The sequence below is a fragment of the Salminus brasiliensis genome, chromosome 17 (genome assembly GCF_030463535.1).
Source record: "Salminus brasiliensis chromosome 17, fSalBra1.hap2, whole genome shotgun sequence".
In the NCBI taxonomy this organism is placed as follows: domain Eukaryota; kingdom Metazoa; phylum Chordata; class Actinopteri; order Characiformes; family Bryconidae; genus Salminus; species Salminus brasiliensis.
In genome coordinates this window covers 15,522,716-15,666,894 of record NC_132894.1, presented here as the reverse complement: position 1 = coordinate 15,666,894, position 144,179 = coordinate 15,522,716, and the positions used below count along the sequence as shown (strand labels likewise).

Genomic DNA, 144,179 nt, shown 5'->3' with positions numbered 1-144,179 from the left:
ACCTCTTGCTTTCCTGACCTCTTATGACCTCCTGAAAAAGATTTGTGTATTTTCATATTTTTTTTCTCTGAATTGTTAAAGCGAGAGATCACGAATTGAGGATTAAAAAAAGAGTTCATCCTGCTTTTTTTGGAGTAACGGTCTCTACTGTCCAGGAAAGAAGGCTTGTTTAGTAACAATGTGTTACTAAACAAAGATAAAGAGAGGTGGGGAAAGCAGCTGGAGGAAACTGACAGAGCTAAGGGCGCATGCCTGTGTTTTTGAACAACAAGTGCCTAATCAAGGGGCAGCACTGACTGACTACAGTACCTTTAGTTAACCTGTGTCTGTTTATGTTTATAGAGAAAATGTAAGTGATATTAGATGTACTGTGTGCCAGCCTCACTAGATTGTATGTCTGTTACCACTATAACATTCACGATGAACAAACACTTTGGGGGATTTTATTTGTCCTGGGAGGACATGGCCTGAACAAGGGCTTATCCCCTATCCGGAAAGCTCTAGGGACACACCTGGGGAGCCAAAAAAGGAGCAAAATCAAACCTATAAATGTTCTTTAGAGCAAGCTCAATAATTTTTTTATTTTATTAAAATATATAAGCTATTATTTAGCAACTATTATTCAGTAAATGATTTGAATTGAATGGATTGTTGTTAATGGGATGTAGGTGCATGAAGTCTGCATCTTGGGCAAGTTTTAAAATCTTTTATATTTATATAGAACTGTACATCCTAAGAACCGTTAAAGAACATTTCATTTTAAGCATGTATACTCTGTCCTTTATAAAGATGACACTCTACACATGCTTAATTTAAATGGGCGGTTCTCATTTTTTCATTTTGTTCCACTGTGTTGTACAAACACTCACACATTCACTCTCTCGCTTTCACACACACACACACACACACACACACACACACACACACACACCAACTTCCTGTCCAACTTATCTCCTCCTCCACTCTGTGTTCTGAGCAGTTAAGTCACTCAGTTCACATTAGCTTGCTTAAAGAGATCAGCGGCTGCAATGCCCCAACTCCATCATCCACCAATGGACTTGGGTGTCACTTTAGTCTGAGTGTGCAAACAAATGGGGAAATGCTGGTTAAGTGGCCTGAGCTCACATCCTTCTGCAATACTGCTCTACTTTGTGTGCTTTTGTGGTCATACTTTATTCTTAGCACACATACACACACACACATTTCTCACTTCACAACTTCTCAACATCACTGCTAATAGTGTTTCTTACTTGTCACATGCCAGTTCTCAGAACAGATAGAAAAGACAGACCAACACTGTTGTGAAAACAGGCGTCTGAAGGATTTTCATTTACAACTTCATCCTGGCCTTCATCTCATTGTTCCTGAGGTGTACTTTGTCCACTGGGAGGTAGTAGTGGGGTGTTCTTCACGCAAAGAAACTGAAAGCACACTGTTATTGTGACACTGTGAAGAGCACAGACAACACTGAGATATTTTCATTAGCAAGACGATGTTAGTTTAGCTTTCAGGCCACACAAGTAACATGGTTTTTAATCATAGCAAACACAAAATGTCAATAGAGAGGTTGTTTTACAAGATCTACTACAAACCTACTAAATATAGTATAAACAAATTACTTGGTTAGACCACTGTGTTAAGTTATAATGGGGTTATTTCATTCCAATTAAATAAGGTTTAATAAAATATCCTCAAGCCAAGGTCCGGAACATCATAAGATCTAACTTGCATTACAATTCAGTGCCATATCCTGTATATTAATGCAGCCTTGTATTTATATCCCCATTCTATGTAGTCAACAACTGCATGTCAAATTAGGTTACAAGAACAGTTATGATTTAATATATTTTAGCAATATTTATTGTCAGTTTTCACACTAAATTGGACTAATAAAAATAACTTTTCAATTTGATAAAAAAATATTTTTTAAGTAAATTGAAAAATAAAACAATGGTTTTTAAAACAAATGTCAAATCTTAAGACAAAGTGCCAAATGGCTTGTCTTATAGTGAGGCTTACCATTACTGCTTTTAATAATCACCACAGTCTTGAAAACAAAAAAGACTTCAAGTTGCCCGTGGAAAAATAAACATGTACAAGTCTGTTCATTCTTGATTAAAAGCTTAGCTTTCATGCTCCACTTTTCTTGTTTTTGACCAAGCTATGTGAATTAACTTTCCTCTGTTTTCCGGCACTTCCCTGCATGTGTCACTCATATGAGTCGCAGCATTCATCATAATACACCTATCTGATGGTTAATGCCCCCCCCCCCCATCCCACACACACACACAAATTACCAGGTCTTTTTTTACAATTTAAAATAAAAGTATAAATAAAAGTAATATAAAAGTATTGCCTGCTGATTTATAGCTTTTTGGAATCCAATACCTATCATGTAGTTGTTGAACAACAATCTGCACCGTTCTATGACAGATGACAGACATTGGGGCTTATGAATATTGTTTTAGTATGCCTCCATTAAAGTGGATGAACGACCCTACCCAGTATGTTCTACAGAATTACATTTATCGATTAATTTAATCAATGACGATTCAATTCCCTACAGTATTCTCATAGCATTAATGCAGCATTTAGACCAACTTTGAATTTGGATTATTATAGCAATGTTATAAAAATCACTTCAGTGAACTGGCAGATTAAGCTGTTTTGGTATCTTTGTTTTAACAAATCGGGGGGTAATCCAGCCAGCTGCAGTCAGTGCTGGCGAGTTAGCTGTTAGCTAGCACTAATTAACATAAACCTTTTGTTAAAGGCTAACATTAAACTGGGATTTGCTCTCACAGTGCAGCATCCACGTACATTACAACTGTTGACTTTGGCATCATTAACTGACCTGTGATGGAGTGTTTACCACAGGTGGATACATATTGACTGTCCGGGTCCAACAGTTTACCAGTTAGCCATCTCTGCGGACGGCCTAAAACCACAGATCTCTCATTGGGCCATCATCTCTTTGGGAAAGTAAAGAAAATCATAAACGATGGTTTTATTGTTGGATGAGCATAATGTCATAAAGCAGCTTTTAGCCATGGTGACATTATTACTCGACAAAATAGTTTTAAATGGTTTATGGGTTATAGATCCAATTCCAAATAGGACAGGATCAAAGCCTGGGTGCAGAGCACAGTCTATCTATTAGTGAACTGTGATTTATAATATTTTTGATTATATGAATCACTTCAGCTTTAAAAAGAAATACATTAGGGCTAATGATCCGTTGCCACAAATAATACATTTGATCAAATTTTGTCTAAATTATTTTGTGTGCCCATTGTCTTGCATTATAAGTGTGTTCCAAGTAAATAGGTCATCGGTTTTGTTTGCATGTTTTTGTCTGTGGTAATGAAATGCTTCAGACTAGGCTGAAAGATGCTGGTGTATTCATATTAAACTCAGAAACGTCTCATTAGTTTATAGAAGAAACTTTTTTTAATGAGCGTTTGGTCAGCGGTACTGTATTGAAGCTTGAATTATGCACATACCTCCTGGGAAGCTCTATCTGTCCAGCCCAGCAATGTTCAGTGCTGGTTCATAAGATCATCCACTTCTCCACTCTTCTGCCAACACTTTCATGTCCAAGTCCAAAGCTGCTACTTTCGATAAGAGAGTTTGAGCTTCGAGTGGGTGAGAAAGCCTGAAAAATATGAGAAGAACCTGTGAATCTGTCACTTTAAAGCCAATCATCTCAACCATGGGTTTCTTCCTCCTGTACTTTGCACCATCACCATCACCAAGTCCATAAAACCCCAAACATTTTAGGTCCACAACTCAGAACTTACATATTACTTTAAAGTAGTTACCTAAATAAGTCATTGTGTTTGCTAATCATTTTGTCTTAACATTGTCTTAATAACTAACTAATGAGCCTTGTGTTCAGTGTGCTTCTACAGTGCTTGTGGTCAATGTTCTGATGCTGGCTAATTGAAAAGGGAATTTATGAAGGCTTCACACTCTTGTAGCTCCAAAATGCCAGTTTTACAACAACAGCCAGTTACAATTTGTGTCAAAGTGAAAAAAATGACAAAAATGGAAATCCATTTTCTTTGCGTGACATTAGCTATGTATTATAATGTCAAAAGTATACAGACACCCCTTCTAATTAGTGAACCTAGCTGCCTTAAATCGCACCTTTAGCTGACACAGGCATTCAATTGTGTACACATGCCTTCAGAGAAAAGCACTGCAGTGAGGTGGGCTGTACACTGTAAATCTTAATAGTACAATAGGACAATTTTAATAGTATTGTTTACTACACACTCTTAATGGACAGCAGACATCAACAATTTACTTGTGTTAAACTAATTTGTGGACTTAATTTGAAATAAATGATTTAATTTACTCAGAAAAATGAGCCATTTGGATTCACTTTCAGAAGAGTAAATGCTGTAAAGAGGGATACAAATACATGGTAATAACCTTGATCCTCTGAATATGTAGTTCAAAGGGCATCATTTTTACTGTTTTCCCATCATACTGACAATGACACAGCAGAGAGACTCAGTGGTGTCATTGTCAGTGTGATGGTATTTTACACACGAGAACTGCTTCTGAGAAGAAGCACCTTGGTGTTAGTCCTGTTTGTGAACTGTGGTGAAGAAAGCCAAGTGGTTAGAGAGGCATAAAAATTGCATCTGAGCTAAATTTAGCTACATTTGTGTGTGTGTGTGTTTGTGTGTAAGAGAGTAGTAGATTTTTGTGTTATATACATATCTGGGTGTATTTGTGCAAATATGTCGGAATGTATGAATGTGTGGGCTATGTGGGTTCACAGATTCTCCAGTTGCAGAACCGGTACAGAGTTGCGTGTACTCGTCAAATATTTATGAGCCTTTCATGATTTGCCGAGAGACTGAACTGCTAGTGCCATTCCTCACAGTATGCTCTTGGGGGCCATGGGCCAGGTCTGTCTATCTGTCTGTCTGTTTGTCTTTTTATCTATCTATCTTCTGTCATCTTTCTCACTGCACTCATTTATATGGTACACCACCAAGTCAACGTCCGTCCAAACTGTAAGCCACCTGCACTCTTTGACACCTTGCTATTGTTATTCATTGTTACTTGTTGTCTGGAGTACTTATATATGTGTCCTCCTCCTCTCCAAAGGTTTAGTCATTGGCAGACTTGTTTCAAATGTTTCAAAGAGAGAGGGAGAGAAAAGGGAGAGAGAGTGTATGTGTGATTTAGAGGAGGAGGGGTGTTAGACTTCTTTGTGGTAGATTCATTTGACAGGGTGCTCCAGGTTGGAGGGACTTTACTAAACCTAAATATAGGAAAACGGGCAATAGCACTGTTCTGACTATTACAGCTCAGCTTTCTTCACTAGTCTGGGACCAACATGTAGTTTCTATGTCAGCAGGAGCTTGAAGCTTAGGTACAAAAGAGCAGGCCTGTGTATGTGTTGATTTCTGGATTGTAATTTGGATAAGGATCATACATTATTAACTGAATTATAGCTAATGTCAAAATGTCAAATCTAAATGGCCGGTCTGTCTAATCTCTCATTAGCAGTAGCAGTCAGTGGTAGTATTCAAAGTAACAACAACCATAATAAAATAATAATAGCAATCATAAATGATGCAGCTTAAGCAATTCTCAAGTGGTTGCTAGACATTGTGAAGGAGTTACTGTGGTATTCCAGGTGGAGATGGTAAGTGATTGCTATACTGTTCTAATTGGTTGCTAGAGGTAGGTTAGTTGTTTGGGTGTCCAGGTGGTTGCTAGGATGTTGCTAGGTTGTGGTTATATTATAAACTGTTGCTATGTGCTGTTGAAACTGCACATCAAAACCCAAAAGCTGTCCTAAGTTGCCATTCCCGATCAGACTCAAGATTGGGGAGCTGAAATGGTGTTTTGAAACTGCCATGTTGAAACTGCAGCATAAGGTGGCGGACAAAAATCCAACAGAAGAAGAAAAAGTTGAAAAAATGGAGGAGAAATAATAAGAGGAAAAATATAGCAGATAACAATAGTGTTGCCCAATAACTTCTAAATAAATAATAATAATAATAATAATAATAATAATAATAATAATGATGATGATGATATTTCAGTACATATGTAAGCTAAAAGAAAACCCAATATCCATGGTAAAATAAACCCAGTTCTGGGTTAAATACAATGTATTTAATGTGTTATTTTATTTCCACATGCCACATTTTTTTATTATTTGCTCTTTGTTTAATTAAGCTACTAATTATGCTTCAGAATTAGCAGAAATGTGTACTCTGTAAAGGATTAATTTATTTTCATTCAGGAAATTAACATATGTAATTTGACCAGGTGTGCCAGGTAATAATAATAATAATAATAATAAAGCATTTTTAATATTTGGTATTAATATATATATTATATATGATTTATATAATATAGTTTATATTAATATAGGTTAATATAGGTTTTAGTTGATTTATGCTGTCATATTTGTGTATATCAAAATTTTACAAGCTGAGAACATCCCTCAGCCAATCAGATTACAGAATCAATACAATAATATTTTTCGCATGTAATAACAAAGTGTATGTACTGTTTATGTTGGACCGGTCATTCGGTTTAAGAGGAGTAGTAAGGTAGCAAAGGTATTCTTTAAACCCATTTGTTACAATTTTTAATTTTGGGAAACTTTCTTTTCCCACATCCCTCATTAGCAGGTTCAATATTTGCTAAGATTGAACATTTCTGAAAAACTCATCCCAGATGAGTTATTAAAACCCAGCATGTGTTCCAATATTTATCCAGAATTGGGTTTTCCAAACATACAGGTTGTTTTTAATCTAGCAGCTGTAGCATCAGACTGTCCATGTTTTTATAAATTTAGTATTTTGGATTCCCTAACTTGAACTTGAATTTGAAATTAGTCTTGTGGTCAAAAAATATACTGTTACTCTACACAAAAAAGAAAGCGACATAAAGTTCTTTGAAAACAGTCGGGAAAATACAATTCCAATACAAATCACATAAGTTTAGTGCATACCTACAAAGTGCATATATATGTATAACAGAGTAAATGTAATTATTTGCTCATAACCTCTTTTTAAGGGGTTAAGGTGTTCACATCAGTGTTTGAGACTGAGACACTATTGTAACTATCCACACTGCTGTAGAAAATCCCCTGAAAAGTACTTCAGTTGCAATGGAAAGCAGAGGGCGTCAGCTCTTCTTGTTTAGTTTCAGAGAAAACTTGGATGTTATTCCCTGCTGAGCAGATCTGTACTTCTATGCCTTTGAAGTGCTTGCTGCGCTTTCAACCACATTACCTATTCCATGTATTCGAAGCCATGAGAGAGATGATGAGATAGCTCTTCTTTCAGCTTTAAAGCTGATGAACAATACTTCCATTTCAGAAAGACGCAGGCGCAGGCCTATACTGTAATGAGAACAGGCTTCTTTTTCATGGCTATTAATTTTTTTCCCTTTTTTTTCCTTGCATGCTTCTTGATTTTCCGGATGCACTCTTATTTTCAGGAATGCAGTCATTGCATCATTCAACAAATAGCTTGGCATGTAGAGTTTCACACGTCTCTGAAGACAGATGCAGAACATTGCGCCATGCACACATTCCCTGAACATCTGCCTGTTAATCTGCAAGGCCTCTTTAGCCTGAAGAAAAGGTCCATCAGCGTGCTTCCGCATGGATCGAGTTCTTTTCAAAGGGGCGAACCCCCTTGCTGTATTTTACAGTGCATTTTGTAGAGTGTAAGTGTAATCAGGCCGAACCGCATAGTCATATGGTGATATCCACACCATTCCTTCTGCACTGTTACTGCTGCTTAATGGCTGTATCTCATGAACCAGCAGAGAAGCTGAATAGAGATGATGAGAACCTTAAAGAGGAAGCTGGACCTACAGTTGTGATCTTTATGTATTAGTTCAGTTTTAAATAAACATACATTATACTATGATGCAGTATTTACAGTAGAAAAATTACAATTCGGTTTACTTACTTAATAACTGTAAGAGAAGGCCCTGTTCAGATAGGATTAGTTTCTCAGGGGGACGTCTGTAAAATAAATTTTCCACATCTACTCAGTGATACAACTCTGGCGTCCGGACTGCAATAAAAATCAACAGAGGTTGAGTGAACTGAGTATGTTTGATTCCCGTTGTCAACAGTTTGATTTCATTTTCATTCCAGAAAGTTTGCATTTTAAAGAAGGTTTTGTTTAGCAATTCGGAAAGTATAATATCCACAAGAGGAGCTCTGATACATGCGGTCGGAAACCAAATATGGCGCGCAGCAGTGGCCGAAAAGCTTTTCTTCCTGATGTAACGTGACATCTGCCTGGAAAAACAGATATGAATTCAGGACTAAAATGATCAGACAACTGCTGAGTTCAGTGAAAAACAGTAGGTAATTCGGCCTGCAATTTTCTCAGAGGGCGGCGAACCTGGTCGAACTGGATGGGAATAAAATCACAGAGGAACCCCCCATGAAAGAGATAATTACGCCAGGACCCCATGTAAATTTACCCCCGTCCAGATAGGGCTGAAGATACCCTCAGCATAGCATCACTTTGAGTGCATTATTGGTTTGTCATCTGTTACTACCTATAGCTGTTGATATTACCTGTAGCACATTACCCATGTCTATTACTTTTAATGGCTTCCTGGCTGTTGCTGTAGGTTACAGACATACTTACTGAGATGTGTTTGAAATGCCATAGATTTATCACATTGTGAGATTGGAAATAACTGAGACATCATCAAATGGTGTTTTGAGTGGGTGGTAGTGTTCATTATTGGATTGCTGTTTGATGTATATTTATAGCAAAGTCTTGTAGAAAACAGCTATGCTAGAATTCCCAGAAACCTTAGTAGAAAAGTGAGATATTAAATGTGAAATGGATTTGTATACCTTTCATTTAGTAGGTAATTGTTGTGTGTAGATTAATAATTATTTATAGAAAGTTCACAGCAACAAAATAGGACCAAAAGGAAGGACTTATTCAGTTCTGCCACAGGTACAACACCACTTTGTCTCAGACTAATAAGGGTAACAAATTCAATCAAAATTGGTTTAGTTATAGTTAGTTGATCTAACCTGACATAAACTGAATAAGCTACCAAGAATACTCCTCCTCCTGCAACTTCAGTTTTACATTGTAGTTTTGCTGTTAGGTGGAATGCTATGTACCAGGGCAATAAATGATTAATAAATAATTTTTACCTTAGCACAATTATAGCATTCAGTTAACGTATGCAATCATGTCCGAATACATTAGTATCATGACTCAGCAAATCAGATTTAGAACTTTTGAACTTTGCTCTGTTCATTTAATTAATATTAATCACCATATTATTAGTATCAGCAACCAACAAATATTAAGCATAGAAAGCCCAGTCACCACATCCATTTGTACTAATGCTGAAAGGAAAGGCCCAACTGACAGTGTGACCTGAGATAGCTGCTGTAGGATTCAAAAAGAATGATGGCTAATGATTGGTCGACATCAGAAGAAGCATCAATAAATATCAGTGTAAATTTAATAATGCAATATTTCACAGGTTCTATCCAGGGGGTGGGACTCATACAGCACAGTACTTTAATACTTGATTCCACTAAGAGCTTGTGAAGAGAAAAAAGTGTGGCTTGTAAGATCAAGGAAACATGGGAGCAAAAAGAATTGACAAACAGCAGAAATACATTTTTCTTTCTGCTAAACAAGACGGTACATACAGCAGTAAATTCCAATCAATTGTAAATCATAATAAAATATCTCTTCTTCTACTTATAATGTGATATCAGTTAAAAACTAGAACAGATTAGAATCCACAACTTTGTCAGAACTTATCTGCTTGTTTTAATATGCTATATTGATGTTTATTGAATATGTTGTGGTATATCCAATTTCAGTGCTTTTGTTATTGTCAGCAATAACTGCAATTTCTAAGGGATACAGCGAGAGGCAAATGGCACTTTTCCATGCAGTACCTATTATAATTCCTTTTCTCTGCTGTCATATTGAAAGTTACATCATTTTTTGAGGGTCAAACTGTTGTTTGTTTCTTTAGGTCTGGCAAAAATAAGGAAAAAGTGACCCCACTGTGCATAACAGCTCTATTTATTTCTTTTTCTTCCTTTATATCAGATTTAATAAAAGAATAGCTGTTTGCCACCAGAGGTTCTATGAATTGGAAAATCTGGAAACATTTATTTTGTGTGGTGTGTAGTAGTAGGACAACTGAAAGCACCAACAAATGGGACAAAACACTGACAAAAAGAATGAAGGAACGCAGCTTTAGTTTGCACACTTACACAGCGGCTGACTTAGATTTATTGTCCATTACATACATGTTATGATGCAATATACAAAACAAGGCAGAAATGTACTATTTACCGAATACTTTTTAAAATAATAGCTTTTTTGGTAAACCTGCATTCGGATGCTGCCTAAGGACCTCATAACACATAAATAAGCATGTGTAGTTACTGTCCTAATAAAACCAACACTTGGCCATTTATGAACAATGTGCATGAGTATTCATAGTAATCCTAACTGGGCATGGTAATTCTTTGACTCATGTGCAGCTCCTCCAGAATGTCCCATTCTATCTACAGTGCTTGTCTATCAAGATTATACAAGCTGTTTGTGGTAATCAAGGCCACAGAATTGAAAACTGCCTTTACTTTGATGTTGAATAATAGAATAACTAGCATAGAATAATAAGAGGATTTGGTACATAGAAGTGACATACTGTGAATCTCAAATACTGTTGTGTCCTAAAGCAAAACCCAAGCAAAACCCCAAAATTGCAGTCACAGCCCACCAGTCCTGGACGTTGTGAGAGTTTTCCGCATTTTGGTGGTGGCTCCCTGATGCCAGCGAGTTATACACATCTCAGAATTAGTCCTTTTTAGATCAATTAGCTTTCTCTGTGGGTGGAGTTATAGTTAAATGTACTAAACAAATTAAACACAATATAAACACAGCTACTCGATTGCTATTCTATTGATGTTCTTCATGATGATGATAATGGCCTAACTCCCTGTATACTTAAAGTTATCAAAACAACGTTAGAATGAAAAAAAAAAACACTGTTGACTCCTGTTGTTTAATATAATAGAATATCAGTACATATTTAAAGGTCACATTTTCTGCAACTTGGTTTACGGATTAGACAGAACTACTGAACAAGAAATATTAAATAAGACAATAGAATAAAGACAGTTTTAGTTTTTTTTTTTTTAATCTCTTTTAGGTACCACAACAGATAGCTACATACAGGGAAGGCAAGCAGTTTCCAAGATGCTACCACTCTTCGCCCTCTGTTACAGTCATATCAGAATATCATGGCAACCCCTGGTTGGAATGAACTTGACCCGGGACTTCACAGATGCCACATAACAGGGTTTGCTGCACGTATAAGTAATCAAGCACAGCAGTCAGTTGTAGCAATGCAAAATGATTGTCATGGTCAATGAATGTGATTTGCTGGATGTCCAAAAGGGCATGATAATAGTGTTTTGGGGAGAAGAGTGGAAGCATCACGGAAACTCTTAACTGTGTGGGATGTTCTAGAGCCAAAATAGTGAAGGTGTACCAAGAATGAACCTCCCAAAGGCATAACAGTGGTGCCACACATGTCATTGATGCCAGAGAGGAACATCAACTCCAGCGTTCCTACTATTAGGTAGGTGGTCATAATATTTTTTATTATGATAATGATTATTTCATGATATGAAATATGATTATTTTATTTTGATACAAGAGGAGGGAGAAAATCTCTCTAGTGTCTAGTCTCAAGTCTCTGGTAATTTTTTTTTCTTATTACAGTTCTAAGCTATGACTAGTCTAGCTATGGCAAGTCTATGACTAAGCTGTGATATGTTGGCTATCTGTGGGCTGTTGTAGTGACATAAACACATCTGTACTTGATGTCAAAGGTCAAAAGTCGATATGCACCCAAGAGCTTTGAGGATAGCTCAGCTTGACTCGCCATCCCTTAAAATCCATGGAAAACAAGTGTCCAGGCTTTTTTCTGTCCTGGTACCAAAGTAGTGGAACAAACTTTCCCTGGGTGTCCGAACAGCAGAGTTGCTTGCTGTCTGTAAACGTAGACCCACCTCTTCCAAGAGTACTTGGGCAAATAGTATTATGAGAGTATTATGATCTCCATATTGACTTGTGTTCAGTAGTGTCTAATCTTAGGGGCATCTTTGAATTTTTAATCTATTCCAACTAGCTACATTTATTTTTTGTTTAATTCTGAGGCAAAAAGGGATACTTACATACTTAAGATTCATACAACAAAGAACAGCCTTAAATACTCACACATTTGCCTTGTCTTTAAGATTAAGATTTGCCTATAGGCATTTTTTCAGACTGATCACTTGACAACAGTTCCAGCAAAAGTTATGTTTGTCAGCAAAAACCCGAATCCACTTCCTTCACGTCTGCTTTGAGGTTAGCAATAGATAAAAGACACGACTGTTCAGCAGTGTCTGCACTAATAAAAAAGACATGATCAGTAAAGTTTGTGCTGGGCAAGATAACCATACTTGTTGTATCAGATGATTGCACTCTAGCAGTGCAACACTTTTTTTCTCCTGAGCCTTATTAGCATTTGACCCCCAAACACAAGCCATTATCCCACCTACCAACGACTCTCTTCCTTTCATTTTGTTGGAAATCTACTTAAAGCGTGTTTGTCCCTCTTGTCTGAACCACACATATACGTGTGAAGGATGTCAGGTGATGCTGACCAGAACACTTTTCCTTAGCTCAAGCAACACAGCACAGAACAGATTAAGTTAGATGACCTTGCGTATTGCCCCTGTCATTATGTATATGGGTCAGCTATGCATCATGGTTGGACGGAGACATATTTAGCAGCCCCCCCCCCCACACACACACAGACACACACACACCATTGTTTATAAACAAAGAACTTTGTCTGTTGGCCATTAGTGAAGCATAGGACCCAGGCGAGTATTCCCGCTTGAAGTCAGCTTGAGGGCTGCACAAGCATACCCACTGTTGTTTAAGAACAGCAGAAAGTAAACAGCAGTGAGCTCTTAATTAAGTCGTGGCATCAAAGAGATTTTTCAGGCATCCCTGTTCCACAAAAAACGAACACTGTGAATAAAAGATTTTTAGCACCACATTTTCCAGTGTGATGAATATACATAAACTTGAGGCTTAATTACATGCATACATATAATTATCATGAGGGGAATATGGTACGGCTATGCAGTAAATTACTATGAAGAGATTTGACAGGGGCGCACAACATAAAGCAACACAGACACATTATAAGAATGATAAGAATGATAACTAATGTAATTTATTATGTACATTGTTGGAATATCTTCTTATGTGAAGTCTTCAACTTGCCAAAATGTGTATATTCATAAGCAGGCAAGCTAATATTTTCCAATTTACACGACCCACCTACTTTATTGATATTTACCGTATTTAGTTGACACTCTTATCCAGAGCCATATATAAGGTTACTCATATTACAGAGGAGGGCCAATGTAGTGTTAGGAGTCTTGCCCAAGGACTCTTATTGGTGTAGCCCAGCATAGTCACCCAGACGGGGAAACGAACCGTCTTCCACATGGTGCAGTAGATCACTGGCAGGGATTGGTGTCTGTTGCGCCACATCAACGACTATTGATGTATTCAATAATTTTTTTATTGCAGAACAGAATCCCAAAACCAAACAAAACTGGAACTTTTCAGCCTATGGATCAGTTGTATGTCCAGGGTAGAAGAATGAAGCATACGATAAAAGGACCCTGTCTACAGCAAAGCATGGTGGTGGCTCGGTAATGCCCTGGGGCTGCTTCGCTTCCTCTGGCACTAGAAACCTGCAACATGTGGTGCCCAAGATGGACTCAATCCAGTATCAGGAAATCCTAAGAGAAAACATCATGCCTTTTGTGATGGAGCTGAAGCTTGGGCATTTAACAGGACAATGATCCCAAGCATACCTCAAAGTTCACCAAGACTTTGAAGTCCTGGAAGTCCTGGAAGATTCTAGAGTGGCCTTTACAGTTGCCTGACTTGAACCCTATCGAAAATCTTTAGTGGGATTTGAAAAAGGTGGCTTCAGCAGCAAACCCAGCACTATTAGTGAACTGGAGGTCACTGCCCATGAGAAATTAGCTAATATTTCTCAGGAATGCTGCCAGAAGCTGGTGTCTGGCTGTGCATCATGTTTGCAGCAGGTCATGGAACAGCAGATGGGAACTCTACTAAGTACTAAAGACATTTGTCTTGAAGAGGTTGAAGAATTCTAAAAGTGGCATTTTGTGTTGAATTTGGAGAAAGCACTTGTTCTATTAGTTGTGTTGAGCTATGTTATGCTAGATATTGTTTGATTGGTTCACATTGGTTCAATTTTGCAAATTTTGCTAGTTTGTTGAATAGTTTTGATTGCAAATGTATATTGTGTGAAAGTTTCAGTAAGAATTTTTAATTTGACTAAACCTTATTTTTTATTTTGCAGTTATTATATTAGTGTTTTGGTTCATTGGGAGGTCACTTTGAAGGGAACAAGTTTCTCCTGTGAGAAAATTGTGAGAAAAAGAAGGTGTGACATGAGAGCATGATTTAAGACCAGTGGCCAAAGTGTGAGAAATGACAATTGGCAACCTCATTTCTAGTTGTAGTTTCTTTTTAATTTAGTCTAAATCAGTCACCCTCATGAACACAACGTGTCAGCATTTGGGTGTGTTCTTGTATGTACATTTGTGGACAGAATATCACCTTTTGAACCATGTAGAACAGTGACTGGAGTCTCTGTCGCCATTCTAACCTTTTGGGCCTCTGAATTGCAATGCAACTACTGATCTTCCAGGAGCTCCGGTGGACAGCTGAGTCGCCTCTGGGTCCCACAGTGTATTGACCATCAATTCTGTTTCCCATCCATGCTGCAGAATCTAATTGTAAGCTCCTTATTTGGCTCAAGTTAAGCTTTTAATCAATACGACTACCGCACCAATGTACTGTGACTGTAAGAGCTTCTAAGAATAGGCAGATGCGATCATTGTTAAGCCATTTCATCACCATAGTGATATGGACACGTGGCTTTGCCACTCCCTTGCCTTACAAAAACCACCATTTCCCTGTGGACTGCTTCCAAGGCTTCCCCCCTTACACCCAAATGACCCCATTGTCTTCTAACTAAAAACATCCAAGTCCTGTCTGCGCACAGGACAGCTAAAGCCCTGCTATTTATAACAAAGCCGTCTATCTCTTTTTCCCAAACGCCACAAGTGTGGCTTTCTTGGCAGCCTGTTTTGCGTTTTTAGTGGCACTTGGTCAAGTTGAAGCAGTGCAAAGAGCTTAAGTCTAGGAGGGTACTTGATACACCCTTGACCAAAGAATATTGAAGAAAAAAAGCATTGTGGATTACATTACATCCTTGGACTGAGTTAACCCATCGAAGTTGCAGTTATCTAATTAAATTTTTCATTAAATACAAGTTCTGGGATTTTCTTGGCTAAAACCTTCAGTCAGTACCACATATGTATGTTCACAAGTAAGAAGTGGGGATGTGCACAGGTACTCAAGTTATTAAAGACCTTTCAGGCCTTTGTTATATGCAGTCACTGGAAGATATAAAAAATATGAAGGCTAATAATTTAGTGTTTTAACAGGTCTGGTAAATGTGACAGTGTTTTGTGAAATGATTGCCTTAATGACAGTGAGTTGAAATAGACCTTTGTTAGTATCAAGGACGAGGCTGAGAAAGAAGAGAGAGTAGCCAGTGTGGTGGCCATGTTGCTCGCCCTGAAGAAGTGCTGACTCAAATCTGATTCAATTATATAGCAAAACAAAAAAAATGATTCTCAACTTCTAGAGGTTAACTCAGTTAGTTGGTTTAAGTACATGTGCACAAGCACACTGTGCAGCTCAGCTCAAACAGATGTGAGATGGCGTTCATGGCACTGTTGCCTCATGAGCTTCCTCTTTTCTCTTGCTTGCTTGCTTTTGCTGTTTTTTCTTGCTTCAAACTATTTGGGTGTCTTGAGATTGGCTTACACACTGTACACACTGTACCTTATTTTCAGTCTTATACTGTAATAGGAGAACTGTAAGTAGTGCTGTAATGGGAGTTTTTCTAAGGTGGGCCAAAGTCACACAACACTGTGGCACAGAATGCTTAGTAAGCTCATTTGCCTCAGTGGTGGGCACAAAGCAAGTACACCAAAGCTAGACATGCTGCTCAAGCTTAGCGAAACATTGGAGCAATCTTAGCTTTAGCATGTTTAATGACTTGGAATTAGGATTAGAAACATTTGCAGCCATTTGCAGCACACCAGTACAACAGATTTCAGCCTCTGTGTTTAATCCATCTATGGCAATAAACACACTCTATCTACTGAACAGGGTAGTGGGGACAGCAGTGGGCAGCCACCTTAGCTCCAGGGGAGCAGTTGGGGTTAGTTGCCTTGCTCAAGGATCCAATCCCAGTCCCAAGTCTTTAACCTTTAGGCCACATCCGCCACTGGTAAGTGTGGTAAGTTTTTTTTCGGGGTGTGTGTGGAAGTGTGGAATGACTCATGTGAACAGTTCTTTTTTTCGACAGCTTTTTTTTAGCAGAAGTGACTGTGGTCATAACTCAACTGAACTCTAAAATGAGCATTCGTCCTTGTAAGGAGGGCTTTCTGCATGGCACTGCTTTAATAGTCCTCTCCGAGTAGATGTTGATTGTCTATTCGTTCAGACACAGTCTGATCACATACTGCACTGACATTCCCGGTCATTGTATGAGTATGTGAGCATCAAGCTCAAATAAGGTGCTATTTTGGCAACAACTTTCAAACCTATGTACTGATGCACCGTCTTTCCCATACATCTAAATGTGAACGTCACTGTTCTAATTAAACAATTATCAGCTAAACATGACCTTGTGACTGAAGCTCCTACAATTTATGTCCTAACAATGAACCATCATTCAAAGTAACTAAAATTGGTCTGTTTAGAGTTTTACAAACTCAGCATAGTAGTACATTCTCTTATAGTAAAGGTGTTTCAATGTTTTTTTAAGCAATGCCATAGAAGAACCACTTTTGTTTTCATAAATAACCATTTTTGGAATGAAGGGGAAAGTTTCAAGAATGGTTCTTCGAGTTGTGCCATAGAAGCACCTTTATTTGTTAGAGTATGTTAATTAATTAATTGTCAATCATACAGTACACTTGTTACCCATTTCCATTTGAACATTTTAGCCTTATCTAAAGAGTTGTCTTTTTGGAGAAGCAAGTTTTTGCTAATATACAATCAAACTGTTCATATTTTCTGTACTCAATTGTATCAGTAGCATTAGATTACTACTGGTTCATATCTAACACATTCACTACATAAGCAAGAAGTGTGTCCTACAAATATATCTTGTTGCACAACATAAAGACCTGTTAAATGTGTCCTTGGAAAAGATTAGTCTGTTTGTTTTCATGCGGTTCTTGATCAGCCATTACTTCATTGTGCTTTGTGCCAGGAGCAGGCTCTTGTTTGTGCACTGAGATGTGTGTACAGCCTTTCAAAGGGATCATCCTGTTTGGTTTAGGGGCACTCTGGTGCCTTGACCTGAGCCTTAAAGCAGTACATGTTAGAGTGTTTACCTCACTATTACAGCTTGAGGCTAAATATAACACAAGACTATTTAAGGGATGAGGTGTGACGAGGTGCGCCTAGCACAAACCATTTGGACATAAGGACAGAAAGACTCTTTTGTCAAAAATACACTTGCTATTTGTTGAGCATTCTCTCTTTTTTTGGATTACCTGAACAAATTTCAGGTTCAGACTGTAATGGAAAGTAACAGTACAAATAGGATTGGCCAGGATTTGAAGTAGTAGACATAATCCAGTTACTTTATCCAGTTAATTTACAGAATGTGATAAACTTTAGTCAAATAATTAGAAGTGAATCTCAGTTTGGGGAAATGTATGATTAAGTATTACTTTTTGTGTTTCTGATGGGTAGAGTACAAGAAGGAGCTTTAAAAACATGGTTGTTTGAATTTTTCAAGGAAAGAAAAAGACTATTAAAATGGGTGTCGATATTTAGTCATCATATCTAAATATGGACATCCAATAATAAACATAAACAATGTAGAGGTATTGCATGTCCCTCAAATCCCCTTTCACCTGTTGATCCTGAAGCTCACCTAATGCCCCTGAAAAGACATTTCCTGTAAGTCAATTAGGTCTTCCACTTGTTTCTATTAATAACAATTCTCCCTCACCCAAGAACTACTGACTGTAAACCTACTCCATGCTAGCCCACTATAGCCCACTATAGCCATGCACTTAACATAACATGCACTTTGGGAAAGACAGCATTATTTACACTTACTAGTCCGTTTCTATACTCCTGCTATACAGACTGCAGCCCACACTGTTTAATCCATGTTTTAACATGGACTACTTCAACCTTATCCAGCTTGTATTTACAAGCTGAACTACAGTTGTAATCATGGATGACCCCCAATGACCCCCATTGCAAATTAGGTTTATTGTGTTTATTAGCAACATTACTAACATAGCTGTTTGCAATAAACCAATCAAAAAAGAACATTTAATAGCTCAACAAGACTAATGTAACAAGTGATTACTCCAAATTCAACACAGTGCCACTTTGAATGACTCCTGCAGTTTCAGGATTATTCAATCCCTTCATGACAAGCGTCTTTAGTACTTAGTAAAGCACCCTTTTGCTGTTATGACCTGCAAACGTGATGAATAACCAGACACCAGCTTCTGGCAGCATTCCTGATGAATGAGCTTATTCGTCATGAGCAATGGTCTGTATGCTGCAACTGCTTTCTTCAAATCCCAATCCCAAATCCAATGATGACCACTCCAGAATCTTCCAGGACGTCTTCTCAAGCTAAGGCTTGGTGGTTCTTGAAGTATTCTTGTGATAATTGGGGCACATGCCCAAGTTTGAGCTTCCCCACAGAAGGCATGAGGTTTTCTCCTGTGCACATTCAGGTTTCAAGTGCCAGAGGGATTAAAACAGCCCCACAGCATCACCAAGCTGCTGCCATATTTCACTGTAGGCAGTGTGTTCTTCTCAGCATATGTTTTATTCTTCCTCCTCTAGACATACGGCTGAATCAAACATCCACAAAAGTTGAAGATGAAACAAAACTTTTTGGGCATATGGATCAACGGTAGAAGGAGGAGGAATGGCAAAGTAGAAGAAAATTCATGTGATGTCTTCTGTGAGGAAGCTAAAGCTCGGCCATCGTTGGACATTTAAAAAAGCAGTTAACCCAAGCATAACTCAAAGTCCACCACTTGATTTTTTTAAGAAGACGTTTTGGAAGATTCACAGAAGTCGCTGCCAGAAGCTGGTGTCTGGCTGTGCATCATGTTTGCAGCAGATCATAACAGCAAATGTGTGCTCTACTACTCTAAAGAAGCTTGTCACGAAGGGGCTGAGTAATTCTGAGACTGCAGTAGTCATTAAAGTGCCATTTTGCGTGAAAATGACAGTTTGGAGAAACCATGTGTTGTATTAGCTGTGTTGAGCTATTTAAATGATTCTTGTCTGATTGGTTTATTGCAAACAGCTGTAAGTTTGTAAATGTAGCCAATAAACCTAACTTGCAGTGTGGGTTGAATCATTTACACTGCAACTGAATGCCCTGATGACGCTCTCCCTCACAGCCTCTGATTCCAATGAAGATATATTCTTCGAGTGACACTTTGTCCTAAGGGATCTAGCAACTGCTTGCCTCAATTTCTGTCAACCTTCTTACACACTTGTTTATGTAGCGGCCGTGCAAGTTCAGTTGAGTTGAGTTGAGTTTTTTTTTTTTTTTGCTTTTTTTTACATTGTGTGTAAAATGACTGGTTGAATTCTGATGCAATGCCTTTGCAACAGATTCAGTCTTCTCATTATGCAAGCAGCACCTCACCATTGGCTGCGGTCTGATCCACTGCAAGTCCTGTCACTAAGAAGAACTGAGCAGGTTTTTGTTTCCAGGCACAGTGATTTGATTCCCTAACTGTTCTTATGTCTTTAATATCAGCTAATTTGCTTTTCTCATTTAGGTTCCAATAGATATTGTGCTGATTAATGATGGCATCCATTGGATTATTTATTTGCCAGTCCTTTGTTTCCCCTTTAATGCATTTTAAAGAAATAGAAAAGAGGGGTTTTAAATAAAATAGAAAAAGAGGGTCCTAACCCTGGAATCGCCTTTGTGTTTTACGACTAAATCTTGGCTGAAGACTATCACATATATTCTCATATATTTTCAACCTCTCCTAATATGTTTACAGTGTAATGTACACTTTTAGTGCAAATCCATGTAATGCAGATATCTACTCATTAGCTTCAGACTTCACAACTGCAGATGACCTGTCACACTTTTTTCCAGCTTCTCTCACATCAAAATGACAGATTATCTCCTCTCCGATGACAGTGAGGGCCGACACCCTGTTCGCTCCAAATAAATGCACAATATAGTTTAGAAATGTTAGACGGCCCCTCAGTCAGTAGGAGTATTTAGAATGCGTAGAGGCTGGCTGATAAATAATGCCTAATTTAATGAGCTCCCAACAGACGGTAGCTGGTCAATACTTAAAGCATCTTCTGCTTTCTAGTTCCCTTCTGGAATTTTCTCTCTCCCTCTCTTTCTCTCGCTTTCTCTTTCCTCCTTGAGCCCTATTTTGAATCCAGTTCAGCACTCTGCTTCAGCGCTACTAGCAAGATACCCTGTCCTATTACATTAGCCTATTTCTCCTTTAAAGACAGGGTTGAGATTGGACGTTAAGTCTGCACTCTCCTCTATGTGAGGACAATATAAAAAGCATAAGGGAGCTCGCAGGGTCGTTCTTTGCCCTCTCCGCTCCATCTCTACTGACACCTAAGTCACAGCTGATTTAGAACAGGAGCTCTAACAGGGCTGGGAAGCGCCCTGATTATGACCCAAGGTCATCTTTGTCCTAGAAAGAAGTCACAGTTAATCAAGAGTAAAGGTGGATATGCATCACAGTGCCAGGTCTGGCGCCCATTCCGCCAGCTCATCAGCTACAACAGCCCGTAGATTTCACAGTGGATTTCAACTCCAGCAATACCACAATCCTGCTGTCTTCTAAAGAGTTCAGCCATCAAGTTGTAACAGTTACCTTAGCAAAAGTAGGACATTTTGCATGGCCATAATTTATGCCTGGGGTTATGGGGGACATATTCCCATTACTTTTTGAAATTCCAGATGTTGTACTTATCACTTTTTAAAAGTGTAGTTTTTTTTTGTCTTTTATATAATTGTTTGCTGTAGAAATATTGTCATATTGTCATATTGTCATATTGTCATGTCATTATATGGTCATTCCTTAGCAATCCATGTGATGCACTTGTGACCATTCTGTTGTTGTGTGCTGAGATAATAGAAATAGCAACTAAACGTCTGTGAACAAAGAGCCAAAAGTGACTAAAATGTCTGGTAAATTGAAAAAACATGGTAAATTTTATTTGTTAAAAACATGTCAAACATGGTAAATGTAGCCAACTTTTGACCACAGTCACAAAATTGTATTTGAACAATACAATTATATACAAATATATAAGATTTACATCACATCTACAGTATATATACATCATATAAATACTATATATAGTGTAGCTCTGGTTTGCTTGGCAGTTGTGGGTCAAAATAAGCCAGAACCAAATATTTAGTGTAGCTCCTAATGATGAAATAACTGACATTAGATTTCATATATACACTTATTACAGTTATGTCTATTGCTTAATCCTAGAGAATTGGCAAACCAAACATTAGTTAGTAATATTTACTTAATTTTTTCCTAAACAGCAAAATTAAAATAAAAAAGTGTAGAGGATGTAATTTAGCCTGGCTAGTTCTAACTACACGTTATTTATAAGCTTCAAAATTATATTAAAAACTAATGTAATAGTTGACTTATGCATTTAAAACACATGGTATTGTAGTGGTTTAGGAGTATTGCTATGGTAACTGTATCTTGATTGGCCGCCATGTAATATGATAAAAATCACAATCACAACCACATGTGACAACCATGCTAAACTACATAAAATATTAATGTGAAAGGTTAAACGATTGTAAAACTTCATTTAAAACAGTAAAGTTGAATATCAATACAATATAATATTACCTAGCAAGTTACATTTTCCTCATAACAATTATGAGTAATTATTATCGACACTAACGTTACTAGCTCTCCATGCTTATAACCGAAAATATAAACTAGTTAATACATTGCACTAACATGACATGATATGCGAAATAAAAGTAATGTATTTCCATTAACAGCTGCTTAGCTAGCTAAAATCTTTAGTCACATGGCATTCAGACATGTGGCATTTTGCCACCAGTAATGTAAAGGTAATTTAGTTCATGCTTTAAAATAATTCATATTCTTTTAGAATTGATATGCATTACCAGTAGTCACTCTGAAATTGAACATTTTTAAGGTATGAAATGTTTCCTTACCTCAGAGGCAGCAGATTTGCCAGAATTGCCAGAGTGAGCTTGTGTGCCCTTTGCCACATGATCACCCGGTCCACAGCAATGACCCACAGCAATTTTTCTCTATTGATCCGTTGGATCCGTTATTTGTTAAAATCCATTCAATCTTGACTAATGTATGCATCAAAGCATCTATCAGCTAGTAAATGGACCCTATGTGCAGTTTTTGGAGTAAGGCTTTAGAGGCAGTGCAGAAGGGAGGGGCTGTATTTCCTTGGCTGTTAAATTCCAATAAACTATGTCTTTAAGGGGATGACCTCAAACATCTATGGGCCTAACCAGTTTATCCTTTCTACAGTTTTAAGGTGTTTTGTTCCCAATGTTACTGAAATATGAATATCTGAATTACCTTAAGGGTTAAAGTTAAGAGAGGACAAACAGTGTGAGGTCATAATGTGGTCATTTACAATCATGTTGCAATGGCCTATAAAATACAAGCTTATAATAGACATTGTATACTCTGTTCTTTCTCGCTGGGAATATCACATTGTCATGTTAATATGACAGATGTATCTGTATGACCAGTGAGAAATGTCCTGGAAAGGAGATACATGCTGGTCTGAACTGTGTCATTAACTGAAATTAGCCTTGGGGTTCTTGGAAATATTGGATACATTTGTTCAGGAAGGATATGTCTGTGTGTGCTAAATTAGCTTTATTTATCCTTATGACTTTGACAAAGCCAAATGTATGTGGCAAGAGCTGGAACACAGGATCTATTTAGTCACTACTGAACAGATTATGGCACTAAAGCCAGCTCTTGTCAAAAACCTTCCTAACAGTCAATGGAAGACCGTGGCATTTTATTGGTCCATTTATCATTCAGTTTTGACACAAATAAAGAACAACTGCCAGATTTAAACTATTTCAAAAAGTGCAAAACTGGATAAAAAATAATGCATGACTGTGACAAGCTATTTGGTAGCAGTCAATACTGTTTGTTCAACTCAAAAAAGTTTATTATTAATAATTTGTTTGAAGTAGGTTCATTTTTGGGCCTTCATACTTCCAGCTAATGGAACTTCTTTGCAAACCCTAATCCATGGAAACCTGAGCCTCGCTGATATGACTGAGTCCATGAGCTTCATCTTGAGCCTCAGTAAAACCAGTGCCACACTCTGGAGGATCATTTTTGAAGTCTCCTGCTGCAGAAGTGAGATGAAAGAAGCTGGCTTAGATGAACCAGGGTGTCCCTGGTTAACAGTGTCTTCAGCCGGCCTTAATTGAAGCAGGCACATGAGAAGCTTAATAAAAATGTGCCCTGACCTGCTTCATATAACTTAACATGACCACCAGATGTGAGAGTTAGTCTGTGTGTGTGTGTGTGTGTGTGTGTGTATCTTCTACACATGGGTTTAGAAAAAGCATGTCAACAAACATGGTTTGACTTACTTGGGTTTCAATGACAGTCATGCAAATGTCAGAATCCTTATTAAAGCCAACTGTTGCTAAATTTAGCAATAGGAAAGGTCTGATCATCAATTCTAGGCTAAAATCAAATGCCACCTTTCCCGAAATGCTTCTTGAAGATGTTACTTCAAGGACACATCAATTTGCTCAGTTGTTTTACAAGCAGAGCTGAGTGTCAACAATCTTTTACTGTTGTCGTTGACAGCCTTCCTGTTAAGAAAACTGATAAATGAGTTACAAGGTTTTATTATTTGATTGCTGTCATATATAATATGTGGGACATTATGCTCACTGTGTGAGGAACTGGGTATAAAAACATGGGTTAGTATACATAGTGTAGTGTAAGAACAAACAGTGGTTGCTTGAGATATAAACTGAAAAACATTTACATGTATATATATATATATATATATATATATATATATATATATATATATATATATATATATATAATGTTCATGTAAAAATACTGTGTATTAAATTATATAAAATTTCTTAGCTTGCTTACAAGTGATATATTTCTGTATGCCAGGGCATTATATATATTTGCACTTTTGTAAGTCGCTCTGGATAAGAGCGTCTGCTAAATGCCTTAAATGTAAAAGCACATAAAATGCTATATATAACAAACTATATATATATATATATATATATATATATATATATATATATATAGTTTGTTTTATATAGCATTACCGTTAACGTTGCAAAATATATGTTGAGTCTATTTGAGTGAATTTACTTAAATTTCATGACATAATAAATACATGTATAGAAAAGGGGGAATGACTCTATTGCAATGAAACTGATGGGCTAACTCAGGGTTTGTGGAAGGTAATGAATGAAGGAGACCTGCTGCGTGTGCCATGAGATGCACAAATGCCACCTCCCTGTTGACATTTATTATTTGATAACATTGAATTATCCCATGCTGGGATCAAAGGAAGGCACTGGGAAAATAGTCATTTATCCTACTACGGATGCCTACGTCCCCTTTTCAACTGCTAGATAACATGGCTGTTGATAAGGGAAAATGCCCACCCAGGGCTGTAATTAGGACAGTGAAGGTCAGTGAATCTGTGCAGCTTTGAAAAGGCTGTGAACTATGAGCGTGTCTGTCTGGATGACGAATTCAGGAACAGGCACTGTAATTATTAATGAGAGTTATTAATGTCACTGTGTGCTTTCAATAAACGGTACGTGAGGAGGCGTGATCGCATGCTGAAGCGTGATGTGTCTATTCAGCTGTGAAAGCTGTAATCGCTGGCAGAAAAGTGTTTGTTTGCACGGTCGGGTTTGCATTTGTGTGTGTGTGTGTGTGTGTGTGTGCACGCAGGCTTTCAAATTCAGCCGAAAACCGAATTTCAGGTCATTTTTATGTTAATCTATTGACGTTAGAGCTGAGGCAGTGTAGTAGTCATCGTCCCATGCATTCGTCACAGGGAGAGAGCCTGGGTAGGAAAGTGAATTCAGGAGGTGAATATATGGGGCCGACCCAGTGAGATTAAATTAGATGCTGTTGTGCTGTTGATCCTTCTGAGCCTACCCTCAGGGAGTGCTTAAACCTTTTCTGAAACAAGGCAGAAGGGTTAGGGAAAAAAACAATCAGGGCTGTTTAGTGTGCGCACAGTGAATAGATGCGCAGGTGTGAGCTACACAGGGCCGTCCTTCTACTGACCCCTTCATAGACGTCACCACCCCTCACACTTTCTGTTATACTCCAGCGCAAACCCTCCAGCACAAATCCTTATTTTAAAACATTCACCTAAACATTTGGAATGATTTGTATCATTACTGCATTAGAAATGTTGGTTATATGCTATAGTTTACATTATTAAATTGTTGTAATACTGGTTTACACCTATTTCTGCACAATTCTATTAATTTTGAAGCAAAATTATGAAGCATTTTTACCTTAAACAATTTCTAAATCTGTTGCTGCTCAACTGACTTGTAATAGGAAGAATGAAGTCGGTGAAGCTGGCAGAAAAATGCTTGCAAGGACTGCGTAATACTGCATAACCAGTCATATCTGTATAAAACTTTGTCAGTCATTCTTGCTGTATCTCACAGCTTGTAAAATGTGTGTACAAAGCACGATTTGTATGGAGAGTAGTGGAGTAAAAGTGCATGACGCTCCCCGCCTGTAGGAGGAGCCAAAAATACTGTAGGAGCAAGAAAAACGGTACTGTGCAGGTTTCCCAATAAACAGACAATGTATATGTACCCTTAAAACATATGCATTCTCCAGTGACCTCCAGTCTGTTAGAGCAGGGAAATCAGCAAACTGTGCTGGACTCCGGTCTTCATTGCCCACCCCTACATTAGAGTGACAACGTTTGCACCCAAAATAAGTAGAATTTGTTTTTCTGCTAATTTACTGCATTCACAACTAATTTTGCATGTGATGTGTGACATCTATAAAATAAATGCCTAAAAAGATTCAGTAAGATAATTTTACATTGTGGATAATAATTGCATTGTGGAAGTAAAATGATGAAAATAGGTAAGTAGTTGTATAATATACTATAACTTAATGGGAGGAAATAATGTCCATACATTTAATCCTTGTGTAGTCTTGAAATTCTGAATATTCCCCTTGTCCTAGGGATCAAAGATGACCCAAAGACAGTCTATGTACCCTGGTGGTGTACATCATTAATGGAAGTATGAACAAAGGCAATATTTCACAATGTTGGGGTCAGAAAGTAAATTTCAAGCTGAAAAAAACATTTAGGGTTTTTCTCTATTTGTGACCCTTAAAGTAACAAATTTGCTTTCACTTGCCAAAATGCCATTTCTGCAGGAATTGACAAAAATAGTTTGTTTGTAGCGACAAATCTGATTCTGAAATCTGATGATATAATACAGATATTTAACATTTCAGTTGCAGCTGAAGTTAAGAGTGTTGTCCAGAATGAAAACAGGACAGACAGGAGATGATTCCATAATAATTTAGACAGCTGAGAGACTTCAATTATTATCCAGAATGCAATGTAAAGCAATCAGCCATGAGATAAGCAGCACTGACAGGTAAAGTGAAAAACACTGATTATCTTCATTTACAGTGGCATCTGTCAACGGGTGGGATACATTGAACAGGATGTAAACAATATGTTCTTGAAGGAGATTAAAAAGCAGGGAAAATGGTTGAGCATTAGGATTTCCATATCCAAAACATCGAGCAGGAATATCTCCAAAACATCAGGCAGGTCTTGTGGGAAGTTCCTGGTAGGCAGTAGTGAGTGCCTACCAAAAGTGCTCCAAGAAACTACAAACTGTGAACTGGTAATAGCACTTAAGGCTCATTGATGCGATCAATAAAGGCCCCACCTCATAAATTACAGGAATTAATGGATCTGCTGCTAACGTCTGGGTGCCACAGGATGCCTTCAGAGGTTGTGGGGCAGCACAAGGGAGACCAACTCAATATTAGGCAGATGGTTTCAATGTTATGGCTATGTTTTCAATGTTTTTTGATATTGTAATTGAATAAAATTACAAAACTTTTGACTTTTTTGACATTCTGTTTTCAGCCTTGTTTGGTTGTTTGCTGCCAGTTTAACAGACTGCTGAACATCTGTATGTCAGCTACAGACTGTAATAATTCAGTTTTCCATGTGAAATTGTATAATTTTGTAAATCTATGAGTTCTGCAGTTCTATTGAAAATTATAATTGCTGCAGAAGGGCAATTTGAATGCTTTTTAGAACAATTCTATGGAGTAGAGGTCTGAAAGCTGATCTTTCACTTGTGTGTATTTAATATAATGAAATTTTCAAGCAATTCCAGCAACTGTTAACATGCTAGTGCCTCTGATAACATAGTGAACTGTCATTTCTTCTGTCTGTTAGAGTTTCGAGAGATAAACAAAATGTGGTGACGAAATAGCTTTAGCGCTGTTTTTCTTCACTATCCACCAGTCCTCGTGAACCCTGCCACCCAGAGATAGAGAAGACACAGATTGCAACAATATTGCAGCACTCCACTCCAGTCTTATAGCAGTGCAAAAGTCTAAAAGTGATGTTTTAGGGTGAACAGCTACGCTTAGATCTCCCTCTGACTTCAAACATTCTGCATTTGTGTAGGAAAACTGCACTTTAAATTGAGGGTTGCATGTGTGTGTGTGTGTGTGTGTGTGTGTGTGTGTTCATGTGAGCATGTTGTGTGAACAGTGTATTGGGTTTCACTGGGTACCAACATTTAGCTTTGCTCAAAATCCTTCCGCTTTGAGTCCAGTGAGATGTGTTCACCACTTCCACAAATTGTGTACTTTACTTTACATACTGCAGTAATTGTGCTGATATGATATGATATGTTCCATTGAGATAATGTGAATTAAATTGCATTCGAATACAATTCCAAAACATCTGGTGAACTACTGAATGTGTTAGATGGTAAACATAGAGAACGTCAGTAATAGTGTGAGCCAAGACTACATTTACCAGAAACAGCTTAGAAATTGGCTGTGATGAAGCTCATTACAAAATCGTGACAGGAGGCCAATACGAATGTTGCGGTATGCTATTCATCAAAGTTTCTGAAGCATCCAAATGAGGCTTTTCATCACAGCAGGAGGGTGAATGGTAAATGGCTGATGAAATAAATACCCTCTAACCCTACATGTCTTTGCATTACTTCTTAGAAAACGCCCTACGGTGAATACTGCTCAATGCGAAACTGGGCCACTTTTTTTGCAGGATGCAAAGTCAGTCTGGTGCCCTTTCTCATCTAATCGCTCCTAATGAGTGTATATAGGCATTTACACTGCTGCCAAGCCAGGGCCAGATGGGGGGTGGGCTACACCCGGGCATTTCTCACGCTGCACTGTACTAATGAGGATGGATGCCCTGCTCTGAGTGCAGGGGACTTTGGCTAAATTTGTCAGCTCACTCTGGCACAGTGCCACTTGGGGTAAAAATCACCACATGTGAAGTATTTATAACCCTCATGAATTATTCTGACCCACACCTGTAGGGAACGAGGCAGTGATGTACATGCTCTGTAAAAATAGGCTGTCCCGGCCATAGAGAGACGCTTCCTAAAGTCATAATAGTATGGAGGAAGGAATCTGCACTGGAGACATTGTTAAGAACACCTGAATGATTTAAAAAGCCATAGTCCTGAAGCAATACTAATATTTTAGTTTAAGCCTAAGATGTCTGGAGTTATTACTGCCATTTATGCAGTTACCAACATAATGAATTGTTAAGAAATAATAAAATGGGGCCAAAACAATAAGGATGGTTTTACTCTCTTAAATTCAAATCATAATTTCTACTAGTTAATAAAACATGGTATTTTTTATGGTTGTATGTATTTTCCATTTATTTCAACAAGCTATTAGGTTATAGCAATTTCTAGATATCCACGCCATCACCCTGCAGAGTAGCTCCAATACTAATCTAATACGCCAGATCCTGGTACTGGAAGTCTTCAGGGGCATCTAAATATTAAAGCCAGGTATGTGTTAGATCTGATCTTTTCAGGGGGGTAGAATCCCCAGGACCAAGATTTGTAGAAGCACACATTTACAAATGAATTATCACATATGTCTGTATATGTCAGTATATTCGATTTCCACAGATGTTTAACTTTGTCATCATGAGTTCTTTTCATGTCAAAATAGGTGGAAATAATGGTTCTGTACAAGTTTGATGGTTTGATGTAAAATAGCTTACAGTGGTGGTGATAGAAACCAGACGTCTGGATTACATTGCACAACTAATTACTTAATCTAACATGTGAGTACAATTAGCATAATTGTCAGTAGGCAATGTTTTGTCCACTTTAATTTACAATTTATTATGAATCAATCAATATGACTAATTAATCAGCACTTATTCGGGGAAGGTTAGCACTACTTAGAAATATTGTCATACACAGGAGGTAGAAGTCTACCTTTTTTATTATTATTAATAACTTCAGTCTAGTTTCAACAAGTAAATACACATTTGTAAATTCCACCTCAAAAGCAGCACCTTTGTCAAGTTAAGTCAAGTCAAATTTATCTGCATAGCACTTTTTACAACTGGTGTTGTCACAAAGCAGCTTTACATAATTAGCAATTAGTAAAAGACAGGGAAAAAAAATGAAATAACATAAGAAGACATGAAAGATCCAAGACCCCCAGTGAGCAAGCCAACGGCGACAGTGGCAAGGAAAAACTCCCTCAGAGCTGGAGGAAGAAACATTGGGAGGAACCAAGACTCATAAGGGGGACCCATCCATCCTCCTCTGTCCCTTACTACAGGACAAATTTGTTAATAAAAGTTAATAAAACATGGTAATTTTTATGGTGGTATGCATTTTCCATTTATTTCAACAAGTTATTAGGTTATAGCAATTTCTAGGTATCCATGCCATCACCCTGCAGAGCAGCTCCAACACTAATCTAATACGCCAGATCCTGGTACTGGAAGTCTTCAGGGGCATCTAAATATTAAAGCCAGGTATATTAAAGCCATAGGGCAAATTTGTCCTGCTTTCTCTCCACCAGTTCACTATAATACATGCTTAAATTATTTCTGCATGCCTTTATTGTACTGCATTACTCAGACAGCGTAGAGACACACTTAAGAGCAATGGGAACAGTAACTTACTCTTACAGCCTACAACACAGAGGCCAGACAGTCCACTATTAGATAAAATATATCTGAATACCTAAGAAAGGTGGCCTGGGGCGATGACTAAACACTGATAGTGCCTAGGGGCGGAGGATATGCCTAATGTATGACTATATGATGGCGAAGCCAATAGGAAAGATACAGGTTTTACTCAAAGAGGTTGTATTGCACAAACTGCTGTATATTGAAAGAACACAGCTGAGTCAGTTACATTAACCTGTTGAAAAACCTCAATAAGAGAGAAATGATACTGTGCAGGTTTATTAAAGGAATTCAAATTAGGAATTTCTACAGTGAGCCATTTCACATCAAGCCTGATTGAATGATGCTGTATTGTTGGGATCAGCCTTTAATGCATCAATAAGTCAGTAACTCATCGTATGGATGAATAATTTATATGAGATAAATTGGAGAGGCCATTTACTTGGCCACTTTCCCGGATAACAGGACTGAAAGAGAGAACTTCAGTGTTTTTTTCAGTCAGAAAACGCACTCTGTTATCATCTCCTGGTGTTTACGTAACAGCCGTCTCTAATGAGACCAACAACAAAGTGAAGGAGGTCAAACACAGCCACTTGTGTCCGCTTCCTCTTACAGTAGGCCCTATTCTAGAGCTAGGTAAATGCACATTCAGAGGAGTTAAACAACTGAGCTGATCCTCTGAGCACTGATGGATTCATAATATGTGTTTAGGTCACTTCTCTAATGTCCAATGAGAACCGCAATAGAAAATCATAGTATCATATTATGTGTCTAGCAAACATGGTCTGCTGTATTATGCAACTGTAGTGGAACATGTCCCGGGGCAACATGTGGAGCTACAGTTAGGGACACACGCAGCATCCAGCATGACGACTTTACAATGCTTTAAAGGACATTTGACCAGTCTGCATTCTGATCAGTCTGACCAGTTTTAGCACAGTTAAAAAAGTTGAACAGGTTCTGCTTTAGAGTTTTCAGAGTTTTGGTACACTGAGATACTTTTGAATAACGTTTTATTCATTTTTTTATTTGCATATGGATCAATATTAAGGTATTACTGCCAATAATGAATAAATGAAATGTGATGCTCTAATGTCTGTACTAATTTTTAACCTAATAAAATGTAGTGCCTTTTTTTCAGTAATGTTACCAACGTAACAACTTGATAATAATCAATCAACTCACATCACATCTGCTACAAATGTGAATGAAGGACATTTGTCTAAAACTTCAGCCTCAAAACTTTCATTGGATGAGCATGTACTGGTGGTGGTGACACTATTAAAGAACCTACACCAGTGAAAACCTAACTTGGGGGTGGGCAATACAACAGTATTTTATTATATCATGATCAATTTTTGTCATTGGATAGATAGCATAGATTCCAGTTTTTAGGAATCAGCCACTACTGATGTATGTTTTCTGCATGTCAAAATATTTCATTTCCTGAAAATATTATTTTAAATATTGTGATACATTATTTCTACTATATCGTCCACCCCTAGATGTTGCTAACATTTCTGAAACATACCATTTACTCCCCAGTACATACAGTCTATTAATGGAAATCAAGCTGCCCATTTTTTTAATGTAGCGTAGTAGTGAGTGTTTTATCCCAGACTGCTTTTTGAATGAGGCACAAACTTAACTCATTTGCTTAGTAGAGTTGGAAAACCACAGTAACATAAAATAGCAAAAATAATATACAAGTTCTAGACTTAAAGGTTCTAATCCTAATTTACAAAAGTGGTTGTGAAGGGACCATCCATTTAAAGACTAAAAAAGTGGTTCTCCAGTGGGGCCTCTTCAAAACCCCTTTTTGGGACCTCTATTTTTGAGACAGTCTCTGATAATCCACTGAACCCGTCACCTAGACAAACACTATTATTAGCAGTGTTGTTGAGGACAAAAGTGCAGAAGTAGTAGGGAGTGGCGCTGGGATCTAGGGCAGCCTGAGTGTGGAAAGTAGGGCTATTTTGGCGATGGTTTCCAGGCTTTATCTCATCTTGTGTCTTTACACAGCTGCGGATTTGAAGGGAAGGTCAGAAAACAAGTGATCCCTATTAAACCAACACACAAGCTACTGTGTTCTTTCTCTCGTGATGTTCCCCTACAGTACACATGTGTATGTGTGTGTGAATATACAGTGTTGTCCCTAAGTAACTGGGCAGTGACACAGCTGAAGTAGGTAATGAATGATTTGAAAAGGAATTTGACCATCCTCAATTCAACTAACCCTATAGGACCCATAACCCTTTTCACATATCTCTACATTCAGAATACCACAAGTACAACTGGACAATTGGCTGGCCAGTGCTTGTACTTCACATACAAAGGTGGAAGTTGCTTCTGTCTTTTGCTTAAGTCTATAGTTACAAACCATTTGGACCAAAGAAGCATCAGTGAAGCAGGCCATCATGATAATCTTTCTAAAAGGCAAGATTAGGCTATGGTCTAAATAGCGATTGACTTTGCAGACATTGTGAAAGAATACTTGAAGAAACATGAAGAAAAACAGTTGTAGGTATGGAAGTTCAAAGACAAAAAAAGAAGAATGCACACAATGTAAACCAGTGGTCACTCTCAAGAACAGACCAGCTAGTGTGTTAAAAGCAAATAAGACTGTCTGTAGAGGTCAGGACCAAAGTCTAATAGACAGATGAGCTGAAGATTAACCAGCACGAGAGTGAAGGAATGAGGAAAGTGTGAAGAAAAGAAAAACAGCTCATGACACAAAAGACGCCAACTTATCTGTGCAAGTGGAGCACCTTCACTTGTCTTTATTGTTGCTATAGATGTCTATGGATCTCAGACTTATCAGTCATTGACTGCAACCAAGTATTAAGCATGACAATTCAAAAGTGCCAATTGTGGTCCTATGAACTTTACAGCAGCATTCCTCTTCCAAAGCTGAAACGAAACCTGCGCTGCTGCCCTTGGATTTACTCTGACTGATCTTTCAGTAAGACTGAAAGAATGACTTTGACTTTGAACATGAGCCAGACATTCTGATTTGTCTTCCGGCTTCTGCTGCTCTCTAAACATGTCCGCCTAGGTTCCACCAGCCAAACCACCGTACAGCGCGACACATGCTTTAGATTCACTCTCATGGCGCCATGAAACAAGATCAACTTGAGCAGCACCATTTTCTAGGTGCTTCTAAGTATAATATCTCTTTAATGCTTGCCAAGAAAAGTTTCTTTTTGTGTGTGTATGTGTGTGTATGAGAGTGGGTTGCCATGTAGGTGTTGTTGAGTCTCGAATTCATGTTATGCGTTATGAAATTTTGGAAGCATCTATAGTTTTTTTAAACTAATGAATATTGACATGCACAACGTTTTCTGGCATTGAAGTCAAAGTCAATCAAAGGTTGATTTCTAGCAATGGTAGAGGCCTTGTCATGTTTAGCTGTAAACCTGGAATCGCCCAGCCTCTTTTCTTTAAAGAGATGTAATGTGGTTGCATTTACTGCAGAGAGAATATCATTCCTCTGTTACACTACTGAACCGATTCGCTTCACAGTTCAGTGCTGAAATTGCAGCAGATCCAGATGTAATTGTGGAACTCTAGATGGCTGGAACAGAGATTAGCCCAGGGTTCTTACTGCCTTTAGACACAGACAGCATGCTAAATGGACATATGTGTGTGACCCTCTAGCTGTTTGAAGGCAAATGCAAATCTGGCAGCAACAGCAGTCACTAACCAGATATTTAAAGCATAAACAGGGGTTTCAAGGTCTTCTTTATGTGTGTGCATAGTGTCTGTATGTGTGTGTGTATCAGTTTAGTCTCTCCAGTCATGCATTCCATATTTCAAGGTACATTTGCATATTACATAACCCTATAATTCAATCAAACAGAGTGATGATTTCTTAAGCTCTATTGACAGGCATGTCATGCGCTGGCAATGAATGGTAATCACAGAACCATGCATATATGTGACAGTTCTCTCCTATCCTGCAGAGACTAGTTATATCCACAGGGCATTTGTGCTTGCATGTGAATCATGCTGAATAGCATCAAGCCATTGATTAGTTTCTTTAAGACTCACGCAAACATGGTAAACTTAGTATCAGCCCTATATCTGCTTTGACTTCATCTCACATTGGGCCTGTCCTGATGATGAATGCTTAGGCACTGGGTGACTGGAATGGATTGCTCATGTGCTCACTTATATCAGAGGTTAATGGGTGCAGGACATCTAGAACCAGCAGCAGCAGACAACAGCTGACAAGGCCGTGCCGTTTCTAGGTTGTTTGGACTTGTTTGTTTAATGAAGGAACACAGTTTGCCTTGTGTTTTACCGTAAAAGAATGTCAAAAAGTGCCAAAACAACATGCTACAGTTTAACTGGAGGAATAACTTAAATAACGTTTGACACAGTGTATTTTTCACTAATCATATTTTTTGGGTGGACATATTTTTATATTTTTCGAAAAATTTTGACATTTTATCATATTTTGGAGTCTTTGAGCAATGCTAGTAATATTTTTACATATGTAAAAAACAAATACAATTTAATTATTCATTTTAAATGAAATTATGAACAATTTAGCAGTAAGTGCATACAACGTAAATAATTACCCCATAAGTGGGGTTTAATTTATATTTAGACTAGGTGGCTAACAGTCACTAAAAAGGCTGTTAAACTGATTAAAAACACAATTAATTCGGTACAATTCATTTTTTAGACTAGACGAGCATATTAAATAAAATATCTACATCAAAGAAACATGAAAAACTTGAAAAGATGATCTTTGGTATGACATGAAAGCATCCAAACAATTAAGTTTTTTTTTATTTGATATGTTGGGGCCATATAATTTATATGTGGGGAACAGTTTTTTGAGCTTAATTACACCTGGTGTTAACATGCATTTTTGGTGATTGTATCACATTTGGATTTCACTTATCCGCATGAAAAGCCCCCAGATGCATTGGGATTGGATTACAATCACATAACCCAAACCCCATTAGGAGGTGGTCAGAGATGGATCTCATCCACATTTAACCCAAGTGATGAGAGGAGGTTTACAGGAGGTACAGTGGGGAAAAAGTATTTAACCAATTGTGCAAGTTCTCCCACTTAAAAAGATGAGAGGCCTGTAATTGACATCATAGGTAGACCAAAACTATGAGAGACAAAATGAGAAAATCTGAAAATCACATTGTCTGATTTTTAAAGAATTTATTTGCAAATAATGGTGGAAAATAAGTATTTGGTCGATAACAAAAGTTCATCTCAAAACTTACTTGTTATATATCCTTTGTTGGCAATGACAGAGGTCAAACGTTTTCTGTAAGTCTTCACAAGGTTGGCACACATCATTGCTGGTATGTTGGCCCATTCTTCCAAGCAGATCTCCTCTAGAGCAGTGATGTTTTGGGGCTGTCGGCGGGCAACACAGACTTTCAACTCCCTCCAAAGGTTTTCTATGGGGTTGAGATCTGGAGACTGGCTAGGCCACTCCAGGACCTTGAAATGCTTCTTACGAAGCCACTCCTTTGTTGCCCTGGCAGTGTGCTTGGGATCATTGTCAAGCTGAAAGACCCAGCCACGTTTCATCTTCAATGCCCTTGCTGATGGAAGGAGGTCTGCACTTAAAATTTCACAATACATGGCCCCATTTATTCTTTCATGTACATGGACCAGTCGTTCTAGTTTCTTTGCAGAGAAACAGCCCCAAAGCATGATGTTGCCACCCCCATGCTTCACAGTTGGTATGGTGTTCTTTGGATGCAACTCATTCACTGTAAGCATTCACTGTCAAGCATTCACTGTACCAAACAGTTCTACTTTGGTTTCATCTGACCATAAGACATTCTCCCAATACTCTTCCGGAACATCCAAATGCTCTCTAGCAAACTTCAGACGCACCCGGATATGTACTGGCTTAAGCAGGGGAACACGTCTGGCACTGCAAGATCTGAGTCCCTGGCGGCGTAGTGTGTTACTGACGGTAGCCTTTGTAACGTTGGTCCCAGCTTTCTGCAGGTCATTCACTAGGTCCCCCCGTGTGGTTCTGGGATTTTTGCTCACCGTTCTTGTGATCATTTTGACCCCACGGGCTGAGATCTTGCGTGAAGCCCCTGATCGAGGGAGATTAGCAGTGGTCTTGTAGGTCTCCCATTTTCTGATTATTGCTCCCACAGTAGATTTCTTCACACCAATCTGCTTGCCTATTGCAGATTCAGTCTTCCCAGCCTGGCACAGGTCTACAATTTTGTTTCTGGTGTCCTTCGACAGCTCTTTGGTCTTCACCATACTGAAGTTTGGAGTGTGACTGTTTGAGGTTGTGGGCAGGTGTCTTTTCATACTGTTAACGAGTTCAAACAGGTGCCATTAATACAGGTAATTAGTGGAGGACAGAGAAGCCTCTTAAAGAAGAAGGTACAGGTCTGTGACAGACAGAGATCTTGCTTGTTTGTAGGTGACCAAATACTTATTTTCCACCATTATTTGCAAATAAATTCTTTAAAAATCAGACAATGTGATTTTCCGAATTTTTTTTCTCTCATTTTGTCTCTCATAGTTGAGGTCTACCTATGATGTCAATTACAGGCCTCTCTCATCTTTTTACGTGGGAGAACTTGCACAATTGGTGACTGACTAAATACTTTTTTTCCCCACTGTAAAACGGAAATGATGCCAGGCCGGTGATCATCTAACACGGAAAAGAAAATTCAGGTCTCATCTGGTCACACTGAAGACAGGTGTAAACAGAATCCGGCCAAAGTATATCCAGATACTATCCGAATACAAAACACTTGTTAATGCCTGGTGTAAACAGGCCCTTTGGTATATTGGAAGGCTTAGTTTTAATATCTGTTTACAACTAACCCCATGGGGTGGAGGCTGTATTTTGAGCTGGCTAGCTCTCACTGTTCAAGATTATATGTTACAGGCAAGTGGATGAATCAGATATTATAGGTGTGAATTCTATGACCAGACCACAAAAACACCATATTGTATTATACCTTTCAAATGTCCATTGACATTGTACCAAAATGTTTCTGTACAATTCAGTATGTCCATTGTATGAGTCATATGTGTGTTTACTGTGTTCACTGTGTGTTTTGTGATATAGTTTTTCACAAACTAGCTGTTGTGCTAGTAGTGTGTATTGTTACTGTTAAAAGAAAAAACAAATAAGTGAACGTGTGAAACCTACTGAAGAAAAAAAAATAGTACAGCTTGCTAAGTGCGTACTGTGTGAAGTGACTAACACTTCATGTAATACGCTGGGGTCTTAGACTCACTGATGTCAGTGTTGGTCTGCAGAAAAAGGTTCAGGCATGAGTAATAGACTCTTTGCTCAATGGACTGTGGTAAACTGCCTGCTCTCTTGAAGCATCAGATCGATAGTCAGGAATTTAGCAAAATACATAACACAGAACACTGGTCTGGAACTCTGAATCAGTGACTATTTTGAGATTGATTACATGTAAAAGGTTGTTTGGCAGACAAGTGGTTGTCTGCATGTGTGTGTGTGTGTGTATTTGAGGTGATGGAAACTGGTTGAATGCAAGCCGCAAACTGTATGTATAATGAAAAGCTAGCTGTGTTTCAGGCTTGTCCGTAATCCATAAATACACATGAAGCACATATACCAGTCAGTTGTGTGCTCTCGAGTGTATGAGTAATGATGATTCACAGCAGCGTTTCTGCTGAGACAGTAGCATGAAACAGCAATATGGCTGGCTTCAGGGAGCTGGACATGTCTAGACTTGTTGCAGCACAGGCTGCCAGGGACGATTTTGTCCAACTGCTGACCGTATCGTGTGTGTATTTAGCTCAGCCATAGATAGAGGCCTCTCCTTATCACCTACAGCTCTTCTCTGTTACTGTTAACTAAAATAGTTCTGGCTGCTTCTGTAGTAACAAACCTGCTTGTCTGTCTGTTCCTTTTCACTGTGGCTTTGCTATACTATTTAAATGCAATTGCACAACTAACTGACTAATTATGTAGTTATGAATTACATTTTTTAACAGTTTCAATTCTGCATTTCTGAATTCTGCATGGTGAATTAATCAAATATTTAAAAAGTTTCCAGACTCATGCAAAAGTCATTCGATTATCTTGGAAGGTTATGTGAAAACAAGCATTTTGTTTGAATCAGTTACTGTAGAAAACATTGACAGTGCAAAATCTCTCAAAAGTGAAGCAACCACAGGTCTAGTTATTCTGCTATACCGTAGGAAGACAGGGTTACACTTCAGAATTAAGTGATTGACAGCCAGGAGCTGCATTGCAACCCTTTCTTTTCATTACATGGAGTAGCTAAGTTTGCGTCATGAACTTTTACTGTTGAAACATTACACTTACCGGCCAAACTGGGTATTCAGTGGAAAAATCTGCTTTGCTTCTGCACTGTAAGCTCAGTAAAGGCAGTCTGAGACACGCTTGGTTTGGGAGAAGTAGGCCAAATGACTAGGCGAGTCCTCCTGGCTCAGCCTCTGGTCTCTACTGTACAGACTGGACAGTTCAGCCATAGGTCAGAACTAACAAGTATGATTTCAGGTTGACTAAAATAAGGTGTTTTCAGCAACATGCACATATTTAGTGACTGAAGCAAGAGCCCAAATATACACTCTGGTTTGGGTCTGGCAGAGCAGGTACTTTTTCCCATTTTGCTTGTTCAGTCTGAGGAACAGCAGTGGGGGTTTTTTTTCATCTAGAACAATAACTGCATTTCCACTGTAAGTAATGTTACAGGAACCATATGTGTACTCACAAGGACGAGAATGAATCACCAAGTGTTGAATGGTTCACAACAAGGTTGCTGACTGTTTGACCTTACAGTTAGAAAAGTGCCTCCAATGCTTCAACACCAATGAGTAGAAGTTGCAGAAAAATCCAAGATCTATGGAAGCTGTGAGCGCTCAGTCCCATGATGATGACTCCGGCATAGCCAAACTGGAAAGGGTGTGAGAAAAAGGGTGTGGAAGACAAGCCATTCCCCGAAAATGATGTTAATGCGTTTATCATCAGTCACACTGACGTTGTGAAATCCTGATATTCTACAGAAAGATTGCCCTTTCTATAACTGTGCATACCCCCACCCCCACCCCACCCCCAAGACATAGAAGACAATGAATCATTTGACCTGATTTCTTTCTCAACTTTCTTAACTACCTTTTGTGTCTGGTGTCTGGGGTTTCAAGTAGGCCATAGTTTTAGGACCTTAGCAATGTGTATTTGTGAGGGTGGAAATACCTATCAAATCATCCAACATCATTCAGAACTTCATTCAGAACTTAAACATCCAACAGTATGTTAATGTATATTAATTCATAAACAGTTAAACCCCCCAGCTATGACATCCTAACCCTAGAATTTGGATCAAGTAATATTTACATTTATATTTAAGGCATTTAGCAGACGCTCTTATCCACAAAAGTGCTTCGCTATGTACCCAAAAATACCCTTAGCTAGTTTGAATAGACTAGAATTCAAAGATACCTCTAAGCTTAGACACTACTAAACAGTCAGTAGTCAGTAAGGAGACCATAGTACTCAACACTACACTTCGCCCAAGTACTCTCTGAAGAGGTGGCTCTTCAGTCTGCGTTTGAAGACAGCGAGCGACTCTGCTGTTCGAACACCCAGATGAAGTTCATTCCACCACTTCATTGCCACGACAGAAAAAAGCCTGGATGCTTGTCTTCCATGGATCTTAAGGGATGGCGGGTCAAGCTGAGCCATACTTGAAGCTTGAAGGGCTCTTGGTACTGATTTATCACTGTTCTACTTCTGGTGAAAACAAATGGTCAAAAAAGCGACCTTTTGAAACCAAAGAAAAAATCCTTTTAGTAATAAAAAATGCATTTTTTTCCCATATTATACAGACATATTTTAATAGTACTGGATATGTACGCCATATTGAGACTTGTATTAACATGTATTAACAATTAGGGTTCCCTAAAATATGCAATGTACATTTTTTATAGGCAGTGGAAATAGGAAAATTGATTTTACTTTGCCTGTAGACATCAGTCTCTTCTAACCAGCTTCTCTTCTATCACTCCAGACAATTCCATCTGCTCATGTATCTCTGAGTCAATGGTTCTTAGAGGATTATACTTCCAAAGCCCAAAAGTCTAAAGCTGGAGTAGGTAATTCTGTAGCAACCAGTGAGTGTGAGCTAGTTTTTGGATAAAATCTTTCAGCATATCTTACATAATTACCTGTCCAACTTTCCTTAAAAGTGCAAGCTGTATGTAGGTAACTTGGCTGAAAACTGGCTGTTTTAATTCGGCTGATGTTGAGACCGATTCACACTGTCACTGCAGTGCTGAGAATGATCCACCACCCAAATAATAGCTGTGAAATCCTGACCATTGAGGAACAGGGTGAAATGAGGCTTACAAACTATTCAGAGAAACAGATGGACAACAGTAATTATAGAACTAAAAAGCACTTGTGTCGGCTTGGTCGAGCTCATTCCATATAAATATGCAGATTTGAATATTGTAAATTCCATACCAGGTATTTTAAAACAGTTTTCACAGTGCTCAACTTATGTGTTTATGCAACGTATATTTGCATGGATGTGTGTATGTATAAACCCTGTTGACCCTTTCTTTTCCAGCTCTGCTTCAGCAACATTCTTTTCTTCCCCATGGCTTTTTGGATCATGGATCTGAGGCATCGGTCGGGACTCTTATTCATATGCATAATCTGAAAGTGTGTGGTGTTTCTTTCAGGGCAGATTGTGTAGCGTGGGGATTTTATTGACTAACAACGACAGAGGACGGAGAAATCTGTGAAAAATGAATCAGTGAAAAAATCGGTCTCATGTTCAATATTATTCAAATCCAGTAGTGTGGCAGGAATTAAAGGCACATTAACAGAAATCAGACTGTTTGATTGTAAGGGTTAAGTTATTGTGGTAAATAGAACCCACATAATGTAATTATAATTAATGGATAAATGTCGGGATATGGGCCTTTTTTTACTTTTTTGCCTGAATGTTTTTAGTTGTATTATGAAATTTGGGTAAACGGATGAGATTTGGAACCATGCAGTTTTAGTTCTCTATAGTGGCTATATATCTAATGTTAGATATGCTTTGCACTGAACACACTTTTGTTCTCCCCTCTGACTTTCTTCATTGTTATTCACCGGCTCACAAGCCCTGTGCTTCAGTGGCAAATCATTTTCCAGACCCATTGTTTCAGACACATTCCTGTAATGATGCAGCCGTGTGTCACTTGTTTGCCCGAGCGGCGGAGGGGTTTGTGTTTTTCTGATTAGAAGCGCATCGGTTTCCTGCACACAGTGCTGTTGCTGCTACTGGTCACGGCCGCTGCTGTCCTTCAGGTCCTCTCTGGAGCCCCCGGCCTCCTGTTCAGTTTCCTGTTTACATGTCGTAGAGCGGCCTGGTTATTTTGAGGCCGTCTGAGGTATTAAAGTGGAGCTTACAAGTAAAAGGAAGCAGTAGAGACTGTGTAGTTGTTAGAAAGAGATTACAACAGTGCGAAAATCTCCACTAATGTGAAGCATGAATCATATTTTTAGAGCTTCAGTTTCAGAATAAGTCAGAAGAAGCATGTGGCTTGACATACTAAGTATGAGTAATCTTTAAAGAACACATTATTTTACATTTTTGTTTAGGTTTATATACAGTTGGCTCCTCTGTCTTCATAAAAAAACATATAAATAAATAAAGGTGCAATAATCCTTCTTTAGAGAAATGCCATAAAACAGATATTTCCCTTTTTTGTCTTGGTACTACATAGCAATATAGAACAATGTAGAACAATGTAACTTAAAGAACCCTATAGATGCTTTATATTGCAATAAAAAGTGTTTCACTCAGACTGGTCAAATAACATTTTTCAGGACTATATAGACCCATTTTGTTAAGAATGTATACCTAAAACACATTTGTTCTTTCACTGGATGTGAAAGTATGAATAATGTTTAATCTTCTCATGGGCCAAATCTTATGTTCCTATGTGCCATTTTATGGTTTTCACATGTTTGATTCTTTATGATGGTTCTTTAAAGAAGCACTGTTTAAAATGGTATGTCTAGATGTAAAAATCTTTTTTTTTTTTAAGAGGAAGTTTACTATTTTTTCTAGAGATGCACCTAGAGAAACCTACCAAGCCATAATTGTTCACAGTGGTGGTAAAAAAAAAACATACATCTGAAGAGTTTATTGCCTATAAAAGCCACATCACAGAGAGAGTTGTTCTCTGAAAGGCTTATGAATACACTGCTTGATGTTTGAGGCACCATTTTATGCTAATTGTTAGAGAGCTAATTTGCCAGATTTTCAAATTTCGTTTATGGTGGATATGAGAAGATTCAAGATTAAAGAGTTTATTGTCATATGCACAGCAGAAACATGCAGTTACACTGTACAATTAAATTCTTACCTTGCAGTTCATCCATTACTGACAACTGTATAAATAGCAATCTAAAAAAAGAGAAACAAAATAAGTATTATACACACATATACACACACACACACACACACACACTAATAAAGCTAAGTAAAAGAAAAACAATAAGTGAAGAAGTTAAAGAACGCAGTACATTGTAATGCAGCAGCTTGACTACTTACTGGTACGAAAAATACGAGCACATTACACCAATATTAGCATTGGTTTCCAATTCAATTCAGAACTTAAATGAAAGTTTTATTGTAGGTTCTTAAAGCACTAATTGAGATCATTGAACTACTTAAGCTACACACACTGTCAAGAGCCTTGAAATCTGCTGACCAGTTTCTTAATCCTGAGTATTCCCGGGACTAAGAACTAACTCAAGGGTGACTCAGCTCTTTCAGTGGCGGCCCCAAGAACATTTCAGATTACGCATGTGAATGAGAGTCCCAAGCAATAGCTCCCCAATCCTCAAAACCTTCATCACTAACTGCTCCATCTATTCCACAAATAATTTATTCTATGATTTATCACTTTTGTCATTGTTAACATACAATGATAACATAGTATATAGTATATAGTCTAGTATAGAGTGCATTCTTGGTTGCTATGAGCACCACTGTAAAGAAATCTGTTTAATCGATGCAATTCCCTTGAAATAACATCCGCATCATATAAATACATGCATCTATAACATGTAAAGTTTTTTTTTCAAGAACCATACAGTACCCTTTACTGTATGTATGTACTAGCCCCTGAGTGTACTTGAAGACCCATGCTATGTTGGTGCTGTGTTAGGAACTCTACTAATAGGGTGCTAAATGAGCTGTCAGGTAGAAAATGTCCTCTCCTCGGTGGAACATCAGGCTCAAAATAGAAAACACTTTGTTTAATATGAATGGTGGAATACGGAGAGTACAATATAGAAAAGCATTTGTCAGTAGCACCCGGAGAAGTCTGCCCTGTCCCGTGTTCTCTCCTCTATCACGCTTGTTTATCTCCCCCACTTCCTGTGCATGTTCCTTCATTTATGTCCTGTGTGCTCCTTTTGCCAGTGTTTTTGCTGCTGTCCCTCCCACCTCAACAACCTCTCCCTCAGTGTCTCACTTGCCCTCTCGCTGGCTGCCCTCTCTCTCCCGTTCTTTGCCATAAATCAGTGGCCTGTGGCCTGGTCCTGAGTGCTGAGAGTGGGCCAATGAACTGTGAGATGTGCCGCTGCACAGCCCTGCAGCCACTAATGAGTTTCTGTCAGTGCTCAGCCTTTAGGCTGTGGTTCGGCCTGCCCTGCCCCTGCTCTGCTATTGTGTCTGCATTTGTATGTGTGTGTGGAAACACTTTGAACAGGGTAACATTTACACTTTACTGCTTAATTAACACACTACAAGCTAAATTAACTACCTCGGGGGGGGACTAAATGACACTAGAACAAACTGTAACATCCAACATCCAAACTGTTCAACTTAAATGAAAAGAACCGTGAGGTCCAGACCTTTTTCCCCAAATCACTTTGTAAATTATTCATCAATGTTGTTGGCTTTGCTGCAACCCTAGTAGACTGCCATTATAGCCACTCTCCTGTCCTGAAGCATGCTCCCTCTGCAGCAAGAACCCCAGGCTGCTTCTTCTATTTTTATCTCTGTACTCGTGTTTACTGAACGCATGCCGTGCTGTGACACATGTGCAATTGCAGCAAAACTGCAGAGGGATGTAGGAAATCACAGAACTTATTTTTAATGAATGGCCAGTCTACACAAAGACTCCAGTACCGTTTCTCTGTCTGAATGAGCTACACAGTAGGAGTCCCTGCCTTGTCACAGCACTCAGAGGACAACCACAGTCTCCTGAGAGCAGCAACTAATTCAAGTCTGTTGTTTTTTTTTCTTACACACATTCATCAGGTTAGCAAATCTGCCTCAGCTAGGCTCATGACCCACTTACACAGTTACATAGCCCTACAAGAAAAAAAAGTAGGAGTACACAGTGCTTTTGTGGTTCTGCAGTGTGATAAGGTGTTTTCTATTTTTGGAACAATGAAAAAAAAAAAGAATGACACAATTAGGGCCTGTTTGGACCAGATATAAGACTATACCCCTGTAAATAATGCTCCGGATACTAAGACTCCCAATACACAGTCGCAACATATAATGTATTCTGAACAGATGTTAATAACTATCAGGAGTAGGAAACTGCCGAGGCCTTCGAGGCCTACAAAGAAAGCCCAGTGATTTCTGGGAACTATATCTCCCAGAATGTGTCATTTTAAGCTCTTTTTATTTAATAGAATAATCAAGCCTGTCCTGTTCAAGTTGACGTGGTGCAGTGCAGGTTCAGGTATGGTATTATTTCAGACAATTGGTAACTTTAACAGTGAATAATTATTAGCTTCTGGTTGAGCTAGATTAACAACTAACATAGGTGGAGAGAGAAAGTGGTTGGATGTTTTAAGAAGGAGTGGACTAACCAGGTTTCGGTCAGTATCAAAAAGTAGAAATCAAAACAGCTCTTTAACAAAAGAGTAACTGTAAAACTACAAAACAAATGCTAAGAAGCTAATGTCTGTTACTAGTCTGAAACAAAACACAGGCCAAATTAGTATCATTTAGAAAGTATAATGTTGTAGCAATAGATCGTGGCATTGTGTAGGAGACTAGTTTTGGCTTATCTCCAGTACTCTAATAGTAGTCTAGTAGTCTAGTACTCACAGTTTGCCACTGACTGTCCATATAAATTGTGAATATGTTCATTTTGTTTATATCATTACACATACTGGCCACCTTATTACAATAACTACCATTTCGGCCCAACTTGGTGGTGTACAGTTAGAGACTGTGGCCCATTTGTTTTCATGCCAGAATTCCCTAAGCTTCCATTAGTGACCAGTTTCTGACCATGTGACTGCAGATATTATTTGAGTGGTGGATTGCTCTCAACCAGGCAGTAACACTGACCTGTACAGCAGAACAGATGTGCCTAATATCTACTTGTACTGTGGCATTGCTAGATTGAGAAATTAACCGTTGAGGAATGGACTAAAGAGCGTCTGACAAACTGTGTGTAACAAGATGAAGTGATCTATTTAATACACCTGCAAGAACGAGGAGGAACAGTGAGTGTACATTACCACAAATAAATCATGCAGCTTTCTGACAGCAACTTTCTTGAAGCAGAGAAATGTTGCTCAGCCGGTCTGAAGTAATTAGCCAGCATTTGAGTTCTGAATTTTGTTGTTTACTTCTTCACACCACAAGCATTAGGATTACATTCTGTACCCATCTTCACAAATAAAGACATTCACACACTCCACTGCCATGTATAGTATGCAGAGTGTCTCAGGTAAAACAATATGTACAAACAGACAGTGGCATGGAAAGTATGTTCCCAGCAACAAGCTGGTGCATTCTCTTGTTACAGTGGAAGGAAATCTGTGTTTCAGTATATCGTAAGACAATATACAGAATTTAATTTTCTGTACCAATTCATACGAATGTCTGTGTTTCTCATCCATTGCATGGATGCCAGAAGCATTTCCAGGAGACATTAGTCGAATTCCGGCCATACAGAGCCCCTGGGAGAGCAGGTGAGACTGAAGAATTTGAAAAGCTGACAGGTGGAGGCTGAAAGTTCAACTTGTGCCATGCTGGTTTGCTAAGTCAGCTTTTGTCAGTTTTGCTCCATTTTGCTCACTTTCCTTCTTAATAAAGCCTATGAAAAAGCATTGTACTGAAAAAAGCATTGCACTGAATTCACCTGATTAAAATGTGGACTTAATTACCTCATTCAAATAAATAAAATATAGCACTACTAAATCAACACAATTCTTTTTATTTCAGTGTTAGAAATATTGTCTTGACGTATAATGATTTTATTATCAAATGTGGGAATTATGTGCACATACCAATAAAATACCCCAGCAGTTTCTTAAAAAGAGACTAAGGCCATGTTAACAAACCTTTTATCGGTTACTTGTCACTGCCTCTACCAACCTAAGAAATTATAAAACATGAAGCTGTATTTCTCTTTTCCCTATTCCCTGTCATGTTAAGCAACTGTGCCGTCCCCGCTCAGACAAACACTCAGCCACTCAGCCAGCTCATACTTACAGCTGCTGCAGTTTCACACAGTCATCTCTGACAAAGGCACTCTTTGGGAGAACTGGACCATATTCTGTTCTCTCTGAAATAAGTTGGCCATTTAGTTAAGCTAACAGGCTCCAGTCATGTTCAGAGACAGGTGTTGAGTTTACACTGAATTTAAACTGAAGTGGTGAACATGCAAACTGTGAATCTAAAGTAAAGATCTGGAATGAGCTTCAAATATCTGCACTTAATGTGGAGAGCTGTTCTAAAATGCCTTGATGCAAACATAACAGGCAAATCTTCACTGTTACTCTGTGTTACAAGGGTTCTGTGCTGAACATTGCTGTGTAGTGACATGCAGTGTAATTATCTGGCTGGCTTATGCACCTGATTTTATGACTATGTGTGCTCTTTAAATGTAAACAAGCTTAAGTCAAACATGTAATCACTCTAAACCCCACCATTGTTCTCTCCACCATCACACAAAGCAACACCCCCTATTCCACCCCCTCCACTAAGCCAACCAATGACAGCAGTGGTCATTAATGTACTAACTCAATGCCCCCAAAACAAGCTTTTCTCTTTAAACACAATACATGGCAGACAAAGCACATCATACAAAGGCTGAATTAAGTCGGTGTTGTCATTTTACTCGTCATAGTTGTCTTTTAAAGTGCAGGGGGAACCATATTCAGTTGGGAAAATGTTAGCAGTGTCAGGTGACACGAGATTATGCTGACTTGCTTGCAGCTAAATGTTTTGAACTGCATGTGATTTTGCTCCATTTCATGTTCTACCTGAAATACAGCATTGCTCTAATATCCCCACTTGGTTTCACAGCCTTCTTGAGAGAGCTCCCAGAAAGATGCAGCTCACTAGATAAATACAAGTCAGATGTATGCTGGCACAGGAGCTGGATCACATTGCTGGATATGTCTGCATTGAAGTAGCTACACATTTCACATTTAGCAGTGGTCGGTTGCTTAATGTGTATGCTATTACTCTCTCTCTCTCTCTGTGTCTCTTTCTGAATTGTTTGCATGTGTCTCCCCTGCCTTTTGTGAGGTCTATTTTGAGGGATTTCTTTTTGGGGGAGGGATGACTAGAGAATTCAGGCTTGTCGGAGATGTGAAAACAAAGGAAACAGGAAGGAAGTGACGGAGATTTCACTTTAAAACTGCCACTCTCTCTCTCTCTCTCTCTCTCTCTCTCTCTCTCTCTTTCTCTCTCTCTCTCTTTGTCATCGCAACCAGCTATGGAAACTTTTTTTTTTCTGCTATTGAACAGCTTTGCTTGGCTCGTATGCTCTCTGTACAAAGAAACACTGACAACACATTGCATGTCCAAAGACTTTTGCAACCAAATCTAGCAAACAACAAGACATGCCATGTCCGAGTTATTCACCATGTCTGAGTTTTATTGACCATATCCAATGTTCTATGTATTGTTCACTGCAATATTATTTAGTATTGTTTATTAATAGGGCCTGTCTGGGTTTAAGTAAGTTTAACATTACAATCATTAGCAAACATCATGAGAAAGAAACTGAACTGTTATTTATATACAGAATGTTGTCTTGACTTAAGAAACTTGGGTAACTGAAAGCCTGCTTAGCACTAGTATGTAGATTTTTTTGTAGATCTCCTCAGGTGCACTTCCTTCTGGTAATCTCAGCAATTCAGGAGTTCACAAGCGCGGTCTGAACATCATTACTGCAAGAGAAACTCCCACTGCTGTCTAATTACGACATTCCATTCGAGGCCCAGTCGTATTCTCATGAAGATTTAAAGTTGAACCACCCGCCCATCCGCATGCTTGATTCTGACAGACAGTAGCCCCAATGCATGGGTTAAAGCAGCGGAGAGCAAATGTGCTTTCTCACGCTCTTCTCGCTCTGCTTTCTCTCTCTGATCTGCTTACTTGGCTATGTGAGGCAATGAAGTGGACCATCTGTCGTAATGATGAGTATGGTGGCACGCGCTGATGCGAACATTTGAGCATGTGCCAGGACACCTTCTGGAAGTTCACCTTGGAGGAACGTGGGCACCTGCAGATTTCCATGTGGCTCACGTTCACTAACACGGTCCTTTGTTGGCCTTTGTTGGCCTTTGTTAACCTTTTAATACTGATGCACAAAAAAATAAATAAGTATAAAAAATTATTTGATAATATGATAATAATCTAACATTCATAGAAATGGGTCACAAACTATTTTGCTTTTTGGAAAAGCAAACCGGAATATTCTTTAGATGCCAGTCATATTTTGATGTTACTCTGATTAAACTCCTAAGCCCTTAGCTCATGCTCACGCAATAACTATCCCAGTGCACCCAACAATAAGGACAGCATTGGTGGCTCACAGACACCTCCAACTTCACATGCTGAAATGTTAATAATGTAGAATTATAGTTTTTATATATTACGTTTATGCAGCTGTTGGACCAAATTGGTACACTGTGTATCCAAATGTATATATCCAGTTGCACTCATTGCTGACATACTGACATTTTCATTTTATGTCCTTCTTGAATTACAGCATTTTGTGTTACGAGAGAATTTTATCGCTTCCATCATTTTCATTTTCTTTGTTTATGTTAACAAAACACATTTCCAATGCTGGCCTGTGCACCTGCTGCGCAATTGCAAGTTCCGGATGATTTCTAAACAAGAATGCGGCAACAAGTCAATAAAAGCCATACATAACCTCTCCATGATCTCTTCTTCTGCATGCAGTACAGTGTCTGCAGACAGCTCATGTCATTTAAAAGAACAAACGGCCAAGTTTACAATCCTGTGTAAGCTTGCGATGTGGTCTGGCCTGTCCCTAGACCGTTAGTGGCCCAGTGGCTAAACTCCTTCCCATAAGCACTGATCACTTATGAAGGAAAGGCCAAAGCTATCAATCATCTCATTTATGATGGAGAGCTGAGTGAGAAGTCATTTGTTTGCACGCCAGAGTTGCTTGTCAGGTGTCACAGTTTGTGTTCGAAACAGAGAAGAGAACAGTGTCAGCAAAACTCCCCTCTCTCCTCACACGTCAGCAGAACAGTCTAAAAGTTCAAATTGCCCCTTGCTCGAGCGTCAGATGTCTGAGCTCAAAAGCAATGCAAGGCAAGTGGGTCAATATTGTATTGTGCATGCAGAGTTCATTAGCAAGTCAATGGCCTATTAAAATCTCTGTATGTCCAGTGGACCTCTAGGGCCAAGCTCAGCTGGTCGATTCTCACAGGCGCTGATTCCATGTCCCTGAGATGAAAGCCTTCATTTCTGCGTGTCTCAGTGGAAGATGGTTAAGGTTGAGAATCAGCAGTGAATCAAGGACAAGTACGTTTGTCATAGAGCATCAGGAACAAAAGTTACTATTTCACGCTATAGCTCCTAACAAGTTGCACTGATGGAAAAAATGCACTTTAAATGTACATGATAAAAATGTACACACGCACACGTCACACACAAATGAAATAAATAAAATGCACCAACTCAATTCCTATTTTTTCATTTTTTTTTCATTTTTTTGTGGACACCTATCGCTGACACAGATGTGCAAATGCACACATACAGCATGTCTAGTCTCTGCAAAGAAGCGCTGCCTTAAGAATAGGTTTCTCTGGAGCAGATAAACATGAGCCTGTTGGCATCATGATAATGCAAGGTGTGGGCTAGAGGGGTATAAAGCCCCCCAGCACTGAGCTGTAGAGCCGAGGTGTTCTCTGGAATGATGGTGCGTTGGGAGTTGGGGATGAGGTGGTGTGGTGCTCATCCAACATCCTGACTTCAACAATGCTCTTCTTTCTGAATGCAATTAGATCCTCATAGCAATGCTCCAAAATCTCTGGTAAACTCTTTTTTAATACCCTTGATTTCAGAGAAAACCATGAATGAGCAGGTGACCAGTGTGCAACCAGTTGTCTCGTTTTAATCATGTAAATTCAAAGTGAATTTGAGCGTGTGCATAGAGTCTTGAACACTATAGGGTCATTTTCCAGACAGGGATTAAACCAAGTCCTGGTCTGCATTTTCCTTTCAATGGAAACTCTCCTCTTAGAATGCTGTTTAGACCTAAACTAGGCTTAATCCCTGAATGGGAAGTCATGCTCATCCAAAGTTAAATACCCCAAAGTAGTTGTATTAACATGGAGTTTGTCCCACCCTTACAGCCTGTACCTCTTCTTCTTCTACTACTAGATGGCGGAACATTATAGTAAGGATAATTTCCTTGCATTCAGCTACAAAAGCCAGTAATACAAGGCACTAATGTTGGATCCTGCCCATCATTATGCTGGAGGGCTTTATACCACATTACACAAAAAGAAATGAATACAGATAATGACAGATAATGGTAGTAGTCTTTCAGTGTTTCCATAAGGTTCAAATTAGGTTAAAATATAGTTTGATATAAAAAATATTTTTTATCAGATTTGATCATTTTAGTTTATAGCACTGATAGATATTAAAATCAAATTATACTAAATTTACTCTTTTGTAACCTGTCAAGGCTTTCAGAACTTGTTAGGGCTCTAATAATGTCAATGCAGCTGATGTTTGACCATGGGGCATTATGGCCCACAAATTAGAAGGGGTGTCTTGATACTTTTGGACATAGTGTTTACATAGTGTTAACATCTGAAATACATCAGAGATTTCCAACATATTGCCATCATACTTAGTATCACTCACTCAAATCAACTGTAAATGACTTTCTACTAACCACCCAATCATACCCTCTTATTCCCAATTAGAAGGCAGAAAATGAATCTTAACAGTGAATGAGAATGGGATGCCATATTCTATGTTTGCAATCCTCAAAAAAAACCCAAACATTTCTCAAAAGACAAGCTATGCAGCTACTTTCATTTTCAGCTCTGTGCCTGACACTGTGTTTTGACTAAGCAAGATTCATCTTGGTGACACTAGATTTAAGGTGGCTTCATGGTCTCTGTGACAAATGCTGTTTCACGAAGCATGTAGTAATGTTCTATGTTTATATGTATGCAGAGTAAACAGACTATAGTGAAATGCTAAATAAATAAAACACAATATGAATGAAATGTTAACATTGAGAACAGTCAAATAAACTGAGACTGGGTGGTGTGGCCTTGTCTCCCCTTGGTTTATTTTCGTATTGCTGGACAAAGCCCATCACAGTTAGATTTTCACTTATCGCACTTCTCTCACGTACATTTGGCTTTTTTCCGCCCAGGTTTCACTGGAACGTATGACTAGTTTCATTATTACTTTTGAGGCGAAAGAAACAAAAGCCATCAGATAACTTTTACACCATTTCAGTGCTCGACTTCTATCATGGTGTGCTAAATTACCCAATTGCAAAAACTAGTTGGCTCTTACATTTGGTACTTTGTGGACTAATTCATGCGTGTAAGGCTTGTTTTAGTGTCCTTTTGTGCTTTTGTTCTTCACTGTATTTATTTTGGCACTATTTCAGTGTTCCTGTTATTTTATCTACGTGTTATCTATATTCTATTTGCTCAGTTGGATTTTATTTGAACTATTGTGCAGTACTTTGGACAACTATTATTGCCCATTTGTTAGCCATGGCTGACATTTATTGCACAATGGCTGTAAGTAAAAAAGTATGATATGATTTAATGAATTTTACATGATTTTTTTGTCAATATTTTAATTCCAGTACCTCTCAAACAACCTTCTGGTGATGTATCTTGAAGGTGGGAGAAGTTGAATAATCAATGGTGGTAAGTTTGCATGTGATCTTCATTCACAAGCCACTGCAGAAGGAAGTCATGATGGCTAATGTTACTGCTAGGAAGCAGAATCACGTTTAGCCTGATGGATTTGTGTAGTGCATGTTGGGTACTGTAGTGAGAGAATGTAGTGAAATGTGTCAAAAAGGGATGCAATGCTGTGCTATACAGAATATCACATAGCATGTCAATTATAATATCTTCTCTGAAACAACAACGGCTCATTCAGTTCCCTTCTCTTTTCTTAAACAGGCCGGAACAGGTGGCGTTGTTTTGCTCAGCCTGTTGCAGCATGCCTGCCATGAGAAAATGAAATACAAGCCCTCGGAGAGGAGAATTTCCATGAAATCTCCCAATCAGACTGGAGACTTGTCTCGTGACTCTTGTTGCTCTCCTGCTATTATTCCATTTCCTCCCTGTTAACGGAAGGACCAAAATAACTTCGCTGAAATCTATTGCTCTCCTGGGGGAGGCCTTTTGTGTTAAAAACACTGAGACAAGAGATGCCCACCCGGAGTCATCGTGTCCTCAGTATTTGGGGATCAGTGACAATGCTGCTTCCTGAGTGCACTCAAGGTGGGCACAGGACATGGTGTGCAGACAGACTGGTTGCTAGTGAGTGTGTTTGTGCTTAAAATCGCACCCACAGGCAGATGTTTCAGCCATGTTCCCACCCCCTCACTCTCTCACAATGACTGTAGTGTTCAAACAATCCCCATCACAAACTAAGAAATATACAAAAGGAAAGAAGGCTGGGTGTAGGTTTCGTCTTGTGTTTTTGTTTCCCCCGTGGTGAATTTCTAAGATAACTGTGCCTTCTTTGAAATGTTCACATGGAATATATTTTTAACCCTTTGAGATCAGATATTATGGTCTTGGTATCCATTACATTTACAATATAGAAATATATGTACATAGTTATTATATTAGTTATTAGGTATTATATCAGTTATCTGAGTACACATGTAAACACTCGATTCAATCATGTTTGGATGACTCAAACCACATTCGGAAATGGTCAGACACAGATCTTGACCACAACCAGCAACCAGTGCTTTAAAACCACCTGCCTAATATTGGGTAGGTGCTCCTTGTACCACCAATACAGCGCTGACTCATCGAGGCATGAACTCCACAAGATATAGCCAATATTAACTATTTCAGCAATTTGTGCTACAATAGCTCCTCTGAGGGATCAGCCTAGATGGGCTATCCTTCGTCCCCACACGCATCAATGAGCCTTTGGCATACCTATGACCATGTTGCAAGTTCATCGGTTGTCCTTCCTTGGACTATTTTATGTTGTATAGTCATATTGGGAACACCCCACAAGACCTGTTGTTTTGGAAATGCTCTGAACCTGTTATCTAGGCATCACAATCTGGCCCTTGTCAAATTGTTGAATGTCCTGCGCCTTTTCTAAAAGAATGACATGCCTAAATGTAACACTCCACCAATGCAGTTCACAACCTGTTTCAAACATTTACCATTTTTTTCTTAAACCTTATGACTGATAATATGTGTGGCGTGCCTTAAATACCTGTGCGGTCTCTGGATACAGCACTTGAATTGAAGTCTGTGAATACTTTGCTTATTATGCTTTCACCTGACCTTCCGGTTTTGGATGCCGTGCTCAACTATTTCTTAAAATCAGCTGCCATGAAAGCAGTGTTGCTTGACCAAGCCCATCCAGTCCCAGACAGAGGCATTCTCCGATAGAACAATGAAGATGCGTAATCGTTGTAGATCTACTATATCTTTACTTCGGCAGGTGACTTGCAGTGCATATCAGTTCTGAGGCAGCCTGAGAATGTCCATGTAGGCGGGAGGTTGGGCTGCCTCTGTTCTCTTTGTCGCACAACAGAAAAACAACAACAAACAGATATAGGATCTCACTGAGGAGGGTTTGGTGTCAGGGTTTTGTTGCAGTACATCATTTTTGAAAGCAGTGCAAGTACAGTCTAAACATCAAGACATCCATACATTATCCTGGGATACGTGATCCTAACTCTAAGCAGTGTGACTGTTAAGATATGTAAAGTCTGAAGTCTGCCAACATCAGAGGCTTAGCCAATGATGAGGGGTTGCAGGGGTGCTGGGTGCGGTGGGTAATGTTTGGTTTGAAACTAAACATTTATTAGAAGAATGAATTCCGTGTTTTGTCCCTTTAAGAAAGCTAAAACACTTGCATTAGCTAGCTAAGCCATGCTAGTCTCTCCTCCATGTTTACATATTGTCACTAAAGGCCCCTCTTCAGATTCATCAGCAAAAAGCACATTTGAACAAAGGTTAATGAAGGTTAATGAGGGTTAATGAAGGTTACGGCTTGGAGTTACTCTGTTTTCCAGCTCAGTGTGCCGGACAAAAAGATGCCTCTAAAAGTACATTCAACCTGAGGGATGTTGTGCCCAAAACAACAAGCAAAATGTGTCTTTCCAGACAACAACTGCAAGCACACAGTCTCCTGTTTGCTGTCAATGGCTCAGAATAATGATGGTTCAGCTGCACAGATACTATTACTAGAAACAGGTAACCTATCTAATGATGATAATAATATACAGCAGAAACAATGTTCTCTGTGAGCAAGGGGTATACACAATGTGAGCAAGCAAACCACCTCAAGGCAAGCCTTGTAGACCTTAATAGAGAATGGGATCATTTACTGCAATTCATTTAAGTGATTCAGCATCAATTATATATGTATATGAAGTGTGCTACATGTGATTTTCCTAAATCCCCTCCAAAACAACTATTCAGCTATTAAGCTATTATTCTAAATAACAGTTTAGAGTTTATTTTGGGCCTGAAATGGTTGCCCTCTCTCTTGTCCCCTGAATGAGGAACCGTAAGATCTAAGGAACAGGAGGAACAGTATCTAATTTCAATCCTGTGCTGTTCATCCTATGACATCAATGACATCATCATAGACCTACTACAGGGCTGGGCCTATTAGTCTTTTTAAATGAATGACAAAGCATTTCCATTTGGTTTATGCATATTTTTATTAATATTACATACACTTTACAAGTCTTTACAAGGGTTCACTTTAATCATTTTAACTGCATAAAAACATAGGTGTATAAAGAAGAGAGATGGGGGGGGGGGTGGTAGAGAGAACTTACCCGGGTGAAACAGGAGACTGAACGGTCACAATGTTCTAACCAACAACATGCATTATTTAAGCATGTAATGTTGTCTTGGCTTGGAAAGAACCATATCCATTTCAGAGTAAAATCTGTACTGATGTAATATATACCACTCGATTCATCTCTCTTTTTGTAAGGTGAACTGAGCCCCATTCCATCTTTAGCTGGGTTTTTGTACTAATACATATGTCCATATATGTTAATGTCTCTTGGAACAATAGAACCTGGCCTAACAGCAACATTAGATCTGAAAAACTACAGCACTGTGTACTGTTTATTTGCATTCTCCATCAGCCACGTATATGAGAATATGCATTAGAACACTATTTAGACAAATTTTAGTATAGTAAGCCTATTTCTGAAAGAGTGGAGCAGTGGAAACGTGTTCTGTGGAGTGAAGAATCACTCTTCTCTCTCTGGCAGTCTGGTGGACGAGTCTGAATTTGGCAAATGCCAGGAGAACGTTACCTGTCTGACTGCACTGTGCCAACTGTAAAGTTTGGTGGAGGAGGGATTATGCTATAGGGAATGTTTTTCAAGGGTTGGCCAAGGCCCCTTAGTTCCACTGAAGAGGGGGTCTGTATGCTGCAGTACGCTTTTAACTTTGGAAACACTTTGGGAAGGCCCTTTTTCTTTTCTCTTCAACCAGTGCTCAAAAGAAGGTCTACAAAGGCATGGTTGGGAGAGTTTGGTGTGGTAGAACATGACTGGCCCACACAGAGCTCTGATCTCAACCCAATTGAACACCTTTGGGAATGAACTAGAATGGAGCCAGGCACTCTCATCCAACATTAGTGTCTTAACTCACACATGCTCTTCTGGATGAATGAGCACTTGTTAAGTGCAGCTTATAGGTCCAAAGGAGGGACCAAATCCATATTAATGCTTATGGATTTAGAATGGGATGTCATAAAAGCTAATGTAGGTAATAATGTGTATGTGTCCCATTCTTTGTGTTCATGTAGTGTACGTGTATGATATGTGTATTATGTAAATTATATCTAAATGTATTATGTGAATTACAACTTTGTCATAGCATATACAGTCGAATGCAATCAAACGGAATGTAGTCAAATGTTCATTTTGTAAGTGATCTGTAACTACAATTCCACTAGAAAGAACACATCTGCACATTTAATGAGCAATTGCTGTTTGTTTACTTAATTAAACATATTGAGAAAGCATAAAACAGTCCAGGCCTTTATAAAGGTATAAAGGTTGTGTGTTCTAAATCAACATAGAAAATGCCATATTACCTTCCTGTAGAGTATAATGTTTTCTTATTTCTTAAGATTATTATTATTTTAGTGTTGCTAACATAGTATTTAAATATAATACATTCTAAATTCCTGAATCTTGGAGGTTCTGCTGACCCAAAGACTTTCAAATGAATTTCTCTCAATAGATTTCTCATAGCAAATATGAGGTCATAAATGCTAAATACATTTTCCCACATGTGGAATACATGGTTGATGTTGCGACTGTTGGACTTACCGAGAGTGCTACAATGTTTTCAATATGATATTTTGAAATCTGCCAGCAGCAACTACATGTAATCAGTATATGATGCACCATAATTCACACATAAATTCTATAATTCACATAAATTCACACGTTTGTGCAAGTCATACTTCTTACACATCGATGTGTCTAAAATTGAAGAGATCCTGTGGACACTTCTCCAGTTATAATCACTGATCAGGCTGCTGAGGCTGTGCAGCATTATAAATATCTTGGAATTGTACTTGAAAAATAATGTCCTCACATTTTTCCTTTGTCAGCCAGTATGGGTCACTTAATATTAAAAAATAGAAACAGTCTGCGTGGTATTGTGAAAGTGTGTAGCAAAATTGTAGGTATGACCTTGAATGATTTGATTTGCCTGTATAAGGTCAGACCTTTGAAGAAGGCCCAGTCAATCTTGGCTGATCCTGCCTACCCTTTGTCTAGGGTGTTCAGGTAGCTTCCCTCTTATCGCCATTTTGCCAGTTGCTAATACCATTTTTTAATAATTTGTATAATTGTTAATAATAACTTCTAAGAACCTCTTTAACTTAACAATAAAGATTCCATTCATTACTCCCATGACAGCATATCAAGCTAGCAACTCAAAGCAGCTGCTCAAACCTACATATCATCATCATCATGCAAGATACAACACTGATCATTAAAGTGAGGGAGTAGTTCCTTGTAATTCAGGTGCTGACTCTGCCAAGACAATTCCCCATAAGAAGCTGAGTCAGGTGATGGGTGGTGGCTTGACAGGCGTAGTACAGGAGAACTCAGGTTTGAACATGTTGTGTTGCGTGAGTTTGTAGTAGTGTCTCAATTGATTAGTGACGTTTGTTAAAGTAAAATCAGTTAAGGTTTTCTAGTTTGCTAGATTGCTATTGTTTAGTTGGAACCAATGTACTAATGAATTAGGTATCATTTATCATTCATAATAATGTGTGTTTCAATATGGTGAACCACAACTTCTATAATACATTAACAAATGTATGATTACCCCAGGATTCTGAGCACTGTTGAAGCTTTCCTAAAATAGAAATAAAGGGGAAAACTGAACTGCTTACAATTACCGAACTCAATGAATGTGTCAGATTTACTACTTCTGCCTCACATCATCACTTATTTTGCAACATCTTGCTCATCTTCAATGATGTTGGTCAGTGGTCAGTAATGTTGCATTTATGAGTAATGGCAATTAACCTACACATAAAAAAATGAATTGTGTAAGTTGTGTAAGACAAACTTGACACTCTGACAAACCAAAAACATGCAGATATTAAATAAATATTTGTGCTGATCTTCAGAATGTTTGTTATTTCTATCATTTTGAAGTGAATTGTAGTTGTGATTTATTATAAAGCAGATGGCAAAACTAACTGGAGCGGCTAAAACAGGAGCTCGTCGTTTTTTCCCATTTTTTTCTAATGACTTTTTAAAAAAACGTAAGTAGAGGCTAAATTATAGCATGAATCTGAGCTGCACACTCATCAGTGGCCTTGTAGGCCTCTAATGTCTTTTTACCCATATCTACAAATCAGTAATTCCTCTTGAAGGAAACATCCACTGGCTTAAAGTGTTGTATTTGTGCATACCAGGCCTTTATTGCTAACAAGGAGAAATAAAAAAACTAAGCTTGAGTTTACCACAGGACAGTTGGTTTGTCCTGAACTATTGCATTTAAATCTACAGCCACTTTACACATTGTGAATTGAGCACTGAATAAACAGCAAGCCTGATCTATGTCCTTGTTCGACTCCCAAAAAGACTCTGGTGTGAGGATTTGTTCAGAGTTTGTACCAGCGCCACCACAGTGAGGTAAAGCACTGCTTCGAATATTAATGCTCACATCAGGGTTCCCGCTGCCATCGAGTGGTGTTTCCCCCTGAAGTGGCCAAGATGGGCTAGCTACTAGCAAAATGTTGGGACTACAGAGGGCATAACCTTGAGTAGTTCCCATAAAAACCATGTATACTCAACTTATTAAGCTGATATTTGTTTGCTACTACAAACCTTAGTTTGAGAGTTATAAGAGAGAAGACTTGAAGTATGCCACCACATGCAGGCCCTCAGAGTTGAAGTGGTTAATAAGGGTTTTGCAATAATAAGGCTGTACAGCTGGGCGGATGGGGTTAGATTGAGGAAGTCTAATGATAAGTGTCCGCATTAGCTGTGTTCACATAAGGAAACAAGTGCGGTTTCGCACCATGCTGTGAGTTCACTTCATTAACCATGGCTAACGCCACTTACCCCACTGTGCATGGTGGAAATAGAAAGTGACTTAAATGCGATGTGCCTGAAACATTCTGAGTATTCTGTGCCTCTGAGTTGTTGCTACCATTCCTGTTTGTTTAACCCACTCATGTCCAACAACTAAACTTGCCTCAGATCTTGATCTCTTGAAAGATGGCCAAATCTTGTCAGTGTAGTCACACTGTAGACGAACGTCTAGCCTGTTTTTGATTACATGTCATTTCTGTAGTCCCAAATTACATGAAGAATTTCTATGGGTATGTCAAACCTCAATAGCTCCTTGTGATCAGAGGACTAAATTCAATATGATAAGTGACCAAAACTAATTTAATGTTTTATTCAGAATGGGAAAGCTCAGGAAAGCATAGAGAGCACATAGACCAAATGAAATGAAAGATTTAAATATATGGGCAGTAGTGGGTTAAGTCAAATAATGAGCAAATTCTCAAGGATATGAGCAAGTTGGCTTGCATCCTGATTTCATGAGCCTCAGCCGAAGCGTCTGATTCCTTAAATATTCACAGTACACAGCCTGAATTGAATAAGATGACCAGGACTATGATAATCTGGTTACCATACTGTACTTTTTGACTTTTTGACCAATAAGTTAAATAAAAAAGCACATAACGATGACCTGTACCGTTCTTTTTTTTTTATTGGTAATTTAGTGAGGTTCACAAAAACAAACCACATTTACCTCTTTAAAAAATAATACACATTATACATTTGATATTTACATCTCAGTACATCACAATGTTATTTTCTCTTTTGCACAGCAAAGATAGAACATTGATGTTTATAAGGACATTGAAAAGGAGACGACGGTATGTACAAAACTCATTAACAGAAGGACTTAATTACAGCACAGTGCAAAAATAAAGAACAGAAAGTGGAACATCCTGAAAGTAGCTAGCATTGTCAGGGCAGCCGAGGGGAGTCTTCCTCAGACTACAAAAGTGGGAGTTACATCGCTCAGGGCCGGTGTTTTAAAAAGAAAAAGAAAAGAACTGAAAAAAGAGCCGCATTTCCTTTAGGGAAATGGATTGGGTAAACAAGTTCAAATGTAAAAAGGTACGCAGCCAAGCCCCTAGTGTTGCAAGAACTCTTTACAGTGTTGGATTAACTCTTACAGCATTACCTCTTATAGTGTTGGATTATCTAATAGTGTTAGACTAACTCTCACACAGTTCAGCCGGAACTGTCTCCGAGTTAATTCTACACTGCAGATTGTTTTAGTGCAGACTGCAAAAGTTAGATCCACATTTGGGATTTGTCTGTGCAGCTGAGGAGAGCACCTTCTTTGCTCTATGCTCCCTGTCTCTGTTAGAAGGGAACGTGCTCTGAGCTCAGACTGAGACCTTCAGTCTGTCCTGTGGTTTTTCTCTCCAGTCCAATGCGGTGGCCATAAAAGTAGAAAAAAAAACCCAGTGTTCTTTCAAGTCATACGGATAAGGTGGCACGAACCCCCTCCCCAGCAGGCGGACTCTGTCCACGACCAAAGAGTGGGTCATTGTAAACCATCTCACTGGGAAGTAAACAAAGGGGTTTTCAGGGCTACTTCAAGCCGTGCTCAGCCCACCTCCTGCATGTGTCCATCCTGCTCGGTGTGCGGTGGGTTCCCTGTCTCTGGGCTGCTCTCAATGGACGACTCGCTGCCCGTGCTTTCTCCTGACAGCAGCCGGGTCACCCTCAGGTCTGCCCGCAGCGTCTGCACGTCATTCCCGATAGCCATCTCACCCAGGTCACTGATGATCTGGGCCAGCTCAGCCTGGCCGGCGCCTGTCAGGACCTCGTCGCCCTGGAAGCGGGCAGAGGCCTTCTCTTCGGCTTCTTCTCCCAGCGAGTCCTCGGTGATGGAACCCAGCTTGGGTGCGCTGCGACTGCGTTCCACCGGTGGCCTGTAGCAGCACTGGCCGTTGAGAAGCTTGCGCAGTGGCACCAGAGGCACGGTGCGCTCGCCCACCAGCTGCTGCTGCTGGTGCCGGGCGTCATCCCGTCTCTTGAGGCGCTTGAACTCGGCCAGGGCAGCCGCCGACGTCTGGTACAGGAGCAGCGCCATGGCCTTGGCCTTCTCCGGCTTGGACACCAGCACGGCATGGCAGCGCAGCATGACAGCCTTGTGCTTCAACTCATGCCGGTAGATCCAGGCGAAGATCTTGGGCAGACGTGGGTCAGCCACACAGTACGTGACCCGGTGCAGCAGGTAGAGGTGGCCCGGTCGCCGTGCCCGCTCATCCGAGTGCACCATGCGGATGCCCTGCGAGCTGACGGTCAGCTTCATCTTGGTGCCGCTCTTGCCCATGTCGCTCTTGGCCCAGATCTTGCTCACAGCCACGTCTGTGCAACCGTCCCCTTTGGACTGGATGGTGGTGGCGTTGCCCAGGTACAGCACAGTGTATGTGGGGTCCTCACCTGTGATCTTCACCTTCCTCCTCTTGGACTTGAACATGCTGCCCACACGATGCAGGGCACTCTCTGGGCACGACCTGGCGAATGAGGTGAGCGCTGAGTAGTTCAGACTCACGGCATAGCCCTTCTGCTTCGACTGCTTGTCGTCCTCGATAAGATCAAACTTGTTCTTCTTCCAAGGCAACATTATAGACGTGCTGCGCGCCGAGCAACAAACTGTGCGCTCAGGACAGTCCTACTCCACCTGAACTCTAACTACACACAGTGAATACACATACACAAGCCTAGTTCTCTACATTCCTGAAGTCTCGAAACACTTCACTGCCGTAAGAGGTCAAGTATGTCTCAACAGTCCGCTCCGCTGCTCGCAGCATCGTATCAAGCCTGAAAGTCCCAGGAGCGCAGCGCGACTGAGCGCTTATGTACTGGACTGAACCACCTGCGCTGTCAGAGGGGGGGGACACTGAGCGTGGGACGCACCAAAACACGGCTCCCAGGCTGTCTGCGATATTTAGCGGTCGTAGACCGGCTGTTTCTGTATGTCTTTCATAGACATATCATGGTGTTCACTTTAGCTTGCTTTATGAACTAAATGCTTCGTTGTCTTACAGATGTTAGCTGGTGGTATTTCATATAACATAAGACCACTCGGACTTTAACAACTTTCGCTCCCAGCCATTTGCTACAGCTAAATGTACTATTATAACATTGGTGTTCACAAAGAAAACCAACTACAAGACGTTTTTTTTTGTAAAAAATAAAAAAAATAAAAAATGTCCTGCATCATGGTCCTGAGTGACTCTCTGAATATATATATATAGCATATATTTTATATTTTAAGTAAATCAGTTATATTTCCTTAACATAATAATAATAATAATAATAATAATAATAATAATAATAATAATCGCGCACACCCACATATGCATGTCCAATATCAAAAGACGACCTATGCTGCCACCTAATGGAGACTAACGGTATTAGCTCCAACACCACTGGGAACCACTCATCGAAACCAAAGACTGTCAGCATAACAGTTTTAATTTGTCTTCATCTTCATGTTTTAAATTAGTCAGATAAATTACATAAACATCATATTTGTCAATAAGAGTCGCACATACTTTGACATTTCTTCTGAAATCAAGCGAGTCTGTACTACTTTCGCCTCTACTGGAAAGTTTCGACACTATTTGGGGACACCGCTCTGAGGATTTGATTGTGATTGACATAAAACTCAAACAAATATTGAGGAATATTTGTTTATCACATTTTTAGCTAAATCGCAGATATCTTTACAGGCCATAGCCTGTTTTTTGTTTGTTTACAGCGTCCAGGAACCAGCCATGATCTCTATAATATTACCATGAGTTGTCAGCACAATTAAATGCACTCAATAATGTAGTTAAAGCCTAAGTCGTATTTTTCTCCGACATCTAGCTACATTATAACTGAATTACGCTGCGCTACACATAAATCAATACCAGGTCGCAGAGTGGAGTAAAACCCGACACTGGCTCCTCAGGGGAACATGAAAGGGGGAACCATTCTTCCAGAACAGGAGGTGGTACGACACTTTCAGTGTGGCACAGTGGAATAGACCACCGAAGTGTTTTGACGCTTAAATTTTTTAATGAATGTTTTAATTAAACACAGCAGCGGTCTTCAAGAACACAGAGCGACTTAAGAAGAATAAAATAAAACACTCACAGGTCTGTACACGGATATCAAAACTAACGCGAATCCAGTGAATCCACTGCTCGTGCTGATGCTGAGTACCGGAGTGGGTCGCTCCGCGTGACGTCACCCCCCACCAGCATGTCCAGCAGGTGAAGCGTGAGCCGAGAAAACCTCTGATCCGCTTCGTACACACAGAAACTGACCCCGCTTCAGCATGGGCAAGAAGAAGAGCACAGGTCTGGGCAGATCTCTGATTAAGGAGAGACTCGGCGCAGCTCGAGGGAACAGGAGGAACGACACCTGGGTACGACATGCTCTCGGTTTAGCTAGCTAGCTTCGTGCTAACACGCTAACGGTGAACTCCACCGCTCCGCAGAACTCTATGGAGATCAACGTCTCTAGCTTAATTTCTGAAGATATAGCTCCTAATTTAAGGTCACAGATTCAGACCGTGACTGTGGACCTTCTGAAGTGTTTCCATTAGAAGTTGATGGTGACATTTGTTTTGAAACGCGATGAACCAGGATTGTCAGACCAAAAGTTCAGAGGAGAAACTCAGGCACTCAGGCAGAAATAGTCTTACTCAGTCTCATCAGGTTTTTGCCCATCTTCATGACTGTGGGATATGAAGGGCTGGGTGTGTCGACAACAACAACAACAACAACAACAACAACAACAACCACAACCACCTGGGCATTTAAAGTGAGATTAGACAGATAACGCCCTCTAGGAAGTATTGATGAAGTTCAGATGTTCATGGAGATTGTATGTAACCTGTATATAACGGTTTTAAAGGACATTATTTAATGAATTTATTATATTATATGATATTATATAGGTTAGCATTAATGGTCAGTGATGCAATGTTTTCTGATCACTGCTACTCAGGTAAAAAAAAAACAACAACAACAACACTGCAGAGCCTTAAGAGTTAAGGGACAGTTGGTCATACAATAATTTTTGTGTTGTGAGAAAATACAATATATTAGCTAACAAAAACATGAAGAGATGTGGTTTCTTATATTAATATTTAATATTTCTGTGGGATTTATTTAGGGCTGTCTCAGAGTAATGTATAAAACTATTGACATATCTGGCTTTTGAATAAAATGATTGTAAGAATGGTAGATGCAGATTGAGCTTCTCACATAGGTTTTATTTGGACCAGTCATTGCAGTCACGTTGGGTGCAGTTTTTATAGATACTATATTGTGTGTTATGTTATGTTTTTGAAGTGTCCCTGCTGTTACCTAACTAAATTACCCCATATAGTATTATCTTATTCTCAGTTTTTTTATTCTCAGTACTTCTGTCATCATCATTCTGTATTTTTGTCCTTTATTTGCTGTACAGTAAACAATTTATGTTTTTTTTTTTTTGTTTTTTCATTTTTACGTATTACTTTACCAGCTTCACACTAGTGAACTGAATGACGGGTATGACTGGGGCCGTCTGAATCTTCAGTCTGTGACCGAGCAGAGCTCTTTGGATGATTTCCTGGCCACAGCTGAACTCGCGGGAACTGAATTTGTTGCAGGTACGTTCAGATTCAAGGGTTCTTTAGTCAAGGCACTCAACATATCATCTGGATGCTTGGCCCAGTTAAAGGGATCTTAACACTGGTAGAAATCTTTGGTTGATGGTTCTATATAGCACCAAACATTTCCACAATGATGGAGTTAAAGAACCTTTTTACAACCCTTTTTGCTTAAAGTGTAGGAAATAAGTAATTGGCAAAACCAACTGTGAGAAACTTGATGCTTGATGAATTACTCTGTGTGTCATTGTGTGACAATTTTACAGAGAAGTTGAACATCAAGTTTGTACCACCTGAAGCCAGGGCTGGCTTACTAACGGCTGAGGAGTCCAAAAGACTGAAGAAACTACATGAAGACAACAGACAGTTCCTTCGTATTCCACGAAGGTATGTGTATAGTTTTATACATGTATATGAACATAAATACATGTGAATGCATTTAGACACCATGACTATGTTTAGACATCATTTATGCACACTGCATAATTTGCACACTACCCTTAATTATTTATTATTCTCTGTCTGTGCTGTGTTGTGTTGTCTGTCTGCACTTGTATTGTGTTGCACTTGTGTTCTGTATGCACTGTGTCTATGTTGCACCATGGTCCTGGAGGAACGTTGTTTCATTTCACTGTGTACTCTGTATGTTGTAAAAATGACAATAAAACCCACTTGACTTGATCTACAAATACTGCACATGGCATCAGTATATTGTAACATTTACTGTTCCAATTCACTTTGAAAGTCCCATTTGATTTTTATCACTGTACTTTTCTGCCAGACCTCACTGGGACGAAAACACCAGCCCTGAGGTGCTCCAGCAAACGGAAAGAGACAGTTTCCTGACATGGAGACGGGATTTGGCGCGGTAAATAAATAGCTACTCCTTCAACAACTATGTTGCTTTTTGTGTTACAATTAAGTGCATTCCTATCTCTGTCTGTTTTGGTTGAACATTTTCCTGTGTTGCCACATAAGGCTGGAGGAAGAACAGAAGTTGATTCTTACCCCTTTTGAGAGGAATTTGGATTTTTGGAGACAGCTCTGGAGAGTCATTGAGAGAAGGTATTTTAACCACCCTGGTGGATCGTTACTCTTGTAGTCAGAAAGCATTAATAGGATCTTCATATATCATATACTGATGTTAGAAGCTACGGCTATGATAAGCCTATCCTGTCTTTTTTGGTGGATAAACGTTATATGATATATTGTATGATAATGTTGTGGGAAGCAGCTGTCATGGCCGAAAGACCAACAAAATACTGATAAACAGCCCTAGTTGTCTGATTTTTGTTTTTAAATGTTATTTTTATTGTTGTTTTTGGTGATCATTACAACATTTTTCTATTTCTATTTTTTATGATTTTTCTCTAGTGATGTCGTGATTCAGATTGTTGATGCCAGAAACCCTTTACTGTTCCGCTGTCCAGATCTAGTAAGTAAATAAAAAGTATTTTACTGTGTATTACTTGGAACTTATTCAGAATTTGTGATGTTTCTTTTATCTAAAATTTGCTTTGCAGGAGAAATATGTAAAGGAGGTGTCCAGTCACAAGGTAAACATGTTGCTTTTAAACAAAGCAGATCTACTCACCAGAGAGCAGCGGCGGGCCTGGGCCAAGTACTTCCAGAAAGAAGGCATCAGAGCGGTGTTCTGGTCCGCTCTGGCTGAAGCACTGCGACTGGAGGCAGAAGAAAAGGTAAGTACTGTGTCAGCTTTAGTAATCCATCAGAGCTGATTTAGAGATTACCCCTTTTATTAGGAGTATGTAAAATATATACAGAGACTGTAAACTGTGCTTAACCTCTTGTTTGATTATGAAGGGAGAAGATGTGCATGACAATGAGGATCTAAGTGATCCAGAAGATGAAGGTTCACCAGAGCCGAGTAAAGAGGAAGACCGGAACAAAGCCAATGATGAAGATGAGGATGAAGAAGAGAGCACAGAAGAGAGGTTTGAGGACTGTACTTCAGAAGCAGACTGGCAGACCTGCTCGGAGGCATCAGGAGATGAAGGAGAGGAAGAGGCTAGCAAAGGTTCTTCAGATTGTTCTTCTTTTTATAACTCAAGTCGTCTGCTGCACAAAGATGAACTGCTAGAAATGTTCAAGTCTGCACATTTTGGACCCAGATGCAAGGATGACCAGCTTACTGTAGGACTGGTGAGCCTGCATGTATTAGATACCTGTGCACATTCAGTATTTCTTTTTATTTGGCAGCCTAAGGTGATTCAATTTATCTGTGTTTAAGGTGGGTTATCCTAATGTTGGCAAAAGCTCTACCATCAACACCATCTTCCAGAATAAGAAAGTGTCTGTATCTGCTACACCTGGACACACAAAGCACTTTCAGGTAGAGTTTAATCAGATCTTTTTTTTTTTTTCTTTTTTCAATCCTGTACATTGCCTCAGACATTCTGTATTCTGTCAAGTCTAACCCATCTCACTGCAGCTGGTTTGAATCTAAAGCCAGTTGGGTTTGGACAAATTTTGTTTAAATCCAACCACCACCTACCAAAGACTGAATGATGGATAGCTATAGTAATGGCAATGCCTGTTAAGATATCATGTAGCAACAGTGATTTATCAGACAAATGCTGAATAACAATCTCTAGAGTCATATAATATACTTATTTAGCAATACTTCCGAACCACATCTCAAACGGTTTCATTCTGGATAAACATTATATAGGCTTATGTGGTGTTTTTATGCTGGTCTTAGATTTAAGGTTTAGGTTAAGGTTAGGATTTAAGGTGGTTCAGGTTTGGTGCAGGGTTACATTCAATAGACAGTCATTTAAATTCAACTTAGAGTTCAGTTGCATTTAAGAGACCCATCAAATGCAAGTTAGTTGGACCATCCAAGTCAAAATGTTGCCAGAATCCAAAAATGAATGATGCCTGCAAACTAGGTTTCTAAAAACGATGTCAAGGGGGAACAGGGTTATATTTACTTCAGTTTGGAGTGGCTTTTTTTAGTTTTAAACTACGTTCTGAATCAAAGGACCAAAAGAGATGGTCTTGAACCGGATCAACTGAACCATAGACCATAGGAAAGGCTACCCGGCGAATTCACAACATGCCAATCAGTGGCAAGTATATGCAGCCCACGTAGGAGATCTTGCAAGATTCTTTAGTGCATTCGCAAAAATGCAGTGTGAAACTAAAGTTAACCAGACCAGATATACCAAAGGATGAATCTCCTTTAGGTGTGAAAATGCACTTAGGTCAGGGCAGAAAATTACTATTTTCTGCAGAAGTGGGAGGAAATCTTATTAGGGTGGATGGGAGCAGTACTGAAATATGCAAGGGACACTGTTTAAATGTACTGTTTCTGGTACAGATGAACCAAAAGGAAATGAAAACAAATAAATCTATTGAAGCCCATTTCTACCAGGTAGAGGACAAAACTATTTGTAAACTAAGTTTAAAGACCTATAAATAAATATCACATACGGCAGAATTTTGTCTCACTAAAAACAAGCACTTGTTTCTATGTGTTTCTAGCTGAAATTACATGAAATGAAACCGATTTTTTTCAATTTTGCTTAAATCATAAGAAAGTACACCATTTCAATATACTCAGTGTTGACTGGTTCTCCTCTATCTGGAGGGGGTGGGCTTTCAGATGAATGTACACCTCTGTCTGTTCTCTCATTCTCAGGTTACAGATTTGGTTTATGAGATCATTTTTACAGACATTGTTACATTAGAAGTCAAATTTTACTAAATAATAGGGCGGCAAAAGTACATTTTCTCACTCCTAAGTTTGGATGTGCTCCACATGCTGCACTGCCCAGGCTCCTTTGTACAACCATACGTATGTTTAAGGCACAACCCACGCCCAACCCAAACGCTGAAGTTAGTAGTTGGAGTGTGTTTTGATTGGAGCAAATGTTTGTTTCAGTCTCTTGCCAGTCTGATTGCATCCCTTTGACTGAGCAGTAGTTGAACATTGTATGTATGTGTTGCAGACTCTGTTTGTTGAACCCAGTCTCTGCCTATGCGACTGCCCTGGCCTGGTCATGCCTTCCTTTGTGTCCACCAAAGCTGAAATGATCTGCAGTGGGATCCTCCCCATCGACCAAATGCGAGACCACGTCCCAGCCATTTCTCTCATATCCTTTCATTTATTTGTCTTCCTTTGGCAACAAGAATGTAATTGAATGTCATTGATTGAATGTATTTAACTGTGAGTGATGTTAAAATACAATCCTTAACCTAAACACGTTTGTCAGACAATTCCACGAGCTGTGCTGGAGGGAACTTATGGCATCAACATTATCAGACCTAGAGAAGATGAAGACCCTGACCGCCCACCCACATATGAGGAGTTGCTATCAGCTTATGGCTGTATGCTTTCAATTTTTTTTATTTCAAAACTTACTCTAATATCATTATTCTAAGTGTAGATGATCTAATTTAACACTACTTTCATGGTTTCTTTAGATATGAGGGGCTTCATGACCGCACATGGCCAGCCAGACCAGTCCAGATCAGCCCGATATGTTCTGAAAGATTATGTTAGTGTAAGTATTTAGCTGCCATTGCTGTTTCTTCAGCTATATGAAAAACTCAGTCTGACATGAAGCCACAGCAGAAAATATTTCATAAATAGATCCATTTGGTTTCTTGTACTTGTTATGAATTGGTTGTCTGCTGCTTCTCCACAGGGAAAACTGCTCTATTGTCACTCTCCTCCCCACATAAACCCTAAAGACTTCCAGCCTCAGCACACAAAGTTTGCAAAGCGCACCGATCAGAGTGATCCTTCCACTTGCGTTGTCAGTTCTTCAAAAGTGAAACGGATTGAGAACTCTGTGGATAAACACTTCTTTAATCAGGTAACACCCTTTTCTTCCAAAAGGTCTAATGTCTTAAATCATGTCTTAAAATGTCCTTTGCACTGTTTTACTAACTGATGATTTCACTTCACTCCTTCTCAGAAAAAAAACTAGACATATAGACACATAGATGGCACTGCACTAGACATATAGACATAAACAGACAGTCAGGCTTTAGGGGGAAAAAACAGTCAGAATCTCAATGGGACGGGACATTTTCCAGAGTTCATGTTCTGTCGGATGACATTGGCAGCCCATTAATCTGGTGAATGTTTGTACAGTGCTACACAGACTTATATTTAGATATTTATGCACTTGGTCATACTTTAAGGTACCACACTGTGTAAAATGAATGGTTCAGGTTCTTACTATTAGTTACTGTAAGCTTGCTAAGATGGATTTTCAGATGTGCAAGGTTTTTTTTAGCATAACTCAGCATTTCTTTTTTTTTTGTTTTTGATCTGTGGTGCCACTGCTGTTTCTTCCTATTGCTTGACAGAACTCTTTATGCTGACATTGCTTTTAAATCTATCTCTCAGGAAAATGTACGGGCTCTAACCAAGGGAGTGCAGATGGTCATGGGCTACAGGCCTGGCAGCGGCCCTGTGAAACAAGGACAAGCCGGCTCAGAACAGCAAGCTGGAAAGCCCTGGAAAAAGCATGGCAATAGGAACAAAAAGGAGAAAGTGAGAAGGCTTAATAAGCACCTGGACACCTGAATGTCACGGTGTTCAGCATAAATTTGGGACATTAGTAAAAGAGACACTGCAGCGGCTCATGTTTAAATGGGATTTATCTTTTACTTTCTTAAATGAAAAGCTCTAATTTTTCAAAATGTCTGATTATTTCTGCTGATCATTCCACCATGAATTGTAGAATAGTTTCTACAGTCATTACAATTGCTTGATGATCTAATGTATTCAAATGTTTATATACACCTTGAACGCAGACAGGTTGATCACACTTAATCGAACCGTTAGATCATCTTCATAATAAATTAAGCTTTTCTTCATAAAATGTTCTTGGTATTTTATTTAATAAATGGTCTGTATATCCAAAATATATTTTATACAAACTCAAATGCATTCAAATGTATCTAAGCAGGATGAGACCTTTGCCACAACCTTTTGGATGTAAAACAGCGTACATGTTGCTGAAAATCTGTAATAATAAATATTATATTGCTGAAGTTCACAGTTTAGACTCTGGTATACTTTTCAGCCAGACGTAAACTGTCAAAAAATTATGGGAAAAATATTTCATGGGTATACTGTAAGGGTTAATAATGGCTTTTCTAAATTCCTCTTCCAATCATCCAAATGGGGTTTTTCCTTGTGTGTGTGTGTGTGTGGTAGTTGTAAGATGTGATCGATCCAGTATGGTCCCATTTTGCCATCTCATAGTATTAACCTAAATTAGTCTTAATAACATGATGGGTGTTTTCTCTTTTGTTAAGATATGCAAGTCTAGTTTTGAGGATGCAAAAAAATCTAGGTCATCAAAGGTCATTTCGGCTTGTCAGAACCCATCCACGGCAGTGAACACTAACGCACATTATATATGTGTGTAGGGGTGAATAGGGGCAGTAAGCACAGCCTGAGTGGTGGGTAGCCATGTCGGCGGCCGTGGAGTAATTGGTGGTTAAAAGTGCTTTCCCGTCGCTCCCCCTGCTCTCGCTTCATGACGGTCCAGGGGATCAAACCGGCGGCCTTCCTTGTCCCACTTCTCTTCGCACGTCCCAGCTTAGAAAACGGGTCAGAGCACAAGGTCAGCAGTGTTACTCGGCCCCTGGGCCTAAAAGAGAAACTACTTAGTGAACCTGGGTATGGAACCTACAAAACCCTGTGATCTAATACCCAGCACTCTGATTATCAGATGATATACATGTATCATAAATAAATAAATAAATAAATGTATACAAACACATAAGATCCCTGAAAGACAGGGCATGGGAAACCCACAGTTCTACCGGATGTAGGGGAAGACTGCTTCAACTGTCTGGACTCTTCCTCCTCCTCTTGGTTACCTGCGGAGTCACGTGACTCTCGTGTCGCTGTACCTGGTTCATGTGACTTCTTAAGCGCATCCTCCTTCTCCTCCACCTCCTTCTCCTCCACCTGCCGCCGTGTTTCTACTGCGGAAACTTTCTTCCTCCGACATGTCCGTGTTACTCTGTGAGCATGATGGATGAACAGGACCTCTTGCACGCGCTGCACTGGTGGGGAGAGGTAGTCAGCTGCTTCCACACAGGGCACAGCGGCTGCGTCTCGGGAGCTCTCGCGGTGTTGTCTGTGTTCTCGCTGCTGATGTCGTTCCTCATGTAAGTAGCTGAAGGGTTAGCACGCTTTCTTTACCCTGTATTTAAAAAATCTCCTTCTTTCTTTTCTGATAAATTGATCTTCAGCACAGACGTTCAGCTCTGTTACCTAAAACAGCGCATTTTCCCATTGTCTGACACTAAACGTCTAATCTACATAATGCTAGTAGTATTTTAGCAAAAAAAAAAAAAAAAAAACTCAATATTGAAAATTGTAATGATGATGATGATGATGATGATAAACCATCCTGCATCTCCTCAAAAAAAAAAAAAAAAGATCCCATACAAAATTCAAAAAGTCTAAAGGACAAGCCCCCCAGTCCACTACTAAAATTAAAATGTTAGCCCCAGAGTACAGCAGAACAGAGCTTAACAAACCTCTATGCTGGTAGATCATGGGTGTACTAAGTTACTTAGTATTTAAAGAGCCCTTCTACGTTTCTCTTTCTCTCAAATTCTCAAATTTTCTGCATTATGAGACCATTAAGATTGGATTGGTACTGTTCACCAATGAAGCCACAGCCATCTGCAGTAGGCCCAGGAAGTCCCAGAGAGCAGAACCTGCCTCGCTTATGTGGATGGGTAGGAGGGATTTCCCTTCTTCACTCCCATCACTTGACATGATGCCCGTCAGTGGGCAACAGAATTGGCAGTTGGTGTTCTCCTCCGAGCTTGTTCAGCTGTCCGATGGCCGAGCGCTAGTTGGGTTTGCTTAATGGGACAAAGCCTCACCCTTCTAGCACTTGTGTGATGGGAATGGGGAGAGTGGGGAATTGGAAATGACTAAAATTGAGTGAAATATGTAGATTATTTATTTATTATTTTGTATTATTTTTGTATGGTATATACTAGTATAGCATTTTAAATAGATTCCTCCCCCAGATTTATCACTGTTTTATATATAAATGCTCGACATAAAAACTCAAAAGATACATGAACTGTTCCACATGTTGTAGCATCACAGTTCCTGGTTCCAATCACCACCACTAACGACTAAGAAATGAATTTTTAAGGGATCTTTACAACAGTTTTACTATAAACCACTCTGACTAACTTTGCGTTCTCTCCCTCTTCCCCCTTAACCTGGTACTTTTGTACTTCTGCTCGAGTTATGTAAAGGTTAAAGGTATTTTTACAGATCTTTTTTTGTTGTTTTTTTAAACCCATACTGGTCCTGGTCTTATCTAAGTTATGGTGGCTTCTCTTCATAGGCTTTTGTGCCACAGGTGTAAGTTAAAGGCCTGCGATGCAGGCAGCGCCGTAGCCTGTGGCCTTTACTGTTTAATAGGAGACCTGTGTAATGCTGCTGGATCTGTTCTTTCTCATCAGTTCCCTCTTCAGGTGAGACCAAAAATACTTTTCTTTAGTAGTTTCATTAACCCACAAACACAGAGTTGTCAGAGTTGTATAAACTACTCATGCTAATTCTGTCCTTCAGATCATTATGGCTGTTTTAATGGCAACACTGGATGTGCTGCTTTTAACGTCCGTCGTTTTGCCCTTTTGTTGGTGGCACCACTCAAAAACCGGTGAGTTTGATATTCAGTTCTTATTGAAATAATTGCATTGATGTAAGCCTGCAAGATAAGCTGTCTGTCGTGTTGAAGGAAGGAGAGCACGGCTGATGAGCAGGAGAAGACGGCAGAACTCCCTTGCTGTGTGTCTGCTGTTTGGAATGGGAGGATACGTTTCCCTTGGAACACTACAAGTAACACACCCCAGTCAGTCAGTCACAGGCTCCTCTCCGACCAGCAGGAGGCTGCTGAGCGTCTTTCTGCAAGTGAGTGAAAGCTCCACCCGCAGTAGAACGTTTTACACTGCATGCTATCTGTTGTGGCGTAGATCTTCTGTAGAGTACTCGAAAAGAACTCATGCAAAACATGAGGATTGTATCCTCAAGCCAAGCAGATGTGGTTTTGCGTTTGTCTCTATGAGAACAGGACCGTATTGAGCTCCTTGGTTATGTGCTTGGTCTTCTGTCCTTTGCAATCAGTTGGACCTCCAGGTTTCCCTTCTTCCTCAAAGTTGTGAGTAACCTCGATGAGCACATCCAGCCCAGTCCAATTTTCATATCTCGTCTCATGAAACGTTGTAAGCACCTAATTTGAATCCCAGTCTACTGTGACACTTTGTTCAGATGGCTGTATCCCTTGTACTTTGCACCCTGCAGGGCAGAGCAGAGATGGGTAATCCATTGTTTGTATCCTCAAGGGGTTTGAGTGCTTTGTCTGGAGCACTTTATGTCTCCTCCATACTACTCTATGACACACGGTTGGAGTCCGTTGTGAGGGCCCTGCCATGGATCCTCTCTGGAGGCTGCTGTGCAATTCTGGATGTTGCTGTATCCTTTATTTATTTTATTTATTTATTTAATTTTTGTCTTTCCACCCCTATAACATCTGTACATGCCTGCAGGCGGCCTTGGGGACAACATGCTTTGCACGTTTTTGTGTTTTCAGTGCTGTAAGTTTAGCTTTGTTTAGAGAGGCTAGTTATAGTCACATCTACTTCTGTGCTCATAGATGTGGTTGGTGTGGCACAACAGATAACACCACTACCTGCCACTTAGCTGCCACACCATGCTGGAGACTGGGGTTCGATTCGATTGAGTGTAGTCTGGGTGACTACGCTCAATAAGAGTCCTTGGGCAAGACTCACTCTCAAGAACACTCCATTGGCCTAACTCTGTAATACGAGTAACCATGTAAGTCGCTCTGGAGAAGAGGATCAGCTAAATGCCATAAATGTAAATGCGTTGGCCGTGTTTACGCCCTTGGTTACTTCATGTGTCTTTAGTATCAGAAAAAAATATCTGGATAGGGTCACATAGACACATAAAATTAAAGTGTAAACACACCCAAGACAAATCTGTTCTCTCAAACCACCTCAGGAAGGGGGTCGGATACACATTTGAGCCAAGACACCTGAAGCAATTGCTGCGCAAGGAGGGAATTTAGCATATTCCGTCCTGCTCAGCAACTGCAGATCAGTCTGATTCATCAGAGACTCATTTGACTGCTGAGTGTAAATGCATGTGGCTAAAATTTAATCAGGGCACAATCCAGATACTAGTCACATGACATGAGCAGGTGTAAACGGGGTCTTTGTTTTGCCTGTACCTCTGTGGTTGGCAACCGATGTGGCTATGCAAGCACATGGCTAAAGCCTAGTCGTTCAAAGCATCATTTGGCCCCCTGCAGCTGATCAAACAAATCTAAACACTCTTTATTTGGCATACAGTCATGGCGGAAAGTGTTGGCACCCCTGACGTTTTTCCAGAAAATGAAGTATTTCTCCAAGACAATTATTGCAATTACACGTTTTGTTCTACACATGTTTATTCCCTTTGTAACACAAAAAAGCAGAGAAAAAAGGCAGATTTGACATAATTTCACACAAATCTATAAAGGACAAAAGTATTGGCACCTTTTCAAATCCCCAGAACTGAGAACCCCTTTAAACTCCTACTGTTCTGCTCCTTAACTTTGCCTTCTCAGATTCTGTTCATCTCTTGTTACAGAGCATATTATAGGTGCCAGTCTTTTCAGCCGCTTGGTTCAGACACTGTGTCACTTTTGGGCAGAAGGCTTTCCTCTGGCCAGCATGGCACAAAAGACAAATCTGTCCGAAAGCATCATCTTACCTCACGGAAGAGCAGCTCCCCAAAAGTGGCTGAGATGGGACGTTACATGGATGTTCATTTACAACCTGTTCGAAAGGTCTGTACTCTGTTCACATGTGGCTGAACCTCCAAATTAGTTAAAAATGTAGAACATCTGTATGACCTTTTGACCTAACTGCCTTATGTTCTTTAGCAAAGTATCTATAGTGTACGTTCTGATGCATTTAAATCATGTGACCCCCCCAGATGCTTTTGGAAAATACTTGAATGCTTTTATTTATACACGATTTAATGACTCTTCTTGTCCAGGTACGCTCCTGAAAACTCATCTCTGTCTCGTTCCCTAGGTGTGTCTAAAAGAGGTGACCATCACTCGGGAGGGCTCAGCAGATAGTCAACCTCTCAAGAGGTCTGTGAAGGTGGTCAGAGTGGATGAGTGTTATTCATCTGGGAGCACTACAGACTCCTCTTCTATCAGCTCTGAATTAGAGGTTAGCAACTTTTAGGAATACATGACGGCACCGCAGCTGAATATGTTGCTGTTTATCATCATTTTTCAAGGCCGTTCAGACCGTTATGACGTGTATGGCTCCCAGTTGGGTGTGCACGTCCAATACTATTAAAATGTTGTATAAACCAAACTAAATAGGTTATTTAATAATACAAATGGGCACAAACCCACCATTTGCTGTAGCTTTCTCTGTTATCCACAGAGTATAGAACATTGAACTAAAGATCAAATTAAACTTTATTATTACTCATATATAAATCATGTTTTTAAAATAATAAAGAACAACTTTGGTTTAAACATAATTTTTTTATAGTATGTAGACATGTAAACACAAACAAACAAACAAAAATGTAACTGTTAAAATGCTGCCTGCCAGTAGGTGGCAGTAAGTGTTAGTAAGAACCGAAGTGCACTATACAGTATGTCTAAATGTTTGTGGACACCCCAACTAAGGAATGCATGGCGCTCCTTTAGCGAACACAGGTGGATTATCCCCTGTAGAGAAGTACTGCCAATAAAATACAACCCTCAGCAACAGATAAACAATGTATGAGCAGGGGTCCCAATACATTTGTGCATATAGTGTATCTCAACAAAAGATGCATCAAATTGAAAAGTCTTCCACTGTTAAACGATTTGAAACACATAAAAAGGCATTGCATGTATTACCATAGAAATTATGGAAATATCATCTAAAATGTTTTATTAGTATCCAGTACGTATGCCACTAAAATGTAGTGTGGTAATATATACACAGTCAAAAATGGTATTGTATACAAATTGTGTGTGAAGGTGGAGGATCTGTTTCTCATATACTCAACTTAATAAGTTATAGTATCTATAAAAAATATTGACCTCCTTGGATGTTTTCCCATTTTGTTGCTTTTATAAATGGAACCATGGTCAATATAATTTGGCTTCTTTTTAACAAAAATCTGTCAAAGTGAAAACAGATTTGTCAATGTCAATTACATAAAGTTCTTATCACAAAATAAGTTATTTGCATAATTATTCACCTCCTTTAACAAGATTGACCTAAGTCTCCTTCTTGCATGGTCACTCAGTTTGTTAGGACGGCCTGCTGTAGGCAGATGACCTACACATATGTCATATTCCTTTCATTTCTATATTTGACTGAACTCCAAAAGGAGGTTTAGTGAGTTGGATGGTTTTTGTTTGTTTGTTTGTTTTTTTAGTTTTTTTTTTTTATCCTTCCCCTGATTTAGTTTTCAGTAACCTTTTCTCGGAGTTTGGGAACGAGGGCATCCAAGGGATTGAATACTTTGAATAGGCACTGTATGTTTTATCAAAAGAAGTCAAAGCAACATAAAATATAGGATGAAGTTAAATCTACCTAATTTATTGACTCCCCAAATCATAGAAACCGCTCTGTGCAACGTCATTTATTTTTTTGGGATGTTACATGGATGTTCATTCACAGCCTGTTTGAAAGGTCTGTACTCTGTTTACATGTGGCTGAACCAAATTAGTTCGAAACTTAAAACATATTTATGATCCAACTGCCTTATATTCATACTATTAAAATGTCGTGTAAACCAAACAAAGGCTTTTTTTATTTCAGTAATCCACTGAGGGTAGAACAATGAACTAAATATCATATTTAACTCATATATGTATAAGCGAATAGAGTCATACTCAACACGCTTGAATCAACTCAACCAAATCATAGAAACAGCTCTGTTTTGAGGTAGTTACATGCATTTCTAAAGAGAAAACCTATTAAAAGCCCTCTTCTTTTTTTCTTTTTTTTTTGTGGTGGGGGGGGTCACTTAATAAATCTACATCACTTCATAAGCCTACATCTAAGTCAAACGGAAAGTCTTTGTTAGAGTGCCTTGTGTTTTGGTGCGGCCGAAGCATTTCTTGGCCCTATCCGTTGCTCTTAGGAATGCCAGGTCATTGAGGATGTAATTTAATCAGAAACAAAGGCAGATTGCTGAGGGTGAAAACAATTGAACTTTGTTTTATTCACTAAACAGGAAAAAGCAAACTATGTGAACCTCTTCAGAACACCGTGGACTATGAAGTAGGTTATAGTCCAGTGTTCAGGGCCCCTGCTGTATCTGAGGCAACGGGGTTCTTAGTGGCTCCTCCTATAACAATAAACCTGAGGTTGGCCTGAGTGACTTTTTGTTTTCCTATCAGAAACAGCGCTTGGGGTGAGATGGACCCTTCTTAAACTTTTGTGAACTGTTCTTGCATAACTCTGGGTTAAGATTTGAACTTGACTGTTTTGGGTTAGTTGGCAGATTTGCTTCAACACATTTTCTATGTGTGTTTGTGCGATACAGAGCGTACGAAGGAGCAAGGGTCGGCAGTAGATCACCAGTAATGACCAGTGTTGGTTGAATATTTTCCTCAAGGCATTTGAGTAAACAGTGTCTAAGTCACATAGTTCTGGGAAGGTCACAAAAGTCCATGTGCAGTGACTCCATATTGTATAATTGTATTTTTTTTTTTTTTTTTTTTTTTTTTTTAAATCAAAGAATGATCTCTTCTTATCAGCTGATTTTGATGGTGATAAAACTCACAGATACATTAACCTGTCTTTTGAAATATGATATTGTTTATCTATGTGAAATCCATTCGACTGTGACAACACACTAGACATAGCATTGAACTCCTGCTCCATTGTGTCTGGAGAACATTTGCGCCGAGCATTCACACAGGCTGGGCTTGGGCAGTAGAGTGCTTTAGACTTTGCTCCGTGTGTCAATTGTTCTATTAGGAAAGATCTGTGATAAAAGCCCAGGGCAGGACTCTGCTGCTTCGGAAGTGGTGGAAAATGGCTATGAAGTCTACAGGGGATTTGGCCCCCTGCTCCGCTATTTTGGGAGCTGTTTTGTTGCCTGTTTGATACCCAGGGAGCACAGGGTTGTTGGAGATCATAGCTTCTGATGGCTGCTCTTGCAAACCTGATATGGTTACGAAATTGTGATGCAGGTCAAGAGTCGTGGTGTTAACACTTTGAGACTTCAGGCAGTAGAACATATCCATTCAGAGTGCACCACCCTGTTTCAAATGCTTTATGGGTGGGGGCTTGAGTCTAAAGTCATTCCAATAATGCCTCTAACCATCCACTGCTCATTTTTCCATTCATGCAGTGGGACTTTGAGCAGGCCACTCCGCAGTGGAGTTCACAGAATGGAGACCAACAAAACACCCAAGCATTCCCCTTGCAGCAGCAGACCGTGGATCACAAGTCAAAGTGCAACAGTAGGTCAAGCTTAAATGCCTGCTTCTGCCACAGTGCTGACCTTGAGGAGCAGCCGATTTCTAGCCCCTCAGACTCTGTTAAATGATTGATTTCACACCAATGTCTCGGTTACATAAATGTTTAGCATCAGCATTTATTCTAATATGATGTATAATAAAAAAGAGCAAAGATGAACACTGGTCTGATTATTTTCATTTACGTCGATGACCTTTGGCAGCTGCTCTTATCCAGAGCGACTTACGGTTAAGTTGTGTAACAAAGGGTGGGCAAACTTAACATTAGCATTATTGCTTGGGAGGTGGAATGGAGCCCGGACTGTTGCATGGATGATCAACGTTCTTCCATATAGTTGGTGTGTTCAACATATTCCAGACACCCCTTTTAATTAGTGAATTTAGCTTTATAGTGCACTTCCTGAGACAGGTGTTCACACACTGTTAATATAATCTCCATAGAAAATTAATGCTGTACAGTGTGTCCCATTGTATATGTCTTTCAGTAGAGATGTATAAACCCCCAGCTTTCTCTGGAGTGATGGAGGTCTATTGTATACATTTTAATAGGAGTTGGAATAGTATTTGTGATCCAAAGGCCTTATTAATAACACCTAGATTATCTTAAAATGATCATATTTAAAAAAAAAATAAATAAAAAAAAAATCACATTACATGTTTACGTAATGTGTGTAGACCAAGGCATGTTTTACAGACCTTAAAGCTTAAATAGTGACTGTGCCAATCTTTTGTATTGTGCTTTTCTAAAACATTTAAAACTAAATGCTGAAAACATATTTAGAAAGGAATTCAGGAAGGTTTCATAATTGAGCAACACTGATTAACAATCAATTTGACATGCTGTTGTGCAAATGGAATAGACAACAGGTGGAAATTATTGGTAATTAGCAAGGCACACTCAATAAAGGAGTGGTTCTGCAGGTGGGGACCACAGAACACTTCTCAGTACCTATGCTTTCTGGCTGATGTTTTGATCACTTTTGAATGTTGGTGGTGCTTTCACACTCGTGGTAACATGAGACAGACTCTACAACCCACACAAGTGGCTCAGGTAGTGTAGCTCATCCAGGATGGCACATCAATGCGAGCTATGGCAAGCAGGTTTGCTGCGTCTGTCAGCGTAGTGTCCAAAGGCTGGAGGCGCTACCAGGAGATGGGGTGCCTGTTAGACAGGGTGCCTGTTCTCCCCAGCCTCCACAATGTGCGGATTTACTCTATATAAAAGGCAGCATGAGTTTTTGTGGGGTTTTTCAAATTAATTTTCCCTTCAAAAAAGCTCAAACTACAAGACAAATCAAGAGATAAAAAGAATGTGATTGCTTTGAACTGCTGTTCTCTTTTGGAAAATGAGATCATGCAGAGGGAAAATATGACTGGCAATTAAATTAGGTCCTGTCCTCATATATCCAGATGTTTTTAAAAAGTGAGGTGTTTGTACACTACATAGGGAGTAGTGTGTAATTTGGGATTAAACCTCTGTGTTTTCTTCCTTCTTAGTAGAGTGTTTGGATGTCTCTCTTTATGAGGTACTATCGACCCATACAAGGATATCATGCTCCTGCAAGCATTTTTGTCTGTGTTTTGAGGAAATATTCATCATAAACAAAGGGAGGGAAATCTCAGTTTTAAAATGTTCTGAAAATATTCAAATATTAATGTCGCTGAAAATATTTAAAGCACAATAAAAACAAAATTAATTCAGCTAAACCACATTTTTGCCTTAGAAGACCAACATGCCAGGCTATGATTAAATGGGCAGAACTGACTGCCAGCCTTAAAATCTGAACAAGCCCAAAAAGTCTCTGAATATTTAATAAAAAAACATTTAATTAAATTTCTCTATTCATTGTTTATCCAGTCATGTTACTCATCAATATTTGTACTGATCTTGTGCAAACAGTGTTAAATGGTTTTAAAATATACCGCTCCTGAAAACACTGAGACCACCCTACATTACCATTTTCTCTGGTTTTACTATTCATAGGAAATGTGTTTAGGAAAATTAACATTTACATTGTATTTCCTCTGCATTTCCTCTAAATTCCAAATAAAAATATTGCTATTTAGAGCATTTATTTGCAGAAATGACAACTGCTCAAAAAATTGCAAAAAATGCAAGTTTTGCAAAATGCAAAACTCAGCTTTGTTAGATGAAATGCCTGGATCATTTTTTTTTTCTATTCTTTTCTTGTTTTATTTTAAAGAACAGTCAAGATGTGACCTTAACTTCTCAGTGCTGCGTGTCCCACTGTATGCACCTGTCTGTCCTTAGGTTGCCAGCTGCAACCCTGAATCTATAGTCTCTTATAAGAACTTTCATTTTCATTTTCTACTGTTTGAAATGAATACAATTAGGTTTCCTCCAACAAGTCAGACACACTGAATGAAGGTGCCAAAAAAAGTTCACTGGGGCCATGCTATGAAAGAAAAAGCACTGAAAATGGCTTATTAAAGAACTTTTGATGGGTGCTTCTTTAAAACAAACAACCAGACGTGGGTTCCAAAGAACTATTTTGGCACCTTTCTTTTCATGTGTGCACACTGAAGAGCCCATGCTTAGCTGGTGTGGCTCTGATGGGCTATTCTTTCCACAGGCTGACTAACACTTTCATCACCTCTCTGTCAGTCACATGCATTGTAGTCAGCCTCACAAGCCACACCTGATTAATGTGATGACACTGAACGCCATATCAAGCCAAAACATAGACAAATGGAGGGAGGTGTCACATAAACTGCCCTAATAAAAACAGGATCGCCCTTTCACAGGCCTAATAGTTCAGCGGGTCATTTCCTGTATTTTGATAGTTGGACAGTTTTATCTAAGCTGGACTGAACAAGGCCCAACAACCTCTGATAAGACCCAGACTAAATGGCCGGGGGGGATCTTGGCTTTTTGGCTGCTCTTCCGCCTCAGCCATTCTTGTTTTGTGACTTGGTGGCTTGGGCTCATTGTGCCCGAGTCAGTCTGAGCTAACAGATGAGTACCAAGGAGACTTCCCTGAAGGTCTGATAGTGGAACAATGTAGCGATTAGAGGTTGTCAAGCACATTCCTCTCTCCTTGTGCTTTACTCCTGGGACAGATAAGGGACTAAATTGGAAGGAGCTATAATTCAAACGTAGCAGATATGTAAAGCTGTTGTTTAATATCTACCCTGTCGGAATTATTTATGCACTCTTCAGGATATCTATTTTTTTTTCTCTATTTGATCCCTTAGCAGAGGGTGGATTAGATCTACAACACCACCCTAAAGGCTTTAGCTTACTTCCTTGATCTATGTGTAGAAGCAGTGCTGAGCCATCAGTTCTCGAATAAAATTGACGTAAACGGCCGCCCCATACGCTCTTCTCTTATGTCATCTGAACACTGCCTGAGCTTTACTGAGCAGCTTGTCAGTGGGGCCACTGCTTAAAGTCTATTCGCTTTGCCTTTGAGACTTGGCGAAATAAAAACAAACTGCCGGGCCTGTATAAATAGGTGGAATTCTGTTTGCACAATGGACTGGGAGCAAGGATTAGAACATCTGAAGCCACAGTAGTGAACAGCGTTCTTGTTTTTCTTTTGGATTGATAGGTACGTCACCCCTGCCTCCCTGCGAGACTGAACCAGTAGGAATGAGAATAAGCTTAAACGTCTGCTCATTGCTAGCTTCCAATCCAGTTCTAATTTAATATTTACCTGTTGATATTGGGTACTGTTGTTTATGGGAGGTTCAGCTGATGCTCACGTCATTCTTTCTGTGACAGAAGGAAATACAGTGAATCATGTGGTGAGCACCACCCTAACTACTTTTATTCAAGTCAAATAAATACTTTGACTAAAGCACAGTCAAGCAACGTAATAGTTCAGATGAACAAAGGCAGTATTTCATTTAAATCTCACAAACACTTAAAACTGATTTCTGGCCTGTACCACCTTATACCAAAATACCTTATACTGAAGCTTCTCCAGACTCTGACTCGATGTCTTCCTCGCTATAGCTTCTGACAAGAGAGACAGAGAGAGAGGATATGGTAGACATGTTCACCAGTGACCATTACTGAGACGCAGATGTTTCCTCAGATCTGCATAAGTACACTTTCACATCTTAGCTCCTTTCACAGTGGATTTGTATATATAGTCTAGTGTAATATGTATAGTATTATTTTTCCTTATTGATATCTTCTTATTCTTTAGAACACTTCTCAGCAGTCTGTTTGTGTCAAATCTGTTTATTATATAATAGTTATTCTATTATAGATATAGACTTAGCTTTTTTGCAATAAGCCTTATATAATTGGAAAGCCGGTTAATTCCCTTTTAAATGGTGCCACATTTGTAAGGAACATGCATTTGTAGGATGAGCAGCAGAGCACAGTATGTGGGTTGTGCCCATGAGAAATTTGCAAAATCTTTTCTGCCTGTGCCAAACAGCTCATTTTGCTGTTGACCCTTGTTTTGAGCTTCTGGTACTGATTGGCAACACCTGTGAGCATGGGCCCTGCTACAATGGTCAGTAGGTGTCTGCTCCAAGAATTGGCATTCCACGTTTGACTATTCTGGATAGGGCCTGTGCGATAGGTCAAGCTGGTGTTCCGCAAAGCCAAGTTGCAGCATTATTTGGATTGAGCCCTTGTGCCCTCTTCAAATTGAAGGCCAAGTTTCATATAACGGGGGATGTCAATGACAGGCTGCGAAGTGCGTGTCCCACGAAGACAACACCCCAAGAAGGTTGTTTCCACACCCCGTCAGCTCTTAGGTACCGTAGGTACCGTCTTCTACAGATGTTCAGCGATGAGTCCAGATTCTGCCCACAGCAGCTGGATCATAGGGTCAATGTGTGGAGAAGAAGCGGCGAATGCTATGCTGATTGCTGCACCGATAGAGTGACATCTTTTGGTGGAGGCAGTGTGATGGTGTGAGGCGGCATCTCCCTCACTGAAAAAACAAGGCTCGTCATCAACAGAGGCTCAATCTCAATGCAGAGATATATCGAGATGAAATTCTGCAACCAGCGGCAATCCCTTGTCTCTACAGTCTGGGACCAAACTCTATCCTCTAAGATGATAATGCTCACCCCCACAGAGCAGAGACTACCTCCAGAATTTGGGAGTGGAGAGGATGGAATGGCCTCCCAGCAGTCCTGACCTCAACCCCACTGAACACTTGTGGGATCAGCTTGGGCGTGCTGTTCGTGCCAGAGTGACCAACGCAGCCACATTGTCTGACTTGCGACAAATGCTGGTTAAAGAATGGGATGCCATCCCACAGCAGTGTGTGACCAGGCTGGTGACCAGCATGAGGAGGAGGTGCCAGGCTGGTGTGGCTGTGTATGGTTCTTCCGCACGCTGCTGAGGCTCCTGTTTGTTAAATTAATAAATTGTTAAACTGCCAGTTATTCATTTAACAATATGTCTTGTTTCTTCAAATTTCACTCATCCAGTCAACCGAAATGAGTCAATGGCAGAATAAGCTGGTTGACATTTGTCAAAGAAGATTTGGCAAATGTTTCATGGGAGCAACTCACATACTGAGCTCTCCTGCTCATCCCACAAATGCATGTTCCTTACAAATGTGGCACCACTTACAAGAGAATTACCAGGCTTTCCAATGGTATAAGATTTACTGCCAAGAAGTTTCTGGTCTGGTATTTAAAGTATTTTATTTCCTTCACTTCTCAGCAGTCAGTTTGTGTCTATAGTCTGTTTATTATTTTATGTGTTTATAATTATTAGTATTATTAATGTTTTATTCATTTATTATTATACCACTCTAATGAGTTTACTGCAGAGGGGGACAATTTGCCTCTTATTATGCTTTGTTTTCTTCTTATTTTTCTGCTGGATTTTCTTTCCTGCAGTTTTTCCATTTTTTCTGTATAGCAACTCTTTTTATCCATAGGAATGAATGGCGTACAAAGGTTTGCACACCCTTCTTACGGTATGATGATACAAATGCAAAAAATCTAAACCAAAAAATTGTTACCAACCACATGGGGTACCACAGCAACCACTTGGCAAACACCATAGCAACTACCTGAATCACCAAACAACCACCTAACAACACACTATAGCACTCATTTAGCCAGCACTTGCAACCACTTGGCATATCATAGCAATCTCACAGCAGCACCAAAGCACACCCTAGTAACACCATAGCAAAACGACATATGGTGTAACTATCGACCTAGTGAACACATAGCAACCGCCTAGCAACAGCCTGGAAGTGGGAATCATGCTGCATTTTCTTTGGGAAATGCACTTTTTAAAGGTTTGAATGGAGGTCAGCGTATGTTTTATATATATATATATATATATATATATATATATATATATATACACAATAACAAAGTCTTAGATTATGTCAAAAAGTCCAAATTGTCAAATGTTTTTTTTTATTAATGTGTGTGACAAAAAATACATTTAATTATTAGACACAGTGAACTTCAAATATAAAATAAGAGACTAATTTCAGGTAAAATGGTTTACTTGATTAATCTTATGATTATTTATCAAACTTTTAAAAGTTAATGTCAAAATCACCATCACCAATAAATTTATTAAAAAATATAACTCCTGTGTCTTATCAGACGTACTGACTGATGTAGCTACTGTGAATGTGTATGAGACTGTGTGAGAGACATGAAGTGTATTCAGTATTCAGCCATGGCCTCCGACAACACGAGTCCCCTTTCACCGCCATACAGCCCGATGCCCCTCACACCTGAACCCCTCGTGTGCCTGAGCGTTAATGGGCGCTCTGTGAAACTCTCCACACAATGAGACTGGAGGTCTAACTACACACTGCTGCACTATCCTCCGTCTGCTCGCTCGCTACATAAAACGTGGCTCTCACTCGCGCCTCACACGCTTCTCCAATGATCTCATTTCCCGTGCCTCACTTCCTCCGGAGGCGTTCGCGAGCCAGTTCGAGGCGGTCGGAGCCGCAGGGCGCGCGCGCTCCGTCATCACGGCGTTACCGGGCAACTTCAGCACGGACAGCGCGGACAACACGGACCTGCTCCTGCTCTCCTCCCGCGATCACGCTCTCCTTCACCACGACGGCGATCGGCTCCACCATGACTTTAAGGTGATCTTCAGTCCGGGTGGTTCTGGGTACGTACGTCGATCGAAGCTGCCTCGTACACACACTCACACTCACACACACTCACGCGCGCCGCACGCATGTGTCAGGGATGAGTGTGTGTCAGTCCCATAATGAGCTGCGCTACAACTGACTCGTGTCTCTGTGCCTGTGTCTAAAACTGTGTTTACAGCGTCGTGTTGAGGTTCCGCGAGTCCCCCAGCATCTTTCAGCGGTTCCAGCCTGTGTATCGATTCCGATATTACCCCCGATCGACTGTATTGATTTATAGCTAGCTGGCTAGCCAGCTCGTATTATTAGCAGTTTAGGCTAGCTTCGAGTCTCAGGACTAGGTGGCCCCCTCGCCCAGGACTTTCCAACCTCCGGCTAAACAGCCCTGAGTCAGTGTCCACTCAGTCATGTTAGATAGCTAGCTAATCCCCCTCCATGTCTAACCAGCTCCCGGGTAAACACTGAGCCTCTGCGGTGCAGCGTTAGCCTGCGGAGCGGCGCCGAGCTGTCAAACTGAACGTTAGCTAGCACTACCGTCGTCGTTGTCGTGGACCTCGCCAGGCAGTCGTCCCTTCGTCGTTGTATTGAATGGACCGTTGTGTTTTGATGTAGCTAAAGGGCTTAAAGCGCGTCTTGCTCATCTTCTCGATGACCATTCGTCTCGCCTCCATACAGAAACCCTGCGTTGTCTGAACTCACTAGCTGCTGTTGTCGAGCTTAGCCACTCTCACCCCAGCTAGCCTCTTTGGCTAACGTAGGATGAACTGGGCGAGATAATGTTACACATTGGTGTGCTAACCTCCAGCTCGGCTGCCTACTATGGCTTGAACGTTGTGTAGCAGTTAGCTAGCTAACTATCTAATCGTGAGGCCACACGACGAGTCCTCGGAGGCTTTGTTTTGGCTCGGGAAGAGTTAAAAACGGTGGATTAACAGACGAGTCCTACTCGCACAACACAGTGCTTCCCTTATTTTAGCTATAGCTAGCTAACGTGAGTGTGACCCTGTGCTGTTACCTACCTGGGTTGTGTCTGTTTCAAAGAGCATGGAAATGTAAAATGTCTATTTTTATTGCCTCTTAATCTTTCTCGCAGCATATTATTATCTCATTAATCTGTTAGTGTAGTATTTATTATTATTATTATTATTATTATTATAATTATTATAATGAAGGAGGCATAGCTGTCCTACCTCAGCCGACCAACGTAGCTAGCACTAGCATGCCTGAGTAGATAGTCAACAAACCACCTCCTGAACCTACGTTTAACCCTACGTTTAAAAAAAGATACATATATCTCCTTTTTTGCCCCTTTCTTTGCTTTAGTTTTTAAAAAATTTTTTTTATTATTTTTTATTTATTTATTATTATTTATTTATTTTTTTTTTTGGACTTCATTGACCATAAGAGTTATGGCCTGTATTCCAGTAAAAGGTGCAGGTGACTTTCTGCAGTGAGTTTTTGTATAATTGCTCATGATTCACTATATATATCCCAATCGGCTGAACCGAAGTTCACTGAAACCAAGTTTGTTGTTTTTAAAGATTGTTTCAGTAGTTTTGCATTAATCGAGAGCTCAGTTTGCTGCGTATGATCTCTGAACCTGGTTTGTTCATTTACTTGCTTGCTGCTTGTAGGCATGTCTCAGCTGTTGATGTCTAACCGGTGTCTATTCTTTGATTTAATGGCTGCCCGACCTGGTACATGCATATGGATATGTCCTGGTTTAAAAGAGAATAGCTTTCATTGTGTTATGATCTGTTACTGGAAGAGCATTTACTCTGTAGATGATTTGTTGGCATGTTTGGAGACTAGACTGTTAAACAGTAAAGTAGTTGAAGAATTAGTTGAGAAATCCCTTATCATACTTTCCAGTGTTAAATTGCTCTTCATTGCAGGGAATACAGAAATGTAGATTTCAGATAAAGGTTTTATTTCATTTCCTCTTTCCAAATGAACTTGCCATCAGCTTCCAGGGGAAGACGCGAACACGGAAATTCAGTGCAGTGGAGTCCGGGCGGCTGTGTGCTGTGCACTGCCCTTTCTGACTCACTTTGTTCAATTTGAGTGAAATGTACCAAATCTCGACTTCCATGGTGGCTGAGTTCATTTAGACTAAAAGGAACAGAGTCGGAACTTGCCTCACACCCTCGCTGTATTCATATTTTACAATGCCCAATGGAGCTGCACCGTCTCCTGCTGCATCCTGCCTGAGCCCCTATGGCACCACCTAAAATATACAGATTGACTGATGCACAGAGCTACACAACGTGACCCGAGTCCTTAAGCTAAAGCGGCAGTAAAAGCAGTTTAGGTGCTGGTTAATTTCAGTTAAGGGTTACAGCACAATGTGTGGACATGTCTGTGATTTGTCAGCTTGGAAGCACCTGCAAAGATTTCGAAAACTGGAATTTGGAAACATCTGAGCCAGAGCAATTCCTAGAGTTTGTTAGAGCGTTCAGTAAATGTGTCATTAATCAGAAATACTCAGTTCTGGTGCCATTGAAGTTCTGCTAAATTACATTAGGTAATCGACAGTTTGGCAAGAAGTCCCTTCGTTGATATCCATCAGACCCTCAGCTCAGGTTACTGTGGCACATGTACTAACAGACTAAAAAATCTCATTAACATGAAGGAAACTCGAATAACACAGAGACGTAGCTCTGAAAATGTCATTCGGGAAAAAAAAGTAACAGGCTTCGATGCAGGTATAGATGATTTATATGGAATATACAAACGTGAATATTGGCTAATAAGTAAAAGTAAATGAAATCTGTGGACCATGTTTACATTAACCAAACAAGGAAATGTTTTCAGTCGCTGGACACTAAAACAAGAGGTTTCTGTGTCTGATGAAGAAGACATGAGGAAGACATGTCATCTTTTGTATGACGTCTTTCAATAAACTGTTGAAACAATAGAATCAATGATAAGTGTACATGCATGCATTAGCAAATACAGTTTACCTTAGAGTCAGTATTAATCTGTCTGTTAATTGTTGCAACATTGAGCTGTGAGTGTGGTCTTTGATGTCAAGAATGAATTAACACCACTATCCTGATCTGTCTGAACAGCTCTCTTATCTTCATAATCTAGACTAATTTATTGGCAATGCTGGGGTAATTGTAACTGCAGATTTGTTGTGAATATTTATGCAATCATGAAATTTCAAAGGTTTTCAAATAAGCATCTGTCACTACAGACAAGCTATAAAGCTTCCAGGATGTTTTGTCGTATGTGACGTCAATGCCGATTGTGTTGTAGGTGGCAAGATCTTGTAAGTCTTAATGTAGAAGTTCTTTAATTTAATCCTGAACCTTCTGCACCCTTGTCTCCCAGTCTGGGTGACATGAGCGACTTGGAATTTTAAAGGTTTCCAGAGAAGTGTTACACTTGTATACGCAAGTGCTTTGAGGCGAAGCTGAGCTTACCTTTTTTTTTTTTTTTTTTCGCAGACTTGGTCTAAGGCATTAGCTTATGACAGAAAGTCTGCCAATGTTGAATCGTTGCAGGGGTGAGAAATGTCCTGACATGGTGCAAGTCCCTTGAGCAATGTCGGGAGTGTTTGCCTGAAACAACCGGGGTAGGAGCGCGAAGAGCCGGCCCTTTCAAGTCGTTCGTGCGTGGTTTACCTCCAACAACTCCAAGGTAAACCAGCTCCCCTCACGGGAGGTGCGATGAAGAGCCACGGATTAAAAATAGTAGCAGATGTAAAATTTGGGACTGAGGTGCGAACCGGTAACCTCGAATTACATCTGAAGATGCGACTTTGAACCTGAACTCTGTAAGAAAAGGGGAGGGGGAAAGAAACGTATGTGACCGAGCATAGGTGGTTTCGAACGTTTACTTTATTAATGTTTAAAGTTTTTATTAATGAATTTCACAGAGGGTGTCCGTAATAGGAGGAGCTTGTGCTACGTGAATGCTTGATATGACTTACATTACATTTACAGAATTTAGCAGACGCTCTTATCCAGAGCGACTTACAAAAGTGCTTTGCTGTTTACTCAAGAAAAACCTCAGCTAGTTAGAATAGACTAATAGTTCAAAGATACCTATAAGCTTTAGATATTACTAAGCACAAGTCAATAAGGTGACTTATCGGCCTATCGCTGTGATGCGTTCATGTTCAGCTCTCGTTTATCTCCCTTCGAGTCGTTACAACCTAGTTTACAGCTGCTCATCTAGTTTTATTAGGCTAGTGTCATTTCCTAATGTGTTTCTTTTTTTTTTTTTTTTTTTTTTTTTAATAGCTGTTATATAAGAACCCACACCTCCATTCACTTTTAGACTTTCTCAGTAAGTCACTCTGGTTTACGAAGTACATTGAGCAGAGAGAAGCCTAAAACAGTCAAGGTTATGTGAAACTATAGCGTAATCTCTTCGCGGTCAATCAGCAGCTTTTCCCATGCTGTAGTTCCCATGGAGCCGCTAATCCAAGATCATGTGGCCTGACTTAGGTCTGCATTTTATATTTGATCTTTTTTTGTTTATTTCTTCTCACCTCTGGACCACACTCGCTGTTCCTGTCATGATGGACCCGCCTCTGTGCTGCTGATGTATACATACGTACACCTCAGATAGTACCCCTCAGACCGTACCCCTCACACACACCCAGCCACATTTTTTGCAATGGGTCGACGAGTAGTCGGGTGCATGGGAGCGAAAAGGGTTTTGTATTCATGAAGGACTTACTTAAATACGCTGAACAATTTGTAAAAGGCAGAGAAAACAGAACTCGCATTCTAACGGTAAGCAATTTTTAATCATCAATTTTTTTTTTTTTTCTTCAGTTGTCCTAACAAAGGCACTCTGGACAGACACATTTTCATTTTTAAACACAAGGAAGGGTTACAGGCCTACTGCACAAAGACCTGTCCACAGATATACATCAACAGGTCTGATTTTATGTGGTTAATTATGAATGTTCTCCAAATGGAAAGATGCACAGTTCAGCTTAGCCTATTTATTTCTCTCCTCAGCCACTTTAATCATACATTCTTGACCAAAGTTACTGGACACAATCTGATTAGGAGCTTTGCGTGGACTGTGCTGCTCTGAGGGGGGGGGGGGGGATCAGATAAACAAAATACTTGGCAAAAGACTCACGTATTTTTGAATCACAGCAAAGGATAGAATCTTTAGCGTTATGAACGAGGCTATTCAATCCATGTTACATCTACAGAACACAGAGCCTGAAGCTTCAGAGAGAGGAAAATGCCTTAATATAGTCTCTTGCCTTTTTTATTTTTTATTTTTTCATTCATTTATTTTTTTGTCTTTGTGGAAGAAGCGTACAAGCGCTCAGCATGTTGCTTTATTATAAAGACTGCATAACTTATATATAACTTGTATATCTTCAGTGCTTTCTCTCTCTCTGTGAATGTAGGCATGTGTATCCTACTTTTAGACATCGTTTCACAATGGATACAACAGCAAATCACTGGAGATTGAGAAAGAAGTAAGGAATCTATTGATCAGCAATAAAACCTCTCACTGATCATGGTTGGTAATTAAAGTTAGTATTGGAGGGAGGGGTTAAAGATTGGGACTGGGTATTAGCAAGCAGCTTTTACACGATGCAAGCATCTTGTTACAATATGATGCACTAAGTCAATAATTATCTTAAACTTTACAGCTGCCTCAAACCAAACCAGCCTGTCAAGGTGACGCTAACTTCGTTACACAACTGACAAGGATAAGACACACCTAAGTGACCATTAATGTAGGGTGCTTGGCTTCATTCCTAAACGCAACAGCGGACGATAGCCGAATGAACTTGTGAACTTGACTTTGTGCCATGCAGAAGGGGCTGGAGTGAAACTCGTCTTCTCTGGTTCAGCCGTGTGGAGATCTCACAATGAATAAAGAGTAAAGCCGCAGCTATTAGTGCAGTTGTTCCACTGGCTGGGTGGTATAAATGTCACTCTCTCAGCCTTAATTGCAGTATCCGTTTCACTCACTCATGTGTAAAAGCAAATTCCTGGCCTGTCTACACAGCCATCACTGTGTTCGTTCGTAAAACTCCTCCCAGTACAAATGAAACCCCAATAATAATAGCTGCCCAGTGAGCAAATCCGCATGTTCCGTCCCACACAGCAATCGGATTTCAGTCTGACGAACCAGAGGCACGTTTGACTGCCAATCTTATCTAAAATCGTATCCGGATACAATCCAGACACTAGTCACATGAAGTGACCAGGTATATAAACGGGGGCTCAGAGGTTTAGACTCTGCATGCTTCATGGAAAAAAAATAAATCTAATGGACGTCATGGCTGTCTTTGCCTTAGGTGTTTTCTTTATATCTAATGTAAAATAGGCTTAACTACAAGCTAATAGATTAGATTAAATTAGATTGTCTTAAATGCCTCCATCCGTTACAGTTATTCTACTACTCTTCAGTGCTGCATAAAGAAACATACTTGGTAGCAGACAGATGCTCAACGATGGAGGAGTAGAAATACAGACGAGGGTAGTCGACCATATCCAGGCGCGAGGCCGCAGTCTGGGCCGAACACAGCTCTGTGCCTCTGCTGCCCTAAACAAAAGGCCTTGTTCTAATAGACTGTGATTAGGAGAGGAAGTGATAAAGAAAGCATTTTGAGTCTAGAGCACCATTGCTGCAAAACATTTGTCCCTCCTAAAGCTTCCATGAATTATTACTGCCTTCATTAGGTCATTGCTTATTATTAACAATTGTGGTGCCTCTTGGGAGGGGTTATGTGGAGAGGTGGGGTGTCCTTTTTTTCTGGAAATAGGAGACTGGGTCTGTCAAAGTGCTGAAACTGCTGTTTTTTTTTTGCATAGTGCAGCCTGTGATCAAACAACCTGTCTAGTCCTTACATTCTTTTCTGGTGAATGTGATTTCCTAAACCTACTGTTGTAACGCTGCCATTTTTTTCTGGAACCTGAAACAGAGTCAAACTGTCCCTGTCAAACTGCTGAACCTGCTGGTATTGAAAGCTCAGAGGGATATAGCGTGGATGCGTAAGCTGTTTTGAAACTGCCTTGTGCAACGATCTAGTTTTTGCTTACAGGCTGGTGTCTGACTTCCTAAATTGAGCACGTGGATCTGGCATACCGATCCCTCTTCTGTGTCCTTTAACATCGGCTCACATGATCTTAAATCTGCTTTGGTTCTGTAGGGCATCCCTCTTGGTGCAGGCAGTAGTGCATACTGGAATCTGTGCTGTTACTCTGGGATCTCACATACCAGTAACAGTTTAGTGGTAGAATTTAGATAGAGGGTGATGTTCTCATGGGGTGTAGTTTACATACAATCTTACAATTTGCATAAATAATTCTCAAGGCTTATGTGAGGTTACTTTGCATGTCCTGAAGAAGAGGACAGCCTCAGGGTCTTGTCTTATTTTGACTTTGCATTGTTTGGGGAGGTGAGGGCTGTTATTTGGTTTGAACCACATGCCTCTGGCATACTTGAATGAGGATAAATTATTGTTCCTCCTATGACGCTTGCACAACCAGCCAGCGCCTCTTTTTTCGAACTGCCACTGATGCAAAGTCACCGGGCAAACTTTAAGAAAAGCAATGTGTACCTGTTTCTGGTGCACCGGCAAGCAGACGCCAGTGCCAAGCAGCACTGCTTTAGTGTGTTGTGGGTAGAAATTGCCATCCACCCACCCTGGACAGAGCAAGGCCAATTGTTCTCTCTCAGGGCCCAGGCTCTCGATCTAGCGTTCCTCTGGTCATAGTGACCGCACTGGACCACTCAGGGCCCGAACACTGACTTCTTAGATAAATATATTGAAACCATTTTCATTTTCTGGCTATTTTATATTAAGACACCAGTCAGTCAGGAAGAACAACTGGTTAAATGGTGACCTAGCCATAGGCACACAAGGCTCACTGATTTGCGTAAGGAGTAAAGTGTGCGTTTATACATACATATATGGCTGTGCATATGTACCTGCAGGGCACCATGGTGTCATGTTTCTCACTTTCATGGTTCTGCTAAATAGATTTGTGAGGGCTTGTCACGCAGGGAATCCCCCCCCCCCCCCCACCACCCAGAATGTGTTCTTTTATCACCAGGCATTGTCGCTTTAGCTTTCATTCATTATGAACTGGTAATTAAGACATCCCTGTCTAATTAAGGCATGCTTGTCATGTAGTCTATGGAAGTGAAGGTTACAAATAGCGCAGACTTTCCAATTTGTGCTCTGTAATTAAAGCTTTCTCTTCTCATGTTTTGCAGGGGTCCAGGTCTGCATTGTGAGAGAGCGTGCAAGCTCTTCCAGAGGAAGGGGCTGCCTCGGGCCTTGGTGCCCCAGGTTCTAAGGTAAGACTTCCCTGTCTGCCTATTTTGTGTGAATGCCTCCATACCAAAACACAGTTTAAGGCCCACTCTGTTATTTTCCATCATGTTTCAAAGCTGTCTGCTTCAGAACAGATGTGGTGGAGACGATGTGTCCGCAAGTCCAGTAACTTAACAAGCTTTATTTAAAGTAAAGATAAAGAAATGTCAAGGGCTGTTTCTGGTGTCTGATCAAGGCTTTAGATGTGGTCAGAAGGTGTGAAAGACCCTTCCGATGGTGCAGTCTTTTTTTTTTTTTTTTATTCATTGTAATAAAGGTCATTCCCACTATCCTTCCATCCTTGCTCTGTATATGCAACATGCATGGCTGGTCGAGCACAGTAGGAATGGAAGGCTAATGCTGAAGCCATAATGTAATGCTTGCGGCAGGAATCGCAGGTGTCTCCTGCTCTCGGACAGCTCAAGAAGATTTAAGCCATTTACAATGGCAATTTCCGAGTGCAAGTGGTGCAGTAAGACATGTGAAAAGATAACACAGGACTATGTAGGTCACTCTGGTTACAGCCACTTTTTCTGAAAAAAATTTTTTTTTTTTTTGAGGGGCTGTCTGAAACTTTCCCCTTTCCTCTAATTTCCTTGGCAAATCTCAGTACAGCCTTTTCCTTTTGTATTATTCAGCTTTGAGTAATAAGCTGGTAATGTAAGTGGAGAACTGAAATTACTAGACAGTTATCAGAAAATTGGGGTTTTAAGGGAGTATTCAAACTACTTCCAACATTTCTAGGTCTTTAGGTACCAGCAGACCTGATTTACAATGAACTCAGTGGATCTGAATTGGCCCGATGACTACTGCAGCTTTAATATATTTGAGCATTTTCAACCATTCGTTTGGAGATGATGGCATGCTTTCTATGTCATCATCCCTTCCTAGATAGCTGGTTTTAAAGCAGTCTTTATATTTGTCAGGTGTGGTCAGAGTTGGTCATTTGCAGTCATAGTTGAAGGCCACAAATGTCTCTGTTTCGCTGCAGGTTTCTTTTAGCCTTTGTCATCTAATTATGGTGTGTAGCAATATATAAGGACTGGAGAATAGTCTTTTGAGATAATGTTGGAAAAACTGCTGTTTTTTTTTTTTTGTTTTTTTTGTCATGATTAAAAAGATGGATGATCTCATCAACAACAAATGACCTGTTTGTGCCTCAGTGTCAGTGTTGTACTGTATGAGATCACCATCAGTTTTAAGGTAGGGAAGGAACAATGACCGTAAAGATTCAGAGCACTGTCCAGTATTTTTGGGCAGAGATCTGGCAGTGACTTCTACAAGTTGCTGAACCTCAGCCGGTACACCGCAGGCAGCAAACCACAAAGTACCAAGAACAGGGCAGTCTGTTTGCAGCATGCTGAAAAGTATTTAAAGGAGCCTGTTTGGTACTAGAACAGAGCTCGAACAAGAAGTCGTGGGGCAGGTGACACAAAACTTTGTAGCAAAGAGATGGATGGAAAAAGGCAACTGCAGATGATCCAACGCAGACCACTTCAATAGTGAAACGCTGAGAGATTCTTTTGATTTCGAGGCTGTATTGGTCTGAGTGGAACAAGCCCATTTATCTTCATTGACTGGCATAGCTGCTGATTGTACCAGCAGAATGAATCCGGATGCGTCTGCTTACTTTCTACTATATTCTATCTGCTAAAAATTTCATTGAGCAGAGGGACAGTGACCCAAAACGCACTGCCCGAGCAAACAAGGAGCTGCTCATGGCCAAGGAGTGGGCTGTTCTCGATTAGGTCAGTCATCTGATCTAAATCCGATAAAGGCCTTGAAGCTGCTGGATTGACTGCAGTACAGGCCTACTAGGACTGTGCCAGAGAAGATCCCTAGTACAAGCTGATGTCTTTGTGCACAGCCTCCACAAGGTCTTGAGGTATGTGTTGCCTGATTAATATCAGCTGATATAAATGCCTTTTGTTGTGGTCTCATATTCATATTCCAGTTTTTGTACACGCCATTAGACATTGAAATGTTCCTGCCCAGATGCTTTTGGAAGTTGCCGTGCTGCTGTAGATGGGAAATCTAGGAGGGTTTCGCTCCAAGCTGGAATAGCTAGAAAGCAACTTGACGAATGTACAATTGCTTTATTTCCTTGCATTCATCCAGTACAACACAAGAAAGGAGTGGGGGGGGAATGCCAGAGCATGCAGGTCAGCTCTTCTCAATATTCCGATAAATTGTGTCTGACACTGGAACGTGGCTGTGCAGTGCTTGGTCGGCTGGTTTAAAATAGTAGGAAGGGCATGGTCCTAAGCTAAATTTCCCCTTTCCGTGGTGTGTTGTGCGGGTGCAGAGGCCAGATAAGATCAGGGCCAGAGGCAGAGTGCAGGGAGCAGGGCCGCGCTGCCGCCATGCTGCCTCCCTGCTGCCCTATTGTTGAGGCGGCCGGGCACCGTGCCCTGCCGGGAACCTCAACTGCTTTTCTTTTCTTTCCTTTTTTTTTGGCACCCTTTTTCTCTAGGCCTTCTTGACTCGCTCACAGTCTTTGCAAACACACACACTCTGTCATGATGTTGGACATTCTCTAGAGGACGTTACAAAGAACTTACCTAACTCCCACTTTTGGGATTTAACCAGATACTGGAACTATTTGCCAACCTTGTTTTCTGTTTTGTGATTTGTTTTTAATGGCTTCTGCTTTATCAGTGACCAGGAAACGAGTCAGTTAATTGAAAATGACTAAAATACAATTAAGCAGACCTTTCTTAATTAGGTAAACCAGGAAATTAGGTAGATGACTGGTGGCAGGCAGCAATATATTAACAAGAAAAGTATTTGGAAATGAGCTCCGTCAACTCTGTCCCTGTGTTCGAGATGGTAGTATCAGCGCTGGACCAACTGGTACCAGCAGAAAAGCCGGCGTCACATATTGTAGAGGGACAAAATGGGTTCGCTGTAAAGTAGATCACATGATAACAGCAGCCTCATTAGATTAAGATCACACATTTGCCAAAGGTCACGTCAGGCGTGAATATTGAGGGAGGAGAAAGCGTTGTGCCTTCACTCTCCACAGTGTCCATTCAAGGTGGGGTTCGAGCAGCTTCACAGGGCAGCACAGGGATTATACATAGGGAACAAGACTTACTAAGACTTGGGTAGCTTGTTTTGAGCGTGGTAGAGTACATCTTTGACCATGGAATGTCCATCTCAAGTGAAATACGTCATTTTAAATTGGAATGCGAAGGGATATTGAAATCACATTGCCATTAGTGGATAAGTGTTTTGAGAAAAAATGACCTTAAGTTCAGTCCAGTATTTGATGACTCTGTTTAGGCAACACTGAGCTACTACTTTGCTAGAGTTGGGTAGGATCCACTTTTTAAATGCTCTGAATTAAGACTGGGAAGCTGGTTAGCATTAGCTTAGTTAGCAGGTATACAGGATCAAGCCTTGTGAATGCTGGTGGAGTGTGTTCGACTGTTTTCAGGCACATTGAGTAGACTGCTCAGGAGGGATGCACTGATCCATCTTTTTATGTTCCGATACAGATAATAATAAACCTAACAAACTATGATAAATGAGCACAGATTTAAATTAACCCAATTTCTGTTTATAGGTCACTACTTGGACTTGTATTCTGAAATTCGAAGTCTTGTGAGACTAAAGAGGAGCTAGCAGCTCCTCCCTTCTTGGTTCTCCTTATATGGAAGACGAGCTGGATTACTCACTGAAAGGTTGAGAGCACCATGCTGATTAGATGGGGGGAGTCTTGCTGTTTGCTGTGATATTACTCTGTTACTCTGATCCTGGGTTATAAAGCCTAGAAAACTGGCTTTATATATACTAGTGCGAGAATAGTGTCTTGTGGATCAGACTAATTATCTGATTAAAATTTTGCTAGTATCAGATCGGTGCATCCCTACCGGTTAGTCTTTTCTCCGTCTTTTAGTCCAACTCTGGGTTGCTAAATTTGCAGCTACTGTGAGTTCCTTCGACAGCTAACAGCATGCACAGTGCTTCCCCTTTTCCTGAACGAACGTGTACCTGAATCCTGATGGACCAAAACAACATATATTACAAGGAAAGGAAGGCGCTCTTCCTGAGCCAACAATTGTTATTATTTTGGGTGTTTTCATGACCGCTAAGCACTGTGGCCACATTGTGTTTTCACAGAGAGCGTATATGATCGCGTGGTGTGATTCAGCTGCCCTGCCCTGCAGCTCTGGCATTTAGCTTCTCCAGTGACAAGGAGGCAGCAACTACCATTTGCTGGGGCTTCATCGTTTATGGGTGGATGTTGTGGTTTGGAATGAACACCTGCTGTGCTTTAATGGCTATATGAGAGACTGTCAGGGTTGTTATTTATTCCAGAGTGAAGGAGTTTAGTGTTGAACATGTTGTTACTACCACAGCATGTCCCACCTCTCAATAGATCCACTCTTTGGCTAGAACTGGTAGTGTTAACAGGAGAAGGCCATACAACTGTGGTAGAAAAGCATTGTTTACAGAGGTATCTATTTCAACGAAATTTTAAGAGGACCAGAACAAGTGACTGTGGACTGTGAGCTGGACGTTTTCTTCTGCCTCGTCATGTCCTGTACACTAAAGCTGAATTATAAGACGAGAGGCTCCGTACGCTGAGAGTGCCGAGGTCATATTCCCATTCCTGATCAAGAAAGTTGCAAGACCAAGCAGCAGCAAGTCATCACATATTTGTCATCTTATCTTCTCTGTTTCGCTAACTGCAACTCAAACTGCAGTGTTAAGTAAGTGGGTGTGTGGGTGTGTGGGTGTGTGGGTGTGTGTGTGTGTGTGTGTGTGTGTTTGAGAACACCATTGGATGACCATGTGCTGACCTTAGTGTGAATTCTGCAAGTGCTTTTGTGGGAACGAATGTGTGAAGTGTATTTGTACCTTTTTAAATACTGGCCAAAATCACTCTCAGCATGCTATACAGCTGTAGAGGTCATGGTAGGGACTGACAGGAAGGTGTGTGAACCACAATGATATGACAGCTGTTACGAGGTGTTCCACACTTCTAAAACACTGTTCTCTCTCTCTTCTCACACACACACACACACACACACATACAGACTGTGTTTAATAGCCTTGTGCTTGATTGCAGGTAAGCAGCAGTGCCCAGTGAAGAGGAGGTGGAACAGGAGAGTGCAATGGAGAAGGAGGAGATGAAGATTATTAATAAGGGACTGGAGGATGAGATGGTGAGCTTCGTACCAGTACCTAGAACTTTTTCATAATGCAAAAGTTTGGTGTTTAAATTGATTGAATATATCCTCTACAAAGAAAAAAAAAGTTAAAATGCATTTTCTGCACAAGAGCAGAATTCCACTTTATTTTAAATATTTAATCATTTTTATTTTTCATAGTTCTAATTATAATGATTCTATTCATTCTACTTTATGTTTGCATATTGAGGGAGGTGGGGAGGGCAAACAATTTAGGGTACATTTTATAAAAATCTTAACACAAGCCATACTGCAGTAGGTGTGCTTGTTATTCAATGACCTAGTGCCCCGGCACCCTACCTGCTTTTGTTAAGTAACGTTAGCATATCAATATGGCTGAGTCACAGTCTCATGCAGAGTCCCGCATCCTTCTCCTAACCACAGTCCATATGGCAGGGGTGTGATCATGGCCATTCCCATATAGAGTTTCAGATTTGAAAACTGTTTATCCAATCACCCAGCTGTTAACCCAGCTGTGGGCAGGTGGTGCAGCCTCTTTAAATGACTTTAACGATTTAGATTTTGGAGAGGGAGTTCAAATGGTAGCCATTATTGACCTTTTGAGGTGCAAAATTTGAAACACAATCACTGAATGCTTAATGTTGGTTTAAGAACTGTCCATTTCTGCTGTGCCACAGGAGCTGAGCGGGTATCGGCTGTGCCGCTGGAAGCTGGCTCTGTTGGTTGTGGGGGTGCTGTGCACAGGAGGCTTTCTGCTGCTGCTGCTCTACTGGATGCCTGAGTGGTGCGTGAAGGCCACCTGCACTCGCACCACTGTCCGGGATGCTCAGGTGGTGCTGCTCCAGAGTACCGTACGTACTGGTCCTTATATAATAATAATAATAAGGATAATATAAATTTCACACGTGACTAAGCGTTTAGCTTTCTGAAGAGTTCTTTAGTCTTTTGATGAATTCTTTTCCTTTCTGTTGGAGCTCACATTTTATTCATCTGGCTGTTACAAGAGTCTGCATGAAACATTCTTGAAACCAAGTAAAGCCACCCTCCAGCTCAGCCAGGGACTTTTAAGTGCTTGGGGAAAAATGACATTTTAACATGGAACTTTACTGGGGAATTCCACTGATTTTTTTTTTTTTTTTTTTTTTTTTTTCTTTTTTCCAAATGAAACAATTAAGATGGAAACTGAGTCATTCAGAGTGGTTTAGTGTGGAACACCATTCTAGAGGAACTTGAAGTTGTAATTGTTCACAGCACTGTGGATAGAAACCAAACATCTAAAGAGTTTAATGCCCCTGAAAATTATTGCGTTAAACACTTATGAATAAGCTGCCTGATGCTGCAATTTTAAGGTTTTGGTCTAAAACTTATTTTCTAAATGTGTTTATTGTGGTGAGGTACATGCAGGGCGCTGTAAGGCAAAATCCTGATCCCAGATGCCCTAATGAAAAGTTATAATTTCAGGTTTACCATTGTCCTACCTTTATCAACATTACAAATAAAATGCTGGTATTTATTTTAAAAGAATACTGGTGTGTTTTGATATTGTGATCTGAGGTTCTTTTCTGATTTTACATCAAACCCTTCTGAATGCCTTACTATTTACTCCTCAACAACTGAATTATGCAGACATTTTAAAGACTCCATGGAATTTCCCTTCAACGTAAAGCTACATGCCTAAATACAAAAAACAGTGACAAACGTATAACATATATAACCTACCACAATGACCTCCAAATAGTTGGAACTATATAGTTCTTAGTTGCAAATAGATTTGGGGGTCCCTGGGTGGTCCAGCGGAAATTAGATATAATTTAACATGATGTTTTACACATGTTCACATGATCCAGGATGAGTTCAAGCGCTGGTTCCGGGCCAAGGTGCGTGTGATGCTGGCCCCAGGAAGGAGCCCTTACATCAGCCTGGACTCTCAGACCACCACCATGGCCAACGGGCACATGCCCCACCACTCTGACACCTCAGCCGAGGGGTTCATCAGGAAATACGCCGAATACCAGCCTGTACAGGTACACACGCCCTTAACAACCTTTCACAAGCTCTCCCATATATCTGTCATGTAGTACGATTGGACCCATGTGAGGAAATAGAGCAAGTACTTATGTCTGTACATCACACCCTGTTACACAGTCTGGCTAAAGTATTAGAAATATGCACAGTACCAGTCTGTGCAGGCAGCGTTCACCCACGCCTAAATGTGACTACCAGTTTTTCCTCTAAGAACTACATTTGACAACTGTAAAATCTCTTTAGCTCTAGTGCTTTGCTAAGTAACTGCTGAATTTAGATTTTTTTTATAGAGTTTTTGTTTTTTTCTCTCCCTCTTTTTGCTCAGATCCGGTATTTTACACTCCATAGCACAAAGTACTACTGGAATGACTCTGTCCAGAACTTTGAAGTATTAACGTAAGCAACCTACTTTTTAACTCAAACTTCTTTTCCTCATACTCAGTTATTTTTAAGTGTCGAATGTAATGCGAGTGCCTCTGGGAAAGCCGTGGTGTTTGTCCTGTGTTAATACTGCTGTGTTCTGCTGAGTGCAGGGGTCTGGAGGATCTTGGTGTTAGCTCTTCCGGCATCCATTCTAAGCACGGCGGTGGCCTTAGACAAGACCAGCAAGAATACAGGTAGCCCTGTACTACTACAAACGTCTGTCCGAAGCATGAGCTGTATATAATATAATTGTTCTATGGCAACACAACAACACACAACACACAACACAACACTTTCGCATGGCTTTAACCAGTCTCTATACTTAGGGGTCCGAGCACTCTGCTACTTTCTAGGGTAGCTAGAAAGTGTGATGAGGCAAGTCCTTTGAACCAATTTGAGATTTCAGAGGGCATGCCTGTGGGGAGGTTTGGCACATAGATAAGTGTGTGGGAAATCTGTGGAACTTTTAGTGAATAGAATATGCTATATAAACTGCTGTTTTTGTCTTTTGCAGGAAATTATTTTTTGGAGTGAATGAAATTGCTGTGAAAGTGCCTTCCCTTTTCAAGCTGCTAATCAAGGAGGTAGGACAGACAGGTTCTGTTACAACAGTTAAATGTGTAATCCAAACAAGCTTGTATTTACACCCTTACATTGTATTTATACCCATATATATTGTCTTATTATAACCTTTTGTCTTTGAGGGAAAAAAGAAAACGAAGAAAGGAGCGGGTAGTGTTTTTTGTTTTGTGTGTGTATTATTTGCATAGAAAATAATTCATTTAAACAGTTTTTCATTGATCATGTTTTTAGAGTCTTTAGAGACTTTATTGATTCCAGAATAAACAAATAAAATAACATATTAAACAAAATGACAGAAAAAAAAGAAATACGTACATGTATATAAATGATCAATATATGAATATAATAAAGTGGCAAAATTGTGATAATGATGATATAAACATTGTTAAATGGTTTAAGCTTTTTATATAGAACATCTCTTCATTTACAATACCTCCTTTAAATGAATTTCTTTTTTTGAAATGAAATTTAGGTCAATAATTTAGCATGGTTTTACTTGGCTGTACCAATTGGAAGAACAATTAGAGCAGGTTTAAGAGTTCTAGTCATTGCCAAACTGATATTTATTTATGGGTCATTGTCTTTAAGGGTGTTCCAAGTATGAACACTAGTTTATACATGTTTCCAGTTGATGTATTTATTATACCTGTATTATATTTTACATTTATCAGGTTCTCTTTCTTGCTTCCCATCTTTCCCTCCCTTCTTTTGTCAGGTCCTCAACCCCTTTTACATCTTCCAGCTCTTCAGTGTTATCCTATGGAGTGCAGACGAATACTACTACTACGCTATGGCTATAGTGTTAATGTCAGTCATATCGATAGCTACCTCTCTCTACACCATCAAAAAGGTAAGCGAGCTCTTGCTTTTCAACAAGCTCTTTTTGTCAGTACTTTTGATGACTAAGCTAGCACTTAATATGTCTGTAATAAAGTATGTGGCGTTAATTTTTGCCCAATTTGTGTTTCTGTTTTGTAGCAATATGTCATGTTACACGACATGGTGGCTGCCCACAGTATTGTTCGTGTATCAGTCTGCAGAGCCAATAACGGTATGTTTAAACTGCATCTGTAAGTCCTGCTGTTCCCTCAATTCTTTTAAACAAATGTCTTTATTCTAAACATGTACTGTAAAAGCAGAAGCAGTAATAGTCTGGAGCCCAAAGGGCAGTGCTGCAAGGCTGGATTACCTGCCTGAAGGGCGGCTTGCGCAGTGGTCTCTGCCATGATGAGTCAGCATTCTGTCTACTGTGCTCAAGGGCGTGGGTAATGAGGGAACTGCTGAGCCAGTCTGGGGTTCCGATGCACTTACTCCTCTCTCTTTCTCCGGCCCCCGTCCCTCTCTTTTTTTTCGCTGTCTCCATCTCCTTCTTCTCCTCGTCCTTCTCATCTGCCCTCCTAAAGGAATTGAAGAAGCAATGTCCACAGACCTGGTGCCTGGTGATGTCATGGTCATCCCCAGCAACGGGACCATTATGCCATGTGACGCAGTGCTGATTAGTGGAACCTGCATCGTCAATGAGAGCATGCTGACAGGTTACTGGCCACTTCTTTGCATGACATCACCATCTATGCTGAATCATATATTCAGTGTCTACACTGATTCACTTCAAGTCCACTTATGTAATATATATATTTTTTTGTCCTAGGAGAGAGTGTGCCCGTCACTAAGACTAACCTGCCCAACCCGTCGCATGGTGAGAAAGAAGCAGAGGATGACCAGGTGTATAGCATGGAAGAACACAAGAGACACACACTGTTCTGTGGCACCAATGTCATCCAGACCCGTTTCTACTCAGGAGAACTGGTCAAAGCTGTGGTGGTCAGGACCGGTAGGTTGCTATTGAAACAAACTAGACGTGTAAATGAACGCTTTTCACTAACTTTTCTTTACTAGTTTAACACAACACACATATAGTCAGAACAACAGTCAATCAAGATTTGATTTTTATTTTATAATTATTTATTAAAGCTGGAAGTCTGCACTGTGCATATGTTGTGATTGCTTCATTTCAAATCCATTCAGGTGTTAAAAAGTATACAAAACTTGTCACTTTTTGAATTCTTATGGACCCAACTGTAAGTGTACACACTGAGCCACACTCAAATATTGTGTGAACTGAGTAGTGCTGTCAAGTGTTCTGTACTCCCAGTGTCCCAGTGTTTTCCAGTGATCTTTGCACTCCGCTTATTTTCTCTATTCTCTATTTGTCCAACAAAGGAATGCATTGTATCTTCCATCAGCTACAACTCCAGCAGTTTCGTCCACTAGCTTTGTTATTGCAACCCAGTCTCAGATTGTTGTTCCTTTGCCTACTGTGACAGGTCCTGCGGAGTGAGATTCAGACATTGCTCTAGATTTGGTGTTCAGCTGAATTTATGCTACTAAAGTATCCAGTTCCAACACAGTGCTCATTTAACCAGTTGTTGAGCTGTAATACAGTTGTAATGCAGTCATCTGTGATCAGTGCAAATTGTAAAAAGTGTTTTTAACAATTAAAAATAAAATAATCTTTTGATTTGATTCTACCAAATAGGTAGTTATACAGTTTCAGTGAACCATCGTTAATATGCAGAAGTTGTTTATTCTGAATATGAAATCCCATACATCTAAAATGCTGTTTTCTTTTTTTCCAGGTTTCAGTACAGCCAAAGGCCAGCTGGTTCGTTCCATCCTGTACCCGAAGCCTACTGACTTTAAACTGTACAGAGATGCCTATATGTTTCTGCTCTGTCTGGTTGGAGTGGCTGGCATTGGCTTTGTCTACTCGATCGTCCTGAGCATTATGAACAAGGTAATGTCTTTTCCTGCTTGCTCACTTATAGGGCTGGCCAAACTGACCATATTTAATCAACCAGCTTTCTGTGTATATTGTGACGCTTATCAATGTTTATAGAACACTAAAGAATTGCATGTTACATTACAATGAAACCAGAATGAGTCTGGGTTATCTTGAGGTTCTGTATTTAAATATTTGAAACATTTGAGTGTGTCATGTTTGACACATATTTGAGTTTTGAGACCTCTGCAACATTGTTGTGGTATTGTAAATAATAAATTATTTTAGTAACACTTGGACTTCGATAGTCTGTTGTAGATGCCTTTATAGATTCTCAACTTTCTACTAATGCAACTGAACTGTTACTTGAATGTAAATGATTTTCTATTGAATGTAACCCTAATTTTAGTCTTAACCTTTCCCTTTTACAGTTAGATTTAGGGTTAGATTCAAGGTAAGGGTTAGGTTTTAGAGTTAATTTGAGGCTTGTGTTAGGTTTAGTGTTTGATTCAACGTTACAGTTAGGTGTAGAGTTAAATTCTAATAAGAATGATTTACATCCAACTCACAGTGCAGTTGCATTTAATAGATATTCAGTTAAATGTTAGTTGAATGTTAGGTTGGCGTCTTTGAGGCATCTATAATGGACCATCCAAAAGAAAGTGATACCATGGTATTACATAATAGGTAGTCAAATAAAGCCAATTAGTCCAGTCTGAAAACTTAAGATTATTGAACAAATTCGTTTTTCATTATGTGCGTTTCTCACGCTAACAAGGAATTTGCCGGGGTGCATGTAAACCACAGTTTAATCGCCATAGAAGTGTGGAATAGAGTTTTACTGCCACTGTTACTTGTTACAGTAATACTTTCTGCAGTCTCGACGTAGAGCTGCTGTAAAAACATACAGACTAAGCAACTGTCTGTCGCGGGAACGGAGGGTGCGGATAAAACCAGTATTGCTAAGTATCACTTAGCTATTAGAGTTAAAAAGCAGCACACATCTGCAGCAACATCATGGTGGTGTATTTTTGGAGAGCAGAGTTATGTTAGTGTAAGGCATGCACACAGGGTGAATATAAAAATTACAAATCTTCACCACAAAAAGTGTTGTTTTTTTTTTTCCTGGTCTGAAAATGAAGGGGAAAATGATTTTAAAATTGACAGGAAAGAGATTTTAAAAAGTTGAGATGAAATGAGATTTGAAACAAGATATTTTTTGTCTTCATCGTTAATTAGCAAATACATAAAACAACCCAGAGGTAAATTTAAAAGCAGACAGTTACGGAAGTTATTTGGTAATTGAGTGATTTCATAGTCTGAATAATTTATTATTATTATTTTATAATCTATAGATTATTTAATGATCCAAGTGGTAGTTTCTTAAAGTCCATTTTGTTTTTGTGTGTTTGTCTTTTGTTGAGCAAATTGTCAGTTGAAGCATCATGCATTAACTTCCACAGGTCCCAGCTAAGACTATCATCATAGAGTCTCTGGACATCATCACAATCACTGTGCCCCCTGCACTACCTGCAGCCATGACAGCAGGTATTGTGTACGCCCAGCGGCGACTCAAAAAACTTGGCATCTTCTGCATCAGTCCACAGAGGATCAACATCTGTGGCCAGCTCAATCTAATCTGCTTTGACAAGGTAAGCTTGCCCAGTATCTTGAGCTCTTTAGGAACTATATTGGGAGTGTATATATACAGTGGCATTGAAACGATTGGGCACCCTGGTCAAAATATTTGTACTGTGGAGCAACATCTGCATGGGAGAATCTACACCTTTCCTGCATCCTTAAACATTCAGTATCAAAGCAACACCTACACAAACCGGTTTGTATAGTCCAAGTTAAAATAGAACATTTTGTATTTAATGAGCAAAGATATGTTTGGAGGAAAAAAAGGAGTTTCACGAAAAGAACACCTCTCCAAGTGTTATTACAGGGATGGGTTGTTCATGCTTTGGATTTGTGTTGCAGCCTGTGACCCAAAAACATTGAAGATGAAAAGAGGATGGCTTCTAAATGCTTTGCCATTGCCCTCACAATCCCCCAAAGCTGTGGATCTCATAAAGAGCAGTGCATGTGAGACAGCCCAAGAATCCCACAGAACTAGATGCCTTTTACAAAAAAGAACAAACAAGAATTCAAAGACTCTTAGCTGACTACAGAAGGCGTTTGCAAGCTGTGATACTTGCCAGAGGGGATGTAACTGGCCATGCAGGGTGCCCAAGCACTTGTTTCAGGTTCTTTTCTTTTTTTCTGTTCTTTTAAAAAAAAAAAATGCAAAAGATGGCAATAAAAAAAGTAATCTTAAAATATTCCAGAAATGTTTTGTATCTAACTTTATGCAGTTTGGAAATGTAGGTCATCTATTGCTCACTTACATATTCACAGTAACAAGAATTTGGATGGATGCCCGATCTTTTACATGCCACTGTTTGGTTTTATTTGCATATATGCATTATAATTCCATATGTAAATAGTTTTACATTAACATTAATGTTAATGTAAAACTATTCTTTTCTAACATCACTTATTTTTATACGGCCTAGCCATATTCACATACACTGTCTGCTTGGCTTTCAGTGTTTTGTCTCTTGCAATTACTCTAGCATTTTTCACACATGCTCGCCTGCTCGCTTTTACTCGGTGTGGCAGCAGAATTTCTGCTGACAGTCTTCATCCTCTTACGCCGTATGCCTGATTTACTTTAATAGTAGAGCTGTTCACTCAGAGCGGCCGTGGTGCAGTGACTTTTTCAAACTGCCTTGTGTAGTATAACCTCGACTTCTCCTCTCAGAGGGCGCATGTGTAACCCTTTATGTGTTTTTCCTGCAGACGGGCACTCTCACGGAGGATGGTCTAGATCTGTGGGGGGTGCAGAGAACGGAGAATGGAAGGTGGGCGTCGTAGTTCTCTTAGTTTGGTCGTTTCAATTGTAAGCATTAGTTTACATGACTCTAAATGTGCTGGCCTGTTGTTCTGCACACATGTCCCAACTAAAAGGAGACCTTCAGTCAGGACACTGGTGTCTGTTTGGCCTGCTGTTTTGCTCTTTGTATTGTCTTAATGAAGCTAGTCTGTCTCTCAACCCGTAGCTTCCATCACACAGAGGAAAATGCCTATAAAGAGAGCCTGGTGAAGACTCACTTTGTGGCTTGCATGGCCACCTGTCACTCTCTCACCAAGATCGAAGGCCAGCTCTCTGGTGACCCTTTGGACCTGAAGATGTTTGAGGCCACTGGCTGGGTTCGTACCTCGTCACACTATAAGCAGTTTCATTTTGATAGTGCACACTATAGGGACAAAAGTACTTGCTCATTCATTTTTTTAAGGGTATTTAAAAAGAGCTTATCCTGCTTTTGTTGAAATAACTCTTAATAAGTCTTTACTGTCCAGGGAAGGCTTTCTACTAGATTTTGGAGTTTTGCTGTAAAGGTTTTAATTGCAACTCCCTTTCACTGCTTCACAGATCAATGCTGGAGGGCCTTAGACCCCTCTAGCTCACGCATGGCATTGTGCATGGTGCCAATAGGTTCATGTTTATCTGCTCCAGGGAGTCCTATTCTATTGGTGGTACTGCTCTACAGGGATTAGACAAGCTGTGTGTTAGCTGAGAGCTGTGTTAGCAATGGGTGCATCTTGAAGTAGCAAATGCATTCAGTAGAAGGTGTGTCTACAAACCTTTGGACACACAGTGTAGGCCAGCGACAAGTCTGGACATGTACAAGGACTGGACTAGCCTATGTATCATTTTTGGGATTTAAAAAACATGGCATGCTGCATGTTGTCCCAAATGACTGGGTATGTTTTTAGTAAATTACATAAACAGTATTTTCATAAGGAAGCTATGTGAGCGAACCAGAAAAGCTGGCATGTTCAAATTCTGAACGTCTTTTGAAAATGTGATGTTGCAATACGCTGAATCTGTTGGTTAGCTCAATTGTCATTATGTAAACTGTCTCCTGTTGGTTTTACTGTGTGTGTGTGTGTGTGTGTGCTTTAGATCTTAGAAGAGGCCACAGAGGAGGAGACTTCTCTCCACAACCGTATCATGCCCACTGTAGTGCGTCCACCTAAGCAGCTTCTTCCAGCACCAACAGTATCACCAGTGCAGGACATGGTGCGTTTGTCAGTCTCCTCTGTACACTTAATGAGAACACTTTATGAGAACTATCTTCCAGCTTCTTCATATTTAGAAGTGATTACAGTAATCTTAAGCTCAATCACCTATTTACTCATGACATTCATTCCTTTCCCTTTCTCTCTGGGATTGTGTTACAGGAACTGTATGCGCTCTCGGTGAGTAAACAAGTCTCCATCTTTGCATTCATTCTGTTGCTAAATAGGAATTTGGAGCAGCTTGTCTTTAATTTGGTGCCTTGCAGGGGTCCTACGAGATTGGAATTGTGCGGCAGTTCCCCTTCTCCTCGGCCTTGCAAAGAATGAGTGTGGTGACCCGTCTGCTCGGAGGAAAGCGGATGGACGCCTACCTCAAGGGAGCGCCAGAAGTGGTGGCTAGTCTGTGCAAGAAAGAGACTGGTTGGTTGAATTTGTCTTGGACTTCAATAACATGGCACTGCTATCGACTTTACAAATTCATCATTGTGCTCTGCTCAACAATCTCCTGTAATGCTCCACAGTCCCACAGGACTTTGCCGAGGTACTGGAAGACTACACTAAGCAAGGTTTCCGTGTCATTGCCCTGGCCCACAGACGTCTGGAGTCCAAGCTCACCTGGCATAAAGTACAGAACGTTAACAGGTACTACTGAACTCCTCATACTTCCTCACTCTTGTTCCTAATGACTTGGAGTGAACTAGGAAAAGATCTAGGAGCCCTCAGTATGCCTCATTCCATCTGTCTTATATGGACTGAAGTATTGAGTTCATGTTCAGGATCATTGACTGCACCGGTTCTTCTCTTTATTAAGCTCAAAGGGGCAGAGATATAGGATATTCTATTAGATGAGAGTATTATAACATTTACAATATTATTTTGTAAAGTATATACCCATTTATAAAGTATGTGTTCATGGATTCACGCTAAATTATTATTTTTTTTTTTATTAATTTTTTATTCTGAATACCAAAAAAAATCATTAATTTTAGAATTTAATTCTAATTACATAGTTCTTTTTCCACTGTATTGATGTCCAATGCTTTGAATCCATAGGGATCATATAGAGTCCAACATGGAGTTCCTTGGGCTGATCATCATGCAGAACAAGCTGAAGGCTGAGACTCCGGGAGTGTTAGAGGACCTCCGACGGGCCAACATCCGCACAGTCATGGTGACAGGTACAGAAAGAATACTATCAACACATACTACAGCACATACCATCAGATTTCACCCCTTGCCACTACCCATATGTGACCCTGTGCAACCTGTGAGTTGACAGACAAGGGGCTGTTCTGAGTGTGTAGATTGTAGCCGCTTAATACCACTGGCATCGCTTCATTAGGTATTCCTGGAATCCTGACTAATAAAGGTCTCAGCTCTCTGGCTTAGCAGCAAAGAGCTCCAAAGTTCAGCTAGGGCTCAATGCGCCATTGTGAGTGTAATCACACTATTAGATTGAGTTGTGTGTTCCAACCTGTCTATTACTCGCAGTGTGTCATGAGGGATGCTGGGGAGCCTGCCAGCGGGGCCTGGCCTTTTTATGGAAGCTCATGCCATTATTAATGAGGTTTACATGCAGTCATGTCTCTCTTCTACACAGGTGACAATATGCTGACAGCCATCTCTGTGGCACGGGACTGCGGCATGATTCCGCCACAGGACCGAGTCATCATTGCAGACGCCCTCCCCCCCAAAGACGGCCAAGCGGCCAAGATAAATTGGCGCTACGCCGACAATCCCAGCAAGCACTCCAACAAGGCTGCTTCACTGGAGGTCAGTTTGTGCCATCTGCTGGACAGGCGCTGCTATTGCACGTGCGAGTGCCTGAGCTCTATCTAGTTCATAATAAGTTCATAACCCAGCCATACTCTCATTTATTGTTGGCAAACACCTTGATATAGAGCCTGCTCAGTTATTTTGCCGCCAGCAGAAGAAAGCCAAGCGGGGCTCAAAATACAACCGTGTGTTTAGGTCATGGGAATTGGGTGAAATAAATGAATGTGTGGATTGTTCTGTAACCTGGAACAAACAGGGTTATTACAAACACATGGTAGTTGGTGTTTAAATGGTCAATGTGAACACTACATTTCATCACTGTCACACATAAACCTTGTGTCTCCCAAATGGCGGCTTTAAAGGAAAAGTAAAAAAATCTTCTCAACTGATAATGGATGTCGGTGTAAAATGATTTTTGATCCAGGACCTTTTGAGGCGTTTCTATTGGTCCATTTCTCATAGAATTGTGACACAATGTAAAGAAAAACTGCCCGATTTACGCTATGGCAAGTGATAAATGACCGTGACCTCAATAATTGATTGACTTTATTGATATTAGTGTTTGATATCTATAGCAATGTAAACTGTGCTTATTGAGGCTTTACTGAAGTTTCATTAGAGTATTTTCTATGCTCTTGTGTAGGAAGTGGGGATCAGCATGGATGACAAGCCAGAAGAACCGAAGTCTCTGGAGCAGTACCATTTTGCCATGAGTGGCAAGTCGTTTGCTGTTATCACGGAGCATTTCCAGGACCTGCTCCAGAAGGTCTGAAATTTACACAACATTTAGCATGTCGCACAAATCTTTAGCTTGCTGATATACTGTATGGACAAAAGTATAGAGACACCTGCTCATTCATTGTTTCTTCTAAAATCAAGGGTATTAAAGAAGCCCCGCCATTACAAAGAAAACACACCTCAGTTCTGGGGGGCTTTTTACCTTTCTAGTCCAGCCCTTGCATTGGACTTCATGTGACTGGTGTCAATGGTTTTGTTTATCTGCTCCAGAGAGTGCTATCCCATTGGCAGTACCTCTCTACAGTGACTAGACAAGCTGTACGTGCATTTGCAAATCTGTGTCAGCAGTGGGTGCAAATGAAAGTAGCGGAATGCATTCTTTCAAGGGTGTCCACAAACATTTGGACATATTGTGTATCCTGCCAACTATGTTAGGAATTAGATCATTGAGATGGTAGTACTTGTTGTTGGAAGACTAAACTGTTTATCTCATTCATTATTCTTTTTTGCTTTGGTATAGCTGGTTTTGCATGGGACAGTGTTTGCAAGAATGGCTCCAGACCAGAAGACTCAACTGGTGGAGACACTACAGAGTGTTGAGTGAGTTAAGACAAAGCACACACATACCCTCACTGTCTAACATACTCATTAACACTTACTGTATACTGGAAACTGTAATACTGTAAACTTAGTTTGACATGTATCTTTCTCTTGTCTAGTTACTTTGTTGGAATGTGCGGTGATGGTGCCAACGACTGTGGTGTAAGTCTGTCTTTAGTGTATGGTATTTCTTCTCACTTTTTATGTTATAAGGCATTCACATGTTAAAGCCTATACACACACACAAGCCCTGGTGAGGCAGCCGTGGTGTTTTCTAACTGGCATCTTCCTCAGGCGCTGAAGAGAGCTCACAGTGGCATCTCCCTTTCTGAGTTGGAGGCCTCAGTGGCCTCTCCTTTCACCTCCAGAACGCCCAATATCTCCTGTGTGCCTAACCTTATCAGGTAAGACCAGTAATACACACCTACAGCTTATATCTAGCCTTGCTAGATTCAGGGAGACAGCAAAATGTTATGAAATATTATTTAGATGACAGTAAGGCACTAGCTGGAGTCAGATGTCACCTTTTCAAGGAATTTCCTTCTGGATGTTATAGATGTCTCAGTTGTTAATTAAGCTTGTTTTTAGTAAAAAAAAAAAAAAAAAAAGACACGGATACATTTTCTGAAATATTTAAAACATTTCTTTGCAGAGAAGGCAGAGCTGCTCTCATCACTTCCTTCTGTGTATTTAAGTTCATGGCCCTGTACAGCATCATCCAATACATCAGCGTCACCTTGCTCTACTATGTAAGTGATTTTCCTTACTTCAATCTCCATATAGATTTATAGACACTATTCTTCCTAATATTGTACCTTCTATACTTTCAATTGAAGTAAATTTACAAAGGTTTCATTCATTTCATTCAAATTATACTGTTCAAATGATAGCAATGTAGTTCATTTTAATATTGTAATGTATGCAATAACTCAATAAGAGTGTTTCTGGTTGTGAATCATTTGGACTATTTCCATCGTCAAGGGCTGGATAAATTAGGCAGCAAGTGAACATACAGTTCATGAAGTTGAGGTGTTAAAAGCAGGAAAAGTGATGGCAAGATGACCGAATCAGAGCATCTACAAAACATCAGGCAGGTCTTGTGGGGTGTTTCCAGCATGCAGTGGATAGTACCTTTCAAAACTGGTTCAAGAAAGAAACCACCTATAAGCTGGCACCTAAGGCCCATTAATTCAGTCCATGGAGGCTCCAACTCGCAACTTACAGGACTTAAAGAATGTTCTGCTAGCGCCTTGTGTAGTCTGTGCCTCGAAAGCTCAGGTCCGGTGTGGTGGCACAAAGTGGAACTACTCAATATTAGGCAGCTGGTATTAATGTTATGACTGATTATGTATTGTGTGTCATTGCTGTCGCATAAAAAAACATGTATTTCTTGTATTGGGCATTTGTTCTTTACATGTTGTCCAGATTCTGTTCTAAACCAAAAGGAAATTCTCCAAAAATACTTGAGTAAAATCTTTTTACATTGACTTCCATTGAAAGTGAAGGTTCTTTCCTTATCCTGTAAAGTTGCTGTTTTACAGATGCTTGATAATGACTATATTACAGTCATTGCTTTCTGCTCTGTTCAGTCTTCTAACAGTGGAGACGGTGTACTTTGCACTTTGCTGTTGTTTATATTAATTTGCCTAAATTAATTAAGGGTTCAGTTTCTACCCAGATACACTGACTGAATACCCTTTTCAGATCCTCAGCAACCTTGGAGACTTCCAGTTCCTCTTCATTGATGTTGCCATAATTCTCCTTATTGTGTTTACCAGTAAGTTTCACCAATAAAACAAATTGAACAAATTTGTTTAGCCTCACATTAGGATTCGTTAATTCACCCTTCTCTCGCTCTATCTAATACCTTCAGTGAGTCTGAATTCAGCATGGAAGGATCTGGTGTCTCGGCGACCCCCTTCTGGTCTGATCTCGGGGCCTCTGCTCTTCTCTGTGATGACTCAGATCCTCATTTGCCTGGGCTTCCAGACCCTGGCCTTCCTCCTGGTCCGTAATGAGACCTGGTATGAACCCTGGACCCCAGAGTCAGAGTAAGTACTAACTAACATCATTCAGCCAAACCTCTGCATAGAAATACACAAGATGCTTCTGGATTAACAATTAACACTGATTGATGTGGATGATGTTTCTTTCTCAATTTCAGCGCCTGCAATACCACCATCTATACCAACGTCTCAGAGAACTTCACGGAGTTTGATGAACACAACATCAAAAACTATGAGAACACTACCCTGTTTTACGTCTCCTGTTTTCAGTACCTCATCGTCGCCATCGTTTTCTCCAAGGGCAAACCTTTCCGCCAGCCCAGCTATAAAAACTGTGAGACTTACAATAAATTGTTTTCAAGGACTATGTATTTTAGCAGCAAGAAAATACTGCACATTGCATCACTTGATTTAATAGCTTTGAGGATTTTTAATAGGGGGTATGCATTAACGTTACATTCCTGCTGAAACATGCCCCTTTTAGTCAAAAAAAGGAATGAAACTATCATGAAACAGGGTTGTAGCAATTATCAGCTCGAGTTAAAGGCAGTTGGACTCCATCCAAAGCAATCCATCCAGAATGGTCCATGGACAGTGATATGTAGTCTGAATTGTCCAGCTAACACCCGTTTAGAGGATGAAACACAAAGTTAAGTGAATGTCTTTAGGAGTGTATTTGACACATATATCAGATATTGCGTCATCCAGATTTGCTCTTACTTAACATGTCGCTACATTCGCAACTACAGTGGGCTTGGTTTTTTCACCACCTGTTTTCAGAACGTCCCTTCACCAAACACAGAGCTCCCAGTGGATTCCAGTCATTTCTGTGAATCTGTTTGTACAGTCAGTCGCCCAACAGCTCTCTTGTTTTTGTGTTAGCGCCACTCAGTCTGCCTTTTTGCCACTTAATTGGAGTGGCCGCAGTGATTCTGCCACCTGTGAACTTAAGTGCATACCCTCTATGTAGCAATGGTGGGCAACTTTGGTACTGAAGGGCCATATTCCTGCACTATTTTATTCTTTTTCCTGTTCACCTCATTGAACTCACCTGTGAAATGCCAGGTTTAGTAGGTCTGTTAGTGTCAAGCAGATCTGCATCAACTAATCTTAATTGCTCTGATTATGCCTTTAAATCACCCTTTAAAGCAGGGGTGGGCTGCACAGTTTGCTGATTGCACTGCTCTGTTTGCACACTTGTGTTTGTAATATATCTGTGTGTCTGTTTACAGGGCCATTCATGTTGTCCGTGCTCAGCCTCTACGTGTTCCTGTTCGTCATTATGCTTTACCCTGTCCCTGCTATCGATGAGGTTTTAGAGGTATGTCCAGCTGAATCTTCCTTTTCCTTACAAGCGTGTCCTGGAATTGTGCCTTTTTCCTGTGTTTGAACCAAGTGCTAGTCTCAGAGGTAGAATGACAATACAAACTGGATTTCATGAATTTGTTCTCTTCCAGATTGTGTGCGTTCCTTTCAAGTGGCGCCTGACTATGGTAATCATAGTGCTGGCCAATGCTGCTGTGTCAGTCCTAGTGGAGGTAAGTGGGATACAATAAAGTTCAGTTTGTCTGATTTTTGTGGATATTTTTTTTGAAAATAGAGGATCTCCTTTTTTTTTTTTTTTTTTTTATAGCAATAATGGCTAATATGTTGGCGTATGCAGTAGGATGTCTTGCTTTAAAGAATAACCTTTTTGAATGTGGTCTAAACCTATACAGTATATTTCCTCCTGTTGTAACCCAATGAAAACCTCCCAGTCTTGGCTGGGTCTTAGTCACGTACCTATATTCATCCTTACGCACATATACACACATGTGAGATCATCATTTCTGTCTGCTCTCTCATGCTGTTTTGACAAGTTGACTATTGCAGCTGAGCTATGAAGTGTGTAGTGTGATCATGTCCACTTTCAGCTCCCTTTGACTGGCTTTGAAACCCCAAGACGTAGAAACGCAGAGAAAATGTCCCTGCCTCTCCATCTCGGCGCCTAAGCCACTGGGTGTGAAAAGTCACTGATTGACAACTGCCGACTCTCAGCTTTGCCTGCGCTGTAGTGGCATTATCAGTGAGCTCCCCTCCCTTAGAGTCTCCTAAGCCAATGAGCTGCCTGCTGCTGACTGCAGGTGACGCCGTCTCCGTCGCTACCCCCCGAAACCGCCGTGTTTTAGCCAATCAGCAAGCAAGATCAGACCAATAGTGACCAATCATGTGATTTAGAGGCTACAGTGGGACCATGCCCAGTGATCCTGATGCGTTTCCTAGATGAACAGATAAACCTCTGACTATTTTTATTGACTATTTTCTTGTCCATAACAACTCCTTGGCTCTCTCCCTGTCTCTCTCCATGACTAACGCACAGTCTGAAATCACAGCCCTTCTGAATAGGTGTTATATAGTTTTGCTGCTCAAATGAAACTGCTGAAGCAATTGAGATCTTATGAAAGCGATGTGATCAGTAGCTCTCTTCATTCTTTCCGCCCCACTGCAATATTCCATAGACCCTCGTCCTTGACGTCGTCTTATGGAAGCTTGTGTTCAGCCGAGACAAGCAGGGCAGCTATGGCATCCTCCCAGCCGCCCCGCCACCACAGGTTGGGAAATCTGACACTTCTGTTCATCGTTGCCTTTTTCACATCCTCCTGTCCTTCCTGCCTCTCCATCTTTCTCTGTATTTTTTCCTCCTGTCTCTTGCTCTGCTGCTCTTTCTGTCTCTTTCTGTCTCTTTTTTCTCTCTTTTTGCTCTCCTCTATTTTTCTGCACACCCTGTGTGACTCAGCACCCTACTGTAACGTTTGACTTATGCATGTGCACACATGATTTCTCTTCTCGCTACTTGGGGGCCCCCTAGTGGGCACCTCCTGTACATCATGCTGCGGAGGTTACGATTACCCCAAACTTCTTCCTTCCTCTAGTACCTCTAATGCTCCTTGTGTAGTGGCTACTGTAAGCAAACCTCTGCATGCATCTCGAACGCTTTCTCTCTCTGTTAGAACTTGGTGTGTGGGTATCATGGTCCAGGTATGTTTCCACCAGAGACTAAAGGAAAGGGTGAAATGGTTTTCCCTGTTTGGACTTAAATCTGTCTAATCCTGGGGTCAGTGCTGGATTTTAGCATTTGCTTAAAATAGTACTTTCACTGGAACACTCCATAGTCTACTGTAGAATATATTGCCTGTGGCCTTTCTGTCAAACTGTGGTTATTCACTTTGAACTGCTCAGTGTTATACAAAAAGTACAGTCCCGTATAACATCAGAGATATATGATATTGTGTGTTTAGCATTGACCAATGTCATCTCTGTTTTGAACGGTCAGTATACAAAGAGGTGCAGATGAAAATGGGTATTTTCTTCCTTCTTTCTTCTCTTCCTTCTTTTTGTTTTTGTTTTTTTTGTTTTTTCTTGTTTTTATGGCGTCTTGGTGTGTAGGGAGGACTAGACTGGTGTGGATCCAAGCACTCTTGGCTTTGCTGCTGTCGGAGAAGGGTGCCCAAAGCACGCTACATGCATCTGGCCCAGGAACTGAGAGTGGACCCAGACTGGCCACCCAAACCCAAAACCACCACAGAAGCCAAACCTCCTTCTCCACCGGAAAACGGCTCCTACCAAATCATGTCTGCTTCCTAGCCCCCCCCTCCCTAAAACCTAATATTGTCCGACTATACTGGGATCACCACTGGTGGGGGATGTCACTAAAATGACAATTCGACAAGAGATGTCCCATGTAAACTGGGGGAAGACTTTTCTGCTAAACTACAAAACAGACTGCTTTTTTCTCTCTGCCTGGAGAAATGGGTGCGAGAACCGTGTCAGTAGGAGCCCAATTTGTCCCCTTTTTTTGCTGCTTCAATTCCATTCCACCCCCCCTCCTTTATTCTGTGTGGGTGGGCACCATGGGCTGGGAACTGTGGATGCCCCAGGGGGTGTGGTCTTACACACATGAGACCAGCATTAGGACACAACAGTCAACAATACTCACTCACCTTTATTCACAAGATATGGTTCAACCTGTTGTCTCGCTGACCCCGCGTACAGATGTCGGAACTGATTCGGTAGTGGAGCTGGGTACTCCAGACCTGAACTTGATTGCATTGTACTGCTAGCCACATCTGAATGGTCTGTGTGGTAAGGTGGTAAGAGGCTGCATGCTAAAGCCTTGGAAACATTGTCAGCAATCTGCATGTGGAGCCAACCCAAAACTGTAACAGCTTCAGCATACAGTATTTGCAGCCATTTAAAAAAAAAACAACAACAACAAAACAAAACAAATCCTTTTCCTTTTGGTATTTCTTCCCATGGAAGAATAGAGTTGTGATTTAGTAGTGAAATGCCATGTGTACTCTCTTCAAAGCGCATAGTTGATACATATGGGCTGCGCCAGTTGGTCAACCTGTTAGCAGTGCTAGCGTGAGTGCCAGTGAAGAGAGACGACTTGTATGAATGTGGTTCTCACCCAGCGATTGTGTATTCGTTTGAAACCTACACAGTCAAATATGGAAATCTCAAACAGCACAGTGGTCAGGCGATGAGATGGCCAGTAGACACTGAAAACGTATTGTTCCTGGGAAGCATTTGGGTGGGAGGGAGGAAGGGAGGTTGGGGTGTTTATGATAAAACACTGTTCAACATGCGCTAGTTGACTTGGCAGTTGTTCATTTTTGTTAAACACAAATCCTAAGGCTATAGAACTGTTGCTGCAACCTCCTTATTATGTATTACCATCTGTTCATGTCCGAGTATAGAGAAATGGGACTGTATCAAAAGCATTGTGACTGATTCTGGGATCCACAACTTTCCAGCCGTATCCATAAACGCTAGACCACTAAATATTTCTTTTTCACCAAGCTGAACTGTTAGCAAAGACACCATAATCTATAAATCCATAAAGTGTAATCATGCAACACATAAACCTCAACATTAATATGTTGAAGATATGTCGTATGTGAAGGTTTGGGCACTGCTGGTCAAACTACACTTGTTTTATAGTTTCTAGGTAAAACAAAGGTTTGATACATTTTATATGTTATGTTTCTTTCCCCCAGATATGTTAAATTCAGCAAATAATAGAAATTGTGCTCTAAAATATGCTGAAAATGCCATTTATTTGTGTTTGAATGTTTCTTGTATTTGTTTATTTATTTATTTTTGCTAAAAACAAATGGGCAAAATGTGTCAAATTGAACAGGGGTGTCCAAATCTTTGCAGGCAATATAAGAGTGCTTTCTCAATGGTGCAACAAATTCAAGCAAAATCAAGGCTACCTCGCACACTCCTTATTCCACATTTCGACATACTTAGGCTTGCAACGTTCTGTTGCGGGCACAGTACTTTAAATTCTCTGCCGTCGACATGCAGTGTTGTTTAAATGTCCAGCTCCTAAAATATCCTCCTAACATATCGAGAATTTACTTTGAGCCGTTTGTCTTGTGTGTTCCTCCCAGAAAGACAGAAAGAATAGCGAGTCCCTGATTATTATTATTCTTATTATTATTATTATAATTTTTTTTTTTAATGGGTCAGAATTTCAACAGTAATTCAGAATGCAAGTGCTGCTTTTAACATTCAGTACTAAGCGATGTCAGAAAAATGTATTTTTTGTGCTGCGTTTGTACTGCATATGTAGTGCAGTATTTGTAGGGATACATTCTCTGTTTCTTTTCAGTATGATAGACGATGAAACGACGTGTATTGTGAGAAAGTACAAGCTCAAGCCAACTCAAACATGCTTAAATAGGTTTGAAGTCAATAGTAACAGACACCTTAGAACTGAATGGTGATGGATTGGACACTAATGCAAGTCGGTAACGTTTCTAGTGGACTGGTTTGGCCCGTTTTCCTTTGGACTAGTGATATATTCGTGGTGTGCCGAAACTGTCTTGTTCGAATGTTTGTGACCTCCTCTGCTCTTTACTTGATCTGCAAAAATCTGATTTTGGTGGGAGGGGGGGTGGTTTTGTGTAAAAATGAATTAGACATGGACAAAGTTGAAAAGCTGCCCATGAATGGTGCAGTGGTGTTGTCTATTACTGTGCTCTTAAAGAAGCAATCTGACTTTACTGAATATCTCGACAGGAGATGTGTGTTTGCTACAAACGATGCACACTCCAAACTGCGAGAAAGATTTGATTAGATTATTTAAATGCAGTTTATTGTAGGCCTTGGCTTCCTGTGTGTCTGTCTGACAGTGTCCATTTATTAACGCTTGCTCAAACCAGGCTTCAGAATCAGCTGTCTCTATTTTCTGTTTGGGGCCTTGATTGTTGTGTTTTTGTTTTGTTTAGTTTTTCTTCTGTTTCTCTCTAAATAAGGGCTGTAGATGAGTTTCCCCTCATTCTTATCCTTTGGTACTGTTTCATATTTGAAGTGATCATGTTTGACTGTCTGTATGTGTTTGTGATGTCTGCGTACCTGTCCCTGATTGTTCTGCAGCAGATTGTCCATGCTGGGCATTTCCGCAACAATGAATTGAATTCAGTTTATTACTGTAATTGTTGTAGATGATACTACAACTAATCTTCTACAGTATCAACATGCAAAGTCCAGCCGTGTCATCTCAGCGTGTCTTCATCATGTAATGTCCATAAGACATTGAAAAGCAAAAAAAACAAACAAAAAAAAAGACACAAAAGGGATTGCTTAAAAGTTTAAAGTCTAACATCCTTATGCACTGGATTTGGCCCGCAAACATGACAATCCCTTGGGTGCACAACCTATCGCATGTAAGCAACGCTTTTGGGACTGGGGGATTGATTTCTTGGTGTCTTCATTTTATTATTATTTTATTTTATTACCCCCCCCCTAATTTCATTTTTATTTATTTCGGTTGATATCAAAGGCTGTGTTTTCTTTGTGTGGACATAACTTCTTCACCTGTACAAGTGCTAGAGCAGTGGTTCGCACAAAAAAACGGTACTCTGGAGCCCCCCAGTCAGTCCAAATTCAAAAACACAAAGCGATAGACGTATAAATCAATCATCTGGAAGGGGGCACGGAGAACTGGTTTGAGAACTACTGAGCTACGGGGTTGATTTTTCCCTTTTTACAAACCTGCACCTTAAAGCCCTATTCAAATGTTATAAATTGTACACCTGCAAAATTAATACTTTTAAGGGGGGGTACTTTTAAACTCACCTTGCAAAGGTACAGAAAATCACCTAAGCATGCTCTCTTGGACCGTGGGGCAATTTTTGTTCTTTTTATTTATTTATTTTTTTTGTCCTGCACTAGGCAGGTTGTGAGATGTTAATAAGAGTAATGCGCATAGACATACATAGAAATGCTTCTATAGATGGTGGCTGTCCTCAGTCAAGTATTGTTCTCACACTCTTCCTTTGCATATGACTACAAGTATACATTTAGAGTGTGCTGTCCACATATTAAAAGCTACACAGCTAAGATGCAGATTATCTTGGATTTTCTTGATTTGGGAATCAGCGAATCTACACAGATCTGTGTCCAACACACACTGTCTTCTGTTAGTGTTTTTTCTGTTTGTTTGTTATGAACTGTACATGTGTGCATGTACATATGGACATACTTACAAGAAGATTGGATGTTTTTTTTTCTTTAATATTATTTTTTTTTTTTTTAAAGATCAAATTCTTTAATTTCCTCAGGGAAAAAATCAGATTTGTTACAAATAACAACTGAATAAATCAATTAATGGGTAAAAATTGTTGTGGGTCAGTATCTTGGGCATCATCTGTCTCATAAAAATTGCATTTATGATCCATGAACAGTGGGGAAAAAATCCACTTTTTTTTTTTTTTTTTTTTTGGAAATCCCCCTTTTTGTAGAAAATTGTAAATGAGACCTTTTTATTATCTGTAATTTATTTTATATTTATTTTTTATTTGTATTTGTTTGAGCTTCTTTTTTGTTGAGGATGATTTTTTTTTTTTTTTTTGGGGGGGGGGGTGTTTTTGTTTTTTGAATAAATAAATTTAAAAAAATATATTAATTTTGTTTACACTTTCTTTCATCATTTTGCTTACTTTAAAGGTACCAGTTCAGAATCTGGCAACTCCAACAATAGATGTATTTACATTCAGTTAATTATTTTAATGCCATTATGTATTTATCTTCTCCACAGTATTATTTTTAAATAAATTTATCATAACATTTTAAATAATACAGATTTTGTTACATGGCTTTGTTTTTACTTATGTCTTTCATTTTTTAAGCTTTTTAAGATACAAGTAAGTGTGTGTGTCGGTCTGTCTGTCTGTCTGTCTCTGTGTGTGTGTGTGTGTGTGTGTGTGTGTGTGTGTGTGTGTGTGTGTGTGTGTGTGTGTGTGTGTGTGTGTGTGATATATAGGATAAAGTAAATGTTATTACCATGGTGCGATCCAGAGAGCTTTTTTTTTTGTACACCCATTCCACTGTCCGCAAATAACTTACAAGTGCAGCAGACCAAAATGTGTAAAGGAGTCTCCAACTTATTGGGATCCACAGGTAGCTCTTGCCACAGTGGAAGTCAAAGTGTAGCTATGTCTAACAATTAGTCATTTCTTCAGTTTTGTTTGTTTAGTTATATTACCTCAATCTCTCAATATTGTTTATAGAAAGAAATGTCCATATGTTTAAATATATATAAAAAAAAACAAACAAGGGTTTTCATGGGGTGTCCTAACTTTTTCAGGAGAATAGCGTCCTTCTTTTGGACCATCCTGCTGATTCCCTCATCTAAATCCGATTAAGAACATTTGGGAATGGATGGCAAGGGGCGTTTACAATACTGGACATCAGTTTTGGACAGTGAATGCCCTTCATGAAGCTATCTTCAACATTGGAGCAACATTCCCACCAGCCTCCTGGAAACACTTGTATCAAGCATGTCTAAACAATTGTTTGAAATGAACAGGAATAGTGGAGCTACCATTGTTAAAAAAACGATGTCCACATGGAAATACTTGCTATTAATGAGAAGATACCAGAGATGAACGCAGTTGCAAAATACCACAAGAGTCCTGTAATAGTGAGTGTTGGGGACGTCATTGCATGTGTTTACCTTTAACATTCTGGAACAGCTCACATGGCTGAGCTTTGACCCTGTTGTGGAGGTCGCTGTGCAAATATTCAACATTCTTCTTAGTGTAGCACATTGAGTGCACATGTGCTTTGTTTGGTCCTCAGTTTTCCTCATCCTAAATGTACACTTGAACCCAATTTGGTCTGAGGCACTGTCAGGGTTGGCAATATATCGATTGGGCTGTTATGTTCGCTTGAAGAACGTCACATGAAGAAAAGCCAACAAGTCAAACGTTCACTTTTACATAAGCAGTACTTGTCTTATCAGTTACTTACTTCCAATACGTACATTTACAGTATTTAGCAGATGCTCTTATCCAGAGCAACTTGCAGGGTTACTCGTATTACAGATGTGGGCCAATGTAGTGTTAGGAGTCTTGCCCAAGGACTCTTATTGGTGTAGTGCAGCATAGTCACCCAGACCGGGAATCGAACCCCAGTCTCCCACATGGTGTGGTAACTCAGTGCCAGGTAGTGGTGTTATCTGTTGCGCCACACCAATCACAGATAAGCCAATAAATGGTGCCATGTTTGACGGACATAAGATATTTATATTCTTGTCAAATTTAGAGTGTCTTTTAGCTCTCATCTTTGTTGCCATATTTGAAAACTTTATCCATTGGATTATGTACCACCATCCAGCCCGTAGAGGGGCTCTGTTCATGTGAGATGTTAAAACTGGTTAGGATCACACACCAGAACAGCGCTTTAGCATTCCATCGACCCCTACCACCGAACTGCCGTTTCCTCAGATAAGCATGGCAAAGGCCAATTGGAAGGTAAATAGTAGTGTATACAAACATTCGGTCACATGAACATTGGAAGTCATGCTCAGGGGTTGGTGGCAGAACTTTGATTGGACACACCGATTCTTTAAATAGCTGAGACTTTCATCAAACCTCCAGAACGTCATAAGACCTTTTAAAAGAAGACCAAATTCAGTGAAAGGCTTTTGTGGCAAACCATGAGTGGATGTCCGTTTTTTACCAAACATCAGTGCGTATGCATTTTATTTATTTTTACACTTACCTTTTACAATTTACATTTACATTCACATTTTCATGATTCTGCTTTTTTATTATTATATTTAGACTGAAAACTAAACACAGTGACCCAGATGAAGGGGATGACTCTCAAAGAGGCATTAACAAAGCTACCAAAGGAGGAATCATCTATGGAGACTACCTACAGGTAAACTGCATTAAACAAATACTAAATAAAGTAAATAAATAAAATTAGGACTGCCTGCAGGTAAAATGTTGTCTAATCTAATAATGTGTTTTATTTCTAGAGTTTCTACTCAAAGTAGACACTTCAAAGTTTACATGAGGAAATGCTTTTTCACTGTTCAACTGTTCAAACAAGCCTAAAAGTAACCTGTCTTTCATCCTCTACATAGCTGGATAAGATTGTTAATGCTCAGGTGCTGCAAAGTGAACTGAGAGGCAACAAAATCCATGATGAGCACCTCTTTATTGTTACCCACCAAGGTAATGCACCTGTACCTACTCACTGTATATGTTCATGTATTATAATACATATACGTCTACTTACCTCGTAATTATAACCCCCTTTTTTTTTCCAGCTTATGAGTTATGGTTTAAGCAGATCCTGTGGGAGCTCGATTCAGTGCGGAAAATCTTCATTCACAATCATGTGAGTCGATGTTCATCCCAAATCACTACACCATACTACACTTGTCAGGAGTACACATCAACAGTCACCAGCGCCAAAGCATTGAAGGAAGTTTTGCTTTCAGGTTCGTGACGAGAGGAACATGCTGAAGGTGGTCAGTCGGATCCACAGAATCACCATGATCTTCAAACTGCTGGTGGACCAGTTTTCTGTGCTTGAGACTATGACAGCTCTGGACTTCTACGATTTTAGGTAACCAGGCAAGAAAGTCAGGTCCAGCCGAACAACAAGGAGGCCTTGCAAAGCCATGACTGAGGGAAATAGTGTGGGGAACGTACAGATGGGTTATTTTATTTAAGTATATATTTTATGAATATATAAAAGAGTGCACAATAATCTTTTTTTAATATGGAAAAAAGTGTGGAGCAGGAGGTTCTTGATTTATAACACTTTATTACGTCTTTATTGGAGCTCAAATAAATAATTAGATTGGTCAAAAAGTTTTGATGTTGATTTGCTTTTGTCTGTGTGTTACAGGGAATACCTGTCCTCAGCTTCAGGCTTCCAGAGTCTTCAGTTTCGACTTCTCGAAAATAAAATTGGAGTCGCAGAAAATTTGAGAGTTCCATACAACCGCCGCCACTACCGGGACAATTTCCATGGGCAGGAGAGTGAAGCTTTGCTCAGAACAGAGCAGGAACCGACTCTGCTACAGCTTGTGGAGGTAAAAGACCTTATTTGTAGGCCATGATATGCAAACATCGTGGGCTGTTTGGTTGGAGGATGTTCTTTATTAAACCTTCATGTTAGTCCATGAGTGATGATGTTTAACGGTAATTGGACCAACTTGGCCAAAAGCTTGAGTAGATCTTTTAATAGGTAATCATTGAACTAGTCTGCAATTGTGTAATCTTCTAGCAATGGCTGGAGAGAACACCAGGCCTTGAAAAAGATGGTTTTAACTTCTGGGGGAAACTGCAAGCAAACATTGAGGAGGGTTTCCGGTCTGAGAAGCGGAAGCTGGAGGTTAGTTTGACTGTTGTGTCAGAATACATAGCTTTATTTCCCTTTATATCATTGTCATTTTTACACAAGGATAAGTTGAATAGCTTTTCTTTGTCTGCTTGCAGAAAATGGCAGATTGTGAGACAAAGCAAGAGTTGCTGGAGGATCTCAACAAACAGATAGAACTGTTCACCTTCCTGTTTGACTCCAAACATCATGATCATCTTTTAAGCAAAGGTCAGCAATGTCTGCTGTTCATGGGCCAATTATCATATCTCCAATCTTTTTTATTTTTTAATAATGTATTTTTTATTTTCTGAGAACAGTTCTTGTTACCGTACCATAGTAAAATATTGTTACCTTGATTAACATGAAAGCTTAAGAAATGTATACGATATGTGAAGTCTAGTGTAGTGTAATTGTATATGAATTCAATTATATTTATTATATTATGTGATATAGGAGTTGTTAATTATCAACTGATATACAACATCATTTCTATACCCCCTCTTCTGACAGGTGAGCGGCGGCTCTCCTACAGAGCTCTTCAAGGAGCACTGATGATTTACTTTTACAGGTAAGAAACCACATGTAATAAATTATTGTTTGCTGTTATTGTCAATATGTAGATATTGTAGATGTTAAACAGTGATTATTATTGTCCATATGACATCAAATATGATGCCCCACAGAAACCACACTCCTGGATCCCAAGTTGCACATCCATCCAAACATTAGCCCTATCATTGGAAGATCAATAGTTCTATGCCCACACAGCAATCTATGTCCACAGTCATCTATGTCCAAGAGCCCCAGAGAGCATACTTGACCTCATGCTCTCAGAATGTGTAGGATGGCTCTCCCTATCCCTCTCCATTTCTCAGCTTGATGCTAGCCAGTGCGCATGTCTGTTAACTAATTAATCAGAATTAAGCCTTAGTGCCCTTATTCAATGGGGTTGTGTTAATGGCAGTTCTAAATGATGCAGTGGCTGATAGCATCATGTGATGGGGGAGTCCTAAGTGATAGGGGGAAAGGGAAATTAATAAATTGGGAATAAAATTGGGGAAATAGAATTTACAGTTCTTGCTTTCATTTCCAGAGAGGAGCCTCGTTTTCAAGTGCCATTCCAGCTTTTGACATATTTGATGGAGGTTGATGTACTAATGACCAAGTGGAGATGTAAGTCAGGCTAGTGAACTGTCATTTACCAGTGTGTAAAAGTTTCTCATACTATAAATGTAAATGTATGGTCATCCCTTCATTTATGGCATTTCCAAAAGATAACTTAAATGTAACATGCACTTACCTCCCCCAGATAATCACGTATGCATGGCACACAGAATGATTGGCAGCAAAGCAGGAACAGGTGGCTCCTCAGGTTACCATTACCTGCGCTCTACTGTCAGGTCAGTATGACTTTCTTCAGTCCACGGACTCCATGATTTTCCTGGTGCAAAGGCTAACACCTAAAACTACAGGTGCCAAAAGGGGCTTTTGGGGCAATGGCAGAAGATTTTTTGGTGGCCTGAAGATGGTCTTTTAAATGTAATTCAGAGTGTACAAGTGTGAAGCACTGCTTTGAAGATTAAGCAACATATCCTTATGAAGGCCGGAGGTGTTTCCAAGAACCAGATGTCCAAGCCAGTCACTAAACAGTACAATGTTTAGGAACATCATGTTTTTATCTTATTCAGCTTCAAGTGTCTCTACGGTTTGTTTGAAATGGATAAAAGATTCAGTGCTGACACTTGGCTTCGTTTTTTGTGTGCAGTGACCGTTATAAAGTGTTTGTGGATTTGTTCAACCTGGCTACATTTCTGATCCCGCGGGCCTGGGTCCCCAAGCTGAACCCCAGCATCCATAAGTTCCCTTACACGGCAGAGTGCAGTGACAGCTCGTACAGCTCCTGTGGCTCGTGCAGTGAGGATGACTAAACAAGCCAAGCTCCCTGGCATAATGCTGATGTTCATGCATGATTATTTTTGCCATGGAAATCACTACAAATTGTAAACACAATTTTTCCCATCTTAATAACACTGCTGAGGTTTGTATATACTCATCTCAAACCATTTTAATATTGTGAAAAGTATTTCATTTTTTATTTCAAGTTTAATTCAAAAACATTTTATATGCATATATTTTCTAGTTATTACACATAAAGTGACATATTTCAAGCCTTTTTTGTTTTACTTTTGTTCAATGTGGCTTATAGGTCATGAAAATCAGAAATTCAGTGTCTCAAATTATTAGAATATTAAATTTAGAGTTTAGGTAAATTAGAATTCAGACAGTATAAATGCAAAGTATCGCTAGTATTCTAGTTCAGCACACGCAACCACAATCGTGGGAAAGACAGCTAACTTTAGTTGTCCAGAAGATGACCGCTGACACCCTCCACAAGGAGGACTTAGCACGTGTCTACAGTGGCATTTCTGTATTCTGAATATGAGATACTGGATTTCTGATTTTCTGATCAAAAGTAAAACAAAAAAGGCTTGAAATGTTACTTTACATATAATCAAATATTTGTACATTTTTGCATTATATTATGAACAAACCTTTTTCACAATCTTAATTATTTTGAGAAGCACTAGTAATGCCACATACATTTCTGCCAGGTCATATATCATATGGACACCACAGACCTCAAAATGACCAAAGGAAACATCTTCACATCTTTTTTTTTTTTTGATTGAGTATTAATTATGGTATAGGTTTGTAGATATAAACAGTAGTATTATTATATATAGTATTTATAGCTTCTATGTATAATCAGAAATTCAGCCAATAGTGGCTTAAAACAAAGCATGTTTATGTGCTAACTGATAATTATTTTGTATGTACAATATGTACAGTGTTTTTAGTAACTGTAGCCTAAGGTAGTACAATATAGTACAGTGAAAAAATTGTACATTAGAGTGTATATATATATTTCAGTAGAACTGCTGATTTTGTACAGCACATTTTTAGACAATGTGTAATACTGTGAATAAACTTTCCTACCCTCCTGCAAGCACTGTTTTTAAACTTGCTCAGTGTTGTGTCTACCCAGAAACCGCAGTGTCATCCATGTCATGTGCTGATTGTAAATATTTGTGTATGTGCTAATGGTAAAGTTTAGTGACCTTCACCTGTGGTGTCTTACTGATCAGCTGCCAGCTGCCTTTTAGTGGTCAGAGGTTTGTGTGGGAACAACACTGGTGGTCTAGAGGGGTTGGTTAAGAACAAAGGAAATGACTGAAATGACTGCAGTACAATAAATAGTCTGCTGCCGATAGGATAAGCCGATAGCAAGAAGGATGTGACCTAGACTTTCAAAGACATCAACAGCAGTAACACAAGTTTGAAAACACTAACTATTGTCAGTCTAGCAATTGTCTATGTTTATGATACTCTGTGAGGCGGCAAAGACGTAGGAAGGCACAGCTTTGCTCAGATATATGTAGTTTCTACTGTGGAGTTACTTGTACTTGATAAGTTCATTAAGAGTCAGGATACTTTCACTTTTTATTTTAAAAACTTTAAGGGTTTAAGGATTTAAGGGTTTGTTTTAAGGGTTTGTATGGTTTGTGTGATACAAACATTATGTGCCTGACCCAGAGCACAAATAGTTTCATTAACAGCAGTGATACTGTTACTGGCATGGCTGTCATAAAACTGCGCTGTCTGTCACAATAAGGAACTTCACATGTGGATGATATATATATATACATAGGGCACACACAGGTATCCAGTGTAATTGTATGTTGAGGCCTTGGGAGATTGTTGGGGGTTCAAGTAGGCCTAAAGTGTAAGTTGAACTGTAAGTTTCCCCACTTTTTATTCACAATGCACAAAAGCCAAATAAAAACATCAGAAATTGTCTGTCGTCCCCCAAAACCCAACACCACTTTGATGGTACATGAGCCTGACCCACAATTAGTTTGATTAACAGCAGTGTTACTGTTTGGCATGCCGGTCATATAACTGCGCTCTCTCTCATAATAATAAATGACTATAAAAGGCTGTCAATAAATGAAAGCTACATGTGGGTTAACTTAAAGGTTAATATATATATATATATATATATATATATATATATATATATATATATATATATATATATATATATATATATATATATAAAAAAGGGTTATATTCAAGTAGGCCTAAATTATTAAGTTGAACGGGAAGTTTCCCCTGGTGTCCCCTGTTTTAAAAACAGAAATATGATCAGCCTAGCATTTGGATCAAATGTTTCTAAGACGACGATGATCAGCTCTCGTTTAACCTGGAGTGTCCAAACTTTTGACTGGAACTGCATGTATAAAAAAAATGGTTTTCTACAAGTGCTAAGCTTTTACATTAACCCACATCTGGCATGACTGGTACAGTCTATAAAAACATAATTAAGGCCACTTTCTTAAATCTAGTTTTGCTAATATCATCAAACAACAGCTGAAACCACCCAAATGATCTGCCAATATAAGGCAATTCTACTTGGGAGATTACTAAAGTGAAAAGGTCTTAAAATAGTGTAATAATAACAATCTAAAAAACAGACAAACATGGATGGAACTGGATTTAGAGTGAATTTGTAGCTGACTAACAGCAAATAACAGCAAATATTACAGATTTAGATATACACGTTACCTTCAGTTAAAACCCCAAATATGCTTATTTAACCCTGCTTATATCAACTGATTGTTTACACTCACATGCACTTTGACCTCTCACAGTCACCTCCATGCAGGTTGGCTCATGCTTGGATGTACTTGCTTTGAGTTTGGTTAACCTCCGGTTCACTCCTCTAGGCACTCTTATGCATCAGTGAGAGACACCATGTCCAATATAAGGGCACTATATTTTAGATAATTCACACATAATAAAACAATAGCTGGACTTCAGTAATCTTTACTCACTCTTTTCCTGAGGTAAGGCAGCATGGATCTTTAGCCATTTTCAGGATGCTTCTTCAGTCATATGCTTCAGTTATATTCTGGATAAAAAATGTATTAAAATTGATTTAAACTAATAATATGATAGCTTGACCTAAAGTGTGGTAGCAGTCTTTCCATTAAATGTTGGAACATTGCTTCTAGGTTTTAATCACATTCAGCCACAAGGGCTCTCAATTGCCACTCATCTGGAGCTCCATCACTCCAGAGAACACAGTTCTCTGCTCTGCTCTGCTCCACAGCCCAATTTTGGGAGGAATTACTCCCCTCTACCTGAACAGGATGGCTGATCTAGATTGTCCCATTTTTGTTGGTGGTGCTTTGCTATAGCGATAATACTGTGTGTGTGTGTGTGTGTGTGTGTGTGTGTGTACACAACTGAAAGTACCTGATTTTACTTATTAAAATGAGTGTCTGGACATGTCTGTTAGATTCCCTCCATCCCCCTCTATCCACTCACTCAAAACTAACTCTCCACTAGAGGGCAGCGAGTGTACATTAGTGCTCATGTAAGTCTCATCCATGGGGCCTATGGATGTGTGCTGTGGAGTGGGGGAGCTGTTGAGCACAGTAACACTGCTAGACTGAAGTATGATGGGGGTGGGGGGCATATTTTATCAGGGCTGAGTCCTATCTGGAGGAAGCCTGTCTCCTCTGAGTCTTTCACTCTGTCCCTTTAGACTTCATTTGAAAGCTAATTGGCACCCTCCCATTCCCATTTCCTGTGGTTATCTCCAATCAGGCGAAGTCAACACAGCACAGCAGTCACCGACACTGGAGAGGAGAAAACACTGCCGAGCCAAAACATCAGGCCCAAGAGTGGTCGTCTACTGCCAATATAATCTTTCTACAACTGTGTGTTCCTGTAAAACAGAGGACTTATGAATAATGCATCATTCATAAACATGTTTTGTATCCTTTATTTTTATAGAAGTTGTTGGCGATGGTGTGACACTTCTCTGGAAAAGTACAAATCGCCAGGCCAACTCCAACAGATAACCTCAACCGAGTTCTCCTACTCTCTGTTTCTTTGTAACTCTTGATCTAATTTCGAACTGCTTTGGCACCAGACATCTGTTAAAGTTCCTGTGAAAAACACATTATGTTTGCCAGAGCTCCACAGTAGGGCTTGTTAGGCCCAAGGCTTGTAAGCATGTAGCCAAATCAGAGTAGGAGAGAGCTGGGGGGGGGGAGGTGACGTTTCACCCCTTCTTCTCCCCATCTGGTTGGCAGATTGCAGATTGTTTGAGATTAATGGCTCTGTCACTATGCTTATAGACTCATGAATGCTGAACAGGCCTGTCTCTGATTAGCTGTAGTCCTTGAAGAGTATGGCCTAGATTACTACCCTAAACATGTCCTCTGAGAGTTACTCACATAGTGACTGGCGTTCCTCCCCTTTTGTATTTTTCTCAATCTTTCCCCCCCCTTGCATTCTGCTTTTTATTGTTCTCCCATGCCCTTCTTTACTTTCCTCCCGTTCTCTCCAACTCCTTCTTACTCTCTTTGAGCCACACATGTGCTTTTCTTCTCACAGACTCTTTCTGCTCCGGTCCACCCCCCTCCAACACTGCATGCTCAGGTGCTCATTAAGAAACCACAGCTTAAGACCTTACACGGCACCGTTTTCCATTACTCCTCAGCAATCACACCTCCGTTTAACAAGCGAGGCCCAAACCCTGGGAGATACAACAACAACAACACTAACCTCTTAAACAGCCTGATCTTCAACAACTCAAGTAGAAAGACTTTGTTACATTTATCTTACAACTAAGTCCAAACTCCCGACCTGAAAATGGAGTCGAGATCTCGGCTTGAGCAGTAACTTAATGCTGGTAGTGAATCCAGTTGCTGCTGGCAAAGCGTTCACGAAACGTCTCCAGGCCCACTGAATAAGAGCAGAGACTAAGAAGAGGACACTGGTTCCTGCCTGGTGGAGTCATTACAGCACTGAGAGCCAGTGGTGACGTCACTGTTCCCTTTGCCACAGACATACACACTGAAAACTAAAGATGTCAAGGAGGGCTCTTTGGAGCAGTGTCATGGAAGAAACACCTTTGGTTCTCACCTTAAAATGGTGCTTTCTTTTAAAACACGCCATCCACTGAAAGTAAGCAAAGGTGGTTCTTGGCACCCGGAACCCGGAAAAGTCTTTTAACTATGTAAAGGTGCACGTATTTGTCACTGTACAGTGTCCTCCACATTTAACCCATCTGTGGTAGTGAACACACACACACACACACACACTAGTGAGCTTGGGGCAGTGAGTACCAACTCCAGCGCCCGGGGAGCAGAGAGGGTAAAGGGCCTTGCTCAAGGGCCCAACAGTAGCAGCTTGCCAAGCCCGGGAATCGAACCCACAACCCTGTTATCGATAATCCAGCGCTCTAAGCCACTGCCCTGTAGGCCAGGGTTAGTAGCTTATATGAAACTGAAGTAAAAAGACAGTTTAGAAACTGTCCCATCTAGTACTTGGAAATGGATACTTTACCTATTCTCTTTTCTTTACTAAAGAAACCTTAAAGAATTTATATTTAAATCCCCAATTTTTTGCCCAATTTAGTTATTTCTAATTTCCACCCCATAGTCGGGACTCCCCCATCTGCTGTCACATGTAAATATATATATAAATATATAAAGTGCCGTATTGGGCAGCTGAACATGCTTGAAGGAGAACCCTAACTGCCAGTTCTGTTACATCAGCTAACAGACACCTGCCCTGGCTAGCATGGCAGTGAGTGATGGTGGGAGAGATGTACAGTACGGAAATAGAACTACTTCACTACTGTACTTAAGTCCTAAAATGCTGAATCTGTACTCTACTTTGTAAATGGCTATGCAATATGTATCATGTATCATATGCATATGATAAAAGGGTTACGATTCAATACACTGCGATACTGTCGGTGAGGCAATATATTGCTTTTTTTAATTAAATTTTAAGGAAACTGTCATAGTATAAAAACACACCATCATATGCACTAAATCTAAGTCAATGAAAAGTTAAACCACTGTCTGCCACCAGTTTTAACATGTAAACTATGTCAATATTTTATTCGTAATAGAACATAGATGACAGATCAAAAGTTTAATCTGAGTAAATTTTAAACATTTTAAAGGAGAAATATGTTGATTCAAAAAAAGAGTATAAAAAGAGATTCTCAGAGTGTCAGTGTCTCTCTGAAGCCAAGATGGTAAGAGGATCACCAATTCCACCATTGTTGCGCAGAAAGATAGTGCAGCAATACCAGAATGGTGTTACCCAGCGTAAAATAGCAAAGACTTTTAAGTTATCATCATCAACCGTGCTTAACATCATCAAAAGATTCAGAGAATCTGGAACAATCGCTGTGCGTAAGGGTCAAGGCCGTAAAACTCTACTGGATGCTCGTGATCTCCAGGCCCTTAAACGTCACTGCACCTCAAACAGGAATGCCACTGTCAAGGAAATAACAGAATGGGCTCAGGAATACTTCCAGAAATCATTGTCAGTGAACACAATCCACCGTGCCATCCGCCGTTGCCAGCTGAAACTCTACAGTGCAAAGAGGAAGCCATTTCTAAGCAAGCTCCACAAGCTCAGACGTTTGCACTGGGCCAGGGGTCTTTTAAAATGGAGTGTGTCAAAATGGAAGACTGTTCTGTGGTCAGATGAGTCACGATTTGAAGTTCTTTATGGAACACTGGGACGCCATGTCATCCGGACCAGAGAGGACAAGGATAACCCAAGTTGTTATCAACGCTCCGTTCAGAAGCCTGCATCACTGATGGTATGGGGTTGCATGAGTGCTTGTGGCATGGGCAGCTTGCATGTCTGGAAACGCACCATTAATGCAGAGAACTATGTTCAGGTTCTAGAACAACATATGCTCCCATCTAGACGTCATCTCTTTCAGGGAAGACCCTGCATTTTTCAACAAGATAATGCCAGACCACATTCTGCAGCAATCACAACATCATGGCTACGTAGGAGAAGGATCCGGGTACTGAAATGGCCAGCCTGCAGTCCAGATCTTTCACCTATAGAGAACATTTGGCGCATCATAAAGAGGAAGGTGCGACAAAGAAGGCCCAAGACGATTGAACAGTTAGAGGCCTGTATTAGACATGAATGGGAGAGCATTCCTATTTCTAAACTTGAGAAACTGGTCTCCTCTGTCCCCAGACGTCTGTTGAGTGTTGTAAGAAGAAGGCGGGATGCCACACAGTGGTAAAAATGGCCTTGTCCCAACTTTTTTGGGATTTGTTAATGCCATGAAATTTTGAATCAACATATTTCTCCTTTAAAATGTTACATTTACTCAGATTAAACTTTTGATCTGTCATGTATGTTCTATTACGAATAAAATATTGACATTTGCCATCTCCACATCATTGCATTCAGTTTTTATTCACAATTTGTTTAGTGTTCCAACTTTTTTGGAATCCGGTTTGTGGGGAAATTCTCAGTATCACAGCAGCAAAGGGATAGCAAGACACTCAGATGCAAAAATTTTGATAAATTACCAATATATACACCATATAAATAATAGAAGTGAAAAGGCAATAACAATATTATTTACAGATTATTTACAGATAATTGCAAATGACTCTTAATTGCACATGTGTGTGGGGGGGAGCACATTGCACATTGTATTTTTACATTGAGGGACCTCTGTTCCCTGAACATGTGTGTGTGTATGTGGTCTGCTGGGAGCAGTGCTGGTTGTGAAGTCTGACTGCAGTAGGAAGGAAGGGGTGAAGCAACCTGTCACTAAAGGAGCTGCCCAGTGCTGCCAGAGTCTCATGCATGGGGTGGGAGCTTTTCTTCAGCATGGATGCCAGCTTGGCTGTCATCCTCCTGTCTCCCACCACCTGCACTGGGTCTAAGAAGCATCCCAGGACAGAGCCGGCCCTCTTTATGAGTTTGTTTAGTCTCTTCTTGTCTGCCGTCGAGATGCTACCGCCCCAGCAGACCACTCCATAAAAGATGGCAGATGCCACCACTGACTCAAAAAAAAGGCCTCAGGAGTGCTCCCTGCACTCCAAAGGACCTAAATCTCCTCAGTAAATAGAGTCTGCTCTGACCTTTCTTGTAGAGTTATTTGATGTGTGACTTTTCCAGAAGCCCTGTATGTCACTGTAAGTCATGAATTATTCACATAGTATTCAGGAAAAGACAGTAACTACTTGTTTATTTCCCTGCAATGTTGAATTTCTCATTTTGTCTCATTTAGTTTCTATGTGTATCTCTTTTACAATCCTAAACAATTCCACACAGTTTCATGGACTACCATCTTAAATCCCTGGAGATGGAAAAAGATTGTACATCAAAGAAATGACACACAGACAGCTGACTTACAGATTTAATGATGGTCTTCAATTCAGTGGTCAAACATCCCCCGTTTTCTCTTATTTTATACAGAAAAGAAAGCACATCTTTGAGTGATCAAATGAACAACTATTGCAAATTATGAGCAGGAGTTACACCACCAATCTTCTAGTAAGTTTCATATTATATTAGGTTTCTGTGCATATGTGTGTGTGTGTGTGTGTGTGTTTCGGCTATAAAACAATTCCTTGGAAAAGCCCAAATAACAAGGCTGTGTTTTTTATTCAGCTTCCAATTTTGCCCCAAGACACAGCAGCTCTTGAGTATTTTCACTTAATTTCAACAGAAAAGGAAAGAACACCATGTAATCAAGAGGCAGGTTAACGTTCAATCCAGTTGCTGCTGGCAAATCGTTCACGAAACGTCTCCAGGCCCACTGAATAAGAGCAGAGATTAAGAAGAGGACACTGGTTCCTGCCTGGTGGAGTCATTACAGCACTGAGAGCCAGTGGTGACGTCACTGTTCCCTTTGCCACAGACATACACACTGAAAACTAAAGATGTCAAGGAGGGCTCTTTGGAGCAGTGTCATGGAAGAAACACCTTTGGTTCTCACCTTAAAATGGTGCTTTCTTTTAAAACACGCCATCCACTGAAAGTAAGCAAAGGTGGTTCTTGGCACCCGGAACCCGGAAAAGTCTTTTAACTATGTAAAGGTGCACGTATTTGTCACTGTACAGTGTACACTGTACAGCGAAATGTGTCCTCCACATTTAACCCATCTGTGGTAGTGAACACACACACACACACACACACGTGAGCTAGGGGCAGTGAGTATACACACACCCAGAGCGGTGGGCAGCCAACTCCAGCGCCCGGGGAGCAGAGAGGGTAAAGGGCCTTGCTCAAGGGCCCAACAGTAGCAGCTTGCCAAGCCCGGGAATCGAACCCACAACCCTGTTATCGATAATCCAGCGCTCTAAGCCACTGCCCTGTAGGCCAGGGTTAGTAGCTTATATGAAACTGAAGTAAAAAGACAGTTTAGAAACTGTCCCATCTAGTACTTGGAAATGGATACTTTACCTATTCTCTTTTCTTTACTAAAGAAACCTTGAAGAATTTATATTTAAATCCCCAATTTTTTGCCCAATTTAGTCATTTCTAATTTCCACCCCATAGTCGGGACTCCCCCATCTGCTGTCACATGTAAATATATATATAAATATATAAAGTGCCGTATTGGGCAGCTGAACATGCTTGAAGGAGAACGCTAACTACCAGTTCTGTTACATCAGCTAACAGACACCTGCCCTGGCTAGCATGGCAGTGAGTGATGGTGGGAGAGATGTACAGTACGGAAATAGAACTACTTCACTACTGTACTTAAGTCCTAAAATGCTGAATCTGTACTCTACTTTTTCTTCTGCTTCAACTTTCACTTCACGACATATTTTGGATGAGTTTAATACTTTTATTCTGTAAAGGCATTACTTTGTAAATGGCTATGCAATATGTATCATGTATCATATGCATATGATAAAAGGGTTACGATTCAATACACTGCGATACTGTCGGCGAGGCAATATATTGTTTTTTTTAATTAAATTTTAAGGAAACTGTCATAGTATAAAAACACACCATCATATGCACTAAATCTAAGTCAATGAAAAGTTAAACCACTGTCTGCCACCAGTTTTAACATGTAAACTATTCATTAAAAATCTACACTGGTTTTTGAGTATCAATACAGTATTGCAAAACATAATATTGCAATATTTCAATATGTCAATATTTTCTTACACCCCTACACTATAGAGTATCTTCATCTTTATTTGTCCTCCAGCAGGTGTTTCTATAATTAAGATCCTTTCAGAAATGCTTCTCTAATGTCACACTGGCTGCATCTCATTAGCACTGTTTTTAAAGTGAACAATTCCACACAGTTTCATGGACTACCATCTTAAACCCCTGGAGATGGAAAAAGATTGTACGTCAAAGAAATGACACACAGACAGCTGACTTACAGATTTAATGATGGTCTTCAATTCAGTGGTCAAACATCCCCTGTTTTCTCTTATTTTATACAGAAAAGAAAGCACATCTTTGAGTGATGAACAACTATTGCAAATTATGAGCAGAAGTTACACCACCAATCTTCTAGTAAGTTTCATATTATGTTAGGTTTCTGTGCATATGTGTGTGTGTGTGTGTGTGTGTGTTTTGGCTATAAAACAATTCCTTGGAAAAGCCCGAATAACAAGGCTGTGTTTTTAATTCAGCTTCCAATTTTGCCCCAAGACACAGCAGCTCTTGAGTATTTTCACTTAATTTCAACAGAAAAGGAAAGAACACCATGTAATCCAGGGGCAGGTTAACAGCAACGCATAATCAGGAGTTATACTACTGACAAAGTCCTTTGGGAACTCTTTTCCATCCATGTGTCAAGATTTCTGCAAGGCTCTGACTTTACAATAAATTAAAACAGGCATGTTTAACAAATACATATCATGCAATATCTCTACTGAACAAATGGAAAGACATTAAACATCCATGGTCACTGATGGAAAAGGACACATAAACTAATTGGATTTAGTATCATGCGTTCACTTGAGATGTTCCCCCGTAGAAATTTTAAAATGAAATTTATTGGATCATTCAGAGATCCAGAGATTCAGAGATCATTCAGAGAAATCGTTCACGAAACGTCTCCAGGCCCACTGAATAAGAGCAGAGATTAAGAAGAGGACACTGGTTCCTGCCTGGTGGAGTCATTACAGCACTGAGAGCCAGTGGTGACGTCACTGTTCCCTTTGCCACAGACATACACACTGAAAACTAAAGATGTCAAGGAGGGCTCTTTGGAGCAGTGTCATGGAAGAAACACCTTTGGTTCTCACCTTAAAATGGTGCTTTCTTTTAAAACACGCCATCCACTGAAAGTAAGCAAAGGTGGTTCTTGGCACCCGGAACCCGGAAAAGTCTTTTAACTATGTAAAGGTGCACGTATTTGTCACTGTACAGTGTACACTGTACAGCGAAATGTGTCCTCCACATTTAACCCATCTGTGGTAGTGAACACACACACACACACGTGAGCTAGGGGCAGTGAGTATACACACACCCAGAGCGGTGGGCAGCCAACTCCAGCGCCCGGGGAGCAGAGAGGGTAAAGGGCCTTGCTCAAGGGCCCAACAGTAGCAGCTTGCCAAGCCCGGGAATCGAACCCACAACCCTGTTATCGATAATCCAGCGCTCTAAGCCACTGCCCTGTAGGCCAGGGTTAGTAGCTTATATGAAACTGAAGTAAAAAGACAGTTTAGAAACTGTCCCAGTACTGGACAGTTTAGAAACTGTCCAGTACTTGGAAATGGATACTTTACCTATTCTCTTTTCTTTACTAAAGAAACCTTGAAGAATTTATATTTAAATCCCCAATTTTTTGCCCAATTTAGTCATTTCTAATTTCCACCCCATAGTCGGGACTCCCCCATCTGCTGTCACATGTAAATATATATATAAATATATAAAGTGCCGTATTGGGCAGCTGAACATGCTTGAAGGAGAACCCTAACTACCAGTTCTGTTACATCAGCTAACAGACACCTGCCCTGGCTAGCATGGCAGTGAGTGATGGTGGGAGAGATGTACAGTACGGAAATAGAACTACTTCACTACTGTACTTAAGTCCTAAAATGCTGAATCTGTACTCTACTTTTTCTTCTGCTTCAACTTTCACTTCACGACATATTTTGGATGAGTTTAATACTTTTATTCTGTAAAGGCATTACTTTGTAAATGGCTATGCAATATGTATCATGTATCATATGCATATGATAAAAGGGTTACGATTCAATACACTGCGATACTGTCGGCGAGGCAATATATTGTTTTTTTTAATTAAATTTTAAGGAAACTGTCATAGTATAAAAACACACCATCATATGCACTAAATCTAAGTCAATGAAAAGTTAAACCACTGTCTGCCACCAGTTTTAACATGTAAACTATTCATTAAAAATCTACACTGGTTTTTGAGTATCAATACAGTATTGCAAAACATAATATTGCAATATTTCAATATGTCAATATTTTCTTACACCCCTACACTATAGAGTATCTTCATCTTTATTTGTCCTCCAGCAGGTGTTTCTATAATTAAGATCCTTTCAGAAATGCTTCTCTAATGTCACACTGGCTGCATCTCATTAGCACTGTTTTTAAAGTGAGAGAAGTGGTTAAAGATGAGTGTCACTGTCAAAACCTTACTTTGCTTCACCTTTTTTTTGGACAAATCATTTTTCTCCATAGATACAGATGTGTCTCACTGCAGCATGACCATGGCTGTTATGTTTATCTGCCATACGCAATGCATCTGCTCCTAAACATTTCCATGTATTACCACAGTTATACTTACATATGTTTGAGGGTGGGTGACAGCATGTGTGCACCATCAAGGACTCTTACTATAAATCTTATTACAGCCATACAAACGGATCAATGATATTATTATGAAAAATGATTAGTTTTATGAGAGTTCTCTATTATGACCATGTATTTTAGTCTGAATTTCTTCAGAATCACTTTCATCCCATAAATCATCAAAGCTTCACATCTGTAATGAATTGTTTTCTGGACTGATATTCAAGTTTTATGATTCTCAGGAACTCCTGTAACCAAATAATTTCATGGACGTCTTCTGACTTCCCCACATTTGGACCAAATTCAGCAACTTAATATTTGGCATCCTTAAGAGATAAGTGGGGAAATTCTCAGTATCACAGCAGCAAAGGGATAGCAAGACACTCAGATGCAAAAATGTAGATAAATTACCAATATATACACCATATAAATAATAGAAGTGAAAAAGCAATAACAATATTATTTACAGATTATTTACAGATAATTGCAAATGACTCTTAATTGCACATGTGTGTGGGGGGGAGCACATTGCACATTGTATTTTTACATTGAGGGACCTCTGTTCCCTGAACATGTGTGTGTGTATGTGGTCTGCTGGGAGCAGTGCTGGTTGTGGAGTCTGACTGCAGTAGGAAGGAAGGGGTGAAGCAACCTGTCACTAAAGGAGCTGCCCAGTGCTGACAGTGTCTCATGCATGGGGTGGGAGCTTTTCTTCAGCATGGATGCCAGCTTGGCTGTCATCCTCCTGTCTCCCACCACCTGAACTGGGTCTAAGAAGCATCCCAGGACAGAGCTGTCCTCTTTATGAGTTTGTCCAGTCTCTTCTTATCTGCCGTCGAGATGCTACCGCCCCAGCAGACCACTCCATAAAAGATGGCAGATGCCACCACTGACTCAAAAAAAAGGCCTCGGGAGTGATCCCTGCACTCCAAAGGACCTAAATCTCCTCAGTAAATAGAGTCTGCTCTGACCTTTCTTGTAGAGTTATTTGATGTGTGACTTTTCCAGAAGCCCTGTATGTTACTGTAAGTCATGAATTATTCACATAGTATTCAGGAAAAGACAGTAACTACTTGTTTATTTCCCTGCAATGTTGAATGTCTCATTTTGTCTCATTTAGTTTCTATGAGTATCTCTTTTACAATCCTAAACAATTCCACACAGTTTCATGGACTACCATCTTAAACCCCTGGAGATGGAAAAAGATTGTACGTCAAAGAAATGACACACAGACAGCTGACTTACAGATTTAATGATGGTCTTCAATTCAGTGGTCAAACATCCCCTGTTTTCTCTTATTTTATACAGAAAAGAAAGCACATCTTTGAGTGATGAACAACTATTGCAAATTATGAGCAGAAGTTACACCACCAATCTTCTAGTAAGTTTCATATTATGTTAGGTTTCTGTGCATATGTGTGTGTGTGTGTGTGTGTGTGTTTTGGCTATAAAACAATTCCTTGGAAAAGCCCGAATAACAAGGCTGTGTTTTTAATTCAGCTTCCAATTTTGCCCCAAGACACAGCAGCTCTTGAGTATTTTCACTTAATTTCAACAGAAAAGGAAAGAACACCATGTAATCCAGGGGCAGGTTAACAGCAACGCATAATCAGGAGTTATACTACTGACAAAGTCCTTTGGGAACTCTTTTCCATCCATGTGTCAAGATTTCTGCAAGGCTCTGACTTTACAATAAATTAAAACAGGCATGTTTAACAAATACATATCATGCAATATCTCTACTGAACAAATGGAAAGACATTAAACATCCATGGTCACTGATGGAAAAGGACACATAAACTAATTGGATTTAGTATCATGCGTTCACTTGAGATGTTCCCCCGTAGAAATTTTAAAATGAAATTTATTGGATCATTCAGAGATTGCATTTGATCTCAAATGAGTGAGAAAGAACTGCAAGGACTGTGAGTAACACATAAATACCTGCATGTATATCTTGCACTTCACTTAATGTCTAGATCTACCATAAATACTGAACAAAAACAAGGAATAACTGCTGCCCAGTAGCACGTTTGCTAAAGATCTCTTGGATTTTCTACAGTGCTACTGTATTAATGTTCTGTTGACAGATAAAAAAAACTCATATCAACAGTGGGGCATGGTGAAGAGGGTATAATGGTATGGAGCTGCTAAGCTTTGGAGCTGCTTTGGGACCCTAGACAGGCCTTATTTTTCAGATTATTGAGGTGCTTCAGTCCTCCCAACAACACACATGGTAGGTTAATTTCATATGTTTAACTGCACCCCTAGGTGTGAGTGCGTTTGTGAATGGTCGTGTGTGGTACCCATGCGATGAACTGGCATCCTGTCTAGGAGGTATTTCTGCCTTGCGCCTAGGTTCTAGAACCTCTGTGACTCTAACCAGGAAGAAGCAGCTGTGGGAGATGGCTGAATGGAGGTGCAGGTTTAACTCACACCCGGACTGAATTTAGCCTTT

At 39.9% G+C, this 144,179-nt stretch overlaps 5 protein-coding genes across 5 annotated transcripts; 4 read left to right on the top strand and 1 right to left on the bottom strand.

Moving 5' to 3' along the window:
- Positions 1 to 60,249: 60,249 nt before the first annotated feature.
- On the bottom strand, positions 60,250 to 62,403 carry fam43a (family with sequence similarity 43 member A). Its single transcript, XM_072660272.1, has one exon. The coding sequence runs from the start codon at positions 62,206 to 62,208 to the stop codon at positions 61,183 to 61,185; it is 1,026 nt and encodes a 341-aa protein (XP_072516373.1). The 5' UTR covers positions 62,209 to 62,403; the 3' UTR covers positions 60,250 to 61,182.
- A 1,388-nt stretch (positions 62,404 to 63,791) lies between these two features.
- lsg1 (large 60S subunit nuclear export GTPase 1) lies at positions 63,792 to 71,275 on the top strand. Its single transcript, XM_072660170.1, has 14 exons — positions 63,792 to 64,002; positions 65,109 to 65,235; positions 65,502 to 65,622; positions 66,017 to 66,103; positions 66,214 to 66,300; positions 66,610 to 66,670; positions 66,759 to 66,935; positions 67,060 to 67,398; positions 67,487 to 67,588; positions 69,210 to 69,353; positions 69,465 to 69,588; positions 69,685 to 69,764; positions 69,909 to 70,079; positions 70,619 to 71,275. Exons 1-14 carry the CDS (start codon positions 63,913 to 63,915, stop codon positions 70,796 to 70,798), a joined length of 1,890 nt encoding a protein of 629 aa, XP_072516271.1. The 5' UTR covers positions 63,792 to 63,912; the 3' UTR covers positions 70,799 to 71,275.
- An 838-nt stretch (positions 71,276 to 72,113) lies between these two features.
- Positions 72,114 to 79,869, top strand: tmem44 (transmembrane protein 44). Its single transcript, XM_072660544.1, has 9 exons — positions 72,114 to 72,399; positions 73,608 to 73,737; positions 73,835 to 73,925; positions 74,004 to 74,176; positions 74,337 to 74,423; positions 74,567 to 74,737; positions 75,894 to 76,115; positions 76,366 to 76,509; positions 79,655 to 79,869. Exons 1-9 carry the CDS (start codon positions 72,260 to 72,262, stop codon positions 79,850 to 79,852), a joined length of 1,356 nt encoding a protein of 451 aa, XP_072516645.1. The 5' UTR covers positions 72,114 to 72,259; the 3' UTR covers positions 79,853 to 79,869.
- A 6,806-nt stretch (positions 79,870 to 86,675) lies between these two features.
- On the top strand, positions 86,676 to 123,284 carry atp13a3 (ATPase 13A3). Its single transcript, XM_072660029.1, has 34 exons — positions 86,676 to 86,874; positions 95,069 to 95,152; positions 100,246 to 100,342; positions 101,005 to 101,178; positions 102,175 to 102,351; positions 102,678 to 102,748; positions 102,886 to 102,969; positions 103,290 to 103,359; positions 104,073 to 104,207; positions 104,336 to 104,408; positions 104,761 to 104,892; positions 105,006 to 105,188; positions 105,994 to 106,151; positions 107,600 to 107,788; positions 108,981 to 109,042; positions 109,241 to 109,391; positions 110,149 to 110,265; positions 110,427 to 110,444; positions 110,531 to 110,684; positions 110,786 to 110,906; positions 111,318 to 111,442; positions 111,865 to 112,037; positions 112,684 to 112,806; positions 113,299 to 113,378; positions 113,498 to 113,540; positions 113,673 to 113,782; positions 114,031 to 114,127; positions 115,083 to 115,155; positions 115,252 to 115,429; positions 115,543 to 115,718; positions 116,617 to 116,705; positions 116,842 to 116,922; positions 117,883 to 117,975; positions 118,811 to 123,284. Exons 3-34 carry the CDS (start codon positions 100,292 to 100,294, stop codon positions 119,006 to 119,008), a joined length of 3,759 nt encoding a protein of 1,252 aa, XP_072516130.1. The 5' UTR covers positions 86,676 to 86,874; positions 95,069 to 95,152; positions 100,246 to 100,291; the 3' UTR covers positions 119,009 to 123,284.
- Positions 123,285 to 125,345: 2,061 nt separating this feature from the next.
- On the top strand, positions 125,346 to 129,115 carry tdo2b (tryptophan 2,3-dioxygenase b). Its single transcript, XM_072660598.1, has 12 exons — positions 125,346 to 125,407; positions 125,503 to 125,602; positions 125,811 to 125,901; positions 125,997 to 126,067; positions 126,171 to 126,298; positions 126,584 to 126,770; positions 126,965 to 127,072; positions 127,177 to 127,288; positions 127,571 to 127,628; positions 128,154 to 128,233; positions 128,370 to 128,460; positions 128,826 to 129,115. The coding sequence occupies exons 1-12, from the start codon at positions 125,376 to 125,378 to the stop codon at positions 128,986 to 128,988; spliced, it is 1,221 nt and encodes a 406-aa protein (XP_072516699.1). The 5' UTR covers positions 125,346 to 125,375; the 3' UTR covers positions 128,989 to 129,115.
- Positions 129,116 to 144,179: the final 15,064 nt, after the last annotated feature.

Coding starts and splice junctions, on each gene's coding strand:
- tmem44 (XM_072660544.1), top strand. CDS start 72,260: ATGATGGATGAACAGGACCTCTTGCACGCGCTGCACTGGTGGGGAGAG. Junction 73,926..74,003: donor GTGGCACCACTCAAAAACCG/GTGAGTTTGATA, acceptor GTCGTGTTGAAG/GAAGGAGAGCACGGCTGATG. Junction 76,510..79,654: donor CTATCAGCTCTGAATTAGAG/GTTAGCAACTTT, acceptor CCATTCATGCAG/TGGGACTTTGAGCAGGCCAC.
- lsg1 (XM_072660170.1), top strand. CDS start 63,913: ATGGGCAAGAAGAAGAGCACAGGTCTGGGCAGATCTCTGATTAAGGAG. Junction 65,236..65,501: donor GGGAACTGAATTTGTTGCAG/GTACGTTCAGAT, acceptor ACAATTTTACAG/AGAAGTTGAACATCAAGTTT. Junction 69,354..69,464: donor ACGTCCCAGCCATTTCTCTC/ATATCCTTTCAT, acceptor TAACCTAAACAC/GTTTGTCAGACAATTCCACG.
- tdo2b (XM_072660598.1), top strand. CDS start 125,376: ATGAGTGGATGTCCGTTTTTTACCAAACATCA. Junction 126,771..126,964: donor CTCTGCTACAGCTTGTGGAG/GTAAAAGACCTT, acceptor GTAATCTTCTAG/CAATGGCTGGAGAGAACACC. Junction 128,234..128,369: donor ACTAATGACCAAGTGGAGAT/GTAAGTCAGGCT, acceptor TACCTCCCCCAG/ATAATCACGTATGCATGGCA.
- atp13a3 (XM_072660029.1), top strand. CDS start 100,292: ATGGAGAAGGAGGAGATGAAGATTATTAATAAGGGACTGGAGGATGAG. Junction 102,749..102,885: donor CAGAACTTTGAAGTATTAAC/GTAAGCAACCTA, acceptor TGCTGAGTGCAG/GGGTCTGGAGGATCTTGGTG. Junction 113,783..114,030: donor TGTGTGCCTAACCTTATCAG/GTAAGACCAGTA, acceptor ATTTCTTTGCAG/AGAAGGCAGAGCTGCTCTCA.
- fam43a (XM_072660272.1), bottom strand. CDS start 62,208: ATGTTGCCTTGGAAGAAGAACAAGTTTGATCTTATCGAGGACGACAAG.